The 135,279-nt window shown below is 49.3% G+C and overlaps 1 protein-coding gene across 3 annotated transcripts; it reads right to left on the reverse strand.

Moving 5' to 3' along the window:
- Window positions 1–3,748: 3,748 nt before the first annotated feature.
- Window positions 3,749–116,037, reverse strand: PACSIN2 (protein kinase C and casein kinase substrate in neurons 2). Of its 3 annotated transcripts, none has more exons than XM_052639312.1 (11): window positions 115,908–116,037; window positions 39,724–39,856; window positions 23,550–23,706; window positions 21,420–21,655; window positions 19,596–19,751; window positions 17,253–17,428; window positions 15,281–15,401; window positions 12,414–12,535; window positions 10,350–10,472; window positions 9,752–9,948; window positions 3,749–5,524 (listed from the first exon to the last, which is right to left on the reverse strand). In XM_052639312.1, the coding sequence occupies exons 2-11, from the start codon at window positions 39,781–39,783 to the stop codon at window positions 5,412–5,414; spliced, it is 1,461 nt and encodes a 486-aa protein (XP_052495272.1). In that variant the 5' UTR covers window positions 39,784–39,856; window positions 115,908–116,037; the 3' UTR covers window positions 3,749–5,411. The 3 variants fall into 3 exon arrangements, with proteins under 3 accessions (XP_052495272.1, XP_052495273.1, XP_052495274.1); XM_052639313.1 differs by lacking the exon at window positions 115,908–116,037 and adding an exon at window positions 46,403–46,422; XM_052639314.1 differs by lacking the exon at window positions 10,350–10,472.
- Window positions 116,038–135,279: the final 19,242 nt, after the last annotated feature.

Genomic DNA, 135,279 nt, shown 5'->3' on the forward strand with positions numbered 1-135,279 from the left:
GGTTTTTAGTTCCGCAAGAACTGGGGCTAGAGAGAAGGTAAGGCGCCATCCCTGAACCAATGAACTTGACGCCAGCAGTGACAACGTGGTGTCCAGAGTACACAGGGGGTCCTCTCAGGTCCGGTGGCTCTGATTCGGGATGACTCGCATCCTGCTAGGTAACTGCAGATGAGCGGCCCTGGGGGCAGGCACGCCCTCACCGGCCGAGGCCGGCGCTCTCGTAGTCCAACAGCGCCGCCTAGTGGGCAGAGACGGCACTGCACCACCCACGTCTGAGCCTTGGTAGCTGTTGCACCTTGGGCGAGTTAGACAACCTCTCTGTGCTTCAGGTTCCTCACCTATGAAAACAGGAATAACAATATTTACGTAGTTCAGAGTGTTGCTGTGTTAAATGTTAATAGATGTCAAAAAGTTTAGAACAAGTTCTGGCATAGAGTGAAATACAAATGTTTACTATTACCATTTTAAATAACCAAAAACCCCCAGAATACTATTGTCATTTATTGACGAGCAAATCAAGGCTCAGAGAAATTAAGTATTTTGTTCAAGGTAACATAACTAATTAAGGTCCCACAATCAGAGTCAAGTTTGAGTGCAGGGAATATGACCTCACAGTCCATGCTCTTGACCACTGGCTTCAACTTTTCACCTTTGTAAGACTTTAAGTTTCAGAGAAGAAAAAAATATTTTATCAGATTTTGGGGTGGGAAGTCCAGCCTTCTTATATACAGTTTCATATATGAATGAATATATGGCTTGGAGGAAGCATTCGTGCCCAGCGTCTGGTTGGGGAGGATCTAGCATCTCCATCAGGGGTCTGTATACTTTGGTTATTATCCGCTTGAGTTGGGATGTATTTGGGGGTGAGACCACTTTCATAAAGTGGAGCCTTATATCTGTGTGTTTTAACAAGCCCTTTCACACTGTTGACCCCAGCTGATGATGAAAAAGAAAAGATGGGAACCATTTCCCCACTTTCCAGACGAGGAAACTGAGGGTCAGAGATAGGAAGGGACTTGCCTGCGGATGCAAGGTGCCCATCGACCCTGGGGGGCACCTCTCTCTCTACTACCCGGCTGCCACCGAGCCCTCCCTGCCCCTTGCCAGGGATGGGCGGTCACGCTGGCCTGGTGTCCCTTTGTCCCTGGGCTTGCTCTCTTTTTTAGAACAATTTTTAACATAAAAAAAAGATTCCTTATTTGTTTATTTGGCTGCACTGGGTCTTAGTTGCATCATGGGGATCTTCCATTGGGGCGCACGGATCTTCCAGTTGTGGCTTTTGGGCTCAGCAGTTGTGGTACATGTGCTTAGTGGCCCCATTATATATGGGATCTTAATTCCGCAAAGTGAAAGTGAAAATCGCTCAGTCGTGTCCGACTCTTTGCAATCCCATGGACTATACAGTCCCTGGAATTCTCCAGGCCAGGATACTGAAGTGGGCAGCCTTTCCCTTCTTCAGGGGATCTTCCCAATCCAGGGATCGAACCCAGGTCTCTCGCATTGCAGGCAGAGTCTTTACCAGCTGAGCCACCCGGGAAGCCCTTAGTTCCCCAACCAGGGGTCAAACTGACGTCCGCTGCATTGCAAGGCAGGTCCTTAACCGCTGGACCACCAGGGAAGTCCCCTCCCTGGCTCTCTTTGTCCATACTGTCCCTGCCTCCTTGGCCCGGACTGTGGCTGATTGATCTCTAGGTCCCCAGGGCCCAGCTCCTGTGGCCTAGAGCTGGCTTAGGAGCATCTGCTGGTTGTATGAACAAGTCACTGGAGCACACGGATACGGGTACTTAGGGCAGCTGTCTTGCTCAGAGTGTGGCCCCAGGCCAGCATCCCCTGGGGACTTGTTAGATATGCAGACTCTGGGCCTCAGAAACTCTGGAATGTGGCCCGGCAAGCTAGGCTGTAACAAGCCCTCGGGATGTTTGAGAACAAGCGCCCTTTGGAGCCGGGCACTGGAGTTTGGACCCCACGTCTGCCCCTGACTTGCTGTGTGGTGTGATGCAAGCCACTCAAGCTCTCTGGTCTAGAAAATGGGGCTCATCGTCGTGAGGAGGTTTCTATGGTCCTTTGCAGGGAGGGGTGCTCAGCACAGGGCCTGGCGTGTAGCTGATTCGTGTCTAGCCCAAGGCTGGTTGCGAAAGCAGGCTGAGAAGCTGCCTGTGCCCCAGGAGTGCAGAGTCAGCCTGGATCCTCTGGCCCTGTGCTTGGCAGTGGCCCTGCCTGGTGGGGGATGAGCCTCAGACCTCAGCAGCTTGTTCCCCTCAGTCTCCCCCGCAAGGCAGCCCCAGGTCTGTCAATTAAGGTGCTGTGCCCCGCCCCCCATGCCTTCTGCTCACTCCCTCCAGAGACAAGTCAGCCCAGGGGTCACGGCCGGCCCAGCTGAGGGAAATCCCCTGAGAGGGGCACAGACCTCCTGCAGGCGTCTGGGGAAAGGGCTGCTAAGGGGCACAGGGGGCGGCTGCCTGGCTCACTAGGTCGAGATCATTTGCCCTCTGAGCATGACCAGGGGGGCTTGGAGAGATGAAATACCACCCCCCATGTGCTGAGGGGACTGGGGTGGGCTGCTGAGAGTCCTCTGGGGGTGGCGTGGATGCAGCCATGGTCTAGGGGAGAGAAGGGGCAGTGGCAATGGGGCTGGGGAAGACAGAGGCAAAGGGAACCTGGTGGCCCAGCATGGAGGGTGAGGGAGGGACAGCCAAGGATGCCAGGGGGTCCTGACTGGGGTCGGGGGATGTGGTGCCAGGCACCTGTGGCCTGTGACTCTGAGTCTAACCTTCATGGGAGGCAGGCATCGCTATGGCTTGGAGAGGACGAGGCCCAGGGGTGGGTGAAGGTTTCCAGCTCGCCCTGAGGGCCAGGACAGGAGAGGGCAGCAAGCAGCAAGGGCCCCTCAGGATTCCTTGCAGGAGCTCTAGGGGGCACAGGAAGCAGAGAAAAGAGGTTGTTTCACCCCAACTCTTGAGGGTTCCTCCTGCTCAGCCACCCTGTTCTTTATCCACCAATGGAGGGAGCAAGAACAGGCTCGCCCTCAAGAATCCTGCAGACGCAGGTTTGAACTACAGTTCTGTCGTAGGACCTTGGGCAGGGCGCTGGACTTGTTTCCAGACGGGGTGTCTTCTGTAAAGTGGGGACTCCAGCCCCCCCCAGTGGGCTGGCACCGCAGTACATGAGCTCACAGAGTGCCCAGGACTGGCCGGCCCAGCTCAGGCCATGGGACTGGGAGCCTGCCCTGACCCCGGTTGTCTCACGGAGGCTGCCTGGGGCTGCAACTGGAAGCTGGTGACTGCCAGGGGCAGTGGGCAGCCTCGATGGGCTCAGCGCCTCCTCAGAAGCAGAGAGCAGGGCCCACCTCACTTGCAGTGTGTTTGGAGCTGGGCAGTTCTTTGCAGATGATGCCAGTGAAGTGGGCCTGACACACAGCAGGTGCTCAGGACGTTTTCGAAGCAGCTGGGGCCATGAGTGGTCTCTGGTCTGGTCTTGCTGTCTGGGCCCCGGGGAGGGGGAGGGAAGTGCCAGCCTGCTGCCCATGCTGGGGGCACCAAGGCCACACAGAAGCAGGTTGGAGGGAGGGAAGCACCCTGAGGTGCCTCGACTCCCTGGCCTCTAGCTTGGCAGGGACAGTGGGGCGGGGACACGGGCCCTGGGCAGTGCTCTTGCACCTGGGGTCTTGCCTGGCTCCAGACGCCGGTGAAGACATGTCCACCAGCTGGTGTGAGTGGGAGGCACACGCATGGCACAGAGATGGTCATAATCACGAGATCAACTGTTTATTGATTTTTTTTTTTCTAAAATACTATACGTTTAAAGAAACTCCTAAACTGAAAAGACTTGACAATTTTTGGTACATCTGTAGCAAAGGAATGAGGATTCTGCTGGTAAGTTTCCAGGACAGATAGACACGCATCCTCAGGACAGACAGACACACATCCACTTTCAAGCGAGCTATTGAGCTCACTGGGAACACTGAGTAAAATGCATAGCTTGTGATGGCGGCAGCCATTTCTCCCATGTCCGAGTCACACAGAGGAAAGGTTTGCCCTCCCTCGCTGGCCCCGTGGTTACAGGGCAGCTTCCTGCCCCAGCCCGTCGGCTCCCTGATGGCTGCAGGGTGCTCAGAAGAGACCCTTGTGCTGTGGGGTGAGACCCAGCTTTTCTTTGCTCACGAGGAACGCGGATGACAGTGAGATCTGCAGCTGCCTGCAAAGACGCGGGAGTTTTGTACAGTGTCTGCTACAGAGGACGAAGGCTAGCTGGGCTGAGGACACTGGGCTCCCAGCTTGCCAGCGAGGAAAGACTTCCCGACAGCAGGCTCCGCTGGGCCCAGCCAACCAGCCAGGCCTACGCCCAGATGGTCTTCAAGCAGTTTACAAATTGAAGCCACTGTCAAAAGCCGTTCAATCTCATGAACACAGTAGACGAGCTCTTTAGATTCTCTGAATATCAAATAGTATATACAGATATACACCAAGACGTGACAGTCTAATATAGAGCATCTTAACTTTAGATGCATTCACTTGAAACATTAGTCTTACATTTTAACCTTTCAAAAATCACTGATAAAATTGTTAATTTGCAAGAGTAAAGCTTTAAGCACAAACAGAGTGAAAATAGATTTTAAATATGGCGACTTTAGAGAGGACTACATAAGGTTATTTGCAAAACTCACATTTGGACACCCCAAATGCAGAGAGCATTCACCTTGGAAACCCAACCACGTGTTCCCATCTTTCCACTGCAATCTCTTGCCTCAAACATGGTCTGTCCAGGCTGCTGGCTCTCGCCCCAGGCAGTGGCATGGGTGATTCACAGAACAGCATGGAAACAGAGACACTGCCTCAAGACTACTGGGGGACATCGACCTATGTCATAATTTAAGTATAAATGAACGCAAGAATGGGAATATAAAAAAGTAACTGTACACAGCCTTTAAATTAAAAACCTAAAAGTGTTCACTCAGAAAATGGCATGTAAGTTTGTTCATTTAAGTTTTAGCAGGTGACAGGGCTTGTCATAGAAAGGAATCAGTGGAGCAAGGATTAGTGGATCCCACCATTACCATCAATGTGGAGGAGAGGAGGAAAGACAAGGTCAAGAATACACGGATCCATAATAAGCCAACACACAGCGTGGGGGGCAGTGGGGGGGGGGCGGCGGTGATTCCTGTTGTCCTGCAGCTTCCTGTGATCGGCTCTCTCCATCTGCACTGTGGAAAGGGGGCTGAGTTCCAGGTGAAATGACCAGCTTGTCTGCCTTCAAGAGACACCATAAAGCCAAGAGCAATGGAACCATCATCTTTTGCAGGAAGAGGAGTGGATGCCCACACGGCTGGCTGGAGGGGCCGCTGCCTGGGGCCAACGGCTAACAGAGCTGCTGGACCTCCGCTCCGTCCCTCCGCCAGCCAGCCCACCGGCCCGTCACTGGATCACTTCGACGTAATTCGCGGGGTACAGGCCGACCTGTCCGCTGTCCAAGCGCCCCTTGCACCAGCCCTGCTCGTCTTCATCCTCTATCTTGGTCAGCTCGTCCCCTGCAAGACAAAAAGGGAGCAGTCTTGGTGAGCCCTCACCCTGGGCCCACTGAGGGTCTCTAATGTGGGTGGGAGGCGCAGGCATTCTCCTGGCGGGATGAGGGCCTGGCTCTTTCTCTACTAAGTCGCGTCTGAAGTTGTGTATCCAGTGGGGGGTGGCTCTGAGAGATTAAAGACCCCCATCTCTCATACAGCGCCCCTCAAGCATGCTGGTCTCAGTTGCCCGAGAAGCTCCTGCAGAGACTGCAGGATTTTGCCCTCTGACTGCTCCAGGCAGGTCCGAGGCCCCGTCCGACAGGGTCTGTGCCACCCCCGCAGCCCTTCCCCCTGGCCTGGCCCACACGGTCTTCTCGAATCTCCTCCAGCACTGCTGCCGTAGTCTCCATGCCTTCCTTTAGTCTGTGTCTAGACTGCAGCTGTGGGAGGCGTGGGGGCCCGTTCTTCTCTTCCCAGCACCGAGCTCAGAGCATCTGTCCTCTGACTTGAAGAAACCAAGCTTTTCCAGCACCCAGAGCACGCTGGCATGGTCCTGGACTCTCCCCGCAGCTCTGGGTGCCACTGCAGTCTGACTGAGCCTCTGTTTACTCAAGCAAGGAGAAGCCTCTACTTCGCACCAAGGCCCTGGGAGGTGGAGGGGATACGGAGATGAGAGAGGGACAGAAGGAGCCTGGGCTCTCAAGGAGACAGGCTCTCAAGGAGACAGGACAAGGACCGCAGATGTGATCAGGCCTGGCCTTCTCCTGTTCAGGGTGGCCAGAGCAGCCCAGAGCCAGGGAACCGGAAGGAGTGGCTTGGTGCCCAGCCCGCAGGGACAGCTCTGAGAACTGGCGGAAGACAGGCCTGCGGAGGTGTCTTTATTGGTCAGTTTGCAGCTTTGTGTTTCTCATTGGTGTTTGGCCCACTTTTCAGGCTTAGCTGCACCGGTTTCCTCCGGCAGTTATGTCTTATTTAGCACCATTCCCCCGACTCCTCATTCTGTGTGCAGCGGCACCGACTCAGAGGCCCGCGGGGCCACACCCAGGGGTCCCAGAGCTGCTGGGAGACTGAGCGGCGCTGTGAGGACTAGGGGCGAAAGCACGGAAGGACCCGGGTAGGCGCCAGCGCGCGGCGAGCACCTGGTCCCCGTGCTCCCCTCCCTGACTCTCACGAGAGACGGCTCTCTGCCCGCCGCTGGGGACCCACTTCGTCAGCACCGCTGCTCCTGCGATGCAGGAGGCCGCAGGGTGGGCATCACGAGTGGGAAACCCCCTCTCCTCCCACCCTGGGGGCTTCCTGTGCTTCAGCAGGGGCGACACAGAAGCCTGGTATCTCTTTCTCATCTGGCCTCGCAGGGCGAGCCTCCCAGGAGCAGACAGACAGCAGCTCTGAGAGGGGGGCATGTGGTGGGAAGCTCACCAGGTGGAGACCCTAGGCTCTGCAGGTGCAGAGAAGCGGGGAGCAGCCAGGGCACGCTCGAGACAGGAGGAAGTGGTGTGGCTGGGAACTAATGTGACCTCAGCGGGGTGGGGGGAAGAAAATTACACAGAAAACAGACAAAACTAACTGGAACCTGCCAAATCGTAAAAATGTAAACTGGTGATTAGAAAGATTCACTTCAGTTTCCTTTTGGTAATGAGACATTTTAAATCTATAAAATTGCTGACAAGTCCAAAAGATAAGATTTAGAGGGAACTCCCTGGCGGTCCAGTGTTTAGGACTCGGTGCTTTCACTGCTGGGGCCCAGGTTCAATCCCTCACAGGGGAACTACAAGCCTGCAAGCCACACAACAGGGCCCAACTTAAAAAAAAAAAATTCAGAAAGAATAAAAAATTAAAAGTCAATCAATCAACAAACAAAGTAAACAAAGCAGGGGGGAAACAACCCCAGTCAAGAATGTAGGGAAACCCAAGGGAGTTGCCTGCTGGTCCAGCGGTGAGGAGTCCATGCTTCCACTACAGGGGGGCATGGGTTTGATCCCTGGTTGGGCAATTAACCTGCCTCTTGAGAAATCTGTATGCAGGTCAGGAAGCAACAGTTAGAACTGGACATGGAACAACAGACTGGTTTCAAATAGGAAAAGGAGTACATCAAAGCTGTATATTGTCACCCTACTTATTTAACTTCTATGCAGAGTACATCAAGAGAAATGCTGGACTGGAAGAAACACAAGCTGGAATCAAGATTGCAGGGAGAAATATCAATAACCTCAGATATGCAGATGACACCACCCTTATGGCAGAAAGCAAAGGAACTAAAAAGCCTCTTGATGAAAGTCAAAGTGGAGAGTGAAAAAGTTGGCTTAAAGCTCAACATTCAGAAACCAAAGATCATGGCATCCAGTCCCATCACTTCATGGGAAATAGATGGGGAAACAGTGGAAACAGCATCAGACTTTATTTTTGGGGGCTCCAAAATCACTGCAGATGGTAATTGCAGCCATGAAATTAAAAGATGCTTACTCCTTGGAAGAAAAGTTATGACCAACCTAGATAGCATATTCAAATGCAGAGACATTACTTTGCCGACTAAGGTCCATCTAGTCAAGGCTATGGTTTTTCCTGTGGTCATGTATGGATGTGAGAGTTGGACTGTGAAGAAGGCTGAGCGCCGAAGAATTGATGCTTTTGAACTGTGGTGTTGGAGAAGACTCTTGAGAGTTCCTTGGACTGCAAGGAGATCCAACCAGTCCATTCTGAAGGAGATCAGCCCTGGGATTTCTTTGGAAGGAATGATGCTAAGGCTGAAACTCCAGTACTTTGGCCACCTCATGTGAAGAGTTGACTCATTGGAAAAGACTCTGATGCTGGGAGGGATTGGGGGCAGGAGGAGAAGGGGACGACCGAGGATGAGATGGCTAGATGGCATCACCGACTCGATGGACATGAGTCTGAGTGAACTCCAGGAGTTGGTGATGGACAGGGAGGCCTGGCATGCTGCGACTCATGGGGTCGCAAAGAGTCGGACACGACTGAACGACTGAACTGCACTGAACTGGGCAATTGAGAGCCTGAGAGCCACAAGGCATGTCCCCTCCCCCCCAAAAAAACAAACGGACAAAGGTGTTTAAAGACACATGAGAACTTCCCACAAGCAGCCAGAGTCACCCTATGACCAGCTCTGGGGTGGAGTGGGTAGCTGGCTACTTTCTGAGAGCTGAGAGAAAGCCGCCATCAGACACAGCTCTCAGCCAGGGTGGGCAGGAGGTCAGACGCAGGGTCTGCCCCAGAGATGGGGAGTGCAGGGCACACTTCAGCCTGCGCTGGCCGAGTCAGGGCCCAGCAGCCCCTGCAGTGGAGGGCTAGGGGTGATGCTGGATCTGGGGTGGCTCTGAGGAGGGGCAAGGCGGAAGGAAGAACCCTGGCTCCCTTCCAGCCTGTCTAGAGCCGGGCTGACCAAACCTCTGGGGATAGGCTCTAAGACAGTGCTCTTCAGACAGAGGGTACAGCTGGCATTAAATAGAAACCAGGACAGAAAATTTCGACACACAGAACTCATATGATCAGGATCCAGGCTGTTTCATAAAACCTGGGTTTCAGTTACTGGCAACAAAGTTGGCTACTGTGTTGGTGGCAGGGCTGCAGGGAAGGGTAGAAGGCAAAGCCCCGAGAAGAGGCTCTGGGGGCCATGGGGATGCTGCCACTGTGCTGGGGGCCCCTCTGCCCACTGTGGGCCTCTGGAAAAAGGTTCCCCTGGGGACTCGCAGGCACTGTTTCCAGGGAGCCTGCGGGGTAGCCGGATGGCCTGGATCTGTGTCTTTTATGCGCAGGCCTTAGCCTGGCTGGGGTAGCATCTTGGGCAAAGGCACGGGGCACCTCGCTGTCTTCTAACCTTTGGTGTTGAGCATCTGCCATGTTTGAATGGAAGCTGGGATGGGGCGGGGAACACACAAATGGAACTAGACCGAAAGAAAGCAGGCTGGGACCTCCCTGCTGGTGCAGCGGGTAAGAATCCACCTGCCAGTGCCGGGGACACGGGTTAGATCCTAAGTCCGGGAAGACTCCACATGCCATGGAGCACCTAAGCCCCTGCACCACAACTACTGAGCCCAGGCTCCAGAGCCTGGAAGTCGCAGGTGCTGAAGCCTGCACACTTGGAGCCTACGCCGCGCGACAAGAAAAGCCACCACAGAGCAGCCCCTGCTTGCTGCCAACAGAGAGGCCTGTGCATAGCAATGAAGACCCAGCGTAGCCGGACAGACGGACAGGCTGGAAGCAGTGGCCCCAGAAGCCAGCCGGGCGCCCACCTACCGGCCTTGAAGCTCAGCTCGTCGTGCTCCTGCCCTTCATAGTCGTAAAGGGCCCGGACCCGCACTTCTGTCCCCGAGGGGGTGTCCTCATCAAAGGGATTGGAGTCCCCGTTGGCATCCGTGGAGGAGAATGGGTTGTTAGACTCATCGTCTGACCAGTCCGTGGGGTAGCTCTGGGTCTTCTCGTAGCTGCTCACGCTGCAAGAAAGGGTTGACCCAGTGGTCCTGAGCGCAGGGCTGGCAGAGGCCTGAGGCCCTGCTCGGAGCCTCAGACCCCACCTGGGGAGACCGGGGAGCCCTTGGGCTGGGCTGGCACTCCTTCTGCAGAGCGCGGGCCCCTCAGCAGCACCCGTGTTCCTGTGCTCATAGGCTGGACCTTGACGAGGGTTAACACAGGGCAGAGAAAAAGCAACCACAGACTGTTAACTGGTGCCTCCCTCCCTGAGAAATCGAGAAGCCAGAGACCATCCACCAGCCGGGCTGCCTCCTGCAGGCCTCATGCATTGCCCTGAGTGCCGAGGGGGCGAGACCTTGGACAGAGAGAGAGGAGAGAGAGCGCGAGCGAGACGGAAGCCAGAGGGAAACGTTTGTTCACCAACTTTTTGGCCTTAATGTCTTCCTTCTCACTGACGGTGCTCCCCGTGTCGTCCTCATCCTCGAAGGGATTGTAGCTGGACAGTGACTGCGCTGACCGTTCGGGGTTTCCCGGGACACTAAGGTCACTATGGGGAGAGAGAGAGCTTTCAGGGGACCCCAACTCGGCAGCCCCCATGGTCTTGGGTGCTGCCAGCTGCAAGATCACAGGGCCAGGATTTGAAGGGACAAACCAGCTCCCTGTCAAATGGGAGGAGTATGTTGTTGGAGCAGAAAGAATGTTTTAGTGAAACACTTAGCAACACTTTGGCTCTTGAATGCGCTTAAAGCGTCTAAGACAGAACAAGACTTGCATTTTCCCTCCTTGTGTCTAAACACAGTCTGTCCTAAACAGGAGCCCTGCATATGTGCAGGCTGTTGCTGGAGCACAGGTGCGTCTGGGCTCAGGGCTTCTCTCTGCAGTCCTCCACCTGGCCCTCTGCGGAGGGCCAGCAGGCCGACAGCCTGTGGGCCTCAGCCTGGGGCTCTCCAGACCCCACAGCCCCTAGTGCCCTCTCCTGATGACAAAAGGATCCAACAGCCTCCTTCCTGGGTCTTCTGGGTCTGCAACTTCCAAAATCAGAACCGAAGCCTGTTGAATAATCCTTTCTAGGAAGAAAGGAAGGGCCCCTTCTGTGCTCCAGAGAGAGAGAAAACCCCGTCTGCTAACTGCCTACTGTGCGCCAGGCCCAGAGGGGACCAAAGAGAACTCTGACTGCAGCCTAGCCTGAGCGAAGACAGCCCGGTGATGAAATGCAGTGACTACAGGTACTGAGCACAGAACAAGACGGTAACAAGACAAGACAGGCCCGGAACGCCTGGGGACCCCGCTGTGGACTGAGCAGGCAGGCCCGGCCACTAGGCCGCAGGCCAGGGCTTCCCCGGGCCAGCACCACTTCTTGTCTCCTAGTCAGTCAGCATGGAGCCGGCATGCGAAGTGCTGGGTGGGTGGCTTAGCCAGGGTGGGGAGGGGAGGAGAGGACACGCCTCAGATGCCACCAGAGGGACCCCTCAGTGGCCAGCCACTGCCACACAGGTTTCAGGCCTGGCCAGGGGCACTGGGCCTATGCCTGCCTGCTGCCTGCATCTGGGCCACATGTCTGAGACCCCCAGACCCTAATCCCTCCTTGGCACCTCTCTCCAGCTGACCTTCTGACAGGGGGTTGATGCTGGGCAGCTGAATGTGTGCAGCAGCCCTGGCTGGTATGGACCACCCTACCCCCGCCCCTAGGTGCTGCCTGACCCCTGGCACGCGCTCATATCCTGCAGTCACTTAGCCAAGCCCACCTGCCCAGGCACTGGCACAGCAGCTGAGTGACGAGCAACCACATCAACCCAGGGAGCGCGGGTGGGGGCTTCAGTGCACAGAAACACAGAAGGCCCCTGGAACCGTGCTGACCCTCCCCAGGAGGCCTGCAGCCTGAGGTGTGTTAAAACTCAGCAGGGCGTGGAGGCCTTGGGGCGCCGGGGGCGGCCTCGGCTCTGAGGAGGACAGTAACGCTCATCTGCTGGGAACTCTGACCCTCCTTGAGCTGAGGACCCCAGTGCCACCTGTTCGATCCAAACTCAGAATAACCAACGCTCTCAGCAGGGGTAATTTGAAGAAGGGGGCACTGGACAATGAGTGCCCCACCCTCGAATCAGGCACCTGCCTACGGCACAGGAAAGTAAGTACAAACCTGGCCAAGGTCCCTGACTCCACATGAAGGATGCCCCCAGTCACCTCCACCTGCCCGTGTGCACTGCTGGGTACGTGCAGTGGACAGCACCCTGCATCAGTTCTTTCCGTCACAAGGGGCCCAAAGTGTGCTGTGGCAAAGGCTCCTTCTCTGGATCTTTCTGCAGCTCTGGCACTGAGTGAAATGAAGATTCTCCCAAGAGAGGCCCTTGGCTGCTGCCCAGCAGAGCATCTGGAAAGATGCCCCGGGGTTCCCTGCAGGGCCCCTTTGGGGAGTCTCCCTGGGTAGGGGCGTTCCAGCCCTGGCAGAGGACTCGGGGCCTTGCCAGGGACGGAGGTGCCCAGTGCCCACCTGCTGGGCTTGTTCTGCGAAGCCTGGTCACCAGTCTGGTTGATGCCCATGAGGGTCACACCATCAGCATTCTTCTTCTTCTCTTTCCGGCTGAGAGTTCGATTCAGGTCCACAGACCACTCCTGAGCAACAGGCACCGGGGGAGACGAGTCAGGAAGTTCATCTGTCTGAGGCCACACGAGCCTAACGCCACAGCCACGAGCTGCTGGCTGGCCCCACGCAGTGTGGCGCCTCGCCGCACTGTGTCTGCTCTCCCTGCCTCCCAGCGACCCCAGGCCCGTGACGCTCACCACTGGCCCTCCTCGCCACACAAGGTGGGCACTCCTCGGGGGCCCAGCCTCCAGGGGCAGACAGCTGGTGAGAACACTGGGGCCAAAACTCAGGGGTCCTGCATTCCAGTCCCAGGTGTCCTCCCCATCCAATCCCACCCCAGCCCTGTGGCACTCAGCCTCCAGACCCCCAGGCCTTGCCAAGTTTCCTCATGCTTCCAAAGCAGACAGAGTCCCTCTGAGGGGCTGGCATGCAGTGCTAAAGACCCTCCCATCCATCTCTTGACTGACATTCCCAGTGAGGCAAAAGAGCTGGGTGCAGGACCTGAGCCAGCCTGTGACTCGGGAAGCGGGCCCTGGGTGCACACAGAATCAGGTGCACGGGCTCCCGCACCCTGGGGACCCTGAGGAGTGGCACTCGCCCAGCCAGGGCTGTCCTCTCCCACCTGAACAGTGTGTGGGGCAACAAAGCACACAGCTTATGTCTCCGAAGGCTCACTGTTCCCAGCATGTGAACAGGCTTTCATCAACTGCTCTGGAAACGGGGAGAACAGCACGTGTGTGTACACATGTGATGAATTCTCCCCCCCCGGCCAACTTTACCCATTATCAAATCACTTTATCTGAATTAATATTTGGGATGACCGAGCCCACAGCTGTGCTCACATGTAGTTACAGAAGCCACCTTAGAAACATCAAGTCTAACTGCCAATTTGTCACTTGAGGAAACCGAGGCCCAGAAAGAAAAGGGACTTGCCCACGTACAGTTGGTGGCAGACTTAGGCCCCCAATCCCAAACTGAGGTCACCTATTTTCTTAACTGAAATAAGCTGACTGAGAACTCGACTGGAATTCAGAGTCCCCATAGCGACCTTCTGAATATAAATCTGTCCTGACAGGGTGGCTTCCAAGGGCCAGTGCGATCAACAGCTGGCTGACCGTGAAGGGAAGGGCCTGCTGTTAACGTGGACAACCACAGCCCGGGCCACACTGCGGCCTTGGTTCTTTAACCAGCACATGCTGTCAGACCAGGCCGTGGATGCCACACACAGACCCACAGGGGCTGACCACACTGCAGGAGGTTTGGAATTCAACAAGTTAACCATAAAATAGGAACTTACTTCATCCTTGTGGCATGGAAAATAAAAACAAATCATTCCATTAGAGAAAGTCCAGTAGAGCCCTGTGAGAGCTGCAGGCGTGTGCCACATGCAGGCATGCGTTCCCAGCTCAAGGGGCCCACAGAGAAGAGCCACCATGGGCCCCGGTCAGGATACCCATGACAGCAAGACTGCCTGTCAAGTGTTCCTTTCCAGACCATTCTATTCCTGGGTAGGGACCTGCAGTCCTAAGGGAATCAAGGCTTGGAGGGGTGCATATCACAAGGGGTCTCTAGAACCCAGGGGTGCACACCAGTACCTTCACCAGGGGGAGGAGAAGTGGGGCTGTGCATTTTCCTCCAGAACCACTTCCACTCTGCTCTTGGCCCCTGTTGGGGGCAGGGGGAGGGCTCAGTTGTAGAGACCCACATCATTACGTGGAAAAGCTTTCTTGAGAAGCTCCAGAAAAAAGGCACTGGTATGAGGGCTGAAAAGATGCCAAGCTATGATGGGGCTAGACGAAGTTCTGTGTGGGGGTTCCTGGGACAAGACCCAGTATGGACCAGGCCACTGAAGCCCCGGCCACAGAGAAGATGGGTACCACCGTCATCCCCATATTACACATGGGGCAACTGAGGCACAACCAGGGCAAAGGACCTGCTCAGCATCCCACAGTGAGGAGGTGGTGAGGCAGGTCTGAGCGCAGCCTGGGCTCTGGCCGTGATGAGTCAGAGGAAGCCAGGTGGCTGGAGCCCAGTGCAGAGGGGTTGCCTCAGCCCCTCCCGGGGAAGGCAGCTGCGGTGGCCCTGTGGAGCTTCCCCAGCCCCTGATTTACCATGATGTAGGGAGAGCCCTGTCCCCCAGAGGGCAGGGTCCTAGGACTGTGGCCACTGCCTTCTCTGTGACCTTCAGGGGCCCATGTACTGGGAACTCAATTGGCAGACTGGAAGAGTCCTGAGGGCTCTAGAACCTTGAATTTGTGTATAAAAACACTGGATAACTTGGACCCATGAAAATGAGAAAAGAAAGCTAATCCCGCACTAAAGCTGACTGAATTTATGTAAGGAAATAAGAAAAGGACCCTCTGTGTAAGAACATACACTCTGAGACCGTGCCTGCTCCCGCCCTGGGCCAGCGGCTTCTTAGCTGGTGTCCCCGGCACTCCAGGCCTGGAGCACTGTGGCCACTCCTTCCCTGGCCATCCTGCAGGGCTGAGCAGGGGTCACCAGGGCCTCTCCACAAAGGGAATGCCGAGGGTCAACAGGGGACCGTCACAGTTCTCACAAAGAACATAACTGCACCTTTGCCAGAGACTCAGAAGGCCCCTCAGCAGTGCCCAAAGCCCCTTGGAACACTAAACATCCGCTTGGTCTCTAAAGTGGCCGTGTGCAAACGCTGCCATGTCAACAGGGCACAGGCCAACTCTGAGCTGGAAGGAGAAAGTGCAGCACTTGGCGCTGTGGGCCCAGGTCCCACCCAGGCCAGCAGGTCCTCCTACCTCAAACTGGGGCCAGTTCATGGACATGCCTGGCCCGTGATTGGCTCTGAACCACCTCAGGTCCTCCACTGCGTCGGCGGCTTTGATGCTCTGCTCCAGGTCACGGTAAACGTTTTTGTAGCTAAATCAGAGAGAAAAGCATGACTCTTTTGGAAGGCCACCAGTCAGCCTTAGCCAGGGCCTGCCCAGAGTCGGCATCAAGGCCTGCAGCCACATCAGGGTCAGCATCACAGTGCAGATCAGACGCCTGCCCTGGTGCGCTGGACAGTCATCTGGCCGTGATGCACACAGAAGGGGAAAAATGACAGCCGTGGCGTAGAAGCCACAGCTTCAGGTTCTGACAAATCGAACCAGGAGGCAATAACCTGGCTTTGTTCTGCGTCAGATAATATAAAAGGTGGTGGCATCTAGGCCACAAGGGCCCCAGTCTGTGGTGGTTTCATTTCACCAGGTCCACAACTGAGTGTCAGGAAAGTCGCTCCTCACCCCTTCAAAAAAGCTGGTAGGTTTACATTCAACAAGTGAAGACTGGCCAGTGCTGTGGGGGCTGCACATGCCGTCGGTCAGCTGGGGGAACTCCTGCTTCTGTTCCACAGCCCGGAGCAGCTCGCCTCCCTAGGAAGCTGCCCGTGAGGGACAGGACCACCACGCTGGGTCTCGGAGCTCTCGCTTCTGGTCTGTGTGGCCGGGAGTCATTCCCCCTCTTGGGGTCTGTGCCCACTCTGTCCAGTGTGCACAACCCACCTGTTATGGGGTGAGCCATGTCCTCCAAAAAAGATACTGCTGGTGTCACCCCAGGGGTCTCAGGATGAGAGCTTGTTGGGAAATGGGGTCTTTACAGAGGTAATCTGTAAATTTAAAAACCCACCTTTTTATAAAAAGGGGGAAACTGGGACACAGGGACAGAGAGGGGACGATGTGAAGACCCAGAAGATGGCTGTGTGCCTGGAGGGATGCGTCTGCAAGTCAGGGAAGGACCCTCCCCTAGACCAGAGCCGCCAGAGGGAGCGAGGCCCAGTGACACCTTGGTTTCAGAACTGCGAGAGAATAAATTTCTGTTGTTGTAGGCTGCCCAGGTATCAGTATTTTACGATGGCGGCCCTAGGACACTATTAGACCATCTGCTCCTCAGGGTGGCTTGTAGGACTAAGTGAGGCAAGGCAGTTACTCCACATAGAGGAGCCTGGTAGCCCCACCCCGCCTCTGCCTGCAGGGCAGCCTTGGGCAAGTGACCAAACCAGGCCTAGCCTCTACTTCCTCATCACTGAGATGGGGAATAATGTCACCGACTGCACAGACACTCGTAACGATTCATTAATTGTTGGCACAGCAGCTGAACAACTGAATGCTTTTCTTTTCTTATTTTTCAATATTAGAAGGAGACAAAAAGAAGGTAATTCCCTGTTGACAACAAGCTCTGACTTGTAGGTCATTTCTAAACGGCTCGGCTGTGTGGATGACATGTTGAGGCCCGGGGTTAGCACAGACCTCTGCCCCGATGAAGGTGTCATGGGACCAAAGATGAGGAAAGTGGGGAAGAAATATCATGGCCTTGTGTCTCCATTCAGCAGTGAAGCTCACGGACTGTGCTGCCCAAGGCCCTGAGGCCCTGGAAGTCCAGCAGCAGGCTGGCAGGCAGCTGCTCTGGATGGGAAGGAGCTTGTGAAGGTCCTCACACTAAGGCCACCCCTGGCCTGGGTGCACCAGCTGGGGGACTACTGGACTTGCCCCCGGGTTGATTTCAAACGTGTCACTGTAGCCAGTCCAAGCTGCGGCCCTCCCTCCCTGCCCAGACGCAGAGCTCTGCACCCAGAGCTGGCAGAGCGTGGCAGGAGGCCATCAGACTTGGGCCAGCAAGCAGCCGTCCTGGATGGCAGGACCCCACAGGGCCGCAGGCGGGCTCTGAGACCACTCCCACCCCTCCCCAGTCTGGAGAGCAGCAACCCCGAGCTCCCTGGCGAAGGACACTCACCTGGCCATGTTCGACAGATCCAGGTGCTTCTGCACCTCCAGCAGGACTTCCCGGAAGAAGCGCAGGCGCTTCTCCTCGAACTGCTGGCACTGCTCGAACACCTGCTCCATGCTCTCCATGTACTGCGGTGTGCTCTGGCCCAGCTCCTTCAGGGACTTCTCGTACTTCTCTTTGCTCTACAACAGGGGCCAGGCACGCGAATGAAGACTCATTTCCACTCAGCCCGCTCCCCTCTGCCCGAGAGCGAGCAAGCCTGGCTCTGCACCACCCTGCCCACCTCTGGGGCATCATCTCCCTCCACCAGGTCCAAATCCATCACAGCTAGACTACTCCTCGGGTGACAACATGAAGCCTGCCACTGTGGGTGACCCTGCACCCCAGAAGCACCCCAGTCTGTCTCCTCTGCACCTAAGTTTCTGCCTAGAGGACTCAGACCTCACATGGCTCCTGAAGGACATTCCCCTCTCCCCCAGGCTGGACTGTGAACAGTCCTCCCCACCCCCCACACAGCCAGGCCTCCCAGGCTCATCCTGAGGCCCTCTCTACCTCCAAAGGCACCCTTGGCTAAAGTGTCTCAGTCCCCTATCCCCCCTAGATTCCAAAACCTGAAGAGCACAAGCTCCAGAGTCTGACAGAACTCCAAGTTCAAGTTCCAGCCCCTCCACTTCTGAAACACAACCATACTCCTGGCATCTGCTGGGTCTCTCAGCTGGAGTAAGACCCAGAAGGCAGCCACTGGGGAAGAGGCAGTCCCTCAGAGCCAGTGACCATGCCCCTCTCGCATGGGGAAGGACTGTGCCCCGGGTCTTGCCCACAGCAGCAGGGGCTCCCCAGTTGCCTTTAAAGCAGGGCCACAGGGCTCTGAGCTCCACGGAGACCTGTGCTGTGCATTTTCTGGGAGCCTCACTTTCCTTTTCAGCAAACAGAATACTTCTACTTCACAGTATCCTGATACTTAAAGTGACAGACAATGGGCACTGAGCTGCACCAAGACATTCAGACAGTCCTGGTTCCCTTTCCTCCAGCCCACGACACCACCTTCCTCCCTGATGACACCCCCCGACACACAGTTATTCCTTCCCAACTGTCCTCAAGAGGGGATTTCACCAGAAACAAACTACGAACATAGGTGTAGCCTTTTCTCGAGGGTGTTTAGGGACAGTGTGACAAGTCTAAAGTTAGCATGTTTCCCTTGCAGGGATGTGCATGAGGTCAGAAACCCACACAGTCTTCCCTGCCCCCGCCGCAACATATGACTTTGACAGTGAAGGGGACCATCAGCGTGATAGAGCTTCCTACGGTGAAGGGAGGGATGGTGGGGCTGGGGTCACCCATTTATCACAGTCGTTCTCACTCTCAAGACCCTGAAATGGGCTTTGACCATGGATTGGGGGGTGGCCTTTGCTCTCTGCTCTTCTGTTCCTGACGACAATACGGGGACTTCTGAGCAGGGAATGGCCCTCCTTGAGCTTTTGCAGGCCTCAGGCCCGGCCCTGCTGCTTCTGGAGCAGCGTCTCTGCCCCCACTTGGGGGCAGCAGTGAGGAGCTTCGTAGAGGGCACAGCTCTCTCATGGTCACACCGCTGGGCGGCCGCTCTGAGCTTCCTCCATTTCCTCCACCACAAAAGAGACATGCAGCTGCCTAATTCCCCTATTTCCCTCAGCAGCTCTTCTGAGGCTCAGGACCCCTGCTTCCCCTCTGGGTATCAGGCCCTAGTCCTGAAGCTCAGTGCTCAGCTCATCTCTAACTTCACCTCTCTCTCCAAAACCAGGCTGGGACTTCCTTCTGTGGACACTGCAGCAGGGCAGGCCCTTGATGGTGACAGCCTCCAGCCACCACCAGCCCTTGGAAGAGGGCACAGGATGAGAGTGGGGCCAGGGGCCAAGCTGGGAGCTAAGGGCTCCGGAACCCTTGCTCACATCTGCCCTCCCTTCCCAGGCTCTTAAAGCTTTTTCCAGCAGCTCTCTGTCAGCAATGTCCCAAGCCCTTACTTGGCCTGACTGTCAAGCCCACCGGTCCTCACAGCCCTCCATACCAGCTTGCCCATCAGCTCCCTGCTGTTGACATTCACGAGCTGGTCCTTCCCGCCTCCTGCCTGCGGCCACCCCGGCCACCCCGCACCCTGCCCACCACGCACAGGAGTCACACCCCTGCCTGCCCAGTGCTCAGTGCCGCCCTGTCCTGAGGCGGCACTCAGGGCTGTGGTGAGGTGATGGGTGATCTTACTGATGCAGCCATCTGTCCATGGATCTGACTGAGCAGTGACAAAGGCTCATCACACGTCAGACACGTGGACGGGTGAGGCACGTGCTCTCAACATGCAAAAAAACCCTCACGATTTACCTTAAGAACATCCTGTTTGCACTTCTCTACTCTGTCTTGCAGTTTCTTAAGCTGCTCAGGGTTGAGGGACGGGTCGGCTCTGCTGTTGTTCTCGCGGGATATCGCCAGCTTCTCCTCTTTGCATGCTGCATGGTAGGCCTTCTTCGCTGCTTCAACCTACAGGGAGAAGGAGTTCCCAAACACCACATTTAAAGGTCAAAATCCTCGCTCAAGGTTACACAGACTGTGGGCAGTGCCTGTACTGTTAAGAGGACAGGGAAGATCAGGTGCAAAGCTGTGTGTCCAGCATAATCACAGCACGTTAAAACAGAGGAGTTCTTTCAGCGAATACTGACGGGGTGCCTGCTTTGTTGTCAGACACCGTCTAGGCAGAAGGAGTACAGTGCTCGACAAAGAGCCTAGCTTTCACGCAGCTCACCGTCTAGCTGGGGGAGGCAGCTGCAAGAAAGAGGAAACAGAGTAAGGGAGTGGCTGACAAGCGCCGAGGAGGAGAAGCAAGCAGGGAAGAGAGGCAGGTGCACTGGTGGGTCTGGGCTATAGCTGTACGTAGAACAGCTGGAGAAAGCCACACAGGTGACCTGCAGCGAGACTGTGACAGAGGTGTGGGTCTGAGGGAAGAGCTGGCTCAGCAGCTGGAAACCTAACACAAGAGAAGTGTAACGTTGGGAGAAAGGGTTATAGGCCACATTCCATATTTTTAACGACTATTTTACATGAATACACACACATATCTATAGATATGGGGTGTGTGTATGTGTGTGTGTATGTGTGTAATTTAATAGATGCTTCTTAACTGAGCCAAAGTCACAGATTTCATTCTAGAGCAGAAAGCTGAGTTTGTAACCAGAGCCTCATGAGGCAGTCCGTCATCACAAATGGGACCAGAGACAAGAAGGAAGAGACAGGGGATGTGGCAAAATAGACAAGACACGGAGTAGACAAGAAAAGCCTGCTGTCACAACCCGGAGACGGAAGTCTGCTCAGGGTGACTCTGAGAGGGAGGGAGGCAGTGCGGTTCCTGAGAGAAGTCCGTGATGGGGACGGGACTGGCAGGAAGTAGGGGCACCCTTAGCAATGGGGTGGCCCAGGCTCCAGGTCTGCCTATGCTAAGGGCTGGGGTGTAGTTATGACAGTCTCTGGAGAACCAAGGCTGGGTGAGGCTTGATGATTTCCATTTGCTATTTGTAAAATAATGAGTATCAGCATCACTGCAAATTTGAGAGAAAAACTCATATAAGAGAAAGAACCATTTAAAAGTTCAGGGTTGGGAGTGGCCTTGTTAGTGGTTGAGAGCATTTCTGCATGCCACCAACAGCTCTTCTAAAACCGTGCTATTCAAAATGTGGTCCACAGACCAGCAGGCACAGCATCACTTGGGAGATTATTAAAACTGAGCGTGAATAGGCCCCACTTCTGACCTCCTGACCACTATCTCTAGAGGTAGGGCCTGGGAATCTGGGTTTTAGGAAGCTTGCTTAAAAAGCACTATTCCTCAACGGTTTCATCTCAGATAACCTTTGGCAACTAGGACTTACTATGCTGACAGACCAGAAGGTTCAAGACATGGGGGTGGGAGTGGGGTGGGGCGGGGGGAAGTGCTTCAGTTTTGAGTTCTAGACTGTGTGTGTGGGTCTCACCCTGCTTCCAGGACAGGAAAATGGGTGGATAAGGGTTCTGTAAAAACGGCACATGAGGCACTCAGCAGGCCCCCTGTGCCTAGGCAGTGGCAGCAACTCCCGGGAGGGCAGGAGGACTGTCCAGGGAAAGCAGGCAGCGGGTGGGAGGGGTGCCTGCGGGCGGGGCAGGACCCTGGGGCGGATGCACCTCTTTCAGCTTCTTGGCCCAGGGCTTCTGTGCCTTCCGAAAGCCGTCCTCAGCTTCCTTGGTCTCCTTGAAGCCTCCCATCATCTGCTTGTGGAAGGCGTCCTTCTGCCAGTTCTTGATCTTCTCGAAGTCCTCATTCATCAGCGAGGCCTTCACCTCCAGGTGCAGCTCACTCACTTTCTCCGCCTCAGTCATGACGGCCACCCAGGCCTTCTCCACCGTCCCGTACTGGGGCCCTGGCACAGAAGAGAAGCTGGTGGGTCACTTGGCACTGTGGGGCCCAGACAGGCCCTGGGAGGGGATTCCCTCTGTGAGCCCACCTCGGCACTTAGGATGGGGTTTGAGGCTGGCAGTCTGCCTGCCTGGCTGGGAGGCTTCCTTTTGGCTGTTTCAGATATTTTTCTTAGTGCTGTTCCTTTTTCAGTTCCTGGGATCAAGAAGAGAATAAGGAACTGAAGCTGGATCTGTTTTCTTTTGTTAGGGAAACGGGGGGATTACACAGATTTCCTTTTTGTAAAGACACTGAGCTCTTGAAAAACTCCAAGATGAAGTTTCTTCATCTTGGAAGTTTTGATTTGCTTGAGGCTGGCCTTTGAAGGAGGGCATTCTGAAGTGAACTGACCTCTCTGCCAGGCCAGTCTGAGCCCACCCCTCGGGCTCCTGCTGGCTCCTGGCTTCCCCTGTGTGGGACCACACGTTCCCCTGAGGCCCATTCCCTCCACGAGGAGCTGGGCCCTGGAAACAGCTTGTGGAATGAAGGCCTGAGCCCTCAGCAGAATGGAAGCCCCAGGCTGGGGAAGGAGAGGAAGAGACAGGAATCTGGCTGGCTCTGGCCTGGATGGAGCTCTCCAGACAGTAGGGAGGGTTGCCTGGGTCACCTCAGTCACTGTTCTCAGGAAGGAAACCCCTACTCTGACCTGTCATTTTGCTGAGGATGTAGTTGGCCTGAGGTGACAGAGAGATGGGCTGTGACAGAAGCTGAGGATGGAACAGGAGGACACAGGGCCTGCCCTCAGGGTGCTCCCAGAGGACAATGACTGCTGGAGTGGATAATGACAAGAGACATATGGTGTGTGTGCGTGAGTAACTGTTAGCCCCTCAGGACCTCTGGCTTCTCATGTCTACAAGATGAGCAGCTCCTGGTCCTGCCAAGGGGACCAGGACCCACAAAGGCGGAAATAAAGAGTGCTTTGTGAACCTCAGGCTCTGAGTAAGCAGTATGGACGCTGCTGACAGCTGGATCCTGAGAGAGGGACTCAGGCAGGTGGAAATAAAATAATGAAAGCCACTGCTTCCTGGAGGAGCCGGCCCACTCCAGCCACGCCTCACCCACGCACGGCCACCCAACTCTGCACCAGGGTGCTATTCTCTGCTCCCCAGGTTGCCCATGTCAGCATCCGGGGAAAGACACAGAGTGAGTCTAGACCCCTGATGCCTGGGGGCCCCTCATCCTGGCCTAGCTTCCCCTGGTCAGCCCCTCCAAACCCACCCTGAGAAATGCCCACAAACCCACTTCTTTCCCAGGAAATCCTGTAGTCAATAAAGCTCCCCTCTACGGCTGGGAAGTGCGTTCTGAATACCATCCACACATCCATAGTGCTCTCACTGAGCTCTAGAATCGTCTGAGTGTTTTGCGAGAGACAGAAGGGAGGTAAAACCTGCATCATATAATGGGTTTCCCTGGTGGCTCAGTCGGTAAAGAATCTGTCTGCGATGTAGACCAGTTCAACTTTGCCGGATGTCACCACTGAGTCTTGCCTGACTGGCTACTTGGCCGAACTTACAAATATGCAGTCTTGGTGCCAGAAATCATGGTGCTGAGCAGCAAGGCCCTTGACTGGACAGGAGGCTACTAGAGTCTGGGCCTCGATGGAGCTGCTCTGAGTTAACTCAGCAAGCGCAGCATGTCCTCTGCTGACAAGGACTGCCACGGGAGGCTCGGATGCTGCTGGAGGACAGGAGTCCTGTGTCCCCAGGAAAGGGGAGGAAAGCTCACTTGGCCTGTGCTGCTGGGAGAAAATCACAGCTCCCAGACTGTGAGACAAACTCCTGCCCTGATCTTCCAAGAGAGGAAACTGGCTCAGAGAGGGTGGACAGTTTGCCCCAGACGCCCCATGGTGGCCTCCCTACCCTTGTCCACAAGCTGCCTCCAGCGCCGGGCCCATTCGGTGAGCTGCTGCGCGTACGCCTTCTCAATGCGTGCCCGCTCGTGCAGGCAGTTCATGAGGTCGGTGCACAGGCGGTGGCCATCGTCGATCCGCCGCACCGTCCGCTTGTAGTTCCCGACCTAGGAGACAGAGCCACGCTGTGAGCGCCAGACCTCCACGCCGGCCGGCTTTTGAGTGCTTGTGCCCCTCCCACTTCAAAGGCCCCCTGCATTGTTAGATGACAAGCTACCACCGGCAGGAGCAGACAAAACCGAGATTCGGAGCGTCTGCATGGCCCATGGGCCAAGGGAGGGAAGCAGACCAGCGTGAGAAGGGTTGTGCGGGAGGAAAGTGAGGGGCTGAGGGCACCCAAGGGGGATCTCACAGACTGAGGGACAGGGACAGTTTCCCAAAGTAGGGAATGTCTAACTAGAAAGATGAAAAACAACAATAGAAACAATTTTTTAGTAGCTCCAATTAAAGTAACTTTATAATTAACATTACAGACCCCTGGCTAAAGACCTTTGGAGCATTACTGGAATTATCAGGTTCTCAGTGTTCTTGCCTGGAGAATCCCAGGGACGGCGGAGCCTGGAGGGCTGCCGTCCATGGGGTCACACAGAGTCGGACACGACTGAGGCGACGCAGCAGCAGCAGCAGGTTGTCTGCTGCCTTGATGTCGCCATATGCTGGATTATTACTACTTTGCAATTAGAGCAACAAATACTATTTCCCACCTATTGCACCCACCACATGTCAGGCACGATAGGAGGTATTTTACACGCCAAATACTGCCTCTGCCTTAATGAGCAGCAATAACTGTCCCCATGTTAAGATGAGGACACCAAGGCTCAAGGAAGTTGCACTGTTTGTCAGGACCCCACAGTAGCAGCCCTAGAGGCTGGGCTGCTGCTGAGAGTTTTCCACATGCTTCCAGGTCAGGGCTCGATGGCAAAGCTCAGACTCTATCAGCTTTGACAAGGGCCAAGGTGAGGCTTGACTTCTTTTTCTCACATATGAGAGGAAAGGTAGATTGTCTAAATTATAAATAACAGAAGAGTAATTGAGAAAATATTAGTGGCTAATGTGGAGTGAAACATTGAAGTGTTCCTGTGTCTCATTCCCAGAGCTGCTGCATAGAAAGGACACCATGTAGCTGATCCTGAGGCCCTTGAGGAAACACGACAGGAAAATAATCCACTGTATTTGCAACCCTTTCTTCCCACTGTCTTTAAAACCCATAGTCACCTTTTTTCCAGTTTTGCAATTTCTAAAAGTCTCTGCCTGGCTGAGCACTCTCATATTTCATCTCTGTTTAGGGTCGATCTGGAAGTTCCTAGAGAACATGGAAGGCTAGTACCGACTTCCACCGAAAAGGGCACAGTCCTCTCTCTGCTGTGCACTTCTGACTTATGAACAGTTCAAACAACCTGAGTTCCTCCATCTCGTGCTGAGATAGTCAGGTGAGGAAGAGGCTACAGCGGAGCGGCAGGAAGACCTTGCAAAAAGAACACACGGAGACGGGCATCGGGAGAGCAGGGAACTGTGGCCCCCTTCAGGAAAAGCTGTCTTTGAGGCCAGAGCTCTGGATAGGCTGAGATGGCTCCACTCCCATGGGAACCAGAATCCTGGGGAACAGCAGCTCACCAAGACACAGAAGCTGAACCTGAGCTTCCAACTCCATCCTTTAGTGGCCCCTTTTTAGGAAGGAGAAAGCAAGCATTTTACAACCAGTCAGAAGTGACTTCACATGTTCACTTCCCTTAAAATAGGGCCTTGCTGTCATTTTGAAATTTATAGCAGGATGAAAAACATAACCAACAAAACACAAACTTGGTATTGCTGAACTGGTGGCAAAAAGAGCTAAGACAGTGACAGCCGACAGCCTTGACAGCCGACATGAAGCTACGATGCAGACCTGGTTTTCATCTCACTGTTACCAACAATATTCAAATTGGCAATCAATATTAAAACACATTGGCTCCCAGAAACCTGTCCACCTCTTTGCTTTTCAAAACCCTTGGGAAAAGCTTTAGGGAAAAGGAAAAGATATTTCTTAACAAGGTACACATAGGTAGGTATAGCCCTTCGCATTGGCACATATCGCACATCTTTAAATGACAACTCTAGAAATCTGAAAAGCAGCAAGGAATGAGGAGGATGTTTATGAAAGCATGCGTTTCAGGTTTAAGTGCTGGCACTGCTGGGGCCAAGGGGACAGGGGAGTGTTCATGACAACGGGCGCCCAGACACTCCTGCGACATCTGCCTGCTGCCCTCTGCTCAAGGCAAAGGCTGCATGTGGGCTGGAGACAGGCTATCACTTTAGTCCACACACAGGGACATTCATCAGGTATCACCGTCTCCACCTCCACAGACCACACAGAAGAGGGCAATGAAGATGGTCTGACAGCATGGAGACCTGGCCCTGAGAGTTCATTAGAACCTGCACGTGGGACACAGAATGCAGGGGGACGACTAGGGACTCAGCAGGGGGCTGGGTGCAGTGGGATGCCTGGGAGATGGGGTCAGTCAGACAGTGAAAAATCTTGAGGGTCGGGCCATCATCCTGAGGGGTGCTGTGCTCAGGGAACGCTGGGGTGCGGGAGGGGGAAGCCCTGGAGGGTAGGTCTGAGTAGCCTGCTGACTCCGGGGCACAGCAGTGGGGACCAGAGCAGGAAAGCAGGAGAAAGGAACCAGGCTGTCCTCCAGGAGGCAGGTGGGGGCGGACAGAGGCAGCAGGACTCGGCTCCCAGGCACTGCGGGTGGTGGTTCCCACAGGCAGGACTTACCAGGCCGAAGGAGCAGAACCCCTCCTGACCAGAGCTCCCCAGAAACCACGCTCCCGCCTCCCTCCACCCAACCGCCTGGTCCTGCCTGGGGCTCCCCGGAAACCCGACCTGCCTGCTGTCCTAAGTGCATCTCAGCCACTCTACCCTTCCTACCCACAGGCCCCCACTGGGGCTCTGGGCTGCCTGTGTGTCTGGCTCTCCTCAGCCCCCAGGCCTGAGAACCCAGCATCAGATGAGCCTTGGTTTATTTGGGTCAGCTAAACTGAGTCTGAGGCTGGAGTTGACAGAAACATCTGCATAATCGGGGATCAGAGCAGAGACGGTGGACTCTGCCTGAAACCCAACGGGCTTGTAATTACAGGGGTGCTGGGAAGGGTGGTTCAAACAGGTTGCACCAGTTCCTCATGCCTCCTCTGGGTGTAAACAGTCTGGAGCTGACTCTCACAAGCACACTGGAGAAGGCTTGCTTCTCTTACTTCACAGCTGGTTTACCCTGGCCAGCTCCTTTCTGTGGAACACGGGCGCCAAAGGAAACAGGGAGGCTGGAGGATTTGGAAGCAGGTCAGTGAGAGCCCCCAGGATCCCAAGTGGATGCGCGGGAACGTGAACGCGGTGCACAGCTCCTGCCACCTATCCACCCCCAGTGTCGGCTCAGTTACCATGGGAATCGTGGGCCGACAGGTCAGGGGACCTATAGGGTCCCGTCACAGACATCTTCCACTTTGCTCCTTTTACCCTTCTCTTTGGTTGGTGACCATCAAGCCCATTTCCCAGACAAATTACCTGATTACAACCAAAGCTCCAGGGTGAATCCAGTGGCCCGAGTGAGAAGAGAATGGGGCAGAACACCCCAAAGCTCATGCTCTCCCACCCTGTGCTGCCTCAGCGTTGAGACTCGAACCTTCACGCCCGTGGCTCAATACCACAAAGAGTCCCGGTGGGGTCTGGGCGTCCCCAGGAGCCCAAGGAAGCTTTTGGCCATCTCACTGCTGACTCGATGCACAACACGTGCCCCGGGCCACCCTGCCCTCCCCTAGCCAGCCCCTCTGCCTGTGTGCAGACCAGAGCCCACAGGACACAACCCCACGCACCTTCTGACTGTGCCCTAACAGTATGGACCTTTGTCTTCCACTCACTGGGTCTCGGCACTCAATAAAAATGTGAAATGTTAAACCAGAGAGAGACTAGAAGAAAATGGAGACAAACACCCTTGTGACTTAGGGCAGCAGAGGATCCCTTAAGCAAAATTTCAGAAGTAAAAGCCGTAAGTATACACACACACACACACATTAAGGATTTCTGTTCTGAAACCAACCACATGGACAAAGTTAACAGATTTAAATGCTGACTGCTGCTGCTGCTGCTAAGTCGCTTCAGTCGTGTCCGACTCTTTGCGACCCCATAGACGGCAGCCCACCAGGCTCCCCCGTCCCTGGGATTCTCCAGGCAAGAACACTGGAGTGGGTTGCCATTTCCTTCTCCAGTGCATGAAAGTGAAAAGTGAAAGTGAAGTCACTCAGCCGTGTCTGACTCTTAGCGACCCCATGGACTGCAGCCTACCAGGCTCCTCCGTCCATGGGATTTTCCAGGCAAGAGTACTGGAGTGGGGTGCCATTGCCTTCTCCACAAATGCTGACTACTAGTTGGCAAGTAGTCAGTGTTGACAAGGGACTAAAATCTGGAATATCCCAGGAAATTCTATATATTAATACAACATGAAAGAGAGGCCCCTGGGGGAGATGGGCAAAGGTGTGAAGTGGTAACTTCAGAGAGACGTGGAAGTCCGCAGGACTAATGGCCTGAGCGAGATGCTCATGCTCGTGGGACTTGGAGGAATGCCCCTGAGAGCAGCAAGACAGTTCTTTACCTCAACAGATAGGCACACCGAGAGAGCAGGAAATGCCCAGTGCGGGGTGGAGCTGGGCACACAGGACCCCTTCTGAATACACTGGTGGAAAAACAGCCTGGGGCAAGCCTGGGACAGCCAGGCAGTAATTAAGTCACTAAGCATACACTGCAGAAGGAAACAGCAACCCACTCCAGTTATTCTTGCCTGGAAAATCCCAGGGACAAGGTCGCCTGCCCCTGCAGATAGGCGACACCAACTCCCCGCCACGGGGTCCTGCTGGCTGACCCACGTGGGGGCCACGCGGGCCCTTCCCAACACTGTCCCCATGCTCTGCAGCTGCAGCCTGCCCCACACAGGTCACAATGGCGCGTGCGGGGCTCTCTGGCCAGCTGGACTGCAGGCCCCATGGTAACGGGCCCCGCATAGAGGTTTCCCATCAGCGGCGGCATCATAATAGAGCACACCTATACTCTGCTAGGCAGCGAGCTCACAGCTCCACATGTCACCTCATGTAATCCTGTGACGGTCCCAGGTAGTGAGATTTTACAGAAAAGGAAACAGGTTTGAAGAAGCAAAGTCACTCATAGTCATGCGGTCGAAAGGAGGCAGATCCCACCTTCCAGAAACTTCCCCAGGCTGAGGCGAGAGAGGGTGCAGAGCCCAGGCTTACCGGGTAAATCATAGGTGATATGTCTGCTTCCAACCAGCCCTGCAGGTTCCAGGAAAGGCCAGAGATGACCTTGATTTTATCCTCAGAATGCTTATGCCCTTTAACCAGTGACCCTGCAGGCCCAAGACAACTGCCCTCTCTACACCCTGGAGAGGCAGGTCCAAGAGTGAGCCAGCTGTGCCAAGCTGACTGGACAAGGAAGAAAAGCTGCTGATGGTGGCCCTCCAGGCAAGAGCACAGAGTCGGAGACAAATGCTTCACCTGAAGCTGCTCCAGGATGCCCAAGGCTCCAGGATTTTCTCAGCCACCTTGAAAGACAAGCCTTCAGGAATTCCTTAATTACAGGCCTGCAGAGTTGGGCTGAGTGGGCCTTGGCTGTCTTGTTTGAATTCATCAGGTCCTGGCCCTCTCTGATGAGGCCACTTTCCTTCCACCTCCTCTCACTAGGGGAGCCACAAAGAACTGGCCCTGCCCTGACAGAAATGACTGGGTCTTTCTGCCTGCATTTCTGCCCCTTCAGCTGTACCTGTGCTTTTAGATGGGGGGAGCCATCACACAATAAATCCTGGCCATTTCTTCAAGTTGTCCATTCAGACACAACAGGAAGAGAGGAGACAGATCAGATGATCTCTGAGGGACCATCACAATTCCAGGATTTCTAATTGAATAGTCTGTCAATGCCGCCAGCTGGCTGGCTACCTCTTAGAGCACTCATTACTCAATGATTGAGGGTCTGGCAATACCCTCTTGCCAGTCACAAATATGGGGTGAACACCTACTGTGTGCCAACCACCATGCCAGGGACCAGGGATGCAGTGGTGAACAAAGTGTCATGGTCTCTGCTTTTGTGGGACTCGGGGTCAAGTAACAATTACAGATGGTGGCCACTTCTGGAAGGAACACTCTAGGTGGTCAGGGCTGCCTGGAGGAGGGCGAAGTCTGAGGTAAGAGCAGAAGGGACCTCTGGGGCAAGGCTGCTTTTTGAAGGCTTGAGGTTGAGGCCCACAGGGCATGAGCTCCATGCCATGCCACCCCCTCCGGGAAGGTCCCGCCTCTGTTACTCTCGCAGCGGTGTCTGCTGTCACGTGCAAAATGTGGCAACACGGGGGGTTTGCAGGCAGGACTGTGCCTTTATTCTCCTCCCTCCACCATGCCAGGAGCATAGAGGGCACACTCTAATGTGTTTTCAATGCCTGAATGGTGCTGGGAGCGGAGGTTCCATTCTGTGTAGACATGAGGGGACTGAGAAGCTGCTGAGCGCCCAGCGAGAGGCACAGGCAATGCAGTAAGTCATGCTCCTTTATTCATTTTTCTCAATCCAATGAGTTCTTGAGCTCTCCCCATGAAAGCTAAAAATCAGCTCTCAGAACACATCATCAGATACACACTCCACAGATGACAAATGAACAACTAATTCTGCCAAGCACAGACCAGCAGAAGAACCTTGCGGTTCTTTCACAGCACTCCTCCGGCTTCCAGTCAGATTCAGGCCCAGGTCAGTTTCTAAGTTCCTGGAGTCCAGGCAGCTGGGGGGCTGCTCCGGGAGCGGCCCTGCTGTGCCATGCTTCCCACTCATATCTGCGGAGTACTCAGCAGACGTCACATCCGTTCACACCAGCAACGCCTCTTTCTCAGGCACCCTTCTTCAGTCTACCCCAGCCCCTAGTCTGAATCTCCCTTTCCTAACAGGAGGTCACAGCTGATCTTAAGGCCGTAAGATCTGTGGCACGTGCTTGTAAACACCAAAGAGTGAGGGGTGTCCTTGGAGAACCGTGAGCTCTGTGCCTTGCGCTCAAACTGTCTCTGGGTGCCCTCATTTCTACAGGATCCCACCCCCAGTTCTCCAACCTGCCTCCAGCTCCCCCTCAATCTGGGCTCCCAACTCACTCTGCCCTGGAACAGAAGGTCTTGGAGCTCCTCACCTCCGCGCTACCCTAAACCTGACCAGGTTCCTTATTCTCAAAACAGGATATTAACGCAGTTCACCTGGCAGGGCCTCGAGACGGTCAGACATGGAGGCTCCTTGCTGGCCTGCCACTGCTGCTGTTCATTAACAGCACCGTTTCCAGCCTCCTCGAGCCCGACCTCTGTGCTCTGGCTCAACTCTGACCCACATGGGTCCTGTCTCTGCCTTGGGCCTCACTCTGGCCCAACTCCTGGTTTTCAGTTCTCACCCCCAACATTTCCCAGACTCACCTCCTGTTCCTGGAATTTGTACTCAAGTAGGAGGGTGAAGAAGATGAGGCTCATTACCCTGCAAGGGACCTTTAGCTGTTTTGTGTTACAGCACAAACCCTGAACTTTAACAACGTTAAAGATGACTGCATTATCATCCTTTAATCTTAAATGCTCAAAATGACAAACTGAAAAAATGGATGAAGGGGAAACTGAGAGATTCCAATTTGCATATGTAACTGAAAGACAGAACAAAATAACGTAGAGAGGAAAGATGTGTTTAAACAAAGTTTGTTTCAGATCTCAACTCCTCAAGACTGGCCGGCCAGGCTCACTGTACTCTGCCCCTCCAGGAAACGTTGCTCAGATGTCAGGATAAAGGCCCAGCGATGCCTGGGGACTTGCCTGAGCACAGAACATGCCCCACCTGTGAGCCATTGCCCCAAAGACCCTGCACGGAGCACTGTCTCCCCGGCACGTGTGTTTGTGCACACACACTCCTTCAGCCAAGCACCTGTGAAATGGCAGGAGCACTTGGCTGCCTGGTGACAGCTCACTGCCCTCTTCCATTCCCCCCGCACTCCAGCAGGCACTGTACGAGTGGCACCTCCTCGCTGTGAGAGCTGCTGCCAACCCAGACAGTGAGATCGGTTCCAGCTCTGTAAGTAAGGGCTCGCTGAAGCCCAAGCTGCTTCTGGCAGAAACTCCAGCAGTGAAAGAACACCCAGGGTGAAAAGCCAAATGATCTAGCGTAGAAATTGTCAGACTGGAAAAGTGAGAACAGCAGCTCCTCCAGGTAGCACCCCCTTGCATGCCTCCCCTCCTCAACTTCTGCTTCCTCAGTGGCCCACCCTCCCCGGGCCCTCGGTCCACCTTTCATGACTCCTGTTTAAAAAACACAAAAAACCCTGCCCCAAAGGACACAGCTCCTTCACCCCACCTCTGTACCTGGGTCCCTCAGCACTAAGCTCACTGCACCCACACTACACTTTTGTATAAAGATCTCTCAATGGGGCTAAGCCACCACAGGCTGCTTGAGCTCTCAGGACTTCTCCAGTTCTAAAAGCATGCATTTCTGTTTGTTACTGAGTAGAAATAGAAAATGTTTTCTCCCACAGGGCTTACACAAGTTACTTTTGCCATCACTGAAATCAAGTGAGAAAATAAAAATTAATCTTCAGAGGATAAGCTTGTTGGCAAAAAATCTTGACTGGTCAATTCTTTCCAGGAAAAAATGGAGTGATTCTTTACTGGGCATTTAGAACAATGGTGTTTAGGCAGGGGAGGTACAAGCCTGCAGTGAGCGGAGGAAAGACCACCTGATTTGTCTGCCTTCACCTGTCTCCACAGGTGTGATGTTCACACGTGAAGAGGAGACACATTAGGACCAGTTGGGCTCGGGTGTCATTTGGCCCCTGGCCCTGAGACGCTATCTCTAGTCCTCACGTCCTCCCTGGGAAGCAGGGATTAGCAACGCCGTGTTCCTCCTAGGACTCTGAGCAGGTTGTCTCTTTCCTCTGAGCCCTCAGGGTTTTACAGCAATGAATGTTGGCGCCAGGGCTGAACCCAGACAAGGGGCGACTTCACGCCGAAGCAGAGGCATTTGAGTATGTGGCCTCTCTGCAAGTGAACATGTCTCTTCTGGCTCCCAGGCGGCTGCAAGCAGAGGCAGGAGTGCATTCTAGAGAGCAGCAGCTTGAGCCCCCAGCTGGCACAATCCCCACCCGGGACTCAGTCTCCCCCCCTGTAAAGTGGAGCTTACAATTGCAGAGGCAGTGGTGAGGACTGCGAGCGCCCACGGAAAGCAGGGCAGGGGCCTGGCACAGAGCAAGTGTGCAACAGTGCCAGGCCCTATCACTGGTTTTCACTAAACTCTTCACCCTGGGTTAGAACTCACAGAAGCACACAGACCAGAAACACATAGCTTACGTGCACACAGCTCGATGGCCTGGCGGTGTGCACACACCCAGATGTGGGGTGCAGGGGGTGGCAAAAGTCACCGTTCAGTGTGGCTGGAGCCCGGGGCAGAGCTCCTGGCGTCCGGCAGCTCCCAGCACGTGCTCAAGTCCTAGCCACACAAAACTCATGGTTTCACTTTGAAGGCAACGCAGAAAAGTGAAGCTTCCCACACAGGGCAAGAATCACGCAGGGTTGCTTTTCTGATGGGTTGTCTTGGCTGCAGGGAGGACAACAGGTGGAACATCCGGTGGGACGGGGAGGCTGGTGCCCTAAGCCTTGGTCATGGCTCAACAGATACCAGGGCTTGCTTGTAAGAATGAATCGATGGATCTATTTGGAAACTGTGGTGAAATAAAGGCAAGCCAGAAGCCTGCTGGGTGCTCTGTCCGAGCACTGCGGGACAAGAAGGAGGCCGACACCCCTGCAGTAAGGCTTCTGTGCAGGGTGGGCCCCCCAGATCTGTGTGTGTGGGCAGGAGGAGGCAGAGGACACGTGGAAGGACCACTGCTGCCCAGAGGCAAGGAGACATCACTTTCACCCCCTCCCGCTTCCACTCACAGCACCCGCGCTGCCGCCTGGGACTGCCCGCCACGGCGAATGTTGGCTCTGGGGTCCCAAGACGCTGCACTCATTTTGGGACCCCAGGACTTAGCCCAGGGCCTGGATTGTGGTAGATGGCAAATCAGGCTTTACGGAATCCATGAACCTGGGGCAGCAGCATCTTCTAAATGTCACTTACAAAACTGGTCTCCAAGGATGGGAACAGAGCATCCCATCCTACACGGACGGCTTTCCAGACAAAACCATGATGCCCGAGGAGATGTTCTCATGTGCTGTGCCAAGTCCACAGTGCTGAAGTCTGAGAGGAACTGCAGAGAGAACCTTCTCTGAAGCAGCCGGCAAACACTAGTCGTGTGGCAACTCCTTGGGGCTAATGCTCTACAGCAAGACATTTATGTTCTCTTCATCTCCAAAATACTCTTCTCCAAGGCTCCCTGTGCCCATGGAGAGTGCTCACAGGCCAGCCCCAGCCTGGCGTCATCCGGGGAGGCCTGAGCTCTAACAGCACCTCTGCTCACAGCTGAACAGGGCTCCTCTTCAGGGATGTGAGCCAGCTGCAGGGCTGGGACTCAGAAATCAGCAGTCTGCTCTCCTAGCCTGGCCCTCAGGAGCCCTCAGAGACTGAGGCCTGGCCCAAACCCGCTGTCATGTTCCCAGAACCCGCCAGGGCAGAGGGCAGCCAGGCTTCCCCGATGGCACTGGGAAAGCGCCCTGGCCCGCAGCCTCGGCTCTTCCTGTGCCCCAGCCTCCAGAGCTGGAGAGGGGACCCAAGGCAGGGCCTGGAAATGGAGACGCGGGGGCGTGCCTGCAGGTTCCCTGAGGGAGCTAGAGGACTTGCCAGAAGCAACCGACCCACCCATGCCCCGCTGGGAAGCCTGTGGGCAGGATGGACCAGGCTCCAACTCCAGCCAATTGGCGGCTAATGGAGTCACCCTCTTGGGGAACCACCTCCACTCAGCCTCAACCTATCTGTACCCACATGACTGCTCAGCCCCCAAACAGGCCCTTGGCTCCAAAGAGGTCAAGACCCTCAGCCTCTGCATGACCATGCTCACTGCAATCTCCAGACGCTGCTCTGGCCTAGAATGCTATCCCTCCTCTGGCTCCCAGCCCCACCTGCCCCACACACCTTCTCTGGTGAGGCCAGCAGCGGGCCCCTCTCTGAACGCCATGACACCGAGGGCAGAGCTGCAGCTTGACCTCACTGCCCTCACTCTCCGTGGAAGCCACCGTCCTTTCTCCTCCAGCTCCTCCATTGTGAGGATCAGCCCCCCACCCTCCTCACTTCTGAATCGTTTCCTACAGTGTTGCAGTGTTGGGGATACAGAAAGTGTCCCAACTAACTACTAACTGCCTGATATGTCCCTGTGAGTAATCCCTCCTCCTCCCAAGAGCGCCCCTTGTTCATTCGTCCATCTGGTGAACATCTGAGTGCTTAGCACTGACCCTGCCCATCTTCCATGCCACCTTTCCTGCCCCCTCCTCCAGGCAGAGCCCCACTGGCCCCCGTGTGCCCCAGCAAATTCTACAGCGCCTGGCACAATGATCCCTGTCTCTCCTGCCTCAGGGAGCTTGCTTCCGAATGTCACAGCCACAGGCTCCTGCAGGGAAGGGCCATGTCCCTCCTGTGCAGGCACACAGCCAGCATACAAAAGGAGCCAGCATGACCCAGCTATGTGCTGGGTTGTTCAGTTATTAGCACCTTGTAGTGGAAGGGGGTAAAATCAGGCACAAAAGGTTTTCCACCTCGAGACTTCAGTGCTTTCCTTAGATTTGTACAACAGTCCTGTGGGGTCACACCAGTGAGAAGTGGCCTTCCACAGGAAAGAGGGACCTTGCCGGCAGCCTGGAGACGTGCAGCTGGGGGTGTGCACTTGGGTCGCTCAGAGCTGGTTCGGTTGAGCAATCACAACTCCACTCAGGGCACTACCGTCAAGGTGGGCGGGAGTGGGGAGAGGCACTGCTGCTCTGTGCGAGCTGAAGAGCGCTGTCAGGGACAGTGCCGCCAGACGAGCAGAGCCTGTCTGGAAAATAAACCCATCTGCCTTTGTATCCCTGGGACAAAGATGTTCTCGTCTACTGACACTGCAGTCAACAGGGAGCCTAGGGGTTTACATCAGTGACAGTGCTGGTTCAAGCCACTTGACTTAATATATGCTGACAATACACACTGCAACTTTCACCTACGTTTTATTTTTTTAACAAGCAGCTGAAGACTTCTATAATAGAACTATATTTAGCTACTTAAGTTTCTGAAGTTTCTGACATCAACTGGGTTATGAAGACAGTGCTGACCAACACCCCTACAGGAACAGATTATACGTTGTGTGTGTGTGATGACCCCCACCCCCGCATCAGAGGGACAGAGCTCCCAGCCGGCACCTGTTTTGATGCCTGACACCACTTTCAGTTCAGTTCAGTCGCTCAGTGTGTCTGACTCTTTGCGACCCCATGAATCGCAGCACGCCAGGCCTCCCTGTCCATCATCACCTCCCGGAGTTCACTCAGACTCACGTCCATCGAGTCAGTGATGCCATCCAGCCATCTCATCCTCTGTCGTCCCCTTCTCCTCCTGCCCCCAATCCCTCCCAGCAGCAGAGTCTTTTCCAATGAGTCAACTCTTCGCATGAGGTGGCCAAAGTACTGGAGTTTCAGCTTTAGCATCATTCCTTCCAAAGAAATCCCAGGGTTGATCTCCTTCAGAATGGATTGGTTGGATCTCCTTATAGTCCAAGGGACTCTCAAGAGTCTTCTCCAACACCACAGTTCAAAAGCATCAATTCTTCGGCGCTCAGCCTTCTTCACATCCAACTCTCACATCCATACATGACCACTGGAAAAACCATAGCCTTGACTAGATGGACCTTAGTCGGCAAAGTAATGTCTCTGCATTTGAATATGCTATCTAGGTTGGTCATAACTTTTCTTTCAAGGAGTAAGCATCTTTTAATTTCATGGCTGCAATCACCATCTGCAGTGATTTTGGAGCCCCCAAAAATAAAGTCTGACACTGTCTCCACTGTTTCCCCATCTATTTGCCATGAAGTGATGGGACCGGATGCCATGATCTTTGTTTTCTGAATGTTGAGCTTTAAGCCAACTTTTTCACTCTCCTCTTTCACTTTCATCAAGAGGCTTTTGAGTTCCTCTTCACTTTCTGCCATAAGGGTGGTGTTATCTGCATATCTGAGGTTATTGATATTTCTCCTGGCAGTCTTGATTCCAGCTTGTGTTTCTCCCAGTCCAGCATTTCTCAGGATGTACTCTGCATATAAGTTAAATAAGCAGGGTGACAATATACAGCCTTGACGTACTCCCTTTCCTATTTGAAACCAGTCTGTTGTTCCATGTCCAGTTCACTTTACACGTATTCATTCCCTAACTCGGGCTTCCCTGGTGGCTCAGGTGGTAAAGAATCTGCCTGCAATGCAGGAGACCAAGGTTGGATCCTGGGGTTTGGAGGATCCGCTGGAGAAGGGAACAGCTACCCACTCCAGTATTCTGGCCTGGAGAATTCCATGGACTGTATAGTCCATGGGGTCACAAACAGTCAGACATGACTGAGTGACTTTCACTTTTACTTTCATTCCCTAACTCTCACAATGCTAGGATGTGGCTACTGTTATTATCCCCATTTTACAGTTTGGGAAATTTGAGGATAAGAAAAAGTAGTAACTTGCCTAAAGCTACACACACACACAGACAGAATAATTGACAAGGCAGGGAGTCACACCCAGGCCATTTGGTCCCAAAGCCTGCGTCTGAACCTGTCCCTGGCCTCTCCAGGTCCATCCCTCAGGAGGCCTTTTGTGTGCGCTAGCCTCCCTGTACTGCCACCACGCTCCAGGCCGGCGCTGACTGAGGCCAATGGCACTGTTACCACAGTTCCCACACAGGAGGTTTCCCCATGACTGTAAAGGATTCTGCCAATAGTTTCAGATCAGCATTGAGATGGATGAGGACCTGCATTTCTAAAGGCTGGCTTCACAGGAGCTCACAGGGAGGCTCTGCAGTCAGCGCAGGGTCCCCGAGGGCTTCCACGATGCTGGCCAGGCCACGGGCTCCAGGGCCCAACTGTCTGGGAACCCAGACCTGCCTATGGGCCGTGCAGGTCCTGAATCCCAGTCACGTCCCCGAGGCACCTCCACCTGCATCTCAGAGCCGCCTGTTCTGATCCAGCCGCACCAACAACCCTCCTGCATGCCGTGCGAGTGCTCCCGACCAGGCCGAGTGGCCGCCGCTGCTGAGCGGCTGGGGTGTGCCCACAGCTCTGTTGCTGCCTTTGCTGAGGTGTTTCCCAGATCCCACGTGCCTCTCTGGCTACCGAGACTGAGCTCCAGCCCAGATCCCCACCAGGAAGTTGCTGAGGAACAGGGACTCAGGTGGTCATACTTCCCATGGGAACTCACGGGGCCTAGCACACAGTAGGTGCTCAATAAACACTGACTTCTAATAAAATAAAGTAGTCAGCTAAAAGGCAATGATGACCTTTCCCACAATACACAGAGAAGAAAAGCATTCAGAGAAGTTTGAGCTGGGCTCCTGTGATCACTTGTCTGTGTTAAGACTGTAATATTGATAGCATTTGATGTTAGACAAAATCACACACCTAATTAATCTAAGTTCACAGAACTCCATGTTTGTCTCCAGCAAACCACAGGCTCCATCATGGGGCTCTGCAGTACTTGGGCCTTTTGTCTCAGGAAAGCATCACAGGGCTCCGATGTCGCCATTCTTGTTTCATGGTGGCAACCTCCCTTGAAGACGACTACCATCATCCCTCTTAGAGCTGAAAACACTAAGCGTCTGCCTCCAATGCGGGAGATCTGGGTTCGATCCCTGGGTCAGGAAGATGCCCTGGAGAAGGAAATGGCAACCCACTCCAGTATTCTTGCCTGGAGAATCCCATGGACGGAGGAGCCTGGTGGGCTGCAGTTCATGGGGTCGCAAAGAGTCGGACACAACTGAGCGACTTCACCTTCACCCTTCACCTTTAGATCAGTCAAGCAACTTGCCCAAGGTCACACAGATGGCTAGTAATGGCACAGCTGGGATCAGAACCCAGAGCTTTCCAACTACAAAGCCAGTGCTGTTTCCACTAAGCCCACAGCTGCTGGGATGGTTCCAGGGATTTTGACACATGTTTAGTTGCTAAGTCATGTCCAACTCTTTTGTAACCCCACAGACTGTAGCCCACCCAGGCTCCTCTGTCCATGGGATTTCCCAGGCAAGAATACTGGAGTGAGTTGCCATTTTCTTTTCCAGGGGATCTTCCCCACCCAAGAATCAAACTCGCATCTCCTGCACTGGAAACCGGATTCTTTACCACTGAGCTACCTGGGAAGCCCAAGTAGCCACAGAAACAAGATTTCATGGACTCTGTTTTATCCAGCAGGTAAGAAGTAAGCGCCTAGTGGCTCAGCAGTAAAGAATCTGCCTGCCAGTGCAGGAGATGTGGGGAAGATCCCTGGGTCGGGAAGATCCCCTGGAGAAGGAAATGGCAACTCACTCCAATACTGTTGCCTGGGAAATCCCATGGACAGAGGAGCCTGGCGAGCCATGGGGTCGCAAAGAGTCGGATACAACCGAGCGACAAAACAACAACAAAGAAATAAGTGGGACTCAGGAAGAATGGTCTCCACTAAAAAACAAACAAAAAACCCAAGCCACAACATGATCTGCTTAGGAAAGGAATTCGCAGGCACAGACAGACGAGAAGATGCTCCCAGAAGCCCAAGGGCATTTGTTCAGCCTGTGGGCCACTTGTCTGCGTGGCCAACCTGGTGTCACATCGCCACCACCTATTTTTCTACGAAACTCAAGAGTGACACCGCTACTGAGACCAAGCCTGGTAACCAGCGTATGTCATTTCAAGTCACAACAGGGTTGAGCATGGAAAGGAAGCTGTGAGAACGGACACACTGATTAGACCTTAATGAACACCTCGAACCTCTTGTTATCAAACTTTTCTAGCAAGGTAAGTTTACCATCCTCACAGAGAGCTAGGCCATGCTCACTGCCACTTAGATCAGAGGTTTGGCTGGTTTCGGTGTATGTTCATCTCATCACCCCAGCCCCAGTCAATAAAGAGGGGGTGTCAGGCACCACTGGCTTGGTCTCTGCATTCATCCAGAAGAAATCATGGGCATTACCTCCCAGAAGCTGTCGCTGGACACTTCGACTCCAACAGAATCATCGTAAGTGACAGACATCTCTCCAAAGGGTGAGGAGCAGCAGGGGAGTGGTTAGAGGTCCGCTTCAGATGCTCAAAATCTGGGGACACACCTATAAAACAAAAAACACAACATTGCAGGTTTTAAATTCCCAATGTAAAGAAGCAAGCTGTCTCCATTTCACAGCTTCCATTTCCACGACTGCCTTCAATGCAGCAGTCCACAGTGTCTCCTTCAGGTGGAAGAAAGTCAACACATTCCAAACTCGGCGCTGACATACATGTGCATGTTATATGTGTGGTATGTATTTCACATTAACAAGTATACCTTTGCAACATCTTACTGAAGACTTCGAAAAGCTTTCTGAAGAACAGTCTGCATACTTAAATCAATAGGCTGATAACCTTAACGCCTCATCCCTTGGAGAAAGGGGCAGAGACCCTGTGAGGAGAACAGGCAAAAGCAGAGTCACTGCATCTCTGGGCTCGCCCTGTTCCAGCCTGTCCTCCTCATCCCACACGACGAGGACCTGGGGCAAAACGTGTGTGGAAATAATCCATCTCTGACACCTGACTCCACTCTCCAGTTCCCGCCAGGCTTTGCCTGTGTTGGGAGCTGTTTCCCTCTTCCCACGACTGGCTCATCTCAGCCACTGAGGCCCTGGATTCAGACCAGTTTATTCTGATACAGTCTGTGTAAGGGTCAGCTAGAAGGAGTAAAGACAAACAAGCTAAAGTGATCGTCTCTGAGCAATGATTCAATGATCTAAATCCAAGTGAGGGCAATGGGGTGATAATTTCCCCTGCTAGAAGGAAGAAGTTGAAGGACTCCCGCTACATTCACAAGCACAAATCACACTGATGGAATGACCCATCCCCAGCCCCACGAGATTCCCTGACTTCTTAGTGACAGAGTGAGACTCCAGCCTCCTTCACAGCACCCTGCATTGAGACCTCACAGCCAGAGATCCGAAACGCTCCTACCAGTCAGGAGACAGCTGAGGCGTGGGAGGGAGAAGGCAGAGTGACCTACACTGTTACACTTACAGGGCAAGACTGTTCCAGGCCCAGACATGCTACTCATTAGCCAGGCGACAGTGGGCAAGGCACCTAACTCTGTGCCTCAATGGCCTATCTTGTCAACAAGAGACAATAATGGAACTCGTATCACAGAATTACTGTGAGGGTCCAACACGGCCAGACATACTGGGAGAACAGTGCATGGTCCCCAGTAAGTGACACGTACTAAGTCACAATGCGATTATTAGATAGCAGGTATAATAACTTTCATCTATACTTTATAGCTGATAAAACTGAGGTTAAGGGAGGCTAGGTAACTGGTCCATGATCACCCAAGCAGGACACCAACTGTGTCTGCTTACGAAGTACTATTCTCTATCATACTAAGATGTTTTCTAGAAACAATCTCAATTTTAAATAAATTAGGTGTCTTATAACCTAAGATCTAATTGTGGATTAAAAGGTTTAATCTGATGGATTTCCAGCTTTCAAACTTGAACACAGCCCCCTATTCTCAAGAGCCAGCTATGGTGCCTTGCGGCCAAGCACCCCACACGCATGACTCCGTAAGCAGGCAGAGTGGCCCGAGTGCCACACATTCACTCTACTTGGCCGCACGCTGGCAGGACCTCTGCTTCACAGTCACAGAGGCAGCGTGTCCTCCTGACCCTGGATATCACAATGGCTGGGCAGGCTTTGCAGGCCAGGGCCCTGGTGCTGCACCTCACAGCATCCGCTTCCAGTGGGATCCCATGCTCTGAGCCAAGGCTCTCCTAGAAGCACCCTGGCCCACGACTGCAGCAGCAGAGAGTTTTCTAACCAGAGCAGCTGGTCTCTGTTTCAGGCTTCTCAGGGAATATCAAGCTCTGGCTCAGGCGAGTCTCAAAGTGGCCAAATCAAGCCACTGGCTAAGCTGCCTGGCCAGCCCCAGGGAGCAGGTGCAGGGGAGAGCGGTGCTTGCTCTGGGCAGAGAAGTAACTTGACACCTGAAAAGTTCACTTTCAGGAAGTCATTTTTTGCCTGGGTTCAGTCCTGGCTTAGACACTAACAGAAGATTAGTTCTGCCCAAGATCGATTAAGAGCCTGTGAAATGCCAGCATATTAAAAAGCAGAGACATCACTTTGCTGACAAAGGTCCATATAATAAAAGTTATGATTTTTCCAGTAGTAATGTATGGATGTGAGACTTGGACCATAAAGAAGGCTGAGCACCAAAGAAGTGATACGTTCGAATTGTGGTGCTGGAGACCATTGAGAGTCCCTTGGACTGCAAGGAGATCAAACCAGTCAATCCTAAAGGAAATCAACCCTGAATATTCATTGGAAGGACTGATGCTGGAGCTCCAATACTTTGGCCACCTGATGCGAAGAGCTGACTCAGTGGAAAAGACCCTGATGCTGGGAAGGATTGAAGGCGGGAGGAGAAGGGGACGACAGAGAATGAGACGGTTGGATGGCATCACCAACTCGATGGACAAGAGTTTGAGCAAGCTCCAGGAATTGGTGATAAACAGGGAAACCTGGCGTGCTGCAGTCCATGGGGTCGCAAAGAGTTGGACATGACTAAGTGACTGAACTGAGCTGTCCTGGAACCTTATCTTCCCATCAAAAGTGTAGAAAAAACAAACTGAGACTTGAGAACAAGAAAATCGTAAGGTAAAGATGTACAAATCATCGGCCCTTCTCCTCCCACTACTGATAAACACAACCGTGGTCCCCCATGTGCAACCTGGGTACACAGCAGGCACTCAGATGACGACTGCTGAATACATTCTAAGAGACTTTCTTCAGGGATCCAGGCATGACTGAGGTGGGGGAAAAAGTTCCCAGATCTCTGGGTTCTGGTGACTTCAGCTGCTGATGGATCTAAACACTTTGAGTCAGTACGTACTAAGTTGCTTTAGTCATGTCTGACTTTTTGCGACCCTATGGGCCACGGCTCACCAGGCTCCTCTGTCCATGAGATTCTCCATGCAAGGGAACTGGAGTGGGTGCCACACCCTCTTCCAGGGATCTTCCCAAGCCAGGGATTGAATCCGCATCTCTTATGTCTCTTAGCAGACAGGTTCTTTACCACTAGCGCCACCTGGCAAGCCCCTAGTCAGAGCCATTCCTAAAACGGTGGGCAGATTCTCAAAGGTTAACAGAGGCAGCCAAGTGTGCCCTTGGTCCAACCTGGGAGCTGGCATAACTTCTCTCCTCCCATCTGGGCCTGATAAAAGATATCAGGTAAGTAATGGTACACATTACATAAGTACATTCAGCTCCCCCTTAATGCCCTTAATTTGTTCCAAGAAAAAGAAACAGAACAGCTCATTAGGTCAAAAGGCTATTACTATAAAGCAAGAACATTCTGAGAAAAGGCGCATGTATCTTACGCGTGCATGCTAAATCACTCAGTCGTGTCTGACTCTTTGCGACCCCATGAACTGTAACCCACCAGGCTCCTCTGTCCATGGGATTCTCCAGGCAAGAATACTAGAGTGCCCTCCTCCAGGGGATCTTCCCGACCCAGAGATTGAACCCATGACTCATGTCGCCCACATTGGCAGGCAGGTTCTTTACCATTAGCACTTCATCTACCCTCAAAGTCGGCCCTGGAGAAGCCACCTCTAATCCTCAGTGACTTCAGAAGGCAGAGAAGAAGGGAGGCATCGTTGCTGCTGCCCACACACAACCCTAGCCTGGCCTGTGCTGCCCTGCAGGCTTGGCCGTGAACATATGCGGGGTCTAGGGTTTGTTCCTCCCTCCTTGTCCAGGGTGGGAGATTCTTCATTGATTAATGAAGTACCTACAATTTCTTCTAAGCCACTATCTGGCCCAGAGTGAGGGGAGAATCATTCCTTCAGTAAGGAGTGGATCTCCCATTCATTCTACACACCGATGTTTGAGAACTTACTACGTGCCAGTCACTCAGAGTCCCACAGATGGAGCAATGCGCAGGACTGACACAGTCCCTGCACACGCAGGCCTGGTGTCCGAGTAGGGCAGACTGACACACAGTAAGGTAAAAACAGCTGCGAGTGTGAACAGGGCTAGAACAGAGATAAATGAGGTGCTGTAAGAGAGTGGAGGAAGCTCTTGCGGAGGCAGAATGGCCATGCCTCTCTGAGGACCCAAGGTGGAGAGCAAGTGGGTGTAAAGTGTGTAAAGGACAGGAGAGGGGCCTTTCCAGCAGAGGGCGGCTGGGAACAAAGATCCTAGCAGCAGCCCCATCAGGGCAAGAGCCCACAGACTTGCCTGAGGTGTCCCTAAGGACTCCAGGGAGGAACGGAGCTGCATGGCAACTCAGATCTTCTATCTGCTAACTGATAAAAATTCAAGCCTCAAGTAGCTGTAAGATGCACTACTGAAAAGCAAGCACCCATATGCATGGCCTTCCATACCTGTCCTTACCTGCGCTACCTCTCAACATGTATGACAAAAAAGAAACACCTAGCCTTTGATCCAACTAGTTCTTCTAAAACTTTTCCTACAGATAAACTCACCCAAAGGTCAAAGGTAGGTAGGTATTCACGGTGGTACTGATTTTAATAGCAGGAAGAATAAGATATCGAAAGCCACCTCACTGTGCATCAAGAATCAAAAGTGCTCATACAGCCCTGGAGTGGAACACAGGCAGCCAGAGGAGAAAGGGCAGGGGACTGTGTGTACAGCCGTGGATGAAGGACGCAACAGTGTTCCTGCATATCAAGTGGAATCAAGTGTGACACCACAGATACAGTCTGATCCCACTGGTATTAAAACACAATCGGGGGACTTCCCTGGTGGTCCAGAGGTTAAGACTCCTCACTCCCGATGCAAGGTGCCCAGGTTCGGTCCCTGGTAAGGGAACTAGATCCCATACACCAGTGCTAAGACCCAGTGCAGCCAAAAAAAAACCCCAAAGTATGTCAATGTGCAGAAAGTCCCAGTGGGTCTCAAACTTGTGGCAGTGGGGAGTAAACTTCCATATTTTACCTCATCACCTTCTAAACTATTTGAAAATTTTGACTATCACCACATAATATTTTTAGGATACAAAAACCATTAATGAAAATACCTCACTTTGTTTTGTCAGTGGCCTGTCCAGGAATGAAGGTGTGGCCCTCTGCACCACGTGACTGCACCACAGCTTCGAAAAAGGACCGACCAGCCAGCCCCTCTTGAAACCCCAACAGCTCTGCCTGCCAGAAGCACCTCTCCGCTGCACAATTGCAGTCATCTCCCCATGGTGTCCTGCCTTGCCCTGCCTTTCAGTTTATTCTCAACACAGTGACTCTTTCCAAAACTCAAGTCAGAAGATCACAGAGCAGTCACTCAATAAAAACTTGTTAGAAAATGGCACCCCACTCCAGTACTCTTGCCTGGAAAATCCCATGGATGGAGGAGCCTGGTAGGCTGCAGTCCATGGCGTCACCAAGAGTCGGACACGACTGAGCGACTTCACTTTCACTTTTCACTTTCATGCATTGGAGAAGGAAATGGCAACCCACTCCAATGTTTTTGCCTGGAGAATCCCAGGGATGGTGGAGCCTGGTGGGCTGCTGTCTATGGGGTCGCACAGAGTTGGACACGACTGAAGTGACTTAGCAGATGGATTCAGGATGAGAAAAGTTGAAGTGAAAAGTCTGGGCAATTTTGATTCATAGACTGAAGATTCACAGATGGGAAATAATTGGGGCATTTATGTGAAGATGTTTTGGCTCCAGTGGTTAGAATTCTTCTATAAACACTACTGCACACGTTAAACTAAACCGCAACTGGTTTAGCAACCACAGTGGGGGCTGTGTGGCTCACGGCCGGGCTGTCTACCACCAGCCACACAGGAAGCCCTTCTGCTCAGCCCCGGGGGCCGACCACCAGCAGGGCCCACAAGCTGCTGGGAAGCCTCTGGCCTCCAGCCTCAGTTCACGCTCTCCCTGTATGTCCAGTCAGTTCTTCCTAAGAAAGGATGGGGCTGCCTGCTTTTCTTTAGCCCTCAAGCCACCTCCCACATGGGGGCTGCTCAGAGAGTAAGACCTGAGGTACAGACACTGCTTTACACAGCCGACAAAGCACGAACACTTCTTTTTTAATGGCTCAAACGTGCAGCACAGCCTATTTTGTTTCCAATGATTTCATCTGGAAAACTGAACATTCCTCAAAGGAAGAGATAGAGATCAGCAAATAAAGTGACTTATACCTCCGGAACATTGTGTAGTGTGCGTACCTCAACCATGGAAAACAGCTCCCTCTGAGGGAAACACACCAAGGCCACGGCTCGGCAAGCCCCACGCCCAGACGGGGTGGGGAAGGTCCTCCAGAAGCACGTACAGGGTGGGGTGGGGTGTGCAGAGTGGGCCAAACACACTCAAAAGTACTTCCAGAGATTAAGAAGGCTGTCAGCCTCTCTCACAGACAGAGCTTGGTGTTGCCGTGAAAACCACCTCCTGAAACTTGGGAGCGTCTCATTTTCTCTAGTCAATACTACAGGGCCTCTTTTTCTGACAGAAAACAATCCTATTGGGTGAGGTGAGAGATAAATTTTCAAAACAGGGATGCTATTCCCACTGTCAGATGTGGCACTGCTTTTGCGCAGCACGGCATCAGTTCCGAAGCAGGCGCGTTCCCAGCCGGCTGTGACGCCTGCCTCCCAGAGCGTTGCTCATTTGACTCACCTTATACTGCTGGACCTGTGACAGTTTCAAGTCCAAACGTCTATTCCTTCGGCTACCGCAGGGCTGTCAAAACCAGCGAGGGCCCCTGTCAGTGGGGCTCAGTTCCGCCAGCTGCATTCTCATCACTCAGCGCTTTCCTCTGCCATCTACAGTCTGTCTGTGCTGCAATCACAGCAACAAGCATCCTGCGGTTGGCTTTTTTCAGTTGCATAATGAGCATTTCCCCTGTTGTCCGTGCTGTCTTCCCGTCGCTCCTAACAGCTACGTGACATCACGTCTTGGCCCACATCTCACCCAGCCCCCACCGTCAGTAGCCTTGGGGGTCTGGGTCTTTCCCAGTCAGCACCAAGACTGGGGAAGGTCACAGTACACACAGCTTCCCACTCTGTCCTGTTACTTCACCGGGGGCTCTGGGCTCACGCATTCTAACGATATTTGGTGAACCTCTCAAATGCAGTTTAAAAGGCAAGAGTTCGATCCGACATCCACAATCTACATGTACAGGGGAGATTACACACTCAAGAAAGATACCTTGAGAGGCATAGGAGAAAAAAAGACTCTAAAACACACCATGGCCTTTGGGGACTTGCTCGTTTCACACGATGAATCTGAGGACATTTTAGAAGATGAAATAGCACTGACAATATTACACGTGAATAAGAAACAGAAAAGGGAAAAGAAAAGAATAAGCGCCTGTAAAAAGGAGACTTCAGCTATAGGGGGGACAGGGGAGCCTCATCACAGCTTCTAATTTCTCACTTGGTTAATACAGAGATCAGACTTCCTGGGGTTCTTTGTTTGATTTTAAAAGCTTCCAGTAAACAAACATTTATGAGAGGGACTTCCCTGGTGGTCCAGTGGCTAAGACTCCTAGCTCCCAATGCTGGGGGCCCAGGTTCAATTCCTGATCAGGGAACTAGATTCCACACACCCCAACTAAAGACCACACATCCCACAGGAAAGATCAAAGACGCCATGTGCCACAACAAAGACCTGGCACAGCCAAACAAATATGAAATTCCTTTGATGTACACATTTTCAGAATGTTCAGGACTCACTCCATTCAACCTTTCCCGGACACAGCTATCCACACCTGGATATCCTGGTGGGCTGATGTCCTTTCACCTAGAGGGAGGTTGTCAATGCCTGTACACAATTAATTCCCGTTAACAGGCAGCGATGCGAGTGGTTCATCTGTCTAGTTTAGGGTATCACTGGGTATACATTGCCGGGAATGCCAATATTTAAACAAAAATACACATTAGACATTCATATACCTCAAATAAACAAACCCAATAAAGCTACACTGATCGTATTTACTTTTTGATGACTCAGAAGTCATTTTTCACTCTCATGAAGGGCTCTCACAGCCAAAATTTGGAAGATTCCCTTCAAATTTGCCACACAAACAGCTGTGGGACCTTGGGCATTTTCTCAACATCCCACTACCTTCAATTAAAGAGTGCAAGATGAAGCAAACTCTTAGATTTCTCTGAGTTTAAAATGTTTTAGAAGAGCCTCCTACTGGCAAGAGATGATAAGAGATTGAGTGGACTCAAGCCAAGTCATCCTAAGAGTAAGGTCATTGCAATAACCTTCACTGCTAAGACTTTCCTGGTGGTCCAGCGGTTAAGACCCTGCACTTTCACTGCAAGGGGCGCAGGTTTGACTGATCCCTGGTTGGGGAACTAAGATTCCGTATACCACATGGTGTGGCCTAAAAGTTAAAAAAAAAAAAAGAAAAGAGAGAGAGAGAAGAATGAACAGCATGCTGACAAAAACAAAAAAACACCTCCATGATTTGGGTCATCCAGTTTTTCTATCTGGTTTGAGCCAATGGGAAAATTTAAGAACTATAAAATGAAAGTTTCTGACAGTTCAGGTTCAAAAGTAAATTTATCATTCTAAGCGAAGTCAAGTCAGAGAAATACAAACATCATATGATATCACTTATATGTAGAATCTTAAAAATAATACAAATGAATTTCTTTACAAAACAGAAACAGACTCACAGACTTAGAAAACAAACTTCTGATTACCAAAGGAGAAAGGGAAGGATAGCAATTAAGTAGGAGGTTGGGATTAACATACACACACTGCTGCTGCTGCTAAGTCGCTTTAGTCGTGTCTGACTCTGTGTGACCCCATAGACGGCAGCCCACCAGGCTCCCCCGTCCCTGGGATTCTCCAGGCAAGAACACTGGAGTGGGTTGCCATTTCCTTTTCCAGAGCATGAAAGTGAAAAGTGAAAGTGAAGTCGCTCAGTTGTGTTCGACTCTTAGTGACCCCATGGACTGCAGCCCACCAGGCTCCTCCATCCATGGGATTTTCCAGGCAAGAGTACTGGAGTGGGGTGCCATTGCCTTCTCCGAACATACACACACTGTTGCTAAGTCGCTTCAGTTGTGTCCGACTCTGTGTGACCCCAGAGATGGCAGCCCACCAGGCTCCCCTGTCCCTGGGATTCTCCAGGCAAGAACACTGGAGTGGGTTGCCATTTCCTTCTCCAATGCATGAAAGTGAAAAGTGAAAGGGAAGTCGCTCAGTTGTGTCCGACTCTTGGTGACCCCATGGACTGCAGCCCACCAGGCTCCTCCATCCATGGGATTTTCCAGGCAAGAGTACTGGAGTGGGATGCCATTGCCTTCTCCTACTATACATCAAATAATCAAAAAAGGCCTACTGTAGAGTAGAGACCTCTACTCAATACTCTGTAATAATCTACATGGGGAAAGGTTCTAGAAAAGAAAGAAGAAAAGATATCTGTGTAACTGAAGCACTTCACTATGCACCTGAAACACAACATTGTAAATCGATTATGCTCCAATATGAAATAAAAATTAAAAAACAAAAGTAAATCTAGCCTTGAAGTACCTGCACTTTATTTCTTACTGATGTTCCTAATCTTAGAGATAGATGCTAAATGTATAGTCTGATGATTACTAATAAGATGTTAGACAAGTTTGAATACTTTAATTTGAGCTAACATTCAAGCTCCTGGTATATTCTTTATGATTTAAATGTATTTACATGTGCTTCCTTAATTAAAAGAATGAAAATATTAAGCAAATGAAAGTAATAAACTGAGAAACCTCACTACTATGGCTGCAGCAGATGCAGCATTTCGGCAAAAAGTAGGTAGGTGATGAGGAGCCGTTTTAGTTATCGGTCACTATGGCTAACAGGGGCACTGGCAACACACGAGCTGATATATTAATTTACTGGACTGAAACATCAAGTCTGATAGGGACCAAAATGGGTAGAAGGGAGACGCCAAGTAGGGCAAAACAGGAAACCTGTCAAGCCTAGGACAGCAGGGGAGAAGACCAGGGGAAAAAAAGGGGCCAAAAGCTGGCCATGGTTCAGGCAGGCCTGCCCCTCACAAGGGTCTCACCTGGTCAGCATCCACGTACCCCACGGCCATCACACGTGTATCACCGAGGGTGGAACTCTAACCTGGATAGTCCAGTACTGTCTCCCATCTTTTCTTCCCTCAGCCCACGTTTACAAGCCCTAATCAACTTGCAGACCCCAGTGAGAGTGGTGAGGTGTTCACACTTGCCTTCAGAGTGGTATGGGACACAGTCTCCATCCTCAGCAGACAGCAGAATTAACAAGTCAATATTTATTGAGCACTTTCTAGGTGCTAGGCACCATTCATTCTCGGAACAGCACTACCAGGAAGCTACTATCACCCTCATTTTACAGATGAAGAAATAAGGCACAAAAGTGCTTCAATAACTTGATCAAGGCCACAGAGCTAGGAAGCAGCAAAAAGTGAAGGTGCTAGTCACTCAGTCGTGTCCAACTCTTTGTGACCCCAGGGACTATAGCCCGCCAGGTTCCTCTGTCCATGGAATTCTCCAGGCAAGAATACTGGGGTGGGTTGCCATGCCCCCTGCTCCAGTGAAATTAGTAGAGCTGGGATTCAAACCCAGGCCAGGAGCCCCAGAGCCTGCCCTTGCACCAGGCCACGCTTCTTCCTACAACACGGGCGATGGAAGATGAAGGAGAAGAGAGGTTAGGAATGTGAGCATGACTGAACAAAACAAAAGATGGGGGGCTTGATAGCATAGCACTCCAACCAAGGTTCCAATAAGGGCAGGCTGTCGGCACTCACTCATGCATTGTGCACTCACCGAGCACCTGTGGAGGAGCCCTGCTCTGGAAGCGTGCTTGCTCAAGAGCTCAGGTGGCTGGGGAGGGAGATAAACACACAGCCCACACCTGCCTCACTCATGGATGAATTCCCGAGGTGGGGACAGTGCCCAGCATGACAAGGCAGTAATGAGAGAATGAATGAACAATGAATGAATCCCTGTGGCACACTAGCAACATAACTATGGGCAAGTTTCTTAACCTCTCTGAGTCTCAGTTTCCTCATCTAGAAAATAAAACTAATACTTCTGATTACTCTTTGGGATTGTTACACGGATGAACTATCTCAGTCCAGGGTGGAAACAGCTGCTCTCCATCATGGTGCTGAGGAAGGCAGGAATAGATGTCCAGGGCAGGCACTTTCCCAGCCTGGGGATGCCAAGCTGAACCCTAGGAGCTGTGGGAAGCAGGCGGGTGTACACGCACAGGGGCAGGGTGTTCTAGACAGAAGAATCCCTGGGGAAAGGTGGAGTTGGGAGAGATGGGGGTAGACAGGGGGGAAAGGCCACCCAGGCTCCAAGGGTTAGACAGCAAGACGGGTGCACACCATGAGACAGAACAGTGAGGCGAGAAGGAGGAACTGGTGTCACACTTCTATACAGAAATCCCCGTGTGGTTTAGCTTGATGAGTTTCTCATAACTTGTAATCTTCCAGCTGCTGGCTATGCTGAGAACTATTTTACACACTATTAACTACATGCTTTAATTGACAGGATCACACAGAGATAATTTTATTATAATTATTATTAACAACCTGAGTGCACTTATTTACACAATAGCTCTCCTCACAAAGAGCCCAGAAAACCTGACAGAATCCCAAATCACTAGGAAGGCAGGTGATACTAATTACTCTAAAATGTCAAAGACAAAATGAAAACAAAAGTTTAATGTGTTTCCAAGTCACCCCAATATTAGGTAGAACAGAAAATCCATCCTCACTTTCAATTTCTAGTCTCCTCAGGACTACCTTTCAAAATACTTAAATCACGTCACTTCCCTGCTCCAAAGCCCTCACACTCAGAGCTCAACCCTAAGCCCTCAGCTTGGCCACAGTCCCGTCGTGATCTGGCCTTGCCTGCCCCTCTGGCTGACCTCCCTCCCTGGCTGACCCTGCTCTGCCTCAGCCAAATTATCTTCCCACTGCTTCTTGAACACACTAGGCTCATCTCTACCACAATGCTTTTGTAATTGCCACTCCTTCTCCTTAGAATGCTGCTCTTCCTTGAAGTGAGTGCCTGGCTAGCTCGCCAACACCACAGGAGTCTCTGCCCAGAGATCCGCAGAAGAGCTTCCCTGACGATTCCCTCTCAGCCAGCCCTGCCTCCCACCCCCACCTCTGTAAGATCTGTCTGATTTTAACAATTTATATACTGTTGTGAGCAATTTCTTTCATGAAGCCGTGTAGTGACATCTCTTGGATGACACAGAGAAAAAGACTAGTCACTCAGATTATTAACTACAAATGTTTCTCGAGCTGAAAGCAAAAAATTTTCAGTGATTCTTTAAGTCAATTATTCCACAATGGCCAGCTTGTACGGTCACTCAGTTGGAAGACCTTCCCACCTGGAGCCTCCTGGGCAGCCTCTAGAGCACCCAGAAGCGGTTTTTATTTCATTTTTGCTGTTCAAAAGGGTTCTCTCTGAATCAGTGGAAGCAGTTGTGTTAGTAACCAAAGGTCCAGTCAGTAATACCACACTTTAAATTCTCAAGTATTAGGAATTGCTCTGTCGTTGAGTCAACACTTATATTTATAGCAGAATTTGAGAATGTTTGGCCAGATGAATCCCCTACAACAAGCCCCAGGCATAGGCCCAGAACCTAGTCTGTTACTAGGACAACCTGGTTATCCCTGAAAAAGTGGAAGAGGTAAAAAACTTTAAGAGACTAGAAACAAACTACTTATACAATTCCATATTGCTCTCAGACTTTCTCTAGATCCTGTACAGTCCTTTAAGAAACACACATTTCTCAAAGCAACAAAATGCAGGAAAGTATTCCCTTGAACAGTCCCGAACGGCCGGAAGAGAGGGCAAGGCAAACTTCGCCACTGACTGCCAGACCAGCACTGTTTTCCTTCTGACTGCAGCATCTTAAAACAAGAGACCTTCCCAAAGTGAAAGCTTCACTCAAGCCCGAAAGCACATGAACAAACAAGTAAGACTGAGAGAGCACACACACCTTCTTGCTTACAGAGAACCAAGTCTGCTGAATGTCCAGGGCCATCACTTCCCAAGCAAGGTGGCAGCCTGTCTACCCTTTAGATCCCCTCACCTTGGGGGGGATGCCACCCCAGTCCCCTGCTTGGACAGCTGATGGGAGCCCCCTAATCATCTCCACCCACCACACTCACTGCACTGTCCTCCACAGAACCAAACCTCCTCTCTCCCCAACATCTGTAGTGGGGGAAACAGCTAACTTTTCCAATTTGGGAGAAAATGCTACTGCAGTTGGAGAAACACTCTTGGATATCATGAATAAGTCGTTCTGATCCCAAGGAATTGTAAATTTAATACTAAAGTGTGTGAAAGTATGAGCAAGCAGATTTGAGGAAATATTATGGAGCCATGGTAACAGGAACCACGGAAGAAACTCTGGTTGCACAGAACTGTTTAAAAATAAACCGGATACTAAAATACCAGCAAAGAGCTACAATGACTCACACTGTTCTCCTCAAATACTTATGAGAACAGCCAGTTCTTTGACAGTCTTCCAGGCTTTTTCCCCATTGGAGAAACGTGAGACAAAGAAAGTGAAAAGCAGCTTTGAGATTTTTCTCTAATTTTACTAGCAACTTGATATGAATAGGACCCTATAGGTTCTAAAGTTTGATGGGGGTATGGAAATGTACATTCATGCAGAGAGAACTGCTTTGAGGCTTTTCATAAAAGTCAAACTAATTCAAAAATAGCCAAAGCCCCAGAGTACGCGACACTCAGTGCTCAAGTACTAGTTAATGTGGCAAAGAGCCTCAGCACGGTTTCCATCACTGATGGACAGCCTTCCGAGGCATTGTGTGTGTGTGACCGCCTTCTCCCTTGCTCAGCCTGCATGAACACTCTACCCTCCTCTTCTGGCCCCCCTCTCCGCTGCACGTCCTCTAACTACACGCACGCACCTTTTCATGTGGCAGCGCCGCACAGGGCACCCTCTTGGGCCTACACACAGAATAAGCCCGCAGGTCTCAGGCTCCCTCAGACCGCCCTTCCCATCCACTCCTACTCATCCTGCAAGAAGCGTCCTCTCCTCTGAGGAGCGCCTCAACCGCACAATGACCCTCTGCCTCCCACTGTCCTGGTATAATTCCCCCACAGAGGCTATCACTGGGCTGCTATATATAACTCATTCTCCATAACCAGAATGTTAACCCCGTGGGCACCCCGGTGCCTATCACAGTACCTGTGGTAACAGGTGACAATCACTGAAGGAAGAACTGCAGTCAGGGGATGAATGCTCTCTCAGGAAAGCGGAGTCCTGGCACGTCTGTGCCATCTTTCTCATTAATCAAGACCAGGTTCCTCCCTGTTCCCCCTTTCCCAGCACTATTCACGCTCTCTCTTCTCTTCTTCTCCCACGAAAATAACTGTTCTCCTAGGCAAAATGCCACCCCTTCACAGGCCCAAAGACCTGTCTTGGACATACTGCCTATGCACCAACAACTCTGTAGCCAGAGCACCAGAAAAACTTGTCTGTGAAACAGCTTTGCACCGGTTGGTAAACAGCTTCAATGGAGTAACTGTACTTAGGTGATCCCTTATATTTTTCTTTGTTTAGGGAAGACTTTTAAAATCTTTTGCAACACAAATTATTAATCTTTTGCAACACAAATTATTAATCAAGTCCCATAATTATCACTACGATTTCAGTTTGGTTTAATTCCAAAAGCCCAAAAGAATCACCCAAACACACCCGGGCTCTGAGCCATGGAAAGTGTTGCCCAAAGAGACAAAGGTCAACTTGAGAACGTGCTCAGGCCAAGAAAGCAGGACACACTGAGCCAATGGAGACACGGGAGACCGACCAGCAGCAGCAGACGCGCCAGGCACGGAGCGGCTCTCAGGCGCCCCACCACAGCCAGGAGGGGGCACCCTGTGTGCCCCACGCAGGGCGGGGCGTCTCTCAGCTAGCAACACAGCTGGCCCACCCATCTAGGTCTGTCTAGTCGCGTACACCTAGCAAATCACATTACTGCTCTGCGCCTCTGATTTTCCATTCATAAATCAAAGAAGGGTGACGATGCACACCCTGCAGACTTCTCAGCGAGGATTAGCTTAGAAAATGCAAAAAGTACTTGTTTCTCATGTGGCAAACATAAATGTTGATTCCTTTCCCTGGCTCTGGTTGCAAATCTAATGAGATGGAACACAATGGCCTTGGTCTCAGCACATGACTCCTTGGGCCTTAGATTTCCTTGCTCATGCAGTAGGTGAGCTGTAAGTTCTGTGTAGACTCTAACATGCAAAGTGCAGCCTGGGTATACAGGCAAAGGGCGGACGGGGCTGGCATTGGCTCAAAGTTTCTAGTGAAAACAAGTACTACGCATTTCGTTTCAAAATAAGAAATGAAGAAAGATGACTTTTTAAAAAAATAAATAAATCAAAGTAACAAAAGGAGGTTAGTTTTAATTAAATTAGCATATATCCATTGGGGCTACATTGATAATCTATCCACCCTACTGCTTTTATTTTCCATTCTTTCTAATCTATAATCACATAAAGTGCTGGGGACTCTAAAAGGAGCTGGAGCAGGCAAAAATCTCTCCACCCTCACAGAGTTTATGCTCTATGACAGAGAAAATGAATCACACAGTAGCAGCTATGCAGAGAAATAAAGCAAGGAAGGATGAGGCGGGCAGCAGAAAGGAGCTGGTCTCCCTGAAAAGGTCACATCTGAGATAAAATGGGAAGGAAGAGACATGAGGAGCTCCAGGGGAAAGGTCAATGCCAAAAGGAAGCTCACCCATGATGGCACAGAAGGCTTTTCTGGCCTGTCCAAGAAACAGTGAAACAGCTACTGAAGTGTTTCTCAGGGAGAAATGATGGTGGCTGAGACCACACAGACAGCAGGAGAAACAATGACACGTGAGTTTTGAAAGAATACTGAGGATGAAACAAAATGTCCTCATTCTTTCAACTTCTATCCACCCAGACTTCCTGACTCCCAGGCTCAAGCGTTCAACAAACCTGTGCCCAGCAGGAATCATGTCCTGTGTGTCGCTGAGCTCAGCTACCCCTGACCCAGACTTTCTCAAGACCCACTGTGGACAAGGAGCACAGATGTGTGCCCCGAGCCCTTTCTGTGGAGGGGTGGTTCTGAGAAGCAGGAGAGCCCAGCACCCCACATCTGGGAAAGCAGCTATGCAGACGGGAGCCAAAGCAGCTTCTCCTCCCCACCAAGCAGTCCTGCACCCTCATCTCCAGGAGGCTCTCAGCCTTCCACATGATGACTTCAGAATAAGAATAGCCATCTGCTCTGCACAGCAGACTTTGCAAGCTCACTTCCTTACCACCCTTACCCACATGTGCACAGAGCAAAACAAAATCCTCTTGCTGAATGCTTGATTCAAGCCGACAATCCTAAAAACCAAGGCCATTTAAACTGAGCAGAATGCAAAATGTTTCTGAAGCATACCAGTCACTTCAGGTTAAGTTTGGAGAAAATCTTCTGAAAGCACTCACTCTGGATCTGCAGGTGAGGTGTAGTTTCTAAATCGCTTTCTGGACTCAGGAAGAGGCAGAAGATACGACTAGACAATACTCAGCAGTGAATTCCTAAGGTCTGAGAATGAAAATGATGATGGTTCTGTAGATCCAGAGAAAGGTGTGTCTGTTTATTTTTACAATGAACCTGAAGAAGAAAAGAAAGTCCTAGATGCAGAAAACGCTTAATAACGCCTCCACCTTTGGGATTTGCAAGGAGATGTTAAAAGGCTTGACCTTTCCTTTCTGATTATCTTACAGGAAATGAACTCAAATCTTAAAACAAGACATTTGATGGCATGCACAGTAGGCTTCAGAAGCAGTCAGGGAAGTTCTTTCTCTTGGGAAGGTCTCACCGAGTTGTACTGTGTGTTAAAGACCAAACCACGTAGAGGGTGTATCAACATGCATGGCCCCAAACAGGCCACTGGGCAACTTGCCAGGGCCCTTTAGGCTCAGCTGTTTCCTCCAGACAGGCTGGTCGAGTCAGCACTCCCGCCACGCACCACCTGTGCAGCCTCACAGAGGTCTGTCTCCTACTTTATCTGGAATTCCACAGGGGAAGGACTCTGCCCTCTGTATCTATGCATAATCCAAAACAGGGGCTCCAGAAATGAGACGGGACCACCAGGTGGAGGGTAGAGAAGGGGAGAGAGGAGGTGCTACATTAGCTGAGTCTTAAAGGTCAGCAAAGGTGACAGACTTTCTATGCGAGAAATTAGTATTAAAAAATACTAAATACCATTAAGATGACAACGTTTTGCCCCTGTATCTTTTACATCCTAATAGCTGAAAGGAAACAAGTGGTGGCCCAGCCCCATGGTCATTTTCTGATGGCTTTTCATGTTCTGGGTAATAACTGTGTTAGGTTACAGAGAATTGACAGTGAATGCAGGATGAGACACCAAGTCACCTGGCTTCAGCCCAGCCCATCAATGCTCTGTCCACCCACGTGACTTAAGAAGGAGATGGAGCAAACAGAATTTAGACATGTTCCCCCAAATAATTTTTCTCATGTAACAGAAACATGTCAGCTGACAGGTTCGTGCCTGGGACTGATTTTTGCTGTGATATTTTTTAGACCTCTGGTTGGCAAGCACCCTGGGAACGCGCAGACTTGGGCTGAAGATCTCCCTAAACTAAATACTGAGTTGATGCTCCATAGGTTTAAAAATAGAAAAAGTTACTTTCAAAGGACAAAAGTGACACATTTTCAAATCTACTCCCTCCCCCAAAGTTCCTAAAAGGGGCCAACCCCACAGTGGGAATGGGACACACCCCCACAGGGAAATATTTTGAGAGAAATACACCCATGCTTTTAAGATTGGGGTGGGACTGGGCTGCAGAGAGAGATGACAGAACCAGGAGACCTGGGTTCTAGCGCATGCTCTGGTGTTTACCTGCACAGGTCACTTCCCAGCCAGCCTGGGTTTCCTAAAATAGACACATTGCCTGCCCTGCCTAGCTCTCAGGTAATGAAACGATGGTCAGAAATCACCACACAAACAGTATCCCTGCATCCTGTGGTTGGTCCCTCTGGTCATTCACTTATTTGCCAAGTAACATATCTTGAGCACCTACTATGTTTGGGTTCAGGAAATCATACAAGAAAGATAAAGTCTCTGATTTTGGGGGGCCTGTATTTAAGTGGGATATCCCAGGCCTTTGACAAACTGGTGAATTTAGAATGCTCCACCTGGCACCAGACTCAATTACTAGCTGTCTAAAGTTGGAGTTTTCCCTGGCCCACTGCACAAGTGCAGCCCTCTACAGAGCAGCTCCCTGGACAATGATTACAATCAGCCTAACAAATGTTATCTATTATAATTATTACACAGCCATTAAAGAACAAAAACTACAACTAAATGAAAATAAAGTTGGAGTAAAACCTCAAATTCCTTCTTAACTACTCGGCAATTAGGACAGCGTTTTATTCCAAAAATAGATTTTTACACTCTATGCAGCAAAAGGAAAGAAACCCATGGCAAAGTAAATAGACTGTGATCCGCTCAAGGCAAGTCCACGTCATCTTCATCTCTGCGTCTGCACAGGGCAGAGGAGCGCTACGTGTCTACTGCTGAATAAGCCACTACAGTCGGCAAGAGTGAAGGTCAGAGCAGAGCCTGCGGTGCTCCAGCGACTGTTCACACTCTCTTTAATATCCACTTGTCCTTCTACAGACTTAGAAGCTGAGTCGCCACAGTCAGCGGGATCAGCAAAAGTGGTGTCACCAGAATGGAGCCCTGCACTAGGGACGGGGAGACCAAGGCGGCCTGAAGATGCAGACCCCAGTTCCCGTCGCTCCCCTTCAAGCCGGCAGCCCCCACCTCCCCCCTCCGGCTCCTCTCTTACTGTGGGGTTCTGTGCTTGATCCTGCATGTCACAGTTTAGGAGGTTCAAAAAAGTTTTTGTTTCTGTGGCTGAAAAATATCTGAACACATCTCAAGAAAGGACAAGGGAATAGTACTATTCGCCAGGAGGGGCTGTGTGAGGGTTGATGGTTTAAGTAACTGAAACTCTGCCATTTTTTCGATACCTTTATTGAGACATAGTTCATACACGATTCACCCATTCGACATAGATACAGCGATTTTTAGTGTGTTTGGCATTGTGTATCATGACCATGGCCAATTCTGTCACCCTCAAAAGAAATTCTGCTCCCCCTCTTCTCTCCTTCAGTGCCTGGCAACCACTAATCTGCTTCTGTCTCCATGGATCTGACTATTCTGGATTATTCTATCTCATATAAATAGAATCATGCAACACGATCTTTTGTGGTCATATGTGTTCTTTTATGCCTTGCCTCTTTCATGGTAGAGCACATATCAGTAATTCATTCCCTTTTATTGCTAAGTAATATTCCACTGTATAGATATACCACAATTTGGGTCTGTCTGAAGAAGCTGAGTCACCAGTCAGTGGGTGCAGAAGAAGTGGTGTCCACTTTTTTGGCTATTATGAATGATGCTGCTGTGAGAATTTGGGTTCAAGTCTTTGTGTGGACCTATGTTTTCATTTGTTTCAGGTACCTAGGTGTGGAATCGCCAGGTCATAGAGTAACTCTATGTTTAACCTTTTGAGGAACTGTTTTCCCAAAATGAATTGTTCCCAACAGTCAGCTAGACTGTTTTCCAAGCAGTTTTTCCATCTATCCCCACCAGCAGGATATGATGGTTCCACATACTAAAACTTGACACTATATACTTGGATGAGCTTGAAGTGTCTTATGGAGCTAAATAAAAATCTACTTTAGACAACTCAAAGAAAAGAGCTTATTTTTTGGCTTTTAGAAAATTTGTCATGTATAAGAACAAAAGACATCAAAGAAAAACATGGATTTGCCCCAAACTTATTATTTAAACCTTTGCACAATAAATTGTAATGTGGAAAGCAAAGAAAAATGAAGTTGACACAACTGATAATCTTATTACCTAAAGTATACTATTAATAAAGACTGATATGAAGACTGAGGATTCAATTCTACTGCACAAAGAAGTTGTCAAAGATGAATATCCAGGACAGAAGACAGCTGGGGCACAGACAGGAGTGCACAGAGAAGCCCTCTCTGCTAAACCAGGCCACGTGGCTAGTGAAAAGCCGTGCAAAGCCCCCAACCTTCTCCTGTCTCCCCGTCATCCGCTGAGGAAGCCTGCACTGCAGCTACAGGAGAGCAGACGGCTGAGTCTGCCTGGCTCCAGGGGGACTGTATAGACTTGCGCCCCAATGCCCCACAAGTGACCTGCAGAGCAAGCAAGGAAGACATTTTGTTATGTGAACCTCTGAGATTTCAGGGTTAGCTTGTTACTGTAGCTTAACCTAGCTAAATCTACAAATTAACACATGGGGGAAAAGTACAACCTTCCTTTAAAAACAGAAATAACTGGACTTTCCTGGTGATTCAATGGTTGAGAATCTGCGTGTCAATGCAGGGGACATAGGTTCAAACCCTGGTGCTGGAAGATTCCACATGCCACGGGGCAACTAAGCCTGTGCATCACAACAGCTGAGCCCGGGCTCTGGAGCCCATGGTCCACAAGAGAAGCCACTTCAGTGAGACGCCCGGGCATCACCATGAGAGTAGCTCCCACTCGCCGCAACTGAAGAAGCCCGCATGCGGCAACGAAGACCTAGCACAGCCAGAAATACACAAACAAAAACAACTGCTTTTAAAAATGGAAATAACTTGAGAAAATTAAAATAACCCCAGCAGGGCCACAGAAAAATAGGAATGAACTCTAACATTGCTGACAGACTTCATGGAAAAATCTGGAAACAGAACAAGGCAGATGACAGTTACTAACCTCTGACCCTGTGGGCCCACTCTGGGGAATATGACCCAAGCAAATAAATTCAAAGGAAAAAGAACTTGAACAAAATGTTCATCCCAGTAATATTTATAACAGCAAAGACTGGAGAACAAGTCAAATGCTCACAAACTGAGACATCAGTGACTTGACAGAGTGGACACTGCACAGCCATTATAAAAGATGAGCAAGGGAACCACTTTATATCCGAAATTGGGCATAAGCAAAAAATAAAATAGTGCACAGACCTTTAGTACACACAAATGTTAAAGGCAAGGATTATATATTTTCTTCTTTGTAACTCCAGTGCTTAGCATGAAGTAGACGCTCAAATATTTGCTAAATGACTGGATGTCTGACCAGAAAGTAACCATGTCGGGGACGACAAGGTTTGGAGGAGACTCTGGAGATGAAGTTGTGTGCTCCTTATTTCTGTAACATGATTTCAGTGTGTACATTTTAAGATGCATATGCACTTGCTAATGCATATCTGGATTAGCAAAAGGGAAACAACATTCTTCCTTCATGTAATAAAGCTAGTTTAACGTTTCAAGGGCATGGGTCACGACTTCACACAAAGAAAAACTCACTCACAGTAACTCACCCCAGGTTTCCTCACATGAATGGGGAGAAGGCTGGAGTCATTCACAGATCTGTCCCACTCACCCTCCTGACACTTCTCCACAATGTGGGGATGCGCTAAAGGGTAAGGGTCTTTGCAGTTCTGGTTTCAACCATTCCAAATGGAAAGCGGGGACAACCCACGGTTACTAGAATCTCAGGAAAGTAGCTATCATCCATGATTAAACTCATTCAACAGATGTGGCTTCTTCTGTCCCCAAAATGTAAGCATCCTAGGATGATCATCCAGGCAGTCCCACTCAACAAAGACTGGCTTTACACCTCCAAAGGACAGGTGCTCATTGATCTGCCACCAAGCAGCCCCAGTGACACCGCAGCACGGAAAGCTGCCTGCCGAAGACTGAAACAGAGTGATTCTAACCTAACCTAATCTTAGAATGCCTTCACACAAGTGGCATCACACACACCCACACACACACACACACACACACACCCACACACACACCCACACACCTTCCTGGAAACTCGCTGCTCCTCTCTCATGTCCGGCTGGTGGTCAGGGGTGGGGAGCAAGCACAAGAGGATGCACTGGCCCATCGCTGCCACGACCTCCCCCACTCACTCCAGGGTATCCTCACGGCCTAACAGAGCACCTGACAAGCGGCAGATGGTAACAGACACAAGAGACAAGTATGACAAAGTTACAGGGAACTGCGCTATGGGTCCAGGCACCTCATGTCCTCTTTCTTCCTTGAAATTCTCTGTGCAGCTCCACCTCCCCTGTGCCAGTCTTTGAGGAGCACCGCCAGAGACAGCTATGGAGCTTTTTGCCTAACTTGCCGAACAGCCCTTTTCTCAGTGAGAAGCTCCCGCCCAGTCGGATGCTTCTTCCTTGAGCTGCAAGGTTTCCACCTCAAGAGACATACTTAAACACTAAAGAAGAAAAGTCAGATGAGACAGAAAGATTCTTCTGGCAAAAGTTGAAGGAAAAAGTACAGAATGGGTCAGGAGGTTGTCCTTTGTTCAGACAAGAAAATAGGGGTATTCAACTCGGGCAGATGTGATAGGGAAAGAAGGGGAGAGAAATGCTGACCACTGAGAGCGGGCACTTATGGGGGTGCCCTCCGAGCTCTGTTAAAGCAGGTCCCCAAGATTCGACAAAGGACATTATTAACAACACGCATGAGTCACAGTGGCCCCAGGTCAAGCACTTCAGCTTCGGTCAAGCCCTCCACTCTGAGGCGGCCCCTTTTAGAAGCAGACTTCCTGTCACACAAAGGGCCTCTGTGGGCAGTTTCTTGGCCTCTTTTCCTGTGCAGCGGCACTTTTGGAGGCTCTTCCCTCCCTCAAAGTCTGACTGAGCGCTGAGCACTCTAGAGGGGCTGCAGCTTGGCTGAAGGGGTGACACTCACCCACCCTGCAAACTAGACACAGCGAGAGAATACCACCAAAGAACACGGCACCCCTGGATGCATACGTCTAGCACTGAAAACTAGCCTCTGAAATCTGCATTGGTGATGCTTCACAAACACACAGGGGTGGGTGCCTTGATGGCTTTGTCACCTCAGGCAAAAAACTCAAGAGGTCTGTGATTGGCATTGCTCATTTGCAAAATGGAAAAAAGGAACCCAATCTGCCTTAGCAGTTGTGCAGATCAAATGACACTTGTCCTGGGCCTGGCACAGCGCCAGTATGGGGGCCTCCACGGTGATGGTGACCATGGGCCATCCTCAATCAAACAAGCCAGGTGCCATCACTGAGGCATTCTCCTTCCCAAGGGAAGCTTGAAGGACACTTGAACCTCCTCCTCCAACACAGAGCCAGTGCCTGGGGGAGAACACGCTACGGGAACAGGAGGGCCCATAATGGGCACATGGGGCTGACACTTCAGTGGGAGTTCATCAGCTGGAGAAGCAAGGAGGGGCATTCTAGGAGAGGGACCTACATGGCATAGAGAAGCCAGGCTAAACCAGCACAGCGGAGGCTCACACAGATCCTGATGGCAAGCTCTGGGAACTGGCTATGGCTTTTAAGGAAAGAGGAAAGACAATTTACAAGGGCCAGGGTGCTGATGGGCACGCCATCTGGCCCCCAGCCTGAGTCACTCTTACGCTGCAAGAAGAGTGACTTCTGCTCTGTCTACCCGTCAGCCTTAAAAAGTAGCACCTCCTGAAATGAGCTTGTCATGGGAAGGCTAGGAAACCACTTCACACCCATCAGAGCTCTGTCAGGAAATAAACTGTTCAAGTACTTCTCAAGCCGTGCTGTAAATATGTGCCTTTGAAGTTAAAAAAAAAAAAAAAAAAGTCATGTAACCACAAAAGGGTTTAGTTTTAATTTTGTAGCTATCTATGCATCTAACTATGGGGACACTTTCTCAAGACACTATTTTTTTCGTTCAAACGTACAAGCTGGAGCCAAAGCATTCTGTTCTAAGGAAGGAAAGACACAGGGCCACTGTGGACCTCAAGTGATAAGCTGACAACTGAATTCTAACTTGATGATGATTTTATTTTTTAAAAAGTTCCCATAACCTGACGGAGAAGGCAATGACACCCCACTCCAGTACTCTTGCCTGGAAAATCCCATGGACAGAGGAGCCTGGTGGGCTGTAGTCCATGGTGTCGCTAGGAGTCAGACACAACTGAGCAAGCTCACTTTCACTTTTCACTTTCATGCACTGGAGAAGGAAATGGCAACCCACTCCAGTGTTCTTGCCTGGAGAATCCCAGGGACGGGGGAGCCTGGTGGGCTGCCGTCTATGGGGTCGCACAGAGTCGGACACGACTGAAGCGACTTAGCAGCAGCAGCAGCAGCATAACCAGAAGGACTATCCAGTAATTTGGAAAAAAGAGCAGGGAACCCACTTATCCAGCAACAATCTGAAGCTAACGTGTTAAATAAAGTTTCCCTTACATGGGGAAAGAGAGAGCAGGGCTTCTACTAGCAGTGGTTGCTATGACAGGTGCAAGCTTTAACTTCTAAGCCTCATTCTTCTCACCTGGAAATGAGGATAAACATGGCTGATCTACTTCAGGAGGAAGTAAGGAGAAATTTAAATACCACCTTATATGTGAGTGCCTGCCCACATGTGGCACTCAGCAAATGTCCCTCCCTGCTGCCTGTCCCTAGTACAACTCCTCCGGTCCCTGGATCTCGCTGGCCTTGCCCCACCCGGTGGGGGCAGATATCACTTGAGCAAGCGGGACATACATGCCCATTCCTCAGCTGTGTCACTGAAAACTCTAGGAATGTAAAACAAAAATCTGCAATGTTAAGCCATTTATATATGTATATACACATATTTTTATGATGTTATCTGCCTAATAAAACACTTCCAGTTACCAGTTGACAAAGCAGAAAGATGAATGGAACTTCTGTTTATGATAAAATGCCTAATTACTATGCAGGCATACCTCAGAGATCTTGCAAGTTTGGCTCCAGACCATTGCAATAAAGCAAACACTGCAATAAAGTAAGTCACACAAAGTTTTGGGCTTCCCAGTGCACGTAAAAGTCATGTTTACCCTGTAGTGTATTAAGTGTGCAATATATAGCATCATGTCTAAAAAACAATGTTCCTTAATCTTAAAGTCCTTTATTGCTAAAAATACTAACCATTATCTGAGCCTTCAGTGACTCATAATCTTTCGGCAATAGTAACATCAAAGATCAGTGATCACAGGACTTCCCTGGTGGTCCAGAGATTAAGAGTTCACCTGCTAATGCAGGGAACACAGGTTTGATCCCTGGTTCAGGAGGATCCCACATGCCGCAGAGCAACTAAGCCCACGAGCCACAGATACTGAACCTGTGCACACTAGAGCTGATGCTCCCCAACAAGAGAAGCCACTGCAGTGAGAAGCCTGCAATCAGAGGAGCCCCGACTCGACGCCACTAGAGAAAGCCCACATGCAGCCATGGAGACCCAACGCAGCCATCCATTAATTTTAAAAGGGCAGGCACACACACATACATGCACACAGAGAAGAACTGTAGCAAATAGAAGGCACAGGAATAAGAAAGGGCCACATCTCTTCAGGTGTACTTCTCTTCAAACTGTACTGGAGGACTAGCCAAAACAACAAGAAAAGTAAGAAAACAGTATAAGAATTAGAAAAGAAGAATGAAAACATTATTAGTAGAGGATACAGTTTTAGCAAGGTGGATGGACACTAATGATAACCGTCTGGATGGACAGCCTCAACTATGACTTAAGGGCTGTCGCGTTAAGGACCGTACTGGGGGCTCTGCGCGTGTGGTTTCATTTCACAGGAGAGAAAGCATCATAATCTTTATTGTACAGAAGAAAAAACCAAGAGTCAGAGAGGTTAAATATCTTGCTCAGAGCCACACGGCAAGTAAATGGTTAGTTTTGAAACTGAGTCTATCTGTCCCCAAAGCTTAGCCACTCCACCCGCCGCAGGGTGATAGACAAACGACAGCAGCGCGTGATAAGGACCATCTGCGCTCTCACAGGGGCACACACGGGGGGTGGCCACAAGGACCGGAGTGTAATGAGGAGGAGATTCACCTGAAGAAAGCCAGTGAAGGGTGCCTGAGCTAGGTCTGAATGTGCAGGAGAATGCAGACAGTGAGCGGTATTCTGGAGAGAGAGAGAGAGAGGTTAAAAGCTATGAAAGAATGGAGAATGTGACGGCAGGGGAGCAAACAGGGAGGAGCTGAATACGTGGCAAGATAGGCACCACTAGGCCCAGGGGCTTGAAGGTCACACTGGGAATCTGAAAAGTTATGAGGAGGGACCTGACCAAAAGCCCGTGAAAGAAAGTTCCCTTTGACAGAAAGCAGAGAACAGATCATCAAGCGTGTAGAGCTGGGCCGTCCAGTACAGCAGCCACTAGCAACTGAGGGTTTAAAATGCAGCTGGTGCAACTGGGGGACTGACTTTTTTGTATTTACTTTTAATCCATTTTAATATAAATAGCCACACATGATTACCAACTACCATATTGGACAGTGCTGCTCCTAGAGGTTGGAGACTGGAGAAGGACAAAGGGAAGAATAGATGAAGCTGGCATTGCTCGTTTGTAAAATGGAATCCAATCTGCCTTAGCAGTTGTGCGGATCAAATGACATTTGTCCTGGGCCTGGCACAGCACCAGTATGGGGGCCTCCAGGGTGATGGCAACCTGTGAATTAGGGGCAGAGGGGAACAAGGATTAAAAGCGGCTGATTTTGAGAATGGGGATACAAGTAGATGGATGGCTGAGTCCCTTTGCTGTTCACCTGAAACTATCACAACATGGTTAATCAGCTATGTTGAGTGTTAGTCGCTGAATGGTGCCTGACTCTTTGTGATCCCATGGACTGTAGCCCACCAGGCTCCTTAGGCTATGGCATTTCCCAGGCAAGAATACTGGAGTGGGTTGCCATGCCCTTCTCCAGGGGATCTTCCCAACCCAGGGGTGGAGCTTGGGTCTCCTGCATTGCAGGCAGATTCATTACTGTCTGAGCCACCAAGGAAGCTCCAATACAAAATAAAAAGTTCAAAAGAAAAAAAAAGGAAGGAGAACGCTTAAAAAAAAAAATTCTTGATTTTGGAGGCAGGGTAGCTGGTGATGCCACAAAGAGAAAAAGAAAATTTAGAAGAACGGGGTTAGGATGGAAAACACTGGCCCGGGCCTGATAAACCTGAGGTACCTGGAGCCCGCTGTGTACATACTACCATCAGCCACATCCAACTCCTGAACACAGCGTGTTCTCTCAGACCTCCTTGCCTTTGAGTATGTATTTCCCTCTGCCTCTCTCATCTGCCTGACAAATCTTTTTCTTAAAACACACCACCAAACTGAGGTTTTCCCTGACCTCCCCCATTCTTCAGAGCAGATAAGGTACACCTGTGAGGAGACTCCTCACCCTGGAGTTTAGAAGTCTCTTTACCTGTCTGGATGGGGCTTCTTAAGGGCAAGAACTCAGTCTGAACCGTCACAGATCCCAGGGCCTTACCAGCACCATGCCTGACACAAACTGAGCACACAACAAACTCTGCCAAGCAGGTCAGCTGAACACATGCATGCCTGAAACAAGTGATCCAGCCAGCCAGCACTCGGATGGACTGTCCCTCCAGGTAGTGACCTAACGGAGGCTGGAAGTAAGCAGAGAGCTGGCTCAGGCGCCTGCACAGCTGTTAACAAAAGTAGTCAGGTGCTGAACAAGCAGAGTTACATAAGCCTCACATCATGACTTTTCATCATTACGACAACCTTTGCCCATCCCAAATTCAAACGCTTCAGCCTTAGAAGTCTACTGGATGTGCCCAAGATAAATTAATGCCTTAGAAGTTAACATTAAATATGCAATGATTTTTGCCTCAGAAAAAAAAAAAAGTGGTCCTGAGACTTCTCTGCACGGCCTCGTGGTCTTGATGTGCAACATTTTTCCTGCATAATAAGGGTCGATCTCAAGAATAAAGTGAACTGAACTGAACACCCTCAATTGCTAAATTAACAAAATGTTCTATTTTCCAGGTCAACAGATACTCGGTCATCAATCCATTGTGCCCTGTGCTATGTTTCCCTTTTGTGTCAGCTGATAACAGAAAAGAACCACAGAGAGATCACTTCATTGTCTCCATAGTGCTCTGGACTTCATTGAGTTTGCTAAACAAGCACTACTAATGTGTTAGGAATGCGAGAATCAAAGGGAATTCCAAATTGGTAAGCTCAACATTTTAGCCCTGTTAATTTCATCAATAACATCTTGTCAGATAAGCATTTTCCTGCAAAATCATTCTCCCTGATCTCCTTCAAGGACTGCTGCAGAACAAATCTCAATGGGAAACAAGATGGTATGAAATGTGTAGCACAGCCTTCACATTAACAGTAAGAAATTTTAATCACATACTATTGTGATGGCCATGGGCACACATTTCAAATTCAGGACACCTTCTGTTAGATTCTTAAAGTTATCCAAAAATAGAATATTAAGCTTGTGAGTCTACATTGAGATTCATGTCTTATGATTCATGTGTGACAGTATAATGAGGGAAAACAAAAAATTAGGCCAGATTCCCAGGGCTGTTGGAGATGCTAGACACCTAGTCTGTCACTTGACATCAAGGCAGAACTGAGGTGCAAACGCATTTAGACCAGCTCAGTGAAACACAACTCCAGTGCCTTCAATCTCTATGGGAAGGAGACCACTGCAACCCTTTCATTCATTCACTCATTCATTCAAATTAATGGCCCATATTTTCCACTGATACTATCCATCCCCACCCCCAACACACATACAGTCCTCTTCACCTGCCTCTAGTGCCTGGGATCTACTTGGGCTACCAGAAGTTTCTTCAAAGCCTCAGAGGAGATTCTAAGGCCACAGCTAGAAGCAGGTCTGAAGAGAAGCCTCAAGCAGAGAAGTCAAGATGGCCCAGACAACCCAACCTCTCACACTCTCTGGGACTTCTGGGCCAAGAACAGCCTCAGGGGCTGCCTTTAAAGCCCTCCTCAGCCTGCGGCAAAGCCAGCATCCCATATTCCCTTCCACGTCTTTAAACTTCACAAGCAGAATTGGAATTTACACTACTGTAGGCAATAGTTAGGGGCAAGAAGGAATGTCAAATATTACTTATTACTGACTAGGACCATTATATATTAATTATATGTTTATACACATGTATAATTATATATATATACACACACACACATATCAAGAAGGTCAATTACATATTAAGAAAAGGAAGCCATTTAAGATATTCTATATTTAATATGTACTAAAATGTAACAGTACATATAAAATGCTAAGTGGGGAAGAAAGGTAACTAAATTATGGGAGAAGTGAACTAAACCACTCCCTGAAGCAGGCTTCACCCTTTCTTTAACCCCCCACAGTGTGGTCATCTGGTTCAGCAACTGAAAGCCACAGCTTCTTCAGGACAATGACAAAAAGATGGCTACCAGAACCACGAGGGAGACACAGCCCTGACCTAGTACAGAAAAACATTGCTCATGTAACTTACTTCATTCCCAGGTCTTATAAAGTAAGATAGGTATAAAGCTATTGACTACCATTTCAAGTACAGTTAAAATATTTATGAAAATGCCTATTTCCCTGTAGTGTATTTGTTTCAGAAATTCTCCATAACATATACTCTAAATACTTCAGAAAATACAAATAAGTGCTATTCTGTAACCTCTCCAAGGCATCTTAAGGTGACTCTGGGCAGAGTGGGAGCCACATCAAGGGCTGAGAACAGTCACACACTGTTCTCAGCATGCCTCTATTTGCATCTAATTCCCATACTTGAATTTCAGGGGATCCAAATTCAATATTTAGGAGAGACTATTTTTAAATGTTTCTGGAAGGTTGTGGGTAAATTTCATCTTTATAAATTCAATCATTACCCCCCTTTACTTATGGTTTAATGTATTGTTTTAAAGTATATCTATTCCAAAACCCAGTTACTCCAGGCTGAGAGGCAGCAAGACAGAGCTGTCAGTATTCCTTCCTAGGGGCCATAAAGCTCCCCTAGAGTTCAGGGTTCTCCTTTCACATCCTGAAGGATCCTCTTTTCAAAGAAAAGTCATGTACTTCAGTCAATTTCTTTAAATTAATTATGATTTTATTAAGTTTGGATTTCTCATCTAGCAGATAATCATATAATGAGGTTCTCTTATAACAGTATCAATTGAGTAACACCTAGTTTAGGGGAGAGGAAGAAAACTTTATAAAATAGAGAACTCTTTGTTTTTAAGGAAAATCTCTCAGAGGGAATAATGTCCACACTGTGCTTGAGGTAATGCCTTGCGCACCTATGCCAAATGGTACTCAGGGAAATTGTTGAGTAAAAGCTGAGTACTTGAAAATAGACTCATCAGAGGAAAAAAGCCAGCGTTGGCCAATTTATCTTGAGATAATATATGGAGAAAGCAGATAAAGGAAAAGCCAATGGCCCAGAAATCAGGAGACCTGGGGTCCAGACTCACTCAGCCACCAACAAGCCAAGTGACCTGGAACAAGTCAGCAGGGCATTTCACCTCTTGGTCTTAATTCCTTGTTTAAAAAAATAAAGGGGCCTGACTGTAATGACTTCATTACAACTCTAAAGATCATGTTCCCACTTTTAAATTATGCCACCTCCTAAATAATAGAATTATATGGGTGAGCAAAACAGAAGACTAACAATGTACGGGAGGGGAGCTCATTTTTACTACTAGCATAAATCTCAGGCCTCTAAGACATGCTTCATTTTGAAGCTAGGATACTTGTTTATTATTTTCATAAAAACAGCATTAAAATTCACCTAGAATTAGGTAAGATATCACATTATGAAGACAGAAGGGTTTTGAGGAGATATTCTAAGAGCAAGGGTGAAACCTGATTAAGGTCTGAGAGAAATATATGTTGGGTGAGGGAGGATTCTAGAAAATGGGAAATACACAATACTGAAAGTATTAGAAATACATACCTCACACTAGGAATGACCTAACAAGAAGACATGCTCCTCTGTGCGGCACAGACTGTACTAACATGGCACTTTTTGGAGAATAGAGGACACCTTTCTAATGTTCACAGCAATAGGTAACCCAATAAATACATTCACTTAGTGATGAATCACTTAGGTATCAGGAATTAAAAAACAAAATCTTCTAACTAGAATTACAGTACTGCATAAACAAAGGAAAGAGAGAGGGGGTCAATAAGTTTTAATTCCAGAATATGACTTCCAAGATAAGAAACAAATATGTATGTAAAGCTGCTCAGGTATTGCAACCATAAAAGTTTTACATTTTACTATCCAATAAAAATGAAAACAAAGTGTCCAGTGATAGCAATGGATGGGGACAAGGGCATAGGGTCCAGCTGAGAAGAAAAATAAGAACTGATGAGGAGAAAGATGGAGGAGGGGCCTTGGAGCAAGCTGCAAGCTGATACTGGGATTCTGGAAAAGACGGTCATGAAACAGCAATTACAGTCAACTGGAAAAGCTAGTTTGTTCATTTCCTCTCACACATCCCAGTTACATGTTTGCAGATTAGATTTGGCTGTTAAGAAAGGAAATGGCAGCATGTGATAAACATAAGGCCTGACAGTAGGGGGGAAAAAACCAACCCTTTATTAATAGCTAACTCAAGTAATTCATTCAGTTACTCAGTAAGAAAAACATACAGCTAGAGGTATGCAAGCTTTCTAAAACATGCAAAAGTTTTTAATTTACTCTTAAATTATTATTTAATCTATTTTGAAATGAAGCATCCACATATGTTCTAAAACCAGAGTAGAAATTATAAAGCATAGACCTTCATTTAGTTTCGGTCAAAACGTATTCATCAAGAAAATCAAACATTTACTCTGACATTTTCTCAAAATGTTTTGGATAGAACACTCCACACCCTTCAGCTGATATTGAACTGCGTAAGCATTTCCATTAAGAAGCTCTAAACAAGGTGTGCTTAAAACGTAAGAGTCCTGGTACATCAATCACTCAGAAAAAAAAAAAAAGATCAATGAAAATTTTACTTTCAAAAGGTCTCTCTTAAAGGAAAAGCAGGTTCTAAATAGCACACTCACAGTTTCCTGTCGAAGGCAGCAGCTTCAACTGCCTAACTTTGCAGATCCGCTTCCGTACCTGCCTCCTCCCGACCCTGCTGGTATGTCTGACCTCGGCTCTCAGCAGAATTCTCCCAGCACATTTCATCATTTCCTGTTGGCTGCCGACTCCTTGCAGCCGCGATAAGGCCATTCCCCTTTGCTGCTGCATTCACCCTACAGGCACCAGGTTCCCAGACCTCTGCTGCGAGCCTGCTAGCACCATCACAGCAGAGCTTCCTTTTTTTTTTTTCCAGAAAGTAGACAAACAGAAATCTCGGTATTCACGAAAAATCAGAGAGACTGAGAACAAAAGTCATATCACCCCCTACGCCACCTCAATTCAACTTACGTACGAACTAACTTACACTGTATGTGATCATCTTGGAATCTCTTCCTGTATTCAGGATCCTTCCAGTTACGAGGGCAAAAAGACCCACTCCGTATCTCAGGAGCCATGAGTTAACCTGACAGGGATTTATGCGCATGGCATAGTCTTCCATTTCCCCTACACGTAGAATGCCACTTCTCTCTGTGCCTGACAGAGGGCCATGCAGGGAGCCCTGGCGCAGGCTCAGGCTGCACACAGGCAGGGGCCCGACCTCAGCAGCCTCCCAGGAACCAGGGCACTCAGACACGCAAGTGTAATTCCCTAGAAGTCAACATCAAACACAAAGCACCTTACTTCTGAGAGTTTTACAAAGAACTGAAAGTGAAGGAAGAAAAGAAAAATATAACTTGAGTTGAGAAGGAAGAGGTCCTGTCTCATTTAAAAATGTATGTGCCCACAAGAACATCCTGTATAATTCTTGTTAGATAAAGAGGCGGCACGACTCTGCTGAGTGACAAGGCAGAGGGGAAAGGAAGAGGTCACCAGGAACGCTCTGAGCAACGCTCTGATTTTTGAGCTGTTATGGGTGTGATGACTTGTGAAAATCCATTGGTATACACACTTATAATTTGTGCACTTTTATGTGTACATATATATTTATACCTGAATAAAAAGTGTTTTTAAAAACTTATGCAACAACATCAAAAATATAAACACTGCAGGAAAGAGAAGATTCAAAGTAAAAAAAAAAGAGAGACAAAAACAAATCCTTCAAGGGCTCAGTTCAGTTCAGTTCAGTTACTCAGTCGTGTCCGACTCTTTGCAACCGCATGAATTGCAGCACGCCAGCCTCCCTGTTCATCACCATCTCCCAGAGTTCACTCAGACTCACGTCCATCGAGTCAGTGATGCCATCCAGCCATCTCATCCTCTGTTGTTCCCTTCTCCTCCTGCCCTCAATCCCTCCCAGCAGCAGAGTCTTTTCCAATGAGTCAACTCTTCCCGTGAGGTGGCCAAAGTACTGGAGTTTCAGCTTTAGCATCATTCCTTCCAAAGAAATCCCAGGGCTGATCTCCTTCAGAATGGACTGGTTGGATCTCCTTGCAGTCCAAGGGACTCTCAAGAGTCTTTTCCAACACCACAATTCGAAAGCATCAATTCTTCGGCACTCAGTTTTCTTCACAGTCCAACTCTCACATCCATACATGACCACTGGAAAAACCATAGCCTTGACTAGATGGACCTTTGTTGGCAAAGTAATGTCTCTGCTTTTCAATATACTATCTAGGTTGGTCGTAACTTTCCTTTCAAGGAGTAAGCGTCTTTTAATTTCATGGCTGCAATCACCATCTGCAGTGATTTTAGAGCCCCCCAAAATAAAGTCAGACACTGTTTCCACTGTTTCCCCACCTATGTCCCATTTTCCAGATGCCATGATCTTTGTTTTCTGAATATTGAGCTTTAAGCCAACTTTTTCACTCTCCACTTTCACTTTCATCAAGAGGCTTTTTAGTTCCTCTTCACTTTCTGCCATAAGGGTGGTATCATCTGAATATTTCAGATTATTGATATTTCTCCCTGCAATCTTGATTCCAGCTTGTGCTTCTTCCAGCCCAGCGTTTCTCATGATGTACTCTGCATAGAAGTTAAATAAGCAGGGTGACAATATACAGCCTTGACGTACTCCTTTTCCTATTTCAAACCAGTCTGTTGTTCCATGTCCAGTTCTAACTGTTGCTTCCTGACCTGCATATAGGTTTCTCAAGAGGCAGGTCAGGAGGTCTGATATTCCTATCTCTTTCAGAATTTTCCAGTTTATTGTGATCCACACCATCAAAGGCTTTGGCATAGTAAAGAAAGCAGAAATAGATGTTTTTCTGGAACTCTCTTCCTTTTTCCATGATCCAGAAGATGTTGGCAATTTGATCTCTGGTTCCTCTGCCTTTTCGAAAATCAGCTTGAACATCAGGAAGTTCATGGTTCATGTATTGCTGAAGCCTGGCTTGGAGAATTTTGAGCATTACTTTACTAGCGTGTGAGATGAGTACAATTGTGCGGTAGTTTGAGCATTCTTTGGCATTGCCTTTCTTTGGGATTGCAATGAAAACTGACCGTTTCCAATCCTGTGGCCACTGCTGAGTTTTCCAAATTTGTTGGCATATTGAGTGCAGCACTTTCACAGCATCATCTTTCAGATTTGAAACAGCTCAACTGGAATTCCATTACCTCCACTAGCTTTGTTCGTAGTGATGCTTTCTAAGGCCCACTTGACTTCACATTCCAGGATGTCTGGCTCTAGGAGAGTGATCACACCATCGTGATTATCTTGGTCGTGAAGATCTTTTTTGTATAGTTCTGTGTATTCTTGCCACCTCTTCAAGGGCTCAGTGTCCCTAAAATATTTTCTCAGAAAATATGTAATTGACCAAAGAATATACAAGGGAAAATTATGCTAAGTAGATATACATTACTACCCATTTTCATTCAAAATTGTTAAGTTAAAAACAGACATCTAGTCTGACCTTATAACACAGAACAAAATTGGTTAAAAATCCCTTCCCAAAATCTCATGTTTAGAAAGTCCTTAATGGAAAAACACCAATAAAGCAAAGACAGTATCAACAATAGCCTCAATTATTTGACATACGATAATAATTCACACTACTCAGAAAACTATACCACCTTCCCCTCACCGTCCCCACACAACAACAACAAAAGAGAAGCACTGACTTAAAAAATTCATAGCCTAAAAGTTGACAGTTATGTGCCATCTCGTTTACTGATACGGCAGGAAATACTCCATTTCTCAGAAGTCAGCCCAGCACAGATTTCACTGTGCTCTGCAGCCAGCTGAGTTAGGCCAATTGCACCCTTACAAAGGTATGCACACCAGAGCAGCATCCTCTGGTCTGCAGGGAGGCTGGCCACTTCATTGTGGGGTTTGCTGGGGGTCAGGCAGCATCAGGAACTGAGGGTTTATTGCCCCAAAGATAATTTACTCCAGTGACGGACATGAAGGCTGGACAAGGCTGAGCAAGATGAAAGATGTTTCTAGAAATGATTTCAGCATACTTGACCACACCAAGATAGGCTTTCTAAAACTAATGGCAGTTCTTTCAGAGCATGTGCAGCTAAGTTTAGGCAGCATAAAACCCTGGTCACCAAAGCCCTTTTCTGGGGATATTATCTTCTGCTAAGAAGCAGTAAACACCTGAATTTCAGCAAAGCAAGCCAATTGTGTACCTTGCCTTGCTATCAAGTAGCATGACAGAATTCTCTTCTTTGTCCCAGAGCCCCATGTAGCACTCTTGGCTAGAGAAGCAATCATAGCAAAATTTAAAAGCCTCATCCTCTTTATTTTTGTAAATCCAACAAACACTGGCTGCTCAATAAACATTTATATAGTGCTTACTTTATGCATGGTTAATCATGAGAGCAACCCTATGAGGGCAAACGTTGTTGTTGTTGTTCAGTTGCCCAGTCGTGTCCGACTCTCTGTGACCCCATGGACTGCAGCATGCCAGGCTTCCCTGTCCTTCACCATCTCCCGGAGTTTCCCGAAGTTTCATGTCCATTGAATCAGTGATGCCATCCAACCATCTCATCCTCTGTCACCCTTTTCTCCTTCTGCCTCATTTTACCTCCTCCATTTTCCAGGTGACATAACTGAGGCACAGAGAGCTTATGCTACATACCCTGTGCCCTGGAGCTGACACATGGCAGGACAGGAATGAATCTCAGGGGTCAGCCTCCAGAGTCCGTTTGCTACCCACTGCACACACTGCCTCTCCATCTCGGCTTCCCCAAAGGATCAGAACTGGGTCCTGGCTACAGCTGCTGCTTAATGTAGATTTTATAGGAACCGAGTAAGAACACAGATAGCAGCAGGACTATGAGGTGATAAGACCAGCTCTCCAGTGTGGCCAGGGCACTCTCTCCCTCCCCACAGGTCCGGTCACCCCGCACCAGCAGCTTCCTGGCAGGAGGGAAGCTCTCCCGGCCCACTGGCAGCTCTTTGAACTGGTGCTGGGACAGACACTGCTCCAGGAAAACCAACTGCTAACCTCGAGCACATGGTGCCTAAACAGGTATTTCCAGTTCCAGTCTGGTTTGTCACCAGACTTAAAACCATTGGGCATTCATTCAACAAATATTAGTGCCAGGCACAGTGCTTAGGGCCTCGGGGCCCCATAACTGAAAAGCCGAGGTCCCTGCCCTGCATTGCTCACAGTGTATGGGCAGGAAAGAAGTATAAATAACTAAAATGGCATGAGCTGATAAATGCTGGAACCAGCGTGCCTCAAGGGCTGAGGGATCAGTGTGAAGGGAGCAGCGACCCAGTGGGAAGGGTTCATGAAGCAAGGGAACATGAGTGGGTTATCCAAGAGCTTATCATCAACCTACTCAAACCATGTGGATTAAAGCAGAAAAAAATTCAGAAGCAGAGAGTTGAGCAAATTAGCTGACCTCTGCCATTGTGAACAATGACATCAGCAAGGGGATTCAAGTGAACCGTCATTAACTGAGCACAGCTCACAGACATCAGGACATCTGACCACGCTACCTCTTCCACCTGATACCTTTGCTGTATGACTGTCACATGCTGAAAACGGCGGCGCCCGCCAAGCTCTTTAAAAAGACTCCATAGCATATGTACCTCTGCCGCTGCTGCACAGTCGCTCAGTCGTGTCCGACTCTGTGCGACCCCACAGACGGCAGCCCACCAGGCTCCCCCGTCCCTGGGATTCTCCAGGCAAGAACACTGGAGTGGGTTGCCATTGCCTTCTCCATAGGTACCTCTAGTCCCCTTTTATGGAGAGGAAACCACCACAGAGAAGTTAATCAACTTGCCCAGGGCCACCCAGCTAACAACAGCCAGATGGGGATTCAAACTCAGGTTTACCTGAAAATTTGAAGTCCATCCCCTTCCGACCACACTCATACACACACCCCTACCCCACCCCCATGGAACTAGAGCTGTGAAGGAAACTAGGATATTTAGCAACAGGTCACATCATATGCCAAAAGAAGAAAATTTCTGTGATGTCAGTTTGCCCCCATTCATCAGCTGGTCTGTCCTGGCTCTAATACCACACTTTGAAAAATGGTATCCGAGACATAATTCGGATACCATACCATTCAGCCATTTAAAGCATACAACTCGGTGGGTTTCAGTATATTCACAGGTATGGCTACCATCCCCCGTGGCTTAGGACAGTTTCAGCACCTCAAAGAGAAACCTCATACCCTTCAGCCATCACCCCTCTCCCCTCCAGCCGCCCCCTCTCCCTGCCGCATGGTGCTTTCCCCTGAGGCCTAAGTACCCACTGCCTCTCACAAGGTGACTGTTAAGGTTACAGGCACAGTAACTGAGTTGTTGATAGAGCAGTGCAAACACAAGTCTGTGCTGCATTCCTCCCAACTGGGTTAGAGCTAACAGCTGAGCCAGGACAGAGCACCACAGCAGCTAGACAACTCCCAGGCTGAGGCTGTGGTGAGACCAGATGGGCTTCCCAGCTCATATGTCTCTGAACTTGGCCTTGGCCGAGTGCCAGCAGGGATGGCGGAAGTCATGCAGAAGACCTAGAGCAGTCTTGCTGGTCACAAGGCCTTAAACTACCAGGAATGCCCATCCCCCTATCTCTAAAAACACAAGTACCAAGATCACACTGGCTGCCACAAGCCGAAGGTAACCAGAAAAGCATTCTGAGAAGCCCAGCACTCACGGACTAGCAAGACTCAAGGCTCTGAGTGTGAAAAGGTGACACTCACCCTCCCCCCAGCCTCCTCCCCTACACAGAACTCCATTTGTCTTCTGGCTCTTCCTCTCAGCCTTCCTCCAGTGCTGGGGAAAGTTGGGAGGAGGGGGGATTACAGACAACCTGTGTGTGTACCCCTCCGGAGCCCTGATTTCTCTGCCGCACTTCTCCATACAGGACACCAGGACCTGACGGTGCGCAGCACCATCAACACGCGGTGGAAAACTCCTTGGCATTTAAAAGGCAAGAGCCATCGACAGATGCAATGTGAATGAACCACAAAAATACCACGGTGAGCCAGAAACCAGATGCGAAAGGTACATACTGTGTGTCGCATATGAAACTGTAAACCAGGCAAACTCACCTAGGGTGACAGGTCAGTGTGTGCCTGGGACTGGGGGCTGGAGTGCTGCCTGCACAGGGGACTCCCTGAAGTGATGGAAATGTCCTATGTCCTGATAAGGACAGTGGTTGCACAGGTGTACCCATCTGTCACAGCCTCTAAATAAGGGCATGCAGTTGTATGTAAAATAGTATCTCCGTAAAGAGAAAAGGCAGAGAGAAGAATAAGGAAGGGAGAAGACACGACAGGAGAGGAGGAAGAGAGAGAGGAGGGGCGGAGCCCGCTGCGGAACCCGGAAAGCGCAAGTTCCTCCTGCTCCCAGCATCCGCATCAGCTGTGCAATGGCGACCGGCATTCGCCAGGGATTGCACGGCAAGGTCCTCAGGTGCAGAGGCTAAAGTAAGTTCTGTGTAATGGCAGCACTCAGTGTATTTCATCAGGTCTCGATCCTTAGGATAACTGATCCTCTAACACACACAAATGACTCTGAGGGGCCCAAATGGTCCACTTTCCAACCAGGTTAGCTCGGTTCTCTCTGTCATCACTGCAATAAAAATGGGATCACACCAGTCAGCAACTCAGGAACGGCAGCACTTGTGACAAGTGTCAACAGCTGTTTGACAGTCAGTAAACAAGTAAAATCTAATGCGATAATTACAGGTATTCAGTTTTCTCTTTTTTTCAAATGATAAGCAAATCTTAAGTTCTAGAACTGTACCATGCTCATAAATAGGTTATGTAAAAACAGTCCAATCTTTTTTGTTGTCTTTTTTGGTTTGGTTTGATTTGGTTGGGGAGAGGGTAGTGGCTATGTTCAAATCCTACTAGTCAGCCTTTCGTATTGTTCATGAACCAAGATGTAAATAGAGTCTTTTCACCTTTACTCTTCTCACCTATGTACATAAAAAGGAATAAATCAAGCCAAATTTCTAACATTCTCTACCAAAGAAGGTGCCAGGACAAGCTGAACTAAGTACCAGTTCTACCTTTGGCGAAGTAAAAAAAAAAAAATTAAAACCTTTTATATAAGCTTCTTTGCTTCTCTGGCACTTAACCAAAGGTTTTAAAAAAGGAAAAGAAAGAAAGAGAAAAAAGAAAGAAAATATGAAACCAGACTAATTAAAGCAAACAGCCCAATTAAGAAAAACTTCAAAGCACCAATGTGATAGGGAAAAACATACAAATATCTTTCCTTATGCATTTTATAAAATGCCGTGAGAAGCAACACCTGGACCTCTAACACACCATCTCGGTGGCTAAGCTGTCACGCGGCCTCCCCCACTGTCCCCCAGTCCCAGGAACACCTTGAGCCTTCTCTGGGCAACTACCCAAAGAAGATGGTCTGAATTCAAGAGAGGCGAGCAAAATTTATGGCGAGTTTGGGGGTATTTTCAGGAATGGAGTTAGAGACACTGTGATAATGTTTTATTGGAGGCTTATTGGTGTGATTTTACCACGTGCTTATTTATATGGATACCCTCTATGCTAGACTCTGGAAGTCACAAGCTACATAATTCATCACACTTTTCCTTAAGCTGCTTAGAGGACAGCATGGTGGACAGCCAAGCTCCCAGGGAACCACATAGTGTGGCAAGTGGCCCACGCCGTTGGGCCTCCACACCTAAGGCGTGAAGCAGGGGAGGCTGGGAGGAGGCGCTGGAAGACTCCCCAGGAGGGGGACGTCCCCCCACCCTGCCCCCGCAGCCGAGTCAGGTAAGCAAGGCTTACTGCTGGCTCTGGCTTCCTCTTCCCCAGGGGAGTGCACAGGGCACTGGAGGACAGCTCCCAACCTCACTGGCCAGCACCTTTCATCAGGAGTATGTGAACTAAAATACAACCTGTCATATCAGTAAACAAAGGGTGCTGCAGCCATCAAACCATTGTATTATAACCAGATAGTGAGCCCAGAGGAAGCTCAGGAAAGAAACAAGATGCCCACCATCTACAGCCAACTGCCTCAGCCAATCCTGACCTTACTAAATCCTTTGTGAAACGAGGCGGGTATAAATATGTAAATAAATGAAGTTGTGATCCTAAGCACTCCAGAATGCTATCATTGCCTTCTTTGTCCTTCCCCATTGTGGACCTGTGTTAGGAATCAGATCACAGGAAAGATGGAAAAGACCAAGAGCTCCATGGGCCAAAAACAAGAAACATCTGAATGCCTGTTCAAGATTTCCAATACTATACTTCAATTTGGCACATAATAATAAGACATTAAGTGTTTAATAAATGAATGAATCTAAAGCTTATAGGCATTACTGAATGTTATGTAAACTCAATTTAATAGACATGGTCTCTAACCTCTAAAAGCTTCCATTCTCAGTCTGAAATATGATTTTAAATATAATACCAACTACAAACTCAAAAATGTGTCTTGTTTTACAAATTTCATGTTTTTATTCTACTTCCACCATTTAAAATCAAAGCTACTATACTAAAGAGTCTTTTAACACCATGTGCCCAGTCATACTCTGGCATGTGTGAAGACACAGACCAGGTAACATTAGAGGCTGGTCCCCTAGAGGGCCCTCCCTAGGCTTCTGCGTGGGAAAAGCAGCACTGAGTGGGGTCAGGCAACAGAGAGGGGCAGAGGTGAGCAGATGCAGACCTTGGCAAGTTTGTAAGCTTCTTGTTCCTCTACCTGTAACATGAAGACAGCCTCAGTAACCTCCTCAGGGCTTGGGAAGATTGAGGAGATAAGGCATACCTATGTGTTTAGCAGTGGTAGCCATGGAGACCACCTCCTGATGACCACCTCCTGATCTGGAAGCTCCAGAGGATCTAAGTCAGGGGAGGGTCAAGGGGGCCTCTCCAAGGGTAGGGCTGAAGCAAAGGAGGTGCGCACTTGGGCGGCAGTAGCACAGGTCGACCCCCAGGAAGTTCAGACAGCAGGCAACCAGTAAATCAGCGACTTGGAAAGTCAGTGAATCAATGCCACAGCAACCCAAATGGAAACAAATTCACAATGACCACAAGGAACGAGGTATGGATATGGACAGGCTGGTTCAGAAGGTCTGATGAAGGAAGATAAAGTGAGGGGACCTTGCCAAGAGGCCGACAGGGCTGAGCACCTGAGAGTGTCCAGTCCAGCATGGCTCAAGGACACGCTGCAGGCAACCTGGCAGGAGCCACAGGGAGAAAATGAGCTGCTCAGTCTGGCAGTGGTCACTCTGCACTTGTGTTGCTGTATAGCAGAAACCAACACATCATCGTAGAGCAACAAACTGTAATCGGAGGAAAATTGCTTTGCAATGTTGGTTTCTGCCATACAGCAACACAAATCGGCCATAATTACACATACATCACCTCCCTCAGGAGCCTCCCTCCCCTCCCCCTTTCCTACCTCTCTAGGTCATCACAGAGTGCCAGGTTGGGCTCCCCTGAGGAAGAACCAAACATTTAAGATGAGTAACAAACCTGGACAACTCTGGCAACAACCAACATCACAACACCTACACTATTCAAACAATCTGGGATTCCTCGTATCAGTAGACTGGAAATGTTTTTCTCTTTATTTTTTATGCAAAATGTTAAACATATAAGAAAGAGAGATTAGAACAACAACCCTTAGTTTCAACAATTATCAGCACATGGTCACCCTTCTAGTTCATCTGTGATTATGAAAAGTGTTACAGGCTCACAGAAGCATGCAACTCAAATATGTCTTCACACGACCTGGTAGGGCCACAGCACGCATCCCCATGCAGGGAAGGGGCACAAAGCAAGCAGAGCAGGCGTCCTAGCCTGAAAGAACTAGCGACCCAGTGGGGAGGCAGAGACACATAAAGTGACAGTGTTAGTTGCTCAGCCGCGTCAGACTCTCTGAGACCCCATGGACTGTAGCCTGCCAGGCTCCTCGGTCCATGGAATTCTCCAGACAAGAATACTGAAGTGGGTTGCCATTTCCTTCTCCCGGGGGTCATCCCAACCCAGGGATCAAACCTGGGTCTCCTGCTTGCAGGCAGATTCTTTACCATCTGAGCCACCAGGGAAGCCCAGAGCCACGTAAAACAGGTATAAAATCAAGGAATAAGAGACTAAGCCCGCGAGGTGAACCTCTGCAATGACATGCCATGCCGATATCACCCCACCCTGACAGGACACGAAGAAGACAGCACCTCACCTCAGCATGTTCTTCCCCCAAACTCATCAGCCGGTCTAACAATGTGAAAATCACCAGTCAGACCCAAAGTGAGGACCCCTCCACACCAGGTGGTCGGTGGCAGCATGCTGCTGGACACGGAGCCTTGCCTGTGATCATGAACTACTGAGAGCCAGAAGAGACCTCCTCACGGCGAGGCTGCCCTGCCCGCTCTCCCCACTCCACCCAGGGCCATGCTAGCCAGGCATCGACCCAGTCTCCTTAAGCTTCCCCCAGGTCCCCACGTCCTCTCCCTGCCAGCCCGCCCCCAACAGCGCCTCTCTTCATTCATGCAGCGATCTCTGAGGGGCTGCAGGTTACCACTAAGCTGAGAGCAAGAGAAGGAGGAGGTATTACACACTACTATATAATATTCCCTTTTAAAAAACAGCAGTTTATATGTTTCTTGAGAAGGGCTGAACTGCCTTCAGAACTGAGCACCAGGAGACCTGAAGGTGCCGCCCTCAACGAGGGGGTGTGGGCGCAGCAGAGCAGTATTCTACCTTTGGTCATTCTGGCCAGGAGACCATGCTTGGAACAACCAAGCCTGTGAGAGCTCATTCATGCTTTTAAACAGCTTTGTCTGTGCTTCTTTATAACAGCATGGTCCTACATTTGAAACTGGACGCAGTTCCAGAAGCAAAAGCACAGACCTGGATTTTCAAACTATGAACAGTACGTGGGGGTTTCGTGCATTCTAAGCCAGATTTAAGACGACTTTTGTGGCTGCAGGCAATGCCAAAGCAAGCACCTTTGGTAGAGCAGCCAGACGTCTGCCTTCATACAGGAGCAAACATGTCGTGCGCTTGTATGTCAGCCCAAAGAACAATCTACGTGACAGACTCCTGTCCAAAATGCCCTGCAACAAAGTCACTGAAAGACAGAGAACACCAGCACCGATGTTTTTAAAATAAGCTTTAAAAAAGAAGACAATCTAAAATGGTTGTGCTTGTTCTCAGTAACAACTGTTTGAAAACGGATCGGACCTGCATGTTTCCCATGGATGAGGCAATCAATTCGTCCGGAGCAACTTCATTCCTTCTGTTTACCCCGTCCCTGAGGGCGTCTTACAACATCCTGGGCAGAACTTCCCCAGTGCTCTGAAGTGCACAGCTGGGAGCTTCACAGAGCGCCGCTGCCCTTGCCGCCCTCCACTGAGGCTCCACCCTTTAATGCCACATTAAGAAAAAGTCTGCAGAGGTTTTCCCCATTTCTTTTTTTAACGTTTTCTTAAACTAGAAACTTTCCAAATATACCTTCGATTTTACACATCTGTCAGTTCTACAGGGCTCGAGTGCAAGCTCTTGGGCCACATGCCTGGACTCCAGCAGGTCTGACAGGCCCCACACCAGTGCCAGGCACAGCCCCCTTCCCAGTGGGGTGGGTGCTCCCCTCTTCGAGCTGCTGCAGAAGCAGGCTGTTGTACTCCATCCAATCTGAGGGCTGTGCCTGTCCCCCCATCCTTCCTCAACCTGCCTCACAGCCCTGTTTCCTTGGCACCGAGGACAGCGCTTAGCACCTAGCGGCACAGCACCTATCAAAAGAAGGGGAGAAAAATCCATGAGAGAGATGGCAGCCTGGACCTTGGGCACATGCAGGTCAGGTGTGAATGCCAAGCCTCCACTTGCAGCCGAGAACAAACCCCAACTCACCACCTGCCAGCCATGGCATCACGAGCTCATTTCACTCGGCGCCAGTCTGCTCAACTGCAGGAAAGAAGGTCAGCACCTCCCGCTTCTCTTCTCTCCACCCGACACCGACGCAAAGTGGCCTCCAGAGCAAGCATGCCAGCTCTGCAGACCCTGCCCTCTGTGGAGGCTGTGCCAAAGCCTGGCACGGCGGTCAGGGAGGATTAGCAAGTCCACTGGCAAGCACTGTGTATGAGCTAGGTCACACCACATCCACCGGGCCTGTTACAAAGGTGCGGTATTGGTCATACTCTGACTCTCTCACAGGTCCAAACCTGAGTGAGATGGACTTACATACACACTTTCTCAACCCCAGTACCAATGCTCAATTATTAACATTTATTAAGCTCCCACCATACGCCCACCACAAAGTTAAGTGCTCTCAAGGGATACAGAGATCCTTTCCATCAAAGCCCTCTTTCTTGTGATTTACTCATCAGGAAGATAAAGCTAAAATAATTCTATTTAAAAGCAGAAGAGAGGAATGGAAGGTTGCCTATTCTTGTGCTGTATTAACCAGGTATGGACTAGAAATAGACCCATAGGTTGAGGGGGAGAAAGGAGGGGAGAGTTCTCCTTTAGTGGGGACAGAGATTCAGTCTGAAAAGATGAAAAAATTCTGGAGATAGATGGATGGATGGATGCATGATGGTGCTGGCTGCACAACAATGTGGATGTACTTAATGCCACAAAATTATATATTAAAATACTCAAAATGGTGAATTTTATGTTATGCATATTTTACCAAACAGAAAAAAAGTTTTAATTTACAAAAAGGCACAGTCACACAAATTTCTTGATTCCCTAGGTGACAGAGGCAGAGCCCCAGGATGTAGAAGGACAATTCAGTAGTGATGCCGACTCAATCGAACGTCCACTCAGAAGAAAAGAAAACTAGATTTTTACCTCACACCAAACCCCAAAATCAGTTACAAATCAACTCCAGAAAGACTAAGGGTTAAATATGAAAAGCAAAATCTTGAAACTGTTAAAAAGAAAATACAGAATATCGTTATAACTTCCAAGCAGAAAAGGGTTTCTTTTTCAAAGTCCTTAAAAATACCAATCATGTTAACAACAACAACAAAAAAACAGTGTCAACTACATTGGAAATTTAAATGTTTAACAAAACACAACATAATGAAAGTAAAAAGACGTGCCCAAACTAGGAGACGATTCCTGTATCTCATAGAACCAATAAACTGATTGGTATTTGTAGAATGTATAGAGCTTCCCTGATAGCTCAGTTCGGTAAAGAATCTGTCTGCAATGAGGGAGATCTGGGTTTGATCCCTGGGTTGGGTTGTAGAATGTATAAAGAACCATACAAATCAATAAGAAAACTACAGACAATTCAAGAGAAAAATGGCAAGAGACCTAATTATGTCACCAATAGAACCCATGAACTGCTAATAGAAAGTGAAGTCGCTCAGTCATGTCCAACTCTTTGTGACCCCATGGGCTGTAGCCTGCCAAGCTCCTTCATCCATGGGATTCTCCAGGCAAGAATACTGGAGTGGTTTGCCATTTCCTTCTTCAGGGAATCTTCCCGAACCCAGGTCTCCTTCACTGCAGGCAGACTCTTCACCATCTGAGCCACCAGGGAAGCCCAAATTGCTAATATCCACGTGGAAACATGCTCATCCCCCTAGTAAGTAGGTAAGTTCCAGCCAGAATGAGATAACATTTCACACCTCTGTGTGGGTATGATTATGAAGTGTGACAATTAGCCCAACTGGGCTAGGATGTGGGCAACGGGAACTCCTGGGCCAGGTCGGAGAGGAAACCGGCATTTCTGTATGCTGAGCACACTCACCCCAGAAGCAACAAGTCTGCTCCTATATAAACCTTCGAGAAACTGAGTGCACAGAGACCTTTACAGAAAAGGTTCATAACCAGAGTACTCCTACGGGTCAAAAAAAAAAGAAGCAACCCAATACCTGCTGAGAGGAGGATGATAAATCATGGTCTATGCATGTGATGGTTATGTTTGCATGTCATGAAACGCATGGATATTTCATCAAACATTATTCTGGGTGTTTCTGCAAGGGTGTTTTCAGTTAAGATTAACATTTTAATTAGTAAAGTAGATTGCTCTCCATAATGCTGGTGAGTACCAATCCGATCACTTGAAGGCCTGGATAGAACCAAAAAGCCAACCCTCCCCCAAGTAAGAGGGAATTCTCCACCTGCCAGCCCTCTGTCTTCATCTGCACCATCACCTCCCCCGGGTCCCTTGGACTGCCAGCCTTTGCAGGGAACAAGAACTATCAGCTCTCCTGGCCCGAGCCTGCCCGCCTGCGATGCAGATGTGGGCTCACCAGTCTCCATAATCACGGAAGCCAATTCCTCAACATGAATCTCTTTCTGTACATACAGAGATACTACTGATTCTGCTTCTCTGGAGAACCCTAATACGATACACACAACAGAATACTCTTCAGGAGTAAAAATGAAATTTTCAGATTACTTGATTCCTTTTTGATAAAGCTCATAAACAAGAACTGAATATATTATTTATAGATACATACACTTTTTTTTTTTTGAACTGTGGCGTTGGAGAAGACTCTTGAGAGTCCCTTGGACTGCAGGAGATCCAACCAGTCCATCCTAAAGGAAATCAGTCCTGAATATTCATTGGAAGGACTGATGCTGAAGCTGAAACTCCAATACTTTGGCCACCTGATGGGAAGAACTGAGTCATTGGGAAAGACCCTGATGCTGGGAAAGATTGAAGGCAGGAGGAGAAGGGGACGACAGAGGATGAGAAGGTTGGATGGCCTCACCAACTTGATGGACATGAGTTTGAGTAAGCTCTGGGAGTTGGTGATGGACAGGGCGGCCTGGCATGCTGCAGTCCATGGGGTCGCAAAGAGTCGGATATGACTGAGTGACTGAACTGACTGACTGATATATGTGTTTAAGTGTTCTCTTTTTAAAAGAGCAAGAGAATGATCAAATATCCTGGAATACCTTTGCCCTTGGCAGGAAGCCCCAAATAAGAGCCTCCCTGTGGAACATAATGGTTTCAATCTGGGAGACTGATTTCAAGGTTTTTATAATTACATTTCAGAACTTACATACCCATCACCCACTGTTTACATGAATTTTAAGTCATCTAATAAAATCTTCCTAAACTAGAAGTGGGCTTCGCTGGTGGCTCAGATGGTAAAGAATCTGAAGAAAAGTGTCAAGAAAGACAAGGAAAAAAACACAAGTGTTCAACAAATGCCAGGTTAAGATCAGACCAATGCTGAGACTCACCCCTCGCACCAAGGCTTTCCGAGCCAATCAGGAAGGTAGGCTAATCTGACCGAAGCCCTCCAGGGTTCAGGAGGCCTTCCCTCCCTCTCTTATTTTTAGCACACTGGTCCATTTATTTATTGAGTGCAGAAGAGGACGGGGAAGTTTAAGAATTACGACTGGGCTAATTCTGTGCAGAGAGAAGGCACCCGGCGGGCTCACCCATCGGTGCTGGCCTTCAGCGTCCTAGCCGTGACACTTGGCTCCCAGGGCTCCTTCATTACAGCTGCTCCCCTGGCCACTGTGACGTGGCTTATTACTTTTACAATCCTTTTCCCCACTCGAATCTCAGGAATTTATTCCTGGCTCCTGCAGAGTGAGACCAGAAGCCACACCCATGGTGCAATGGGAAAGGCAGGCCTTAGGGACAGGTGATCACATGCTGCAGACAGAGAGGAAGAGAAACACAGGGCCAGCTCAGGCTGGCTGACACTGCTCCTGCGGCCCCTCTGCCCACGAGCCTGTCAGGTCCACAGCATCATCTGGGGATTCACAGACGTGGGGGAGAGTGCTGCACGCAGGCCTCCCTGTCACACCTGGAGCTTAATGAACTGGCCACTTAACTTGCTGGCTGCTGGGTTCTGGTAAATATTTCTGCACTCCTTCTATGACCACTTAGATTTGTACAAGGATTAGCTGTAGACTTTTATAATATGCTTTTCAAGCATCTGCTGATACAGTCAACATAAGTTTTCTTTTTGCATAGTGAATTGTGATCCATGACATTAACTGAGCACTGACTATGTACCAAGCCCTGCTTTAACCACTTTGCATGTATTATTCCATCCAGTCCTGATATCAACTCTGTGTGATGGCGTTCTTGTCCTGCTAATTTTACAGATGAGGAAACTGAAGCTCAGGGAGGTTAAACAATCTGGCCAGAGTCAGAGTGAGTACATGGCAGGGCTAGGATATACCCTGGGCAAGAACTTCCTCCAGCCAACAAAATTCTTCATGTGATGCCCCTTGTACTTCTGGAATATACCTTGCTTGGTCATGGAGAATTAGTCTTTTAGTACACTACTATGTTCACGTTACTTTTCATTTAGAAATATATTTAGAAATGTTGTAGACATATATATATAAACATATATATGCACACATACAGAGGATAGGTCTATAGTTTTCTGTAGATCATGGATGGAAGAGGAAACCTAAACGCTATAAAGATTTAGACATATTTTGTTGTTGTTTAGTCACTAAGTGGTGTCCGACTCTTTTGCAACTCCATGGATAGTAGCACACCAGGATCCTCTGTCCATGGGATTCTCCAGGCAAGAACACTAGAGTGGACTGCCATTTCCTTCCCTAGGGGATCTTCCCAGATCAAGGATTGAACCTGCATCTCCTGCACTGGCAGGCGGATTCTTTACCATTGAGCCACCTGGGAAGCCCTAGACATATTTGACTACATAAAAATCTTTAAATTTTATGGAAAAAGACACAAATTATAGACACAATTGCGAGGGGGGGCGGCTGTTGTATCTGCAATACAAACAACAAAGGATTTACAGCCCAATATAAAAAAAGCTCCTAAAAACTGAAAAGAAAAACAGTTCAATGCAAGGTTGGGGGAGGGAACACAGATATAGAATTCACAGAATAAATATTGATGGCCAACAAACATGTCAAAACTATGGTTTTTCCAGTAGTCATGTATGGATGTGACAGTTGGACTATATAGAAAGCTGAGCACCAAAGAATTGATGCTTTTGAACCGTGGTGTTGGATAAGATTCTGGAGAGTCCCTTGGACTGCAAGGAGATCCAACTAGTCCATTCTCAAGGAAATCAGTCCTGAATATTCACTGGAAGGACTGATGCTGAAGCTGAAACTCTAATACTTGGGCCACCTGATGCAAAGAACTGACTCACTGGAAAAGATCCTGATGCTGGCAAAGATTGAGGCTGGGGGAAAAGGCGATGACAGAGGATGAGATGGTTGGATGGCATCACCAACTCAATGAACATGATGAGTTTGGGTAAACTCCAGGAGTTGGTGATGGACAGGGAGGCCTGGCGTGCCGCAGTCCACGGGGTTGCAAAGAGTCAGACACGACTGAGTGACTGAACTGAAGCTCAACTTCACTAGTACTTAGGAAAGTAGTACTTAGGAAAGTATAAATTAAAATATCAGTGGGAGCAGCATTTGCTTTCACTATCGAGTTGGGAACTAAGATTCCGCAATTGGCTCAATGCAGCCAAATAAACAACAATAGGATATGATTTTTACCCATCAGATTAGCAAAAAAAAAAAAAAAACCCATCTAGTGCTGATGGAAATCCCCAGGAAAGGGTGTCCTTATACACTGCTGGTGAGGAAGTATGTCCTACAGAAAGGCTGAAGCAACTTAATCTGGCCTAACTTCCAGAAACTGACCTGGAGAGATACCCAGAGCACAGCGTTCATTGCTTCACTCAACAATGAACACCTGCCACACACAGAGCACTTCGTTAGATTTTTGTTCTCAGAGTTTAAAATCAGGAGCGTGAAAGCCAAAGGGAAGTGAAAACAACAAGTTGCTGAGTGATGCCCGCAGCCTTCTTCCTTTTACTAAAATACACACTGGTGTGTGTGAGAGCCTGGGGGAAGCTGTGGAGGCCCCACAACACTGTAAGGGTCAATGCTGGTTCATCTCAGAGAGTTGGGGCGGGAGGTTTATTACCATCTTTCTGTGTATACATCTTTTTGTTTCTCTTGGCATGAGCGTAGGGTAACAAATGCAATAACCTGTAACTCTGAGAAATCTAATAAAGAATATTGCAAACAGCTGTGGTCGCACACCACAAAGAGGAGCACAAGGTCCATACCACGTTGGCAGAAGAGCCAAGGGTCCGCCCTCTGCCCGGCTGGCTGACCACACAGCTGGGCTCCTTGCTCCTAGATGATGCCGCTTCTCCTCACTTAAGCTTATCCATCCCCGCAGGACAGAACTCAGGACGGCTGCTCTGCTCACCCGGACAGTAAGTTGCAGGCGGCCGTTTGGCAGCATTTCTTGGATTCATGAGAACCACCTACTTCTTGAGTTTCTTTGGAGGATGTGTTATGTTTTTTAGCCTCTAGAAGCTCAGGTGGACTCATGTGAGATCATACAGAAGTGCACTTGCCACCGGGCTGCCTCCTGGTCCTTGGTTAATGTGTTATCCATTCCATGGGCACTCCACAAAGCATTTCCAAACAGGCTGCTCCATGCCCAGCACCCATTCCTTCTCCTCTGGTGATGGCATTGTAACTGGGCTTTGCAGAATCCCCCACCCCTTGGAAACAACCATCCCTCCCCTGACTCCTCTGCAGGGACTCACCGAGTCTGTGAGGCCGCCCCACCCAATGTCTCCCAAGGCAGTGCTTTTATACGCTCAGGTTAGCTTAGGCCCACAGAACTGTGACCGGAATGCCATCCCTCCTGACCAACCCCCTACAACAGGGGTATGACGACACTTTGTCACTTAGGAGAAATAGCAAGTGATTCCACAAAGGATAGACACAGAAACCTCAAAAACACTTTAGATGTTCTTACCACTGCCCAAGGCCCAGTGATAGTCACATCTGTTTATACCTCTATTTACAGAAAAATATTCAACTGAAGACAGAAAGAAATGGCCCAGGTCAAATACTGCTTCTCCACGAATTTTCTCATCCCTTTCTGCTGGGAGTACCCACTCTCTCTGAAGGCATCTGCCACTTTCTAGCTTGTGCTACAGATTCTGAAGTACAGAAACCTCCCCCATGAGGCTGGAGGCTTCCTGAGATCAGAATCCCTGTCTAACTTACTGAAAGACTTCCTTGGCACTGTGGCCACATGGGGCAAACAGAACTATATGTTGCCCTGTGTGTTAAACAAGTGTTTGTCCCCAAACACATTCATGCCAATGGCACACATAAATGCATATGTACTTGTAAACATTGGGTTGGCCAAAGAGTTTGTTTGGGTTTTCTGTAACATCTTACCCAACATATATGGAAGTGTATAGTGAATGTATGTGTGTGTGTGTGTGTGTGTGTGTATTATATATATACCAGTTCAGTCGCTCAGTCATATCCGACTCTTTGTGACCCCATGGACTGCAGCACGCCAGGCCTCCCTGTCCATCACCAATTCCTGGAGTTTACTCAAACTCATGTCCATTGAATCGGTGATGCCATCCAACCATCTCATCCTCTGTTGTCCCCTTCTCCTGCCTTCAGTCTTTCCCAGCATCAGGGTCTTTTCAAATGAGCATCAGGGTCTTTTCAAATATAATATAATATATATATTTTATATATATATACACACACACTCCCATACATTCACCATTAACTATATAATATGAAATAAGTATACAGTTGCTAAGATTTTTAAAAACTTTAAAGATCGTAACTAAATTATAGGTTTGTGTTAAGACAGGTAAGACGAGTAAAAGATTGGGTGAAAACTTGTAAAATCTAGGATTGAGCAACTCAAGTTGCTTCATGCATCTAAGTTCTGAATCCTTCTCAGGCAAAAACTGAATATCAAACACAAATAACAGGCATGGTTTATGGAAGAAAACAACTGACAATTCAGATCAGCAGATTCAAAGTAAAAGAAAGGGTCAATGAAAGATTAGCACATGAAATATAATTTTTTTAAGTTAGAAATAAAATGCCTAAACTGTTTATGTTTTTAACGATTCTTGCTTTATCTAACTTTTTCAGTGAGCTGACTGCTAGCTAGTCCCAGTCCCATGAGACAAAGGCTAAGTGACCACTGGTCAGGGGTCATGTCGAGTACTGGGGACAGCACTGCCTTGTATAGAATAAAGTAGCGGAACAGTTGGCTGAAGGAGCTATGCACATGCTAAGAGGCACCTCACTTAGCATGGCATTAAAAACGTTCTTCCTTGCCATCAGTGGAAACAGAACAGCTATATAACTTGCTTCAAGGTTGGGCAAATTAATAAAAATACCTAATTCAGAATTCTCAATTTCCAATCTAAAAGAAAAAGCCCCAGGAAATTCCCTAGCAGTCCAGTGATTAGGACTTGGTGCTTTCACTGCTGGTGGGCCCAGGTTCAATCCCTGGTCGGAAAACCAGGCTCTCACAAGCTGCGCGGTGTGGCCAGAAAGTAAAATGAGTCAAAGAAAAAGGTCCAGGCTTTCCTGAAGGTGCTCTGATATTGCTATGTTAACCTAACAGAACCCTGCTCCCCCGGCACTCACCCACCTCCCCAGACTGAGCCTGGAGACAACATGAAGCCCGTCTTCCAGGGACAGAAGCATGGTGTGGGGACCAGGAGAGCTGGTGAGCTATGCCTGGCGTGAAGACGGCTCCAAGTGGGAAACATTCCCTTTATTTGGTGCTTCAGGACATCTGGGGATAACGAGCAAAGCAAACCAGAAGGAAATGGAAATTAAATTTGTCTCACTTCACCTATGCCAAAAGATTACAAAGCATTGGCTTATCTGCCTGCTACAAGATTCACTTAGCCTGGGGAAGTGCTGAACCCCTCCCCATTATGGAGAAACAGACGGTCTCCTCCCACCAATTTCATAACGATGGGATACAGAAGTCAAGCTGTTGTGACTAGCTACACCAAAAGAGGCAAGTGCTTGCCCCCCCAAAAGCAGGGGTTGAGGGAGTGGCTGAAAAACAGAAATGGGGCCCATACTTAAATTTTTCTTATTCTAAATTAAATCCTAGAGATGGATATCTATTGGTTTGTTTGTTCTGTTTGATAGCCAAAGGTCAGGAAAGCCAGATGCTTCCTATAAAAAATGAAATCAGGAAGTGTGCAGGGATGACGTGACCACAGAGACCCTTCCCTGCAGCTGCGTACCTCGCAGGACGGGGTGCTCACCCCGAGAGACTGGCTGGCTCCCCCAGGCTGCTTCTGTTGGGCTCTATATCCTATCTACTACAGCCAGCAGATGGGTGTGCTCAGGGGCTCTGTGGTGGTCCCAGCCTCCCACGCACCCCTGGCTTCCCTTCCTTCTACACCCAGACCCAGCTCCAGGGCTCAGTAGGGTTACCCGTTACCAACCAGCACCCCCATCCAATCACACACACCACCCCTCAGCCAACCGCTCAGAAGGGCCTGTTGAAACACTTGCTAACAGAGAGAAACAGCACCAAGAACAGCGACCCCTCTCACGCCGCGCCCCGCTCCCCACGCCTGCCATCCAGCCTCAGGTGGTGTCAACCCCCGCCTCTCCACTACAGCACATGCTGAAAGAAGGGGTCACGTCTGGAAAAGACCTTGAAATAATGACTGAGTAAACCCACATTCTCACCACAGGCTCCACAGCCCTATCTCCACTTGGAGCCATTTACCTGCCTCCAGGCCCACCATGTCCTCCCATGCCGACTGCAGGGTTCCTGTTCATTGTGGGTTCATAAAGAGCCACTAGACATCTGTCCTCACCCTCACACCACCCACACAAAGGACAGATCAAGGTCATCTTGGCTGAGCCTAGAGTCTGGCACACCGCAAAAGCCCAGAATCAGGAAGCTCAAACTTTAATTTCAAAATCCACAATTCCCTTGCTCTACATAGCGTTGGTCAAACAACCCCAAGTTGATTTCCCTTTCCCCAGAGTTAACACAGAAAAAAAACGAGCATCAGACAAGGGAGAAACATGGAAAGGGAGACCAGGAGCTTCACTGGGAGACTTAAAAGAGGGCAATGATAGCTAGCAAAAGAAAACTTGCTCAACGGGAAAGGAAAAGCGATCCAAACTAAACAAAATGATGCCGCTGCCTGAGCCACAAAGCTCAGCCACAGAAGTGGTCAGCACTTCTGGCAAACATCCCAGCTGTTTAGGAAAGAGCAGTGGCCACCCAACTGGAACATCCACAAGTATAGTCAAGGGCAGGATTCATCTGGTTAAACAAAGTTGAAAAGAATGAAAAGAAAGCCCCTCTCCCCTTTCCAGCCATGCTACCACCAGACCAGCTCCAACCCACCTGAGACCTCACACCCCACCCTGTTCATCAGGGCCTGGCAAGGCCCGGCACTGTTCGAGAGGAGAGAGTAGTAAACAGGTCATGGCCTGGGTGATGGTCTACGAGAGACGGATGGAGGCCCATGGGGGGGCACGTCAGACACACAACAGACAGCAGGACAGGGAAAACACTTAGAACGAGGAATAAGGGAAAGCACAGGGAGGAGGTGGCTTTAACTGGAAGGAAGTGGGAACCACAAGAGCAAACACCCTAAGAAGGGGCAGTTGTGACTGGATCGAAGATATGCCTCTCTACATCCAAACTCTACCCTTTTCTAGAAAACTTTCCTGAAACCCAGGTCTGATCTTATCCCACTCTTCTGATTAAAAAACTTCATTGATTCCCAACACCTATCAAGTCCCTAAATTTCTAATGAATTTTACTGTATGGAAATTATACAGAGCTCTACACATAGAGATACAGACATCTCCACTGCCTCCATGAAGCCTCCCCTGACTACCATCTGCTGGCTGCATCCACAGCACTGTCCCCTCATACCACCCTGACTGTAGAGTCTACCTCTCCTCACACTTGCTTAAGAAGACACTTCCCCTGGCTGGGCCATGTCCACATCTCTGCCCCCCAGCAGACCAGGACAGAGCCACGCATCTCACAGCACCGAGATGGACACAGCAGCAGAGACCACATGCTCACATCCCCAGCTGTCCTAACTGTTCTCTGCAGCTGGACACTGAGAGAAGAGGTTAAGGAGCTCACTCACCAGCCCCATGTTACAGGGGAAAGACCAAGACAGACCTGGCTTCAAACCTTGGCTTTGCACTTGCTAGAGGCATAATACTGAGTGAGTATCTTAGTTACCTCTGGACTGGTTTCCTTTATGTATAAAGAGGAGACAATAGTATTAGCCTGGAAGCACTGTGGTAAGGGCTGGATATAAGGCATGTGAAGTATCTCCCACGTGGCAGGGGCTGGAACATTGATCTCTACTGTCAGCATTCAAGCTGGTTAGCTCTCCGTGGAGGAGAATTCTATCTCAAGCCCCTAGACAACACCCCTAAACTCAGCTGGCTCTTCCCCTCAGGGACATCCCTGGCCACCCACCATGGTGGTTCAAGACCGCCCATTCTGAGTTCAGGAGGAGAGACTACACACACTGGCACCATGTTCGGAAGTCAGATGTGTGCTGAGCAGGAATGGACTGTCACCAAATAAAACTGAAACCCGTGTTCACAAAGATATAATTTAACCTTCTGTTCTCTTATCTCCTTCCCCCCACCACACATAGCATTATGAAAGTAGACAGGAGAAACCGATTAATCCTGCCTCCTAGTAATTAAAGCAAAAAATACATTATGCAATGAACTGGAACTAATTCAAAAGTTCATATCTGAACAACCCAGGGGAGTCCAGCTTCAGAGTCCATCAGCCAAAAGTCTAAAAGTCCTTGAACTAAAGCAACTCAGGGGTAAAACTCACAGTCACGGGCATGTGGACTACAGTGAAATGCAGCAGAACATCTCTAAGCAGCTCTCTGTACTTAAACACAGTTAACATTTCTTGCCAAACTTCTTTCTCCTTCAGAAAGAGACATCAGATTAAACTTGATCCATTCTAATCAATCCTTGCTGGCCCCAACACTGCCAAGAAAATTTCAAAATTTATTTATTGAGTTTACTACAAAAATTACAATGGCATCACACCCATTTGTGAAAATATAGAAACTTAAATTTATGATCTAAAAGATGGTCAAATTTATGATCTAGAAGATGGGTTTTCCAGGTGGTGCTAGTTGTAAAGAATCCACCTGCCAATGCAAGAGATGCAGGAGACGCGGGTTCAGTCCCTGGGTCGGGAAGCTCCCCTGGAGGAGGGCACGGCAGCACCCTCCAGTGTTCTTGCCTGGAGAATCCCATGGACAGAGGAGCCAGGCGGGCTACAGTCCATAGGGTTGCAAAGGGTCGGACATGACTGAACCGACAGCACGCACAAGCACAGCAAGCACTTAAAAGATGGTCAAAGAAATCGTATATGCATTTTTAACACAATAGAAGAACTCATTCTCAGAGAAGGGGGAAAAAGATCTATGTAAGCCTCATTCAGGATTGAAAGGAATCACTGAATAATGCTTTTTAAATGCATCAACATCATTTCCCCCATGAAGGCTGCCCTGGGCACTCGCAGGGACGGATGATGACAAACTAACAGGCCTGAGAACTGAGGGTCCTCATATCATCCATGTCACATTCATTCATTCCACAAATGTTTGCCTTCTATTATATGCCATTACCAAGCTGTTGGTGGTGGTGGTTTAGTCACTAAATCATGTCTAACTCTTGTGACCCAATGGACTGCAGCCTGCCAGGCTCCTCTGTGCAAAGGATTTCCCAGGTTAAGAATACTGGGGTGTGTGCCAATTGCCATTTTCCAAGAGATATTCCCTACCTACGGATCAAACCCACATCTCCTACACTGCAGGGGGTCTCTTGCATTGCAGGTGGATTCTTTACCAACTACCAAGCTAAGAACAGTGAATTCAAAGGTACAAGGCAGTCCCTGCCCTCCACCTCACCTGGCCCGGTGGGAAACCAGCAGACAGTAGGCCAGTCATACCAGACCTGAGACGCACTGGTGCAAGTGTGGACCTTGCAGTCTGCAGGCCCAGGGATAGGACGCCTTAAATCGAGGAGAAGGGGGTAAAACTAGAACTGGGTTTTGAAGGCTAAGTAGAAGTTCAGTAGGCACAGTGGGAAGAAAGGGCATCTACAGCCAATGTAACAGGGCTTGTGGAAGATACAGGTGAGGAGGGAAACCCGCAGAAGTTCAATGTGGCAAGAGATGAGGCTGAGGAGGTGAGCAGGGGCCAGATCACAAGTTTGGAGTTTATTGGGAGCCACTAAAGAATCTTAATCTGATCAAATGGTTCAACTGCTCCCCACTGCTGATATGGAAATGAAGACTTAGAAGAGAGAGCCCCATAAACCACTATCTCTATTTTGTTTAATGAGAGTTAATGACCAATGTTAAATGAAATCCCTTCTCCAACACTGAATAATGGAAAGCACAGCCAAAAGACTTCTGACATCTGGCCTTCTCTGTACCTTGGTTTCCTCATCTGTAAAATGTAGCCACCGCATAGCACTGCTATGAGAACTAGGTGGATAATACAGGAAAAGGGCTCAGAGCAGAGGACAGGCTCCACTGCTTTTAGGTGCAGGTGATGCACTAACTGCTAGTACCAGTGCGACCAGCGGTGCACGAGCCAAGAGAACCGCACGCAGGCCAAAGAGCAGACGGAAATTGTACTGCCCCCTATGAAGCTGCTGGGTAGCAGTACAAAAGTGGGGGCCTCTCGGACCGCTGTGTGACTGAAGAGAAAAGAAGAATGAATACCCATTCCCTCACAGACAGTCATAAAGCTAGGCTGAGGGGGAACCAGGAGCCCAGAATGGAGCCATGTTTTCTCAGGCTGATAACAGGTCACACTGCTGCCAGGCCACACAGATGAGAATGCCCCCTCACCAACCCCCCCGCCCCCGACTTCCTCAACGGCAGCCACACCCCAGCCTGGGTGCATCCCCACCCGCCCAGGCACAGAAGGCGCATTGTCCCTGCACCTCCCTATACCTGGCAGGCCTCCACAGTCACCTCTGGAAAAGAGGCATTGCCTGGAACCCACCCACCAGGAAGATCTTTCAGGCTTTGTGCCCAGACCTCTGGAAGGCCCAGAGTTGAGGATGAGACCACACAGGATCACGGCAGGCATCTCCCAGCCCCTTACTCACACACTGCCCAGCGACAGCACCTCTGCCATCAAGGGGCTTAAGACACAAAATAAAGAGAAAGCCAGGCTACATGAAACCTGATGAGAACAGGAAACAGTCATGAAAGGGACAAGATCTGTGTGCCTAGAGCCCCAACTCCCAGACTTTTGGATTTCACTGACTAAAAACTAAGCCCCTGCCGAATCTGGAGGAATTTTCAACAAGTAAGTAGTACTGAAACAACTGGACATCCATGGGCAAAAAAATTAACTTCATCCATACCTTAAAATGGCAACCCACTCCAGTGTTCTTGCCTGGAGAATCCCAGGGACGGGGGAGCCTGGTGGGCTGCCGTCTGTGGCGTCGCACAGAGCTGGACACGACTGAGGTGACTTAGCAGCAGCAGCATACCTTATTCCATACACACAAAAATACTCAAAATGGATCATAGACTTGAATGTAAAAACTAAAACTACAAAACCTCTATAAGAAAACATGTGACCTTGGTTAGGCAAAGATTTTAGCTATGACACCAACCAAAAATGCACAAACCATAGAAGAACAGACTTTATTAATTTTTTTGTAACTTCTGCTCTTCAAAAAACACTGCCAAGAGAATGAAGACAAGACAAGCTACAGACTGAGACAAAATATTTGTAAATCATAAATTTCACAAGGACTTGTATCCAGAATATACAAAAGAAATCTCAAAACTAATTAATAAAATAAGCAACCCAACTTTTTAAATGGGCAAATGATTTTAATAGGCAGTTCACCAAGGAAGATATTCAGACAGCAAACAAACACTTGAAAAGATGCTCAACATCACTAGTCATCAGGGAAATGCAAATTAAAACCACAGTGAGACACTACTACAGACCTATTAAAATGGCAAAAATTAAAAAGATGACCATATCGTGTATTGGCAAAGACATGGAGGAACTGGAATTCTCACTCACTTTAGAAATAGAGAATATTTAGGCAGTGTTTTAAAAAGTTAAACCAACATCGCCATCATCAAGGTGTACCATTCTAGTATTTACCCAAGAGCTATGAAAGCATGTCTGGATACACAAATGTTCATAACAGCTTTATTTGTAATAGCCCTAACTACAAACAGCCCAAAGGTCCATCAGTAGGTGAATGAGGGACTTTCCTGCTGGCTCTGTATATAAGAATCCACCTGCCAATGCAGGGACATGGGCTCAATCCCTGGTCTGGGAAAATCCCACATACTACGGAGCAGCTAAGCCCGTTGGCCACCACTGAGCTCATGCACCGCAACTACTGAAGCCTGCGTACCGAGGGCCGGCTCCATAGCGAGAGGCCAGCGCAATGAGAAGCCCACGCATCGCAACAAAAGAGAAGCCCCTGCTTGCCACAATAGAGGAAGCCTATGCCAAGCAATGCAGACCCAGGGCAGCCCAAAATACACAAATTAAAATTTTAAAAAAGAAAGTGACTTTTTTTAATATACTAAAAAAAAATAGGTGAATGAATAAACAAAGTGTGGCATATCTATACACTGGATTAAAAAGAATGAAATATTGATATATGTTATGACAGGGATGAATCTCAAAATAATTTATAAGAAGTGTAAGAAACCAGACTGAAAAAAAAGTATACAGCGTATGATTCTACTTATATAAAATTGTAGAAAGTGCAAGCTAATCTATAGTGACAGAAAACAGACCAACATCCACCTGGGAGTAGTGAGGGGCAGGCAGGAGGGGCCATAGGGGCTCAGGGAAACTTTGGGGGTTGATAGACATGTTCATTATCTTGCATGTGTGTGCTCATGTGTCAAACCTATCACACCATATTCTTTACATACGTGCAACTGATTGTCCGAGTTATACCAAAATCCTTTATAGACTTTTGGAGGCAAGTTACAGAAGGCTGCTAACTTTATTTTGTCAAGTAAGTGTACTCTTTAAAAAACTACCAGCTCATATCACCACCACCAAAAGAAAAGACATTTTCAGACTAAGAGATACAAAGGTCACAATCTTATACCAAAAGACTCCTTCCCAAGAAAAGACAGTTGCTAACCTTAACACAGAAAAACTACCAAATCTTTATTTTTCTCTCTTTGGTGAGGACACAGTTTCAGACCAGCTCTAGTGACTCTCTGAGCTGGGGACACACTGAAGGCTCCACAGTCCTCGGGCAGGTCCCACGCTCACCTCCATCTCCAACCCGAGAGGCACTTCAGCCCCAGCAGCCCTGGGACAGTCACAGGGCGACACCGCAGCTGGACAAGTGACTGAGACACGGTGTCCCTCCCATCCCAGAGGACAAGAAGGTACAAGAAGAATGTGCCCGGAAAGGTTCTTGTAAACACTGCTTTGCTGCTGCTGAAGTGAACTGACTTGCTTCTAGAAGAGCTATTTACCCCCAAGCCAGATTTATCTGTGCTATGCTGCAAGTTAAAGTTCTATATGACAGTATTAAAGTTGTTTACTGAATCTTCCAGGCTAGAGAGGAAATAAAATGTGAGCTCTAACAAAGACCGTGATGTAGACTGGAATCCTTCTGATACTGTGCCAGAATGCTAACAAAATCCCAAAGACCTCCATCAGCTAAGCCCGAGAAGCAGGGTTTGTGTAAATGGCACAGCGCAAGCAGTCCTCCTCTGGTGTGGCTGGATTAATGCTAAGAACAGCTGAGTAGGAAACAGGCCTGATATTGAACCCACCTCCCCAAGTCCCAGCTGTCAGACAGGGAAGGATAACTTCAAGCTCTGCACGTGGCCATAAGCAGCAGAGATGGTGTGGGACAAGCACACTCAGAAACTAAGCAAGGACTTCATCATTTACAGAGGTCAAATACACAGTGGATCCACAACAGTGAGGGGCCTGTACCACAAGGACCCCTGGTGTACTTGTGGGGCACCCCAGCCCCATCAACACGTACACGCCCTGTACACAGCCACCGTCTGGCCACGTCTCAGCCTGAGGCGTGTGTCCATGATGGCACGGTCCACCCTCTGTGGAACACAGCCAGGGAAGAGGCCCAAACACATCTCAAAATCATGCTGGGGTTACTGGAACAGGGAATTCCAGGGCCTCTGTCCCTGTGCATGGTTGAGAAGAGAAGCCAAGGAAAGAAGCCACAACAGCTGCCTTGTCCATCCCATCCTGCTCAGAAATCCTACAGGTTCTCTCTTGTCCATCACCCTAACCCCTCATTCCCTAATCTCCATTCTATTGGGCTTGCAAACCTAGACTCCTCCAAACCTGCCTCACCCTTTAGACTGGAAGCTCCACTTAGAATATCTTCTGGACTTTCTCAGGACTAGACTTCCAACAAGCACCCCTTGGTCAAATAACAAAGGGACAACTTTCCCCTCCGAGCCTCAGGGCTTCTCCGAACCCAAAAATCCCAGAAGAATGGCTGGACACTGCAGCATTTAAGTAACACTGAGCCAGACCCACAGTCCAGCTGCTCCTCCATGACATGAGATGGCTATAGAGAAACTTCACCCTAGCACTTAGTCCTGTTTCAAAATAACTGCAAAGGTGCAGTTCTTTGTATGACATGAAGTTGCAGCAAGCCGTAGAAGAAAGCTGAGATATGAAGTTATTAAATGCAAATATTTAAGGAACTAACAGCTGCTAATGCCAGGGCAATGGCAGCTTGCAAATTTCCAGTCAGAATAATGGTTCTGTTATGTCAGGAGCTGCGTCAAGAGCACAAACCCTGTTTTATTCCACCCTCTGCAGAGGATACAAAGTTTTTCTCAAAGCAACTTTTCAGGAAGTTAGTCTGTTCATTGGGTAGTGCCTTAAAAATTGAAACAAGAAAACAACTCTCTCTCTCTCTATATATGGTAACTCCAAGTGTCTATAACGGCCACCATGTAGAGGCCTGAAAGCATGTTCCACTCATGTTTCCATCCTGAGCAAGGCAATTTGACGTGACAGTCAGGTAAAAATTAAATATCTGACTACTAAAGGAACCAGTCAGAGAATGGACATGTCCAGGGCAAAATGGTCACATTAAATTTTTGGTTGCCATTTCTGATGAATTCCGCAACCCTAAACTGCACATTGATCATAAGCATCACCCTTCCTAGCTATGAGACCTGTCACTTAACCTCTCTTAAGGCCAGTTTTCCACCTCAAAACAAAGTTGTCACAAGAATAAGTATAATCATGCATGGAAAGGTATAGTATTGGCAAAAAATAAGCCTCAATAAACATTAAATCTTCTAAAATCTTTATGACAATGATGATAACCTCAAAAACCAGTTCAGGAGGGTGAAAGGGAACTGGGAGATTGGCAAAGAGCCTACCGCTAAGCAGGGGGTATGAGGCCTGGAGGCTCCAGCACCCGAGGCCAGCCTTCCCTCTGTATGGGACACGAGTTGTCTAACCGTGTTCTGTCTCCCCCAAGTAAAATGTAAGGCCTGGTCTACTGAGTTCCTTCTATGGCCCCAGAGCCTAGAACTGTGCCTTGCGCATGATAGAAATTCAACTATTTGTTCAAAAAATGAATGGGGACTTAGGAATCTCTTGGAATTGCATGCAAAAAATGTTTGAGCCCCTTAGTAGGGTGGAGAGGTGGCATGGAATCTATTTTCATGAAATTCTGAAGGAGATCTGAGACCCAAATACAGGTCAAAACACATAGTGCTGAGTTTCAAGCACATGTATCAGAACACTAATGACCAAGGTTAGGTGAGTAGGGCAGTAAAATTACAGAGCAAAATCTAACAAAGAGGAGGGCTCTCCTAGAAGAGAAAAGGCCTCTCAAGGTGGCCACCATGCAATAGGCAGCTTCACCGGGGGCAGGCCCTAGCCTTTAAGTCCGCAGTTTGGCTTCAGGATTGTATTCTGCAAACTAGAGCCTCAGAGGAGGGAGCAGGAATTCACTGAATTATTTATATATATACATATGCTGTTCAGTCGCTCAGTCACATCCGACTCTGTGTGACCCCATGGGCTGCAACACGCCAGGCTTCTCTGACCATCACCAACTCCCAGAGTTCACTCAAACTCATGTCCATTGAGTCGGTGATGCCATCCAACCATCTCATCCTCTGTCGTCCCCTTCACCTCCCACCTTCAATCTTTCCCAGCATCAGGGTCTTTTCTAAGAGTTGGCTCTTGGCATCAGGTGGCCAAAGGATTGGAGCTTCAGCTTCAGCATCAGTCCTTCCAATGAATATTCAGGACTGATTTCCTTTAGGATGGACTGGTTGGATCTCCCTGCAGTCCAAGGGACTCTCAAGAGTCTTCTCCAGCACCACAGTTCAAAAGCATCAATTCTTCAGCACTCAGCCTTCTTTATAGTCCAACTCTCACATCCATACATGACTACTGGAAAAACCATAGTTATTACTAGACGGACCTTTGTCAGCAAAGTAATGTCTCTGTTTTTTACTATGCTGTCTAGGTTGATCATAGCTTTTCTTCCAAGGAGCAAGTGTCTTTTACTTTCATGGCTGCAGTCACCACCTGCAGTGATATTGGAGCCCAAGAAAATAAAGTCTATCACTGTTTCCACTGTTTCCCCATCTATCTGCCATGAAGTGATAGGACCAGATGCCATGATCTTTGCTTTCTGAATGTTTAGTTTTAAGCCCAGTGGTCCTTGAGGAGGCATCCAGATGCCAGAAATACAGAAGGACATATGCGAAGATATAGGGCAAGAAAAGGGCAACAATAGACAGTTACTGAATTCTCCCCACAAAAGGATGCTTTGTTTTAAGACTAACAAGGTCCTGAGATTCCTAAACGATAGTACTTTTTGATTCAATGATTCAGGAAATCAAGATGCCAAAAGACTACAATAAATTCAAGCTTTAAAATGAATTGTTATTTTATTAATCATAATAATAGCATCATTTTTATACAGTAACATGTAAATGTTTTGTGTGTCTGTGTGTCTTTGTGTGTGTACAAGGGCAGTTAAAAAAAAAATACATCTACAAAGTACACCTGGTGGGTATAGTCCTTTGTAATCATCCTCTACTGCCCTGGGGAACCCGGTTCCCTGTGGGGAGCCACCAATGCACTGAAGAGAGAACTTTAAGGCAGATCTGGGTCTGAGGACTTACTAAGCTTCTGTGAGCCTCTTTCCTCAACTGCAAAGTCAGAATCAAAGAGTCACATGGCAGGACAGTTGGGAGGCCTAGAGGCACGCAATGGCCACACTAGATGGGGCTCTCAAAGTGCAACACTGTCCCAGGCAAGTATACGGCACATACTTATTCATCCTGCCCTTACAACAATCCTCTCATTGTGCCCATTTTAGAAGTGAGGTAACTGAGGCACAGAAAGATCCGGAACTTCCCAAGGACCCACAATAAACTGCAGAACGGGGATTCAAGCCCAGGCAATAAACTCGCGACTACACCTGCAGCACAGAACACTGGGCTGGCCCGTGACCATTACTCAGCAGGGCTCGACCCACTGCTCCAAGAAGGCCCTCCTACAGCAGAGAACAACCTGAGATGAAAAGTCAGGCCCCCATCAACAGCAGGAGCCTGCAGAGGGCCCAGAAGCAGCACTTCACAGACTCTGGATACTGGAATCTTCCACCTCCACCCCAAGAAGGGAAAGCTCCTTCCTCTTACCCACTCCCCAGGAGTTCGGGGCAGGGCAGGGGTGCTGACAGTTTGCCGCTGACAGTGGGCCTCCCCCTCTTCCAGTCACACCACTAACATTAAGTTTTTATAAGGCAAGGATTTAAAGGTTTGGGGTTTTTCCCCCCTGCCTTTTTACTTATAAGTTAAGAGGGCATGCCATTGTAACTATTTCTAAATTTCACGAACCTGCAAGTTCTTAGTGGAAGTTGTAGACAAACTAGCACAGGTCCAAAAGAGCAATTCTGGAATTTATTCCAATTATGGAAACAAAATTGTCTGAGCTTTAAAGGGAGGTAATGAGACAGCCCAGTCCAATCCCAACTAAGCAACTTCAGACCTATACCTGCAAGACCAAGAAAGAAAGAAAGAAATCTAAAGGGCAAAATAACAAAAGTCTGGAATTTACTGTAGTAACCACTTCACTACATTTTCATAAAAGGAGGCATACTGCAGCACTCCAATCATCCAATCAAATTTTTTTTCCACGACCTCTGCATGGCCAGACTACCAGCTCTGGCCCCACTTCAAGGCCCCTTTTCTGTGAGACTATCAGGTAAAGCCTAACTCTGGGCTCCAGTCACCTGCCCCAGTTCTAAAAAGCAGAAGAAACTTGATGGAATAATGTGCAGTCTGTCCAACCCAGAATAAAGCTGGGGCTAAGGGCTGCTGAGGAATCATGCCTCATGGTTCAAAGGTCCATGTCCTGAAATAGTCACCCCATTCCATTCCAGGCCACACCCTGCCAAGCTGGGGCAGTTGGGCAGAGCTTTCTCAGGAAATAAAACAGGAAATGCGGAAAGGACAAAGGGAAGTATGACCGTGTACCTCTGGAGCTTAGTGGTTACCATCTAGCTTGGTTGAGAAGCCACAGGAAGCCTTAGGGCTTCCATCCAGCCACTACCAGCATCTTCACCTTACACACAAACCACAGCTCAGCCAGCTGACCAGGCAACAGCCACCAGACATGTTTAGGCATCTGTGGAAACCAGGGCAAAGTACAATTTCCATGTGTGTAATAAAAACGCAGACGACCAAGCACAGAACAAAGCATTACTCTAAAATTTGGGTTTACTGACTGAATAAACAGATGGCAAAGGGAAGCAGGAAGCTAGGCAGCACTAGCTGAGCCAATACAGTCAGGCCCACAGCACTGGCATCAAAAACTCACTTGTGCCTAAGAAACAAAGCTCCTGCCATGCTTCTGTGTAGTTTGTGATTATTTCCTCTTATTTCTGCCTTAATATGTAGTGATGTTTTGATGTGTTGTGAACATCAGACTTTCTTAGCAAGGATAAGAGGAACCAAGAAGAGAGGAGTTTTTGTCCAGGATAAGGCCAGAGAACTAAAGAGGAAACAGCCTCCTTCAGGTGCAACAGAGGCGAGCAGCAGGCATCCAGGGGCGGGGACCCGAGGGTGAGGGCTGAGGTCTGGCCACTGCTCCCCACCCAGGGCCCTCCTGACCTTGCTAAGCAGTTTTTCCTTTGCAGACCCTGAGAAATGAGCCACCAGGAAAGAAAACAGGACTCTGCTCAATCTGCAGGTGAACACCTAAGAACAGTGGAATGTGAAAAGGTAAGCCAATCCACGGGAAAGGACAAGGTGACTTCAGAAGGGAAAAACAAACAAGCCAAAAAGAAAGGAAGAAAAGAAAAAGAGTAAACACCAACAGTATGAATGTCCCAGTACTTCTCTGGAATGTTTGCCTCTAGTAATGGCAGAGACAGGAATGTCCCTCAGAGCTACAGAGAAATGCAAAGGATGGCGAGATCCCCTAGGCTGTCCTGGTGGAGATGACATCAGCAGAAACAATCTTCCATGGTCTTTCCCAATATGCATATTACAAGTGAGGAAAAGAAAACAAGTTCTCAGTCAGACCCTGGTTCAGAGCATCATGACAACTGAATTGATGAAAGAATGCAATCACAAATGTTTACCACTAAGGGAATGTAGAACGTCAGCTCAGGTGATTAATAAAGAAAGTAGTAAGGACTTTTTCAAAGACTTCTTCTTGCTTATGAAGTAAAATATCTCATTCAAGTAAAATTATATCCAGAAACTTGGGAGGAAATATGACTCATTTAAGAAAACCTCACAAAAGTTTATCTCACAGATACTTGAAAGTTCTAAAGGCCAAAGTAATTTAAAGAGGAAAAAGAAATCTCAATTTTTTTCTCTTAAAAATCAGAAATATAAACCCAGAAGTGACAGAGCAGGCTTTCAGAAAACTCTAAGATGTTCATATCCTTTAATCCAAGAATTCTAGTTCTGGGAATTTATACCCAGGGAGCTAATTATACAAATGAAAAAAGAAAAATGAAATTGTCAACTGCAAATGCACCTACAATAAAGCAAAAAAATAAAAGTGGAAATAACATAAAATGTCCATTATCGGGGAATGTTTTAATCTCATTACATCAACAGGCTTACACAACCATTAAAAATCTTTTTAAGAACAATGATTATAACATGGAAGAATATTTGATAAAATATTTAAGGGGATCTGAATAACACAACTGTAACAGTGTAGACTGAGGAGGAGAGACAGGGACAGGTAGCCAGGCGGCGGGTGTGTGCGCTCAGTCATGTCCTACTCTTCTCGACTCTACGGACTGACTGTAGCCTGCCAGGCTCCTCTGCCCATGGGATTTTCTGAGCAAGAAACACTAGAGTAGGTTGCCATTTCCTCCTCAGGGGATCTTCCCAACCCAGGAATCAATCTGCATCTCCTGCATTGCAGGTGGATTCTTTACCACTGGTAAAATTTCAGTTTACCAGGAATCTTTCTCACCCTCAACACAATGTAGCCAGTGCAGGCTTCAAACTCTCTCCCCTGCCTACAACCCTGGGGACCTTGGGCTCAGCACACGGTCTCACTGCCTGCAGTACCCTCACGTCCAAACTGGCAACCTGGGAGTCTCGAGTGTCTCTGTGAGGACAGACAGGGGCAACACAGCTCTCCAGCCTCTTCTGAAGCTGGGAACAAAGCAGTCAGTTAGTAGGTGCAGCTACTGCTTCTAAGATAACTTTATACCGCAAAGCATATGGAAAGTAGAACACAAAGAGTTCTGTATTCAAAAGAACTCTATTTTCTATGTTGTGCCTTCAATTTTTAAAAGACCAGAAAGCAAAGGAAGTCTTTTGACATAAAAGTGACTGATATTTACAAGCATAAAAACAAACATCTGCTGTAATTTACCTGTACAGATGATCTTCCTATGCTGTCATGCCAATGAAATGTGACGCTCTTCTGCAATTTTATGCAGTGTAGTGCAAACGGATGCTTGACAGAAATGTAATTTCTTCTCCCCTAAGTGAGCGCTTTTTCAATCTCATACAGCACCTTTCAGAAAGCAGCTAGTGGAAGATGAGGCAGGAGCACTCCCACCGAAGCCAGGAGCTCTGAAGTCCCAGCTCAGCTGTTCGAAAGCCTCTGCCTTTATGCCGTATCTCCCCACTGCATACATTAGTGCAAACTCTTGGATTATCTTTATCAAGTTAGTTGCAGGCAGAGATCCTGTCTTAAACAAAAGACTACATAACTTACCTCTTTTCTGTGTTTCCGAGAGGTGGGGAAGGAAGATTAACTTACAGATTTTTTTCATATTTGAGGACAAGTGACTCAGAATGCACCTATTCAAGACAGCAGATAAGTGTGGCTTCAGAGTCAGGCCGAGGGCCAGCTCTGCCAGTGACCCCGTGAAGGTCACTTCATCTCTCAGAGCTTTGGTTTACTCTTGTGTAAAGTGGAGTTAACTCCATCTGTAGCAAAAACTGAATGAGCAGGAGCGTAAAGCTTCCTGTAGGGTCCCCTAAGAGCCCCCAGAGCCAGAGGCCTGTCCCAGACGGCAATGCCCAGCCTCTGCTCTGCCCTCCTCACTGGCTGCCAGGCTCCTTAATTGATGACACCTTCACTGGTGCGGAGGGCACAATCACTTCATTAATTAAAACATCGTCACGTCTCAGCTAAACAGCACCCAGGTAGGCCCGCTCTCTCCTCCAGCAATCAGCCAGCTACAGAACCCACTAATAGCAGGCCCGGAGGTCGACATGGGCTGCAGAGCCTGCTCTGTGGTTCTTCTGAAGATCACAGCTCACACTTGGCACACTTAGTTGGCGACAACATAATTGGATACCATGGAACACAAGCATTGTTTAAAATATGAAAATGTTCACAAACTATGGCTTGGGTATCACTTTACAATAATAAAATTTCATGTATTCAGTAGGAAACTTCAAAGCACTAGCCACAGTTTATTCTCTATGTTAAAGACCACCCTGCAGGTTGCAGCAGAGACCCCCATAACTGGGCTGTCCAAGAACTATGGACTCAGGCTGAGGCCCACATGGGGTCCTGGCTGGCCAGCCTCAGGCAAAACCACTGACCCTCCATACCTCCCTCTTATCCTCCTCTGGAAATGAAGAGGGGAGCAGACCAACAAGGCTGTTTTGAAAACAAAATGAGGACTATGGGAAGATTCCTGGTAAACTGAAAATGCCTATGCAACCAAGCAGTTTATTTATTTAATTATGGAGTCAACTTATTGCTTAAATATTAATTTTTAAAGTAAAAAGGCAATGTAACAGTGCGGAAATCAAGAAGAAACTTTCCATTATTCTACAACCTTAACTATAGTCACTGTATATTGTTTTAATATTTTACACATGTGATGAGTGTACCTATTGCTTTACAATTTGCTTTTTCAAGTCTTTATATTTTTCATTACCTGAGTATGAGCTATTGTCACCATCAAACAGGGTCCCTTCCAACTCTGAGTCACTAAAGCTAGTCACAACACCAAAGGTCAGGGTCAGGCTTTCTAATAGCCTATGTAATGCTCAATTCGAGCACAGAATCACCAGCCCAGATGGGAACAAGGCCTCTGTGTGGCAGGGCTGCCCTCAAAATCCAGGGAGAGATTGCCTTCAGGCCTTCATCCCAACCAAGGGGACAGAATCAGAGAGAAGCTTAGAGGAGGAGAACAGACAAGACAGGCCTTGTCAGTGGCAGGATGGGAGGGTATTCCAAACAGGGTTGGAAGCCTCGTCCACATCAACCGCCCCAACAGGATCCCTGTGACCCTGAGTCACCAAGGAAAGGTCTGAGTATACTGAATAGACTTAGGCTGAGAAAAGAATACTGCATTTTAGGATTTTCAGTAGAATTGGATAGTGTGACATCAGTTTGAGACCTGTAAAGGTGTATTTTCTCTTAATTAGCCAATTCACTCAGTAGGCACTGCACTTCAAGGGATATCAATGTTACTGAGTTGGCACCACAGACCAGGCACAGGTGCTGAGCTCAGGGTCTACAGTGCATTCTCACACATTACCCTCCTCACGTCATATGAGGAGGGGCTGTCAGTACCCTGGTTTGGGAGATACTGAAGCATTTGGCCAAGGAAATTGCCTAGTAGTGGAGCTGGAACTCAAACTCAGGGCTGTGTGGCTCTGAAGCCATGCTACCTGCTATATCTACTGCAAGATTACTTTTGTGTGTGTGTGGGAACTGGCAGTGAAAGATACACACTAACTGTGTGGATCTGTGAGCATAAACCATATGAAAAGAGAAGCAGAACCCAGGCAGCTGCTGTATTACTAATGTAAATACAGGCAAAGAAATTGAGTCAAGACTGATGCCAATCCCACTGTGGAAGCCCCTCTCATTAGAGATTAGCACTGCTTCCTAAGAATTTCCACGGAAATCCGTGAGCCTCCTGGGACATAAGTGACTTTGTTAAAATGAGCCACTTGAAACACCCCTTGCCCATCTGCATCCCTGACATCTCGCCTGACGTCTCACTCCTGTGCAGAGCTTCAACCTGCTGTGTCTGCTACCCCAAAACAGCTCCTCCATCCTCCAGAAGGAGGCCCAAATCCTTGCCTGGCCTACAAGGCAGGTCACACAGTATGAAGCCTGCCCACCCTCGGGGGCCCCTCTCACACCTCCACATTCTTTACAACTCCATACCTCTGCCTGGGACTCTCCTTCTAGTCATCATCCGCCTGGAGAGTAAAACCACTGCCAGGTCACCTCCCTGAAGGTCAGCTCTCTGCAGTGTCCTGAAGGCAGTCAGATCCACCCTCCTGTCTGCCCTTCCTTTGTACTTACTCCCATCTGATACTGTCACAAAGATGGGATGGCCTCTAAGCTCACCTCCTAACAGTCACCTGAATCTCAGTATCCTAGAACTGTGAGTAGAGCCAAGCATCAGGGGCACTACACACACAGCGGCCAGGAAGGCTCCCTTCACCCTGCACACTTCCCCTCATCAGTGCACACTCCCTTCAAACAGCTCAGGAAATGGAGTTCCCCAGCTCACTACTAACAACTCTGCTACTCTATCAATATTTAAACCACAGACCGGCCTCTGGAAGAAGAGAGCCAACAGATGCAAGTTTTCTGGCCACGGTGTGTGTGCATCATAGCATGCGTGTGCTCAGTTGTATCCAACTCTTCGTGACCCTGTGGACTGTAACTCGCCAGGCTCCTCCGTCCATGGGATTTTCCAAGCAAGAATACTGGAGCTGGTTGCCATTTCCTTCTCCAGGGGATCTGCCCGACCCAGGTCAGAGGAGGGCCCATAAACACTAGCAGAGTTCATGGCAGGCAGTCTAGTCAACTGGATGCCACCTCTGCCCAGTAGCAGCTGCCTGGAGTTTACCTTTCATCACCAGCCTTGCCCTCTGACAGCCTCACCTCACCACTGCCTCTTGCGAGCAATTCCCAGGAAGCTGACACATGACATCAGGCTATGTTGGACTTCAGTGAGGCTGTGCAGGTCTGCCTCAGTCTCTCCAGTATTCTAAAGAAATGCACTGTGAAATGAGCAAATAACCCTTTTCCATGCCTGGAAAGTTGTCCAGTCTCCTTACAGGTATCAGACATACCAGAACACATATGTATACTACATTTGAGAGATATGTGCTGTAGAGCATCCTAGTTCCTCCAAGTCTGATTCTTCAACACATCTTCACTATGATGAGTCTTTTCATCAGTAATAAACCACTTAATATCTGTGAGGCTTTAAACTTTGGTATACTTTTGCATACACAACTTCTTTACGTAGCTGATACTCTGTACTCTGTTAATAAACTGGAAAAAAAGAAAAAATGTCCCTAAACTATTCAGAATCTGACCAGAGGGCCACAGGAAGCCCTGTGGATAGTCATGGCGGTTGGCACAATCCACACCTGACTCTCAAACACCCTCCCCACCCCACCTCCACCCACCCACCCAGTGGCTCTGGGCTCAGGGAGGTGCCTCTCAGGCTACAGTAAAAGTCTCATCTGTGAGGACAGATTTACCAGAACAAGTCAAATGTTAGGAATTTTCTTTTAATTATTTATTTCACAAGTTTCTCAAGTGCCATGCAACTGGAAAGTAATCATTTCAATGTACTCTTTAATCAATAAACATTAAACAAGTATGCTCAAAACACTCAAGTCCTACAAACATTTCCCAGTGAAAAGTATGTCATAAAAAAAATAACAAAAACATAATAAGCAACCTTTTGAGTCAAGAAAGGTGTTTAGTGATCCAAATTCAGACCAAAAAAAAAAAAAACACCAGTCCTTTCAGCAGATGAACAAATATTTCCTCTGTAAGTGACACATTTTGAGATATTTACACTGCCAAACATAACTCATAATGACAACCACCAAGGAAGCTAAACCTAATGGAAAAACCCCAGGCTGGCAATCAGGAGCCCTGACTCTGGTCCCAGGACAGGCTGCTGGCTATGTAATCCTACTAAAGTGGTGGCCAGGCCTGGTACCCCTCTCTCGAAGGGAGAAGAATACTCCTATCCTAAGACGGAGTATCCATCACCACCCACACCACTCAGAAATGTTTGGGGGACTAAAAAAAAAGAGAGAGATGAAAATGCTCTGGAATGTCTTCCATAAATATGAGGCATTATTATTATTAGCTCAAAGATGACCAGGAAAATAGGATTATAGAATATCAGAGGTGAGAGGGCGCTTAGAGGTGAGATGATCCAGGAGTTCCTAATCTGGAGTCCAGGCCTCCGATGCTGTCTACAGGTGTGCTTTCTGGGAACAGGTCTGTACTTGTTATCAGTTTCTCAAACAGTTAAGAACCTCTCAGGCTCTCCTTTTACAAACATGAAAACTGAGACCCTAAGGTATGTGGCTGTCCTCGGCTCAGGATTAGTCAGGAAGACGCTGGACCGAGCCCAGAGCTCCTAGTCTCCATCTACACTCTACAATCCCACATTCAAGGGAAGGAAAAAGTCACATAAATCTCATACAGCCATAGAGCACATTAATATTATACAAACCACTGCATATGTTCTTTCTAAAGTTATAGCAAAATTTCCCTCCCTTCATTTTCCTAAGGCGTCTTGCTGAGGCCTTTGATCACTGAGACAGCATTTTATTCATTTCTACACTTTCATATCTTGTTCTTTCAGTGCCTAATGTCAGGACACTCTCAAATGACATTTTAATATTGAAACTAAAGCTTTTATTCTAGGAAACAAGAAAACTAGAATCCACGATGCTCTGTTTTACCAAGCAAACAGATAAACATACAATCATGGGAATAAATGCAAGATAATATATTAAAGTAAGGCATTTTTGTCATGTTGTGTCTTTAATCAAAATACTAAAGCTTGTGCTCTTAGATGGCCATTGTCCCTGAAATAGTTACCTTTGGAACTACATGTATGCCAGGAATGTTGCATTGCACAGAATGCTTTGAGTTCTTCTTTAAAGATCATCTCCAGTTGGCAGAGCACAATCATTTGAATACAAAAATCTGAAGGAATTCCTACACAGCCATCCCAGGGCCAGAACTGAGCCCATCAGCAACCAGGTTTCAGGCACTGACATGCCTTCAGGTATGTGAAAGATCTCAGCCAGGGCCATAAAGAAAGGTCTCTACGCATGGAATGCAAGCTGACTTCCTAAGGAAGGCACTGCCCTGGTGCCTTCAGGCATGCAGCCGCACTTCCAAACAATTTTAATTGGAAAAAAAAAAAATGCCAGCACCATCACTCACACGAATGTGGTCATTACAAAAATAATCTAGAGGGTGGCCTTCACAAAGTCACCAGCACAATCCGATGGCAGATAAGGCAGGCCCGAGTCAGATGAGAGGTCCAGGTGAGGGTGGCCAGAGAGCATTTGGTAACAGATATCATGATCTCTAAACACAAGCTGCTCTTACTATTATTAAGAAATCTATGCCATCTTTTTGATAATTCCATAACATCCTGGAATCAACCGTGACCCAGTCAGAGGAAGGAAACCTGAGCATGAGGCCCTTGTCTGAACAGATTTCCAAGTGGATAAACAAATGAGAAAATTTAAAGACAAATGCCCCTCAGCTCCCACCCCAGAAACTGCCTGGCCATCAGAAATCTGGACTGGGCATCCAGGACTGGGGAAAGCCAGCTATATGTTTCAGCAACAAGCTGTGTTCAAAACCCAGATATTGCTTTTATACATACTTACTTTTAGATTATTTAAATCTTATGACCTATATCTTACATACTTGAGGCTAAAAATAATAAAGTTCCAGTTCCCCAATAGTGTGAGTTAAGAATGACATTTCCATTCAAATGAGTTATCATTCTTCTCCCAAAAAGTGAATTCGGAGCACAGACCTAATCTCTCTGTTCTTCTGTGCTCGTTCCTTTCCCACATAATAAATATCATCAGCCTCGTGGCCAGTTTCTTTAAAGCTCTCAGATGATTGTCAAGAGAAAAACACAGCACAGAAAAGTTTTTGATGTAGTGATCTCATATCTCAACTAACCTAACCTCATCAAGGAGACTGTGAAACTCTAGAAGTAAGTGCACACAGATTACTGTTTCCCACATGACTCAAGAGAAATCCCAGTTGTAGTGGTTCCCCTTCAATGACTTTTTATGGGGAGGCTGCGGCAGGCTGGTGATTCAAGCGGAATAAGAAATTTCAGGCAGGAAGGGGAAGGCCAGCATTCAACAGGGACCACCTGCTTGGTTCCCTCGCCCGGGGCGCCAACCTGCCCATCCTTCAGCATGTTGGGAATACTGGGGACCAAGGAACAGCAGAGAAAGGGAAAAACTGGTGTGAGCTCACCGCTTGTAGCCCAGGTTTAAAATCTCTGAGGTGGCCTGATTTTCATCAGGACAGCCAGGGAGTGTTTGGTAAACAGCGTAATGAGTAGCTGTGGAGCCTCAGAGTAGCCAACCCTCCTTAACCACCGAAATACAGGACAACTGGGGTAAAGGAGAGAAAGGGAAGACCCAGGAATGGCGCACAGACCACACCTGAAGGCCATCTTCCCTCAGGCGCCTAACCCTCAAAGGCTGCAGCTGTGTGGGACCCGAGGAGACAGCACAGCTCGCTCCCCCCGACCAACTCCGTCTGAAAAGAAAGCCAACCCCCTCCGGTGGAAGCTGAAACTTAAAGAGCCACTGAAACGGAGCGGCAGAAATCACTACCTCTCCAATCCCAGGCCTCTCCGGATGCCCCAACGGCTGGAAACTCCAGAGGAGGGAGGGAGCTCCCGTTTCTAAAAAGCACGATTTGGGAAGACCCCTTGGGCCAACGGGGCAAACACCCCCAGCCTCTCTCCTGCCTGTCCCCCAGCCCTAGGACCTGCTCACAAGGAAGGGCTTGCTCCCCACGCCGCACCGCCGCCCACCCCATGTAGAGCCGGTGAGGGACAGGGAGGGTGGGGAGGAAGGAAATGGAGGACGGTCTTCAAAGCGCCCCAAACCAGCGCATCCGCATAAGTGTCCCGCCTGCTCTGGCCGCCCCTCCCCTCCAGGACACCCGAGGACCGGGCCCTGCCTTCTAAGTGACGCCGACCGGCCCGCCGCCTCCTCCTGCGCTCCCCCCCGCCCCCCGCCCAGGGAACCCCCGCACCCCTCGCTAAGTCCCTCAGAGAGTCTTCCATCCCGCTTGGGCAGCAGCACTTTTACCTCCACGGGTCCCGCTCCACAACTTCTGTCTCAGCCGAGCCGAGGAGGACTCGTCCGCTCCCCTGTGGCGCCCCCCGCTCCCCGCCCAGACCCCGCACCCCACCTCGAAACCCGGCCCCCGCGCGCCCTCCGGAGGCCCCTCTACGTCCCCTCTGGCGCTCCCCTCGGCCCCCGGGCGCCGCTCAACAGCGGTCCCCCACCCCCGGCTCCCTCAGCGACTCGCCCCCGGACGCCCCTCAACACCCCTACCCCGCCCCCGGCTCCCTCAGCTACAGGAAGTTCGCGCGCGGGCGACGCGGCCCCAGGGGCTGCCCTCAGGCGCGGAGCGCGGCCGCGGCCTGACAGGGCGCGGGCCCCGCTGCCAACAAGCGCCCCGCGTCCGTCCCCCCCACCCACACATCCCGCAGAGCCCCAACCGTCGCGGCGCGTCCCTCACCTGGGCCGCCGCTCGTCTCCCGACACTCGGCGCGCCCCGCTCCTACCGCGACTGCGTCTCCAAGCCCCGGCTCCGGCTCCGGCTCCGGCCACGGCTCCCGCCCTCGCTCCGGCCGCGCAGCCCCGGCCCTGCCCTAACTCAGCCGCGGCCGCTCCTGCCGCCAGCCCCGAACGCCTCGCCCCCCAGCCTCCGCTGTGCTCTTCCCATTGGCTGCTGAGCGTCGGGCCCCGCCCCAACGGCACCTTCGGCTCCCCTGAATGGGCCGGAGGGGAGCCAAGGCGGCACGCCCCCTAGCGAGCCAAAGGGACCTCCCCAGGGCTTCATTGGTGAGTTCGCCTGTCCATCAAAGGAGGGGCGTGCCTACTTAGCTGACGAGAGGGCGGTTGGGGTCACTTCCCCGAGTCGCTCCAAAACTGTGGGTCCGTGAGACTTTGTCCCAGGATCCAGGAGTGTTTCAGCTTTGTGGACGCGCTTAGATGGGGGCCGAGGAAGGGTGGCACCGCGCTTAATGGGAATTCAAGGAAGGTAAAGTTTCCTTTCCGATGGCACTCACAGACGCCAGTGTCATCAGGGCTTCTTAGATTCACTTGAGCCGGCTTAGTTTTTAAAAGCAGGACAGAGAGCGGTGTGTGGTCTCGCGCGCGTGTACAGAGCTCACGCGAAGGTTTGGGGATCCCAGGCCAAGTAACTTCCTAGGAGGGCGGCGACCCGGGGTAAACAGTAAATAAACGGCAGAAGCAGGGTCAGCCGTACCCCAGGCCTGTACTGATTCCAAATCAACCGCCTTGAAATTCGGCCGGACGATGGTGCTGCAATATGGAAAAACGCTTAAACTAAAATGTTAAAAGGAAAAGCCGGATAAGAAATGGCAGGGACTCTTAAAACTGCTACTGTGTTTACACAAGAGTCTCTTCTAGTGGACAGAAACAGAGTGGGGTTTTTCTCCCTTTCTAAAGTATTTGTTCGGTTACAATGTGGTTGTGATAATAATCATTGAGAAAGAGGGAAAGAAAGGCTGTGCCAGATCCAGCTACTGTCAAGAAGTCCCGGCCATTCTCCAGGACTCAGCCCACAGGGGCCACTCTGCCACCCAGAATACCTCTGGATCGTGTGCACAGAACCCAGTCATCACCTGAGGTCTCCCAGGCCTCTGAGAACTGCGTAAATTGCGGTTTGCCCCGATTTTCCTGTGAGGATCTAAAGTCATTGCCATGGTTTCTGATCAAGTCCCCATCACCCCTCCCTCCAGCTTCCCGCTCTTTTCCAGGTGCCTGCTGGTCCTTGCCATCATCCCGTCTCCAACTGCACCCACTCACACAGTCGCTCATCACACCAAGCACTGGGAAGGCCAGCAGGGGTTCCTGCAGCCCGGACCCCACAGGGAGGCATCAAGCCTGGCGCTGCCTGGCAACACAAGACACCTCTTGAGCCCTTTTGGCCTCTTGACCCTGAGCCCACTACCTGGCCAGCTGACCAAGGCAGGCCTCTGGCCTCTGGCTCCCTTCTCTTCTCTCTCCTTTCTTCTAAAGACAAAAACAAAATTCCTTTCATTTCTTTCCCCAGCAGTTTGATCAGCTCTTTGAGTCTCACCTCTGTCCCCAGAGCTTATCAGATGATTTTTCCCAAGAGAGCTTCCCTTTCCATGCTGTGAACATTCCAACTCTGACCCCTACAGAAATGTCACAATGTTGCATCCAGCCCCCTACTATCAGATCCAAACAGCCCTGAAGCTCCATCCTGCCTCTGCTCCTTGAGCAAGTCACTGCCATTTTCTGTACCTCTGTGTCTCAGTTTTTAGCATGTGGGCGATGACAGGGCCCACCACCACACAGAGTGAGGAGTAAATGGGGCAAATCAGGTGAAAGCGAGGGGAGCCGCTCTGGATGGGCAGGTGTGGGTGCTTGATATCTGATCAGTTAATGTAGTTGCGCTCTGTCACCATCATTTTGCTCCCCCCTTCTTGAAAAACGTGCTCATTACCTAAGTCTGGGGCAAAGGCTGACGGGTCCTTTATTAGCCGTTTCCCACTAAACAGCTGGGATAAACAGGCAGCCCAAGTTAAAACATACTTTTACAGAGACTTCCCTGGTGGTTCAGTGGCTAAGACTTCACACTGCCAATGCAGGGGACCCAGGTTCAATCCCTGGTCAGGGAACTAAATCCCATGTGTTGCAACTAAGATCCGGTGCAGTCAAATAAATAGTGCTCAGTTGCTTCAGCTGTGTCTGACTCTTCGCAATCCCATGGACTTCGCAATCCCACCAGGCTCCTCTGTCCATTGGATTTTCCAGGCAAGAATACTGGAGGGGGTTGCCAAGCCCTCCTCCAGAGGATCTTCTTGGCCCAGGGATCCAAACTGCATCTCTTGGGCCCCCCGCATTGGCAGATGGATTCCCTACCACTGTGCCCAATCAAATGAATAAAATAATTTAAAAAACAGTTTCACAGAGAATAAAACAGTCTCCAAAAAATTAAAATATCCAGATAGTTATTGTACAGTGGTACAGGTACATCTTCCAAGAAAAAATTCAAAATCTGTTATAGATACTTATTTGATTGATAATTACAATATTTAGAGAATGTGCAGGACAGGGGATAGGGTGGGTTGTGGATTCAGGGTGGGATGGATTTGAGTCCTGTCTTGCTTCCAGGAAGACTCAGCAAGGATATCAAACCTAGAAAAGGCCTCCAAGTGATCCCCAGAGGGTCACCATATTGAGTGTGTGAGTGTTCAGGCACTCACTCATGTCCAACTCTTTGCGACCCCTTGGACTGTAGCCCACAAGGTTCCTCTGTCCATGGGATTTCCCAGGCAAGAATACTATAAATGGGTTGCCATTTCCCTGTGTCTCCTGTATTGCAGACAGATTCTTTACTACTGAGCCACTGGGGAAGCTCTGCCATATTGAAGGCAGTGATATTTAAGTGAGCCAAGGTGAATGGAAAGGATGAGCAAAGGCCCAGAGACAAGAGATCCTGCTGTCCAGGGAGACAGGCGGGTTCTTCTTGGCTGGAGCATGCAGCTGAGCTGCGAGTAGCCATGCAGTTCTGGCAATCTGTTTTGCCACTCCAGGTCTCAGTTTTCTCAGCTGTAAAATGGGCATAATCACAGAGTCTGATGTTTAGAGAAATTGCCAGGATTCTTGAGGTCACTCCTGTGATGTTCTTAGGACATAGCTGGTACAGCCAGTGGCTGTTAAGGGTTTTACAAGGACCTCTTTGCAGTTTGTAAAAGTATTCTTTTTAAACATTTGTGATTGGCCTTTCAGCAGCTGAGAAGTTGAGCAGATGGCCTAGAGGAGGGCTTCAGATTTCATCCTCCTCCCAGCGTTTGGACCCTCTCCCGAAGCCCCTGGCTAAAATGGTTTGAGCCCAGGAGGGGGGAAAAAATGTGATTGGGACTTCCTTGGTGGTCCAGTGGTTAAGACTGCGCTTCCACTGCAGGGGCTGAAGGTTTGATCCCCGACCTGGGAACTTAGATCCCTTAAGCCAACCTCACTGCAAACAATTTTTAAAAAGTGATTAAAAAACAAAACAAAACGAGAACAGGTACTGTGCACCAACTGTTAATACTCTGGAGACATCAGAGTGTTAACTGTTGGAGCCACAGGAATACGTCTCTGGATACATCTTGGAATGAAGTGCTCCTTGCCAAGTTGTATAAAGATCTGAATTCCTTATAAATGTGCCATTGACTAGGAGGCAACTACCCCAGCCTTTCTTCCTTTGAATAGTTTTGCTCCATGCTGGCCTGCACACATCTGCTTACATAAAGCTGTACCAGCAAGTACAGGGCTTCCCTCATACCTACCACACTCAAGTCAGCACCATTGGGCAAGACACCCGGGCGTGGAAACCACTCCCTTCCAAAGTCAGCAGCATATGGTCAGCATCATCTGGACAGCATTTCCCAAAGTGGGCATCTCCAGGATGCTCTGCATTGGGATCACCACATTTTCTCAAGTTCCTCAGTTGATTCTTCTGCCTCACGCAGTCTGAAGCACTATTCTGGATGCTGACTGATAACTCTAACTTTTTCTAAGTGGATAGGGTTACATTGTTGCCATCAGTGCCAAAGTGGAGAAAGTATCAACAATGAAACCAATACTTTCAAGCTGGGTGTTTTGAAACTCTGACCGAAGACCTGTCCTGCACAGACTTCATATGTGATACATTGTAAAGTATTTTTTATCATGTGATAAAGATTTGAACTCCCTCAGGGACTCCTTCCTTGAGTCCCTGCATTTCAGGAGGATGAGGTCCCGAATACCACAGTGATGCCATTCTGAATGCAAAGTATCATCTTATGTCTTTCAGGCTCCTGGATCAGATAAAGTGAAAGTCACCCTGTGATTGTAAAATAAGATTTTGTTTATGATGTTATCATGCTTATCTACTAATGTGAATCCAGATTTCCTTGATACAAAATAAAACTAGATACTGAAGCTAACTTTTTAAAAAACCGGAGCAGTCTCAAAATGCATATTCATTTAAAAAAAAAGTGACATCTGTGGGACTTCCTTGGTAGTCCAGTGGCTAAGACTCTGGGCTTCCAATGCAAGGAGCCCAGGTTCCATCCCTGGTCAAGGAACTAGATCCTGCACACCACAACAAAGACAGAAGATCCAGTGTACTGCAGCTAAGACCAGGCACAGTCCAATCAATCAATCAATACATAATTCTTTGTATTTGAAGTGACATTGCTCTTATTGGTTAATTTTGTAACAAATACCTAAATGTTACAAACTTGAACTTATACAAGAAGTTGTACCAATACTTAGAAAATAAATGTACAGCAATAAAATGCTGCTATTGCTTACATATAGGATGTTATGGAAAGACCCCCACCACTAAAAACATAAAGAGGGTTTGAAATCACAGGTGGAGACAGTGAGGAGCCATCAAGGGCTGTTCTTGGCTCCCAGACCAGCTATCACCAAAGGTTCTGCTGACCAGATGTGACCTTCACCCGGGTGTCTGTGCCTGACTTGACAGGGCTCTGCCTTGGAGGTGTCTGCATCTGCATGGGCCCCTCCAGGCTGGCTGGCCTTGGGCTCCCTCCCCAGCCAGGCCTTGGGATTGTGCATGACTCTACGTCACAGTCACGGCAATGGTACAAGAAGTCGCACTGCAGTCGGGCTCCCACCCAACCTCTGCTTAAACCTTTAATTGGGTCCCAGTCCCTTCCTCATGGTAGAGGGAAAGAGGAGAGGTCTGAGCAACACGGGTCCAGTTTTATCTTTTGCTAAAAAAGGATTCCACCCCCCACCCCCAGCAATTAATCAAGCCTAGGACTCAGTCAAAGGCTCAGGGGTTCATGGTTCTTTTCTGCTTTGTTTTTGCAGCATTTTTTCTTTCTTTTCCTTTTTTTTTTTTAAGCAGGTTTAGGTTTACAGGTTTGGGCATGTCACCTCACTTCCCGGCCTCAGTGTCCTCGTCTGGACAGAGAAACAGTGGGGTGGGAGGGGTAGAGGAATTAAACATCTTAATAGATGAAAAAGATTTACACGGTACCCAGTGCAACAGAGGCACTTGCCCGACCAATGATGCTGCTGGCATCAGCCCACAGGGTCAGGTCAGGCACATCCTCATCTGTAAAGGGGAGGGAGGAGCCTGGCAGGCCCCAGTAGACATGCCAGCTCCCTCTCCCTCTTCAGCACTCCCTGCCCCACAAGGAGCAGAGCCACGGGTGCTGCTCCTAAGAGTGGACACGATGCAGGGAAGGCGGACCTCCTGCCCAGGTGAGTGCCAGGCCCACTGGCATTATCACCCATGAAGGAATGTGGGCACCATCCCCCCAGATCACAGGCCACCCCACCCTGCTGCCCTGTTCCCACTCCCACGGCCCTCTGCTCCTCCCTGGGCCCTGTTCCTGCCCCTGCCTCACCTCCTGTCTACCCTTCTCACTCGGTGGGAGCCTCCAACAAATTCTGAGACCCGCCAGAAACCCACGCTCCAGTCCAGACAGCCCCACTGGGGGCAGGGGGTGGGAGAGGCCACCTCCAGTTTAAGTTCAACCAGTTTCTATGCCCAGTGGACTGCCTGTGGTCACCTACTTTCTCTGGGTCTGGGCAGAAAATGGTCAGTCCACACCAGAGCTTGCCAGAGTGGATCCTGGATGGGTTTTGAGCTCTCTGAGCTGGGGCCGTGTATGCCACGAGGCAGGAGTGTGTGATGAAGGACTGTTCCTTTTCTTCTCTAGGAGAATGACTGATGGACAGCAGCTCAGAATGTGTGGTCAGCCGGGTAACAGGCAGAGGGGCAATGATTTCACACTGAAGTGCAGTATTGGGCAAGGAGTGGGGTGGGTGGGAGAGATTGGCAGGAGGAGGCTGCTTTGCGGACCACTGAACATCAAAGCCGAAAGACCCTGAAGAATGAGCAAGAGAGTCTTCCTAAGGTGAGGAGGCAGAGGCCCAGGGAAGCCAGGTGAGCTGCTGGAGGTTTTCCACCCATCAGGGCCAGAGACCCTCTCAAACCTGGGCTTTCTGACTCCTTCCTTCCCTACATGAAGTCTTTCTCTCCCTCCGACACAGCAGACATGGGATACCAGGTACCAAGCTGGGCATGAATGAAAAATAAAATTTTCTCCACTTTCCAGCAACTCATGCTAGTGGGCGCCAGAGGAGGGAGCCTGTGAACAATGACCTTGAAGGGTCCAAGCAATGCCCTGGGGGTCCCGGAGGGCTCCCCAAAAAAGCAGCATTTCAGCAGACTCTGAAAGATAGGCATGGCAGGGCTTGGAAGGACATGTCTGAAGGGCAAATCATGGGAGCCGCGGGTGCAGGGTTGTCAGCCTGAGGTGGTGGAGCACAGGCAGATCCTTAGAGGCAGGAGGGAAACGTCCCTCCCAACAGTTCAAGACCAAGGTCAGGGGTATCCAGCCAAGGGCCTGCTCCTGGGAGTCGTCCTCTGAGTATGTGGGTCCTGACACCTCCTGGTTGGCCTGGGGTGTAAGACAGCAGAGCCAAGGCTCCTCCCACTGTCCCTCTGAACACACCCTTCCTGTTGTGACAACTCTGTTCTCTGTGTAACTGGTTCCAGCTCGTGGCTCGGGTTTCAGATTTCGCCCGAGCACTCATTGAGCCTGATGGAAGTATCATGTGGGCCCTGGGGACAGCCAGCCCGCCAAGCCCAGCCCTGCTAATTACAGGTCACACCTTTCTTGTTAGGTGCCCAGACAGCAAGCACCCTGAGCCAGGCCCTCCCGGGGACCAGGCCTGGGAGACTGCTATCGCACCCTCATTCAGGCAGTCTTCACTCAGCACCTGCTGGGACACACCACCTGCGGGGTGCCTGGGGAGGACCCGAGGGGCTGAACTGGCTCTGACTTCTCCCAGCCCTCAGTACCAATCACAGCTGCCACCCAAAGGACCCCTTTCCATGGGGACAGCCCCGTGATGGTGCTTTATATATGAGAACTCCTACTTCCTTAAACCAGCTCCACTTTGCACTTGGGGAAACTGAGGCTCAGGGGGGTAAGATGACTTGGTCAAGGTCATAGGCTTAAGCTGGCTTAAAACTCAACATTCAAAAAACTGAGATCATTGCACCCAGTCCCATTGCTTCATGGCACACAGAAGGGGAAAAGTGGAAACAGTGACAGATTTTATCTTCTTGGGCTCCAGAATCACTGCAGATGGTGACTGCAGCCATAAAATTAAAAGACGCTTGCTCCTTGGGAGTAAAACTATGACAAACTGAGACAATGCATTAAAAGCAGAGATATCACTTTGCTGACAAAGGTCCATCTAGTCAAAGCTATGGTTTTCCAAGTAGTCACGTACGGATGTGAGAGTTGGATCATAAACAAGGCTGAGTACTGAAGAATTGATGCTTTTGGACTACCGTGCTGGAGAAGTGCTTCTCCAGCAACTAAATCAAACCAGTCAATCCTAAAGGAAATCAACCCTGAGTATTCATTAGAAAGACTGATGCTGAAGCTGAAGCTCTAATACTTTGGCCAGCTGATGTGAAGACATGACTCACTGGGAAAGGCCCTGATGCTGGGAGAGATTGAGGGCAGGAGGAGAAGTGGATGACAGAGGATGAGATGATTGGATAGCATCACTGACTCAATGGACATGAATTTGAGCCAACTCCGGGAGACAGTGAAGAACAGAGGAGCCTGGTGTGCTGCAGACCATGGGGTCACAGAGTCGGACACAACTGAATGACGGAACAGCAAGAACAAGCTCTCATTTGGGGAAATATTAAGGAATGGTGTTTTTTTTTTTCCCAGTAAGGAATTGTTTTGTATTTACAGGCTTTGGTGTCATTGAACTCTGAGATCAGAAAAAGCATCTATGAGAAATTTGGATAAACACGTGAGGAGTTATATGAAAATGTTTGAGGCCATCAGACTTATACTCAAACTGGGGGAAAAGGGCAGGATGATTTACTGAGAGGAGAGAGAGGTGAGAGTGAGTTAAACGTGAACTGAAAAATCGAGGGCAGGCAGGTGACAGTGGCAGGCACCGAACCAGAAGATGGTTTAAAGCCTCAAGGACATGGAGCTTTAACTGGGTCTCAGGAATGGGCAGGATTTCAATGGGTGGGGACAGGGAGGAGAGAATGTCAGATTGTAGGGCCAGCACCGTGGTCCCCAGGCAAAGCTGCAAGGCTGGGACAGGGCCTGAATGGCTGGGGAAGAAGGATGCCCAGAGGTTTCCTACCGTATCTGCAAGTAGGAAACCCACTCCAGCCAAGGGACGGGCCTTTCCAGGTGCTGGGGCTGGTGTTCCAAAGGTGCTTCCAGGCTGAAGGGATTCCTGGGCGGCTGTTCATTAAAATTTTCCATTCAGCCGTTCTCCGGTTTCCTGGCCTTCTCAAAGCCTTTCTGTTTGGGCTCAGTCACCTGGAGGCATGCTGTCAGGAAGTGAACCTAATGTCACCGTGACACCCCCTCCCCCAGTTTTTAAGGCTGTGACTCAGCTTTTGCCCAACCCTAGCCTCTGCCAGTCAGCCTCCCCTGGCACTCACCCACATTCCCTGCACTCCAGCTCTTCTCCGCAAGCCTGCGGGTAGGGTCTGCAGCCTGCTGCCCTTGGGGACAGTGGGAACAGAGGCAGCAGATCCAAGAACAAAGCTGTGCGATCGTCATCGCTGCGAAGAATAGCCCGACAGCCACCAGGGCCGCCAGGCCCAGGTGCACAAGCTCAGGCAAGGCCTCTTTCCACCTGACAAGGAAGGATGGCCTTCACCCTCATGCCATCAGGCATGCTATGAAGACAAGGAAACAGACTCAGGGACGGGAAGGAGCAGACCCACGGTCACGCAGCCAGTCAGTGGGCAGGGGCTCCCCTCCGTCCCCAGACTCAGATTCCAGAGTCAGACTTTGAAGTCAAAGACTTATTTAGCACCTACTGCCCACTGGCCACTGTTCTGGGTACTGTGCTGAATGAGATGACAAGTCCCTCTGCGGGGAGGGACACTCACAACTCAGCCAGTGAACAGAGGATACGCTGTCAGCGCCCTGGAGCCTGGCCTGTCCTCTCCCCACCAGCCGTGCCCGTCTGGCATAGGCACCCTGCTCCCTCCCCTCCCCAGGCCCTGGAGTGACTTCTCCAGAAATGGGTGTGCATGCTCAGTTGCTCAGTCGTGCCAGACTCTGTGACCACATGGACTGTAGCCCTCTAGACTCCTCTTCCCATGGTATTCTCTATGTGCCATACCGATCGGGCCAGGGCTATTTTGCCCTTGCGGAGCTGATAGTTTTGTGATGGAGAAAGTGAAAAAGCAAGGAAATACCTAAGATAACTTTGCCTAGTAATCAGTGCTTTGAAAAAAGTCAAAAAAGATGGTAAGAGACTGATAATCAGGAAAGTTTCTCTGAGAAAATGCTCCACATGATCAGATGGAACAGGCCCCATGGAGATCAAGGGGAAGGGAATTCCAGGTGAGGGGCCTGCCAGTGCAAAGGCCCGGAGGCAGGGGTGAATGTGAAATCCTCAAAGGTCACTACAGCTCCTGCAAAAGGGCAGAAGGGAGAGCATGGTGGGAAATGAGACTGGAGCTTGAGTTTATTTTAAGTTACAGGGAAAGTTTTCTGGGAGGGCCTGAAGCCTCAGATATGCTCTGAATTTTGCTTTAAAATTTAAGAGAAAAGGAAGACCAGCATAGACAAGAGAATCAGAGAAATTTTCATGGAAGAGTCAACAGAACTTTCTTACCACAGAATCAGAAAAGTCCAATCTCCTAGGAGGAATGGAAAATTCACCTGTTTAAAACTGTTTCTACCAAGAAAACAGAGGAATGGTTGGTCCATCAGCACATGAAAAGATGCTCAACATCATTAGTCATCAGGGAAAGGCAAATCAAAGCCACAATGAGACCCCACATTACATCCACAGGATGGCTATAACTAAAAAGAGAAATAATATGTGTTATTCAGGATGTGGAGAAACTGGAACCCTCACACACCACTGGTAGGATTGTAAAATGGTGCGATTGCTTTGGAAAATAGTTTGGCAGTTTCCCAAAAAGTTAAACATACATTTACCTATGGCGTGGGCTTCGCTGGTGGCTCAGATGGTAAAGAATTTGCCTGCAATTTGGGAGACCTGAGTTTGATCCCTGAGTCTGGAAGATCCGCTGGAGAAGATACCCACTCCAGTATTCTTGGCTGGAAAATTTCATGAACAGAGGAGCCAGGCAGGCTACAGTCCATGGGGTCACAAAGAGTCAGACACAACTGAACAACTAACACACACACACACACACACACACACACACACACACACCTATGACTTAGCAGCCTACATATCCACTCAAGAGAAATGAAAACACTTGTCCATATAAAAACTTACACACAAATGGTCACAGCATCATTACTCACAGTGACTAAGAAGTGAAAGCAACTCGAACGTCATCTACTTGGTAATGGGTAAATAGAATGTGGTGTATCTAGTCATACAATGAAATATCATTCATGAATAAAAAGAAATGAAATGCTGAGATACACTGCAACATGCATGGACCTCAAGCATGTGATGCTAAGGGGAAGAAACAAGAGGAAGCAAACAAACCAACCAAAATCCCACATATTATAAGATTCCATTTATATTAAATGTTCAAAAAAGACAAGTCTGTAGCAACAGAAAATAGATCAGTGGTTGCTGGAAGCCAGAAGTACAAGTAAGGAGTTATCGCAAATGGGCCTGAGAGGTCTTGTCAGGGGTGATGAAGATGTTGTTAAACTGGATTCTGATGATCGCTGTACAACTCTGTAAATTTGCTAGAGATCATTGAATTATACACTTAAAATGAGTGTGCGGGAGACGTGGCTTCGATCCCTGGGTCAGGAAGATCCCCTGAAGGAAGGAATGGCAACCCACTCCAATATTCTTGCCTGTAGAATCCCATGGACAGAGGAGCCTGGTGGGCTACAATCCATGGGGACACGAAGAGTCGGACACGACTGAGTGACTAAACACAAGTACATAATGTGTAAACTGTTGTTATTGTTGTTTAGCCGCTAAGTCATGTCTGACTCTGCAACCCCATGGGCTGTAGCCTGCCAGGCTCTTCTGTTCAAGGGATGCTCCAGGCAAGAATACTGGAGTGGGTTGCGATTTCCTTCTCCGGGGGCTCCTCCTGACTCAGGGATGGAACATGGGTCTTCTGCATTAGCAGGTGGATTCTTTACCGCTGAGTCACCGAGGAAGCCCTGATATGTAAATTAGACCTCAATAAAACTATTCAAGAAAGATGCTTTCTCCTCTCACAACGACTGGATTTTATGTTCCGTGATAACCAGGACTGACCCATCTTGTTTAGCAAAGTGTCCCCAAGACCTCAAACAGCCAAGTTACACAGTGAGCACCCAATGGGTGGAATGGGGGAAAGAAGGAAGGAAGCCTATAAAAAGTAATAGTCTTCAGCTGGGGGCACAGCCCTTCGAAGCCACCCTCTCTCACTTCTCTCCCTAACCCCCCTGTTTGGAAGACTTGCCTTCACGGCTGATCCACTTCCCCTCAGATTTCCCTACCGCACTTTGGCCCTGCTGTCACCAGGCCCATCACAGACCCTACTTGTGAAGTCCCAGAGCCCCTCTCAAGACTGAGCTCAAGGATCACATGAAGCTCTGGTCACTCATTCCTGCATCCTGGCTTCCCTGAGATGCTGAGCCTTCCATGAGAGGCCTTGCTCTGCCTGCTCCTTCCCACCCTCTTCTTGTTGTTCCTTGGGGTCCCCAGCCTCGGACAATTTCCGGGAGCATCCCTTCCCAGCTGCATGCCATGGGTCCTTGAATCTATGTCACAGCGCGACTGCAGATCCTTGAGGGCCACCCTGACATCCCGCTGGAGTGTCCCTGAGATTCCTCAAGCTCAGCATCTCTAAAACTAAAGTCATCATCTTCTCTTCAGCCCTGCATAAACGGTACCTCCTTCCAGAAACCTGAGTTCTCACATCGCCTCCTCACTCATCCTCCCCACCAGGTCCTGCCAACGTTCCTTCCAAATACCTCTTTTCTCTCCCAAACACTACCAGCTATTGTCTGGATGACCCTTCTCTCATCTGTTCTCCAGACTGTACCATGAGTGAACTTGTACAGGTTAAAATTCTTAGAACTGCGGCCAACTGTGTGTAGCTGACTAAAAATAGCAGCGGAGTCACAGGAAGGAGACAAGTGGTGTTTCGTGCAATCAAAGGAAGAACTGAAATGTCAAGACTAAGGGAAGAAAGTGACCAGACAACCCCCAGCTTCAGCCTCTGAAGCTCTTGGTTCTTCTTTTAAAAAAAAAACTCACTGATTCTGCTGTGCCGGCCTTAGTCGTGGCACGTGGGCTCTTTCGTTGCCATGTGCAGGACCTTCGTTGCAGGAAGAGATCTTTTATTTACAGCATGCAGGAATCTAGTTCCCTGACCAGGGTTTGAACCCAGGCCCCCTGTATCGGGCGTGGCTTCTTAGCCACTGGACCACCAGGGAAGTCCCTCATGGTTCTTGCTGAAACACATCTTCAAGGGTTTCCACTGGGCCAGCTTGGGGTGAGGGGCCCAGCCTGACCTGAGTAGCCCGGACGTGTCACCAAGACCCACTTTGGGGATTGAGCTCCTTCCAGACCAGGAGAAATCACTTGTGCCCTGCAACCAGCCCTCCCATCCCCCCAGCAGATCATATTATCCCTGTAATCCTGAGCATCTCTATTCAGACACAACCCAGAGAGCCGGCTCTCTCAACCACTGCCTCTGACCCATCCAAAACCCCTGCCGGGCCACAGTCAGCTCTTTCCAGGCTCTTCATGGACCCTCCGAGGGTCCACCGGAGCAGCCTGCCCTTTGAGCTCACCCACCTCTGAGAATGTTCCTTTTTCATCTCTCTCAAACTGGACTCTGCAGGGCAAGGACTTACTTCCCTGTCTTGCTCAGCGGTGTGACCCAGCACCTGGTGCTGTCAAACCACTAATACTCCTTCAATATTGGGTGACTTAATGGAAAGTTTCTTCCCTGGTAGCTCAGTCCATAAAGAATCTGACTGCAATGCAGGAGACTGGGGTTCCATCCCTGGTTAATGGAAAAGCAACTCAATGGACATAAGTTTGAGCAAAGTCTGGGAGACAGTGAAGGACAGGGAAGCCTGGCATGTTACATGGGGGTCATAGAGTTGGACATGGCCTAGCGACTGAGCAACAGTGGAAAAGCAGGGGAATTCTGGGTGCAGTGGAGACATTTCTGCCTGGGGGAAGATTGTGTATGAGAAGAGTTTGCCTATAAGTCTGGTAGAATCATTTTCTCCTTAAAAAATGTTTATTTATTTATATCTATTTGGCTGCGCTGGGTCTTAGTTGCAGCATGTGGGATCTAGTTCCATGACCAGAGATCAAACTGGGTCCCCTGCAGTAGGAGCGTGGAGTCTTAGCCACTGGACCATCTGGGAAGTCCAGAATTATTTTCATTCTTATTCTGAGTACAAGATTCAGGAACTGAAGCAAACCAGTGACTTTCTCGATACACAGTTGTTACATGGAAACAGTATTATTTCGTAGCCATGAATGATATGACCTCACTGAACAGCTCTTGGAAAAATAGTTAACATAATTTGGCAAAGTTTACTCAATTCTGCTTTAAAGGTTCAAACCCCTTTTACATACATGCCCCCTGCTGGTCAACTGAGAATTGCTCCTGGCTCTCAAGACCAATTACCAATGAAGCCACCTCTTTCCTCAGTCCTCCCACCCAGCATATTCTCTTTAGTCCACACCCTCAGCTGTTCCCTTCCATGCTTCCCTGCAGCCTCTTCCCACCTCGATCATCTTCTGAACCACCCCTTAGAGTCACATCTCTAAGAACCTCTCCCTTGTCACACTGCTCCTCAAAAACATTCAGTGGCTCCCTAGTGCCAAATTCTTGAGCCTGGCATCCAAGATCCTTCATAATTTGGCCCTGAATCCTTTTTTCTGAAATCATCTTTCATTATCCCCCTGCCCCCCCTCCCCCCAACCATCCAGTGTCCACTCATTCTTCAAGACACCTCAAGGATGGAGTAGGAAATGGCAACCCACTCCAGTATTCTTGCCTGGGAAATTACATGGTCAGAGGAGCCTGGCGGGCTCCAGTCCATGGGGCTGTCAAAGAGCTGGACATGTCTTATTGACTGAGACTGCATATATGCAATGTATAATACATACTTTCTACTGCTGTGCAAAGCAATTAAAGATCTTTCTCCAAAGAAAAAAGACACCTCAAGGAAATGAGCCAGGTCACCCCGCCCACTGGGGCACTTCTCTGGCACTGAGCCTAAGCTGGCTCTTTCATTGTTCTTAAAGAAACAGTCTGTGAACTCCTAGAGGGCAGGCCCCAGGTCTTGAAACTAAAGTGACAGCAAAAACTGTTAACTAATGCTGCCATGAATTTGAGCAAACTCTGGGAGATAGTGGAGGACAGAGGAGCCTGGTGTGCTACAGTCCATGGGGTCGCAGAGTCAGACCCGACAACAATTGAGTCTGAACGACAGCAACACGGATTTGGCAATTTTGCAATCCTCATCTTCCCTTCTTCCGATGGCTCTGTGAGCTAGATGGGGCTGAGATTTTAATTTCCACCATGCAGATGAGAAAGCAAAACTCAGAGTCACACAGCAAGCAAGCAGCTGAGGAGGGAGCGGGCGCGGGTCTTCTGATACCAGAGTCTGTCCATGCTGTCCCCCGCTGCACTCTCCTTGGCTCACCTTCCAATTTCCCCAAACTTTTTTTTTCTTGTTTACTTGTATTTATTTATTTGACTGTGCAAGGTCTTTAGTTGCAGCATATGGGATCTAATTCCCCGACCACGAATCGAATCTGGGCCCCCTGCACTGGAAGCGAGGCGTCTTAGCGTCTGGACCACCAGGGAAGTCCCCCCAAGCCTTCTGAATGGAAAGTGACAACCAGTGTCTGTTGATTTTATAGCCTCCAATTTCAACCCCTGAATCCCACAGTGACCTGGTATTCCCCTGCCTTTTCCACAGGAGACAACACGGGGCATTGTGAAGAGCTGGATAAGAAGTCACGGGCACCGGATCCCAGCGAGCCTCTGCCCTTCCCTGGCTGTGTGACCTTGGGGAGTTACCTCCTCCCACCAGGAAGGACTGGGCAGCAAGCACTCTGTGTCTCTCAAGTTAGGGGCTGGCTTTTTGTCCTTGCTGCTGTTTGTTTTTAATTTAGTAGGCCCTTAAGGCTCTGTGGGAAATGTAATTTGGAAAAGTTGAAGAACTATACTGCTGTCCCCAGCTGCACCTGGGCCTACCTGGGTTTCCCCTCCCCTTACCTGCCAGTAAGGGAGGTGGCTGCATTCCTGGGCAGGGACACCGGAGGCCAGCTTCCTTCCTAAACTGGTGCAGTGGCGGGGGAGGGGTCCTCCCGACTCACAGTGCCTGCGGCACCATCTAAAGAGAAAAATGTGTTTATTTGTTTCTAAGACTGAACAGGGCTTCTGCCAGCCTTGGGGAAGGAGCCAATCTTTCTTAAAAACCAGCTACGTCTAAACTGGGACTTCCCTGGTGCCTCTGATGGTAAAGCGGCTGCCTACAATGCAGGTGACCTGGGTTCAATCCCTGCGTCAGGAAGATATCTTGGAGAAGTAAATGGCAACCCACTCCAGTATTCTTGCCTGGAAAATCCCATGGATGGAGGAACCTGGTAGGCTACAGCCATGGGGTCGCAAAGAGTCGGACATGATTGAGTGACTTCAGTCACTCACTCACATCAAAACTAGTGAAATCCCCCATTAAATCATTAAAGATTCTCTTAGTCTTATGTTCTTCAAAGACCAGGAACAATGCCCCCATGGGGGACAGGCGTGTGAATTGCTTGTTTCCTAGGAGAATGGCCTGGGACGTCAGGGCTTGTGGGGGGGAGGGTGTGGCTGGCTGACAGGTGGGTCTGGGGAGGTAGGCTTTGCCCTGGATTGGCTGCTCTGAGGAAGGGCAGGTGATTCTGTGACGAGGTGTCTCAGTAAACCTCGTCTATGGTGGTGGTACAGGCGGGGAGCTCAGGACAGATGAGAACGGTGATTGGGGGAAGTCAGTTCTGTCGCCAGGAGAGGGTAGGGAAGTGTGGTCATCCTTCGGCTTGGGTGATGTGGATGCTGCTGTTTGGGTTCAGATGCAGTGGTGGACGGGCTCTCTCTTGATGATGGGTCACACAGTGGCCTGGTCTGAAGCTGCCCATCTGTGTGATCGTTTATGTTCCGCAGAACACCAAGCTCTGAGGGCCAGGCCCGCTCCCGGCTCTGGGGGCTGATTTTTCTTCCTCGGGGACAATGTCAGCAGGCAAAACTCAGTGCTCCAGGTCTCTCCAGCCCCAGGCGCCCCTGTGGAGCCCCTCCTTTCTTTACTTATATGTTTGGCGGCTCCAGGTCTTTGTTGCAGCACGTGGGATCTTCGAGCTTCATCGCAGCACATGAACGATCAGTCATGGCACATGGGGTCTGGTCCCCTGACCAGAGAGGGAACCCAGGCCCCCTGCACTGCGAGCATGGAGTCTCAGCCCCTGGACCACCTGGGAAGTGCCTGTGGGCCCCTTTTATGGTGTCTTTTCTAGCCCCACACCCTCTGCTGTCGGGCCTGAGGCTCAGGACATAAGGTGAATGGGGAACCACAACCCTCGCTCTGGGGCTGGGCAGGTAGGAGGCCCACCTGGAGCCCTGTGACAGCCCGGCTCACCCTTCCAGCCGGAATGGGAATTGGATCCCGAGGCATGAGCTGTCTGGTGTGCTTGGCCACAACAGAGACCCTTGGCAGGAGGGAGCCCTTGAAATCACTTCTCTGCAGCCCACCCTCACCCGTGGAGGAGCCCCAGCTGCATCTGAAACATCAGAAAGGCAGCTCCTGGGGTGGGGGAGCGGGGAGGCGCTGGCAGCAGTCGGAGGGAAGAGGCATGGTGGAATAAATGGGAGCAGTGGTGACAGAAGGGGCCAAATTCAGGAGGCGGAACCTCCAAAGACTCAGTTCCCAAAGGGACTGAGTGTCCAATGGGACACCCGAACCAGGACAGCCCCGGGGGCACCTGGGCTTGTATCAACAGAAATGCCAGGTCAGTGCCTTAACTGTCCTTTAGGCAAGAGAGTCACCCCCAAACTACATCGGTGATTGTGTCCATAGAAGCACCTAGTCTGCCTAATGAGAAACAGGAAGCAAAATCTGATGGTGTTCCTGTTGCCCTGCAGGGATCCTGAAACGTCCCAGGGCACCCCACTTGGACACAGCTCCTGGTAAGTGCCACAAAAGGACACCCTGTGGGCACTGGCCGCTGGGCAGGGTCCCTGCAGCAGACGATCACCCGCCTCCCTGGACCACAGGAGGCTGATGGCCTGAGGCTGGGGAGACGGGGAAGCACCTCCCCTGGCTGGCTAGAGAGGCCGCTGAGCTGGAAAATGGACCTGGAGGGAGAACACACCCTGCCAGTGTCCTGGAAGAAGGCTGACCCCAGTGGAGACAAGTCAGGGGAGTTTGGGGCTGGTGAACAGAATGTATGGAGGGCCTCCAGGTTCTTCCAAGCACGGGAGGCTTTGTGGGGTACACTGAAGAACCGCCCTGTGCTGGGGGAAATGGCCACAGGTCAGGAAAATCCTTTGGGCTGGAGGGTGCAGCCCGATTGTATGGGAGGGGGCTGAGGGCCCAGTTCAGTGGGGCTTGAGCAGTGGTCCAGGCGGGAGGTCCATTGAAGAGTCTGCCACCAGGCCTGGGGACTGCTACGCTGGGAGCGGGGGACAGGTGGGAGGACTCCTTCATTTTGGGCTTAAGCACCTGCTGAAAAATACTGGCGGGAGCAGCCCATGTAAGAAACAGGCAAATGATGAGTTTCCTCTGGGAAAAATCGAATCGAATCATCCTGAAATTGATCAGATGCTCCGGCCTTCAGACTTTGGGACCTGTCCTTCACCCCTCAACCTTATCAAATGGAAAAAAGTAATGGGAGCTGATAAAAAAACAGAAATTGTTAACCCAGACGATTGCAAAGGGGAACACCATGGCTGGAGGCCCGGGCCCAGTGACCTCACAGTCTGTTTACAGCCTGACGGTTTCTGAAGGCCTGCTTCGGACACCACGTACTTCCTCCCTGCGCGTGTACTGGAAGTATCCAGAGGAAACATCTGCTCTAGAACATGACATCACTCATGTCACCGTCAATATTTGATATAAATATATTTAACAGGCATTCGCTCTCGCTTAGCAACCTGGTTACGGGCTTGCTGACTTCTCCCCTCCGTGATTCAACTTCCCCCACGCTCAGGCTGCGGGCACATTCCCAGCCGGGGACTCCACCCTTTCCAAAACCAGGCTGCATAACAGAGAACCTGGATTGGAAGAACTGGTAGGTGGAAAAGCTGTGATCAGAAGTGGAGGGGGGAAGCCACCAGCTGCGTGGAGGATTAGGCCCCCTCCTGGGGAAGAAAACACTGTCAGAGCTGGAGCAAGAACCAGCTAGGGTGGGCGGTAGCACTTCTTATTTCTGAGGCAAATAAAATCAATCCTCTTTTTATCCGCTAGGAAGCCAAGGTCCAAGGAGTCACTGTCAGTTTGTTCCAAGGAACAATCTAATAAATGGCAGAGCCAGGCCTCAAGCCCAGGTCTGACTCAGAGGCTCAAAGCCACACCCACCATCCACATCAGGCCTGAATGTCAGGGAATACACAAAGTACGTTGATCAATAAGCTGGGACCATTTCAGGCTTAACGTGAACACAGCAGACAAATTCCTACAAATTGCAATTTATTTGAATTTTGTACTACATTTCACTCATTTTGTATTAAAATAGGAGAAGGCAATGGCACCCCACTCCAGGCCTCTTGCCTGGAAAATCCCATGGACGGAGGGAGGAGCCTGGTAGGCTGCAGTCCATGGGGTCTCGAAGAGTCGGACACGACTGAGCAACTTCACTTTCACTTTTCC

The sequence above is a fragment of the Budorcas taxicolor genome, chromosome 5, assembly GCF_023091745.1.
Source record: "Budorcas taxicolor isolate Tak-1 chromosome 5, Takin1.1, whole genome shotgun sequence".
In the NCBI taxonomy this organism is placed as follows: Eukaryota; Metazoa; Chordata; class Mammalia; order Artiodactyla; family Bovidae; genus Budorcas; species Budorcas taxicolor.

Bases quoted from the DNA above. Each gene is read 5' to 3' on its own strand.
- PACSIN2 (XM_052639312.1), bottom strand. From the start codon at position 39,783: ATGTCTGTCACTTACGATGATTCTGTTGGAGTCGAAGTGTCCAGCGAC. The intron at 9,949-10,349 runs GTTGGTGAACAA...CCTTTCTTGCAG, and splicing joins GAAGACATTAAGGCCAAAAA to CGTGAGCAGCTACGAGAAGA. The intron at 5,525-9,751 runs GTAGGTGGGCGC...TTTGTCTTGCAG, and splicing joins CGAGCTGAGCTTCAAGGCCG to GGGACGAGCTGACCAAGATA.